Source organism: Hemitrygon akajei, chromosome 14, assembly GCF_048418815.1.
Source record: "Hemitrygon akajei chromosome 14, sHemAka1.3, whole genome shotgun sequence".
Lineage (NCBI taxonomy): Eukaryota > Metazoa > Chordata > Chondrichthyes > Myliobatiformes > Dasyatidae > Hemitrygon > Hemitrygon akajei.
The window spans coordinates 32,527,081-32,668,170 of record NC_133137.1 but is presented as its reverse complement, the minus strand read 5'-3'; the positions used below and the strand labels follow the sequence as shown (position 1 = coordinate 32,668,170).

The window sequence follows — 141,090 nt, the reverse complement described above, 5'->3', positions numbered from 1 at the left end:
CATATCACAAGTCCTGGTTATGTGACCATTGATGCCAGGCAGACAATCTCTGAAGAGTATAGATAAAGACACTGCCCAGTAAAAAAGCCATTGGCAAGCCATTTCTGTAGAAAAAGTTGCCAAGAACAATCATGGAAAAGAGTTCTGAATAATACAGGGTTTGATGTTGAGGTGTTACTCTTTAATGATTTTAGTGATAACCTAGGAAAGGAAGTTGAAGTTTCAAGTCTGGAAATGCTGCCAGAGGAATTGGATTAGTTGACATTCCTACTGCCCATTATGCTACTGGCATTTAGGGCAGCAATGAAGGCTCTCCATCTCTGGCAGTGTTCAAAGCTTCTTTCATTGTGTCAGTAGCTTCTTCTTGGTGTTCACTACTGTGAGTCATACAAATCCTGGGTGGAGACTCAGGAATACCATCACACTCAGATGTGGAAGGATTTCTTCACTGTTGCTTCCGTAACAATTATGTTTGACCAGTCAGAGTTGTTAGCCCTGAGCTGAACCCCCCCACCCAACCTGGAGGACCAGTTGAACACTCTTAGTTTAGCCTCTACCCTTTGACCTGTTTGGCATAGGTGACCCTACCAAAAGCCAAAGCATAAAGCCCTGACTCCAGCCAACATAGCTCTCCAGGTCATTGAGGCACACAAGCCTCCAAACCCAACAACAAGGTTGTAGTCCTCCTGGATGAGTGTTTGGCATAGTGGAAGGTAAAAGTGGATAAGAAAATTCGAAGATGAAGTTTAAACTTAGGACATTATATCATAGGATAAGGAATTGAGTGAGAAATATATTACTGGAAATATACCAACCACCGTAATCAAGAAATCGAAGGGTGAATAAGATCTCTTGGGAAATTAACCCAATATTTGTTAGCTATCTATGAGCTACATTGAAATTAGGTTGAATAAAAAGAATTTTAAAATGAATATTGGTATTGGTTAGGTTGTGTCAATATGCAGAGATACTGAAATACTTAGGGTGGCGGGGTGAAGATACATTTCCACCAAAGAAGCTATAAGTCACTCCTGCGGGTCACTCTTGGGCAAGGTGTAGCATCTGCTTAGCACCCCACCCCAGTCAGGGTCACATGAAGCCATGGGAGCAAGTGGTGGATGGTACAACTGGTGCACATCACAAGTCCTGGTTATGCGACCAGGCAAGCAATCTCTGAAGAGTATTCATAATGGCTGGGGTCACCTGTCTCGTAAGGACACTGCCCAGAGAAGGCAATGACAAACCACTTCTGTAGAAAAATTTTCCAAGAATAATCATGGTCAAGGACCAGAATTGCCTATGCCTATGCCATACAACACAGCACTGCATGATGATAAAGTGTCTTATGCACAAAGTAAGCTTTAAAAATGTAAAGAAAATATAAGCACAGTTTTTAGATCATAGCCAAGGGAATTAAGTATGTGATAAGAACAAACCACACATTCAAAAAATTAACAACACTTCACAAGAAACATTGGTTAAACAATATTAAACCATCCTTGAGAGGTGAAGTCCAATTGTAGACATGGTCAATTCTACGTTAGCTCTTAGCCTGATGATATCTAAATTGGAGTGAAAAGGAACTGCACACACCTAGAACAAAGTTACCTTGGATTGTGTAGTTTTATCCTTCTATCTAAAAGATTGCTTGTTCATTGTGTGTCATGTTGTATGACGTGGGCGATGGTGGTCTTTGGCCGTCATCATTCTTGGCAAACTTTTCTACTGAAGTGATTTGCCATTGCCTTCTTCTGGACAGTATAGTTACAAGATGGGTGACCCCATTATCCATACTCTTCAGTGACTTTAGTGATCACATAACCAGGACTTGTGACATGCACCAGCTGCTCATATGACCATCCACCACCTGCTCCCATGGCTTCACATGACCCTGATCAGGAGGGGGTACTATGCAGGTGCTCCATCTTGCCCAAGGGTGACCTGCAGGCTAGCACAAGGAAGGAATCCCTTACGCTTCCTTTGGTAGAGATGCATCTTCACCCTGCCACCCAAATCTAGAAGATCAGATGGTTTATTTTCAGTGGCCCTGTACTACACTGCAGTTGATAATAACCACTTGTTTTTCTCCACATTTACAATGTTACATCAATGAAAACAACAGTACAATAAGATTAAACCATTATGAAGGCAGCATCAGACATTCCCATTGATTAGATTTCATGTTACCTCTATATTTGAAAATAATTCCCTCTCCAGGATTGTATTTCTAACTGAATCAGTACATTTTTGCAGCTCTCAGTAAATTTTGCATCACATTCAGAGTTCTGAGAAGAAGTTGTTAAGATGAAATGTTATTTCCATTTTTCCTTTCATAGTTGTTGCCTAACTTATTACATGACTTTAGTATTATTATAAGACCATAAAACATAGGAGCAGAATTGAGCCATTCGGCCCATCGAGTTCACTCTGCCATTTGACCATGGCCAGTTCTTTCCCCTCTCAAGCCCATTCTTCCTTCTCTCCATAACTTTTGACACCCTTACTATTCAAGAACCTATTAACCTCTGCTTTAAATACTCCCCTGTATTATCTCTGCAGTTTGGTGGGTCTTGATGTGGCAATGTGGTTAACATTTTGTAAACACAAGAGATTCACAGATGCTGGAAATCCAGAGGAATCTACAGCACAAACTGCCGGAGGAAGTCAACGGGTCAGGCAGCATCTGTGGGGAGGAATAAGCAGTTGATATTTCAGGCTGAGAACTTACATCTGTTTCTTCATAGATGCTGAGGGATGTCTTAGTAAGCTTCTACTCTGCACTAAATTATTACAGAAAAATAGAAAAAAAGCCAAGCAACATCAACATGGGTACCTGGTACAGTCTTACAAAGTTCTGCTCTAGAGCAACTAGAGATTTGTTCCAAGTCACATTTGAAGATAGAGCGCTTACAGAGTGACATTCTAAAACAGTTGATGGAGTTAGTGCCGTGACCACCACATAAAAAACAGTTCAGTTGATGAGATTTTTCCCTCTATTTTTTTAATCACCAATAAACCTAGAATTCTTCCTCCCACAACAGATTTATCAGAAATACATGGGGAAATGGCCAGAATATCAGCAGTGGAGCAGAAATGATGGTCACAGAATGGAATGCTTAACTGTTCAGGAAGATAAAAGGACTAAGTAAAGGGCTATTCCCATCCACCGAACAGTTTCTTGATTGTAAACTTCATCTCTCTGGCCATACCACTGCTTTTTGACTGAAACTTAATCTGGCTGATCAGATAATTAGATATGAGAAAAATGCAAGTCCCTGCTGTCAGTCTTCAGTACGGACTGTGTTCCCTATCCATCGATTTGCTCCCTTACTCCAGTCAGAGCCTGAGGCTGAACAGCATTTCTCAAAACCACAATGCACGGATGACCTCGGTCACTTATTCAAAGCTTCACCTGTCTCAGCTCCTCTGCTTTGAAGGCTTTACCACCCCTGCCTTTGTTTATATCCTAGGGCCTTTCTAATACCCTGTCATCCAAACCTTGCAGCAAACCTCATCCATCTAAACCCCTAGAGGGTCTGAGTAACTGTCAAGAGTTGTGAATGGGCACATGGAGCATGTAGAGCTTGATGTCAAAGCGTTAATCTTTAATGATATTAGCAATAATCTAGAAAAGGAAGCAGGAGTTTCAAGTCCAGGGATGCTACCAGGGGAATTAGGTTGAAGAAAAAGTTTTAAAGGAATATTGTTATTGGTTAGGTTGTGTCAATATGCAGAGATACTGAGATACTTAGGGTGGTGGGGTGAAGATGCGTCTCTACCAGGAGGCGTAAGGTGGTCCTTCCCTCTGCTAGCCTGCAGGTCACCCTTGGGCAAAGTGTAGTACCTGTTTAGCCCTCTGATCAGAGTCCCGTGAAGCCATGGGAGCAGCTGGTGGATGGTCGTATGAGCAGCTGGAGCATATCACGTCCTGGTTATGCGAACACTGACCCCAGGCAGACAATCTCTGAAGAGTATTGATAATGGCTAGGGTCACCCATCTTGTAAAGACACTGCCCAGAAGAAGGCAATGGCAAACCACTTGTGAAGAAAAATTTGCCAAGGCAATCTTGATCATCCATGTCATACCTTCTACAGAAGCACAATTGAAACCATCCTGACCAACAGCACCACAGTGTGGTATGCCAGCTGCACAGCCGCTGAGCGACAAGACCTGCATCGTATGGTGAAGACGGCCCAGCGAATTGTCAGGATGGAGCTCCCAGGACTGGACACCATCTACTCCAGCAGACTCAGGAGGAAAGCAATCAGCATAACCAGAGACACCACACACCCCGGCCACTCCCTGTTTGACCCGCTTCTGTCCAGCAAAAGGTTCAGGACACTAAAAGCCAGAACAAATAGACTGAGGAACAGCTTCTACCCCAGAGCTGTGGCCTCCATCACACCACTCCCACAGAACAATGACTCAAACTGTGAGCACACACAAGGACTCAAATACTTGCACTAACGGCACTTTGTGCATTACTGTGACATTCTGGTGCTGCTGCAACTTATTTTATGCAACTTATCTGTTTAATACCATTTTTCTATTACTGTCTTGTTTTTATCTACCACTTTATTTAATTGCCTGAGAGGAAGCCAAACAGAGTTTCATTGTACCGATGTATAATGACAATAAAGATCATTCAATTCAATTCAATATGACATGGCAGATAATGAACGAATGAACTGAGAAGACCTACTAATGTGGTTATGTGAGAGACAATACGACTCAGGATGCAATATTTGAAGAAGCGGGGGAAAAATGAGCGACCTTGCTGTTGTTTTCAAAGTAATTTCACAGCACCGTATAAAAGATCCTGTGGAGATGTACAAGAGAGGAAAATGAGAGAAAGAGTACAGGGAAAGTTTACATGAAAGCATGCAGAGAAAATTTACAAGGGTGTTGTCAGGTCTGGAGGACCTGAGATGTAAGGGAAGATTGAACAGGTTAGGACTTGATTCCTTAGAACATAGAATATTGAGAGGAGATTTGATAGAGGTATACAAAATTATGAGAGGTATAGATAGGCTTTTTCCACTGAGGTTGGGAGGGACTGCAACCAGAGGTCATGGGTTAAGGGTGAAAGGTGAAAAGTTTAAGAGGAACATGAGGGGAAGCTTCTTCATATGAGGGTGGTGAGAGTGTGGAATGAGCTGACATATGAGCTCGATTTCAACATTTGACAGAAGTTTGGATAGGCACGTGGTTAGCAGATCAATGGGAGTAGGCAGTTTAAATGGTTTTGGCATGGACTAGATGGGCCAAAGGGCCTGTTTCTGTGCTCTATGACTGTGAATTGATATGTAGTCAGAGTAGAAAGGTTTATCTCAGGGGTTCCCAACCCAGGGTCCACAGACCCTTCAGTTAATGGTTGGGGGTCCATGGCATGAAAACAATTGGGAACTCCTGGTTGATCTGAACGTGAATGGGTGATCTCTGAGCTTCTGTAACTATTTATAAAGTTTTGCGGACAAGAAGCTTGAATATATACGAAGATGGGAAAAAACAGTCGTATTGTCTGTTGCATAGTATGGAAATATAATCCGCCTGTATTAGCCGCTGCGAAAAAGCATCATTGAAATACCCAGTAAAACAAATAAATACCATCAGCATTTCTGATGGCCAAAGGAAAAACTCATGGTCGATTACAGCTGGCTTGGGTTCAAAGCAGAGTTGTGTTCATCTGGTAGCTCATAGGTTAAACAAAAATAAAGATCTCTCTGTAAACACCTCCATAGCAGTGCAAGGCAATGTTAAAGTTGGGAAAAAAAACCCTTTCTCTCATCTTTCTCTGGCTTTCTTTGCAGAGTTTCTATTGTTCTGTCCGATAGTGCCTCCAAGAGGGCCACAGATTTGTCGTGGGGTCCGGGGGCTTGCGTTGCTGAATGATCTGGAGAGCTAGATGATCTCTGGACAGACAGAGATGGGGGACCTTCATTTTTACCCTTAACACCAGCGGCATAACAGGCTTTAGGTAATTAAATGTCAGCTGGTGACTTTGATGTAAACTGGTGTAATGACCTATGAACCTGTCAACATGCCATGATCATTGTGCTCGTTGATGCTGCTAGCCTTTCCTGTGCCTTTTGATAGCAATCTGTGATTACCAAAGTCAAGTTCACTGTGAAACGTTTTCAGATATCAAATTTTCTTCACAGTGTTTACAGAGTTCTGAATCACAGGAGTTCAAAGTTATTACAACTGGTGGGAAAATGTGGTCCGCAGGAAGGAAGTCAGGAGCGGGTGAAACCTGTTGAAAGATCTCATGATGGCATACTTCCCTCCATGAAAGACCTGAGGCTAAGTTGCAATTAAGCTGATAATAATGTCGTGTCAGTCAGTGTGCAAACAATGAGCAAATCCTCTAACGAATACTTGTCTATTGCTTCATCGGTGTATGTTTAATAAATACAATGAATAAATAAGTACATTTATTGTTTTCATTGCTGCCATCAGGAAGGAGGTACAGAAGCTTGAAGGCACACACTCAACGATTCAGGAACAGCTTCTTCCCCTCTGCCATCCGATTCCTAAATTGACATTGAACCCATGAACATTACCTCACAACTTCTTTTTTATTTATTTCTGTTTTTGCACTATTTATTTTAACTTAAATGTTTAATATACATATATATACTTACTGTGATTTACTTTCTTCTATATTTATCATGTATTGTATTGTTCACGACACATGCCGGTGATATTAAACCTGAGTCTGAGCCAATAATGCACACATGCAGCTTACCATATTACCATTACATTCTTTCTTTTTCAATCTGTTCTACTGATTTAAAAGAGTAAGGATAAATACAAATCAGAGGAGAGGTTACCTCAAATACATATTTCAATAATAGTACAAACAAAGAAAAGAATATACACTGTCAAAATCATATATAGTGTTAAGCTAATATAAAGAAAAAAAACCCAACATCTCCTCTTAACAGCTCAGAGAAAAAAAGACTCAAAATTTCTGTTATTGAGAAAAAAACCACTAAACTAACCTAAAACAGAAAAAGGGGACTGGGCAGTCCATTTTGAGGATACAGTTTAAAAAAGGGGAAAAAACCCCCTCTGGTCAAATCTAAAACTTCACGGAGAAGAAAAAAAATAACTGAAAAAGTAAGAAGAATTAGATCATATGAAAATATTGAATGAAAGGTTGCTAGGTTTGCTCAAATTTAAAAGATGTGTCAAACGTCTGACTCCTAACTTTCTCCAAGCTTAAACACGACATAATGGAGGAGAACCAGAAAAAAGCAGTCGGTGGATTGGGATCCTCCCAGTACAATAGACTAGCTCTCCTCATCAATGAAGCTGAGAAAGCAATCATGCATTGAGCGGAAGCAGGAACATTTCCTGCTTCTGTTGGAATAATCCCAATGATTGCCGTACATGAACTAGGTTGTAGGTCCAAACCTATGACTTTTGATAATGTTCTAAAAACATCTCTCCACAAATTATTTAACTTTATGCAAGACCAAAACATACGAGTTAAGGTAGCCACCTCAGTGTTGCATCTATCACAGGTGGGATTTATATTAGAAAAAATATGCGCTAGTTTATCTTTTGACATCTTTTGACACCACCTTGAACTGAATCAAGGAGGGACAGGTGCAGCTAGATGAATTGTTAACTAAATGACAAATGTTATTCCATTGATTATCTGAAAGTGACTCTTGAAGTTCCAATTCCCAAGCATGTTTAACCTTATCATTAGACATCATTCGTAAATTCAATAGCCATTTATATATAATGGCTATCAGTCCTTTTTGAAATGGATTAAGCTGAAAGATAACATCTATCATATTTGGCAAATGAGCAAATGGATAATTCAGTAACGAATCACGTAAAAAATTCCTGACTTGTAAATATCTAAGAAATTGTGCATTAGATATATCATATTTGTCCACTAGCTGTGAAAAATACATTAAACAATCTTCTAAAAACAAATCTAGAAAAGTTTTTATTCCCTTAGTTTTCCATGTTAAAAAGGCCTTATCTAAAATAGTTAAGATGGATATTACTAGAAAGAACAAAGTTATTTAAGTCAAAAAATCTGTGAAACTGAAACCAAATATTTAATGTATGTCTAACAATGGGACTAAGACCTTGTCTACCAATCCTAGAAAACAAAAAGGGAAGAGGAGCTCCCAGTAAAGAAGCCAAAGAGAACCCCCTTATCGAGTTCTCCTCCAAGTCCAACCATGAAGGACAATCTTTACCGTAAATCCAAAAAGTAATATAACGAATATTAATTGCCCTGTAATAGAATCTAAAGTTTGGTAAAGCCAAGCCTCCATCATTTTTAATTTTTGCCTAAAGTTTTACTCACTCTAGAACTCTTATTATTCCAAATATATGACAAGATCATAGAATCTATTTTACCAAAAAATGTTTTTGGGACAAAGGATGGAACAGCTTGAAACGTGTATAAAATTTTCGGTAAAATTGTCATTTTTATAGCATTTATTTGACCAATTAACAACATTGTCCTAGGCTACCATTTGGAAAGCGTTTGTTGTGTATATTCAATTAAAGGAAGAAAATTATATTTATATAAATCTTTAAATTTTTTAGTAATTTTAATACCAAGATAGGTAAAATATTTTTTAGCAATATTAAAAGGTATTTGATCATATTGATCAGAATAATTATTAATAGGAAATAATTCACTTTTATGTAAATTTAACTTATATCCAGAGAAAATACTAAATTCAGTAAATATGGATAACATAGAGGGAATAGATTTCCTATGATCTGAAATGTATACTAATAAATCATCTGTGTATAACCAAACCTTATGTACTTTATCCCCTCTCTTAATACCCTGAACAGATTTGGAATCCCTAAGGGCGATAGCAAGAGGTTCTAAAACCAAATTAAATAATAAACGACTAAGAGGACAACCCTGACGGGTTTCTCTATATAGTCTAAAATAAGGAGATATTTGATTGTTAGTTATAACAGCTGCCATCAGGGCTTGATAGATCAGTTTGATCCAGGAAATAAATCCCAGACCAAAATTAAATCTCTCCAAAATCTGAAATAAATAAGGCCTTTCCACCCTATCAAAAGCTTTCTCTTCATTGAGAGAAACAATACATTTAGATTCTTTAACTGAGGGAGAATAAATGATATTTAACAATCTTCAAATATTAAAATGTGAATACCTATTTTTAATAAATCCAGTTTGATCATTTGAAATAACAGTAGGCAAAAAATTCTCAAGCCTATTAGCCAGAACCTTAGAGAGAATTTTAAAGTCCACATTCAATAAGAAAATTGGTCTATAGGAGGCACATTCAGATAGATCTTTTCCTTTTTTAGGAATGAAGGAAATTGATGCCTCATAAAAAGTTTTTGTAAGATTCCCAGAGGATATAGAATCAGTGAAAGTTTGATAAAGATGTGATGTAAGCATTTCAATAAAAGTCTTCTAAAATTCCATTGTATATCCATATGGTCCCGGAGCTTTCCCTAGTTGCATAGAGGATATAGCCCTAGCTATTTCCTTTTGTTTAATAGGTGCATCTAGTGTATTAATATCTTGAATAGAAATTTTAAGTATATTTAATTTTTGCAAAAATCTATTCAGAACGTTAGTATTATCAGAAAATTCAGATTTATAAAGGTTATAATAGAAATCCATAAATATCTTATTAATTTCATGAGGATCTAATGTTTCAGTTCTATCTGGTCTACGTATTTTCAAAATCTGTCTTCTGACCATATTTGCCTTCAACTGACCAGCTAGCAATTTACCTGATTTATCACCATCTATATAAAGTTGACTTTTGGATTTCAAAAGTTGCTGTTCAATGGGGAAGCTCAAAAGCAGAACATGCTGTGTTTGGAGTTCAACCTTTTCCTATATAGATCTTCACTAGGTCTTAATGAATACACTTTATCTAACTCTCTAAATTTATTAGTAATCACTAATAAATTCTGCTTTGGTTTTCCTTCTTAAACCTGCTGAATATGAAATTTCTGTCCCCTAAGAAAGGATTTCATCATGTCCCATATAACCAAATTTGACATACCTTCAGTTGTATTTTCAAAAAATAGAGAAATTTGCTCCTTGATAAAACTTGATAAAAGTTGGATCTTGTAACAATACGGGATTCAATCTCCACTGTGACATTTTCAAAATATTATCAGAGCCTCAAAGTTAATTTCATAGATGCGTGATCCAACAACGCAATGACGTCATATGCACAATCTGCAATGGAATACAACAATCATGTATCTAGAGAAAAATAATCAATTCTTGGATATTTATGATGTACGTGTGAAAAAATAGAAAAATCTTTGTCATTAGAGTGCTTAAATCTCCAGATCTTGACCAAGCCATATTCTAATAGAAAAGAATTAATAAAAGTTGCCGCTTTATTAGGAAGCAATGGATTGGTTGATGACCTGTCAATCAACGGGTTAAGACTACAGGTAAAGTCATTGCCCATAATCAACTTATATTCATTTAGATACAGGACCGTGGAAAATAGCTTCTTAAAAAATTCAGGACTGTCTAAATTAGGTGCATAAACACACACCAAAGCTACCTTTTGACCACATAACAGACCAGTGACAATTAAATATCTTCCAATCAAATCAGTAACAGTATTAAAATGTACAAAAGGGATTTTAGAGTTAACAAAAATAGATATCCTTCTAACTTTATTACATTCATATAATTTATTCTGCTGTCAAAATATTGTATACAGGAGATTTGGGGGGTAACTTTTTTGCATACTGTTGGATGTTGGAATGCACTGCCAGGCAGGGTACTGGAGGCAAGTACGAAAGAGACTCATAGATGGCACATGAACATGCAGAGTATGGAGGGATATGGACATTGCATGGACAGAAGAGATTAGTTCATTTGGGCATCTAATTAATAGTTCATTTAGTTTACCATAACATTGTGGGATTAAGAGCCTGTTCCTGTGCTCTGTTATGATATGATAACAATGAATATAGAATTGAGACAGGTTTTTTATAAACAAATAGACATTTATTAAACTCTGCTCAATAAAAAATGAAAAGTAAACAAACGACTAACTTAACCGGAAGTGAACTGCTATATGGCAACTCGAACAGTTCTTAAAGCGATAAATGTGAACACAGTTCTTAAAGTGGTAAATGCAAAAGTCCAAATGATTTATACAATTTGGAGAGACTTTCCTGAAGTAACAAATTCCTCGACGATGCAACGTTACTGCTGATCCCAGCTGAAATATGTCTTGCCCGAAAGACTCACGATGAAGGAAATAAAGATGGCTTGAAGGAACTGACCTTTTCCTTGGCGAATAACACTGCGGCCAACCCTTTCTGCTCTCACAAGGCAGGGACTATCTCAGATGCAGGTTACTATTTCCTGAACGAAGATCCAATAAGGTCGATCCTGTATTAAACCGCCGATGACACCAACTTTACTCGATCCTTTGGGTTTCCGTACTTCGATAAATCTTCACTCTTCAATACTTAGACTTTAAGGTTAAATCAAAGATACATCAAACATAACTGGCAGTGATTTTCAAAACTGCCTGCACAACGACAATGTACCTTACAGTAAGAATTAAAACTCCACTTTAAAACAAAACTGCGTCATGAAACCAAATATGCAGCGTAACGGAGTAACGGACGACTTAAACGACGTCCCAACAAAAACTCCTCGTCACAGCAGGCTTTCCCCGTTTTATACTTGTTGGAACAGGCCATCACATGACCTCACACTGGCGGGAAAATACATCATGTGACCTCACACTGGCGAGAAAATACATCAGGTGACCTCACACTGGCGGGAAAATACATCACCCCACCATCACAAGACCATTACATCATGCTCACCAGATACTCAATCACATCATGGTCATAAGACAGTCACAAGATATCCACAGGGGATGTCACAGCGCAGTCATGGTTGTTGACTGCAAAACGTGCATAAAATCATTTCTCTGGTAAGTTGTGGATCTGTTGATTCAACAAACTCACATACACAGAATGCTGTACGTCACAGACAAGAGAAAATCTGCAGATGCTGGAAATCCAAAGCAACACACACAAAATGCTGGCGGAACTCAGCAGGCCAGGCAGCATCCATTTCAGGCTGAGACCCATCTTCAGGACTGAAGAAGGCAACGTTGCTAGAAGTCACCCCTTGAAGAATTGGCTGACAGAGCTCGAACTTGAGTAATTTGCAGTTTTCTTCCAAGAGGACCACTACCTTGTTGCAGGGTTTGGAAGCTTGTGTGCCTCAATGACCTGGACAGCTATGTCGACTGGAGTGAGGGCTTTATGCTTTGGCTCTTGGTAGGGCCACCCAGGCCAAACAGGTCAAAAGGTAAAGGACAGACTAGGAGTGGTCTACCGATCTTCCAGGTTTGGTGGGTTCAGCTTGGGGCTGACAACCTTGACTGGTCAAACAAAATTGTTATGGAAACAGCAATGAAGAATCCTTCTACATCCGAGTGTGACGGTATTCCTGAGTCTCCACCTGGGACATGCATGACTGACAGTGTGAAAACCGAGAGGAAGCTACTGACATGATGAAGGAAGCCCTGAAGCCCACCAGACATGAAGGACCTTCATTGCTGCCCCGAACACCCACAGTGTAACGAGCGGTAAGTAATTAAGCTGTTCTATAACTGACAGTGCAGTCACGGATGATAAACAAGTAGATAACCACCTGTCTCTGTTAAATTGTCGATCTGTTGATTCAACAAACTCACATTCACAAGATGCCCTGAAGAAATGGCTGACTGAGTTCGACCTTGAGTGATTGGTAGCTCACCTGATAAAGCAGTAGGAAATGTAAGAGAAGGAATTTGTGATTGGAGTCAAAGTTGTGGTCGATAAATTGCGAGCCTTTGTTTGTTCAGATGGGTCATCATTTAGAAGACAGACAGTACAGCACAGGGACAGACACTTCACCCCACGATATCTATGCCAAACACAATGACCATTTTAACTAGATCTCTTCTGCCTGCACATGATCCATATCCCTTCCATTCCCTGCCAACTCTAAAAGCCTCTTCATTATCGTATTTGCCTTTACCACTAGCCCTGGCAGCCCGTTCCTGGCACCCCACCACTCTCAGTGTGTGTGAAACAAACATCTCCACATATCTCCTTTGTACTCTCCTCTCTCACCCTAAGTACCTGTCTTAAAGCTTCTCAAGTGTCCACTGAACGAAAAATCTCAGTTAGCAGAACCACCCCCCCTCAACCAATAACAAATCACTATTTCCCTCTCTTCTTTTCTCCACTCCCCGGAGTTTGCAGGTCTGAGCCTGGAAACAAGGGCACATCCTTCCAAACGTGAGGCAACACTAAAGCATTCAGAAGCTGACTGGCAGGGTTTTACACTGATTATACCTGCACCTATAGGCAACAAAGGCAGGGGTGAAGTTTCAGCAACATGTGAGCTGTCTGCGGTTATCATGGGCAATGGATTTGGGAAACAACAGCACGCTGGAGGAACCATGAAGGGACAATACAGACTCAGCAGACCTTAAGTAGAAGTTAGTTTGAGGGGTTAAAATTGGGACTTAAAGACCGAATGTGTACAATATCAAAGTACAAATTACAATTATTATCAAAGTATTATACGACCTTGAGAATCCTCTCCTTTCAGGCAGCATCAAGACAAAAGAGCCCATGAAAAGAAAGACCGCCAAGCACCCAATGTGCAGAGAGGAAAATGTGGGAGAGAATGTGAGAAAGATGGTAATTCAGTGCTAAAGCCGGGGCAGCATTATACATGTGACCTTGAGAAATGGTTCCTGGTCTGAGACGTAAGGACCACTTAGGGGTTCAGAAGGCTGCAGTATTAATCAGGTAAGTTCAGATTCAGAATCAGAATCAGGTTTAGTGTCACCAAGTATCGTGAAGTTTGTTGTCTTTGCAGCAGCAGTACATTGCAATACTTAATAATAGAGGAAAAAACCTGTTAATTACTGTAAGTATTATAAATATTAAACCAGAGCAAAAATAGAAATAAAACAGTAGTGAGGTAGTGTTCACGGGTTCAATGTCCATTCAGAAATCTGCTGGCAGAGGGAAAAAAGCTGTTCCTGAATCATTGAGTGTGTGCCTTCAGGCTCCTGTACCTCCTTCCCAATGGTGGCAATGGGAACAGGGCATGTCCTGGGTGATGGGGGTACTTAATGATGGATGCTGCCTTTTTGAGGCATTGCTCCTTGAAGCTGCCCTGGGTATTACAGAGGCTGGTGTCCATGATGGAACTGATTGAGTTGACAACTCTCTGCAGTTTACTTTGATCCTGTGCAGTCACCCCACCCCCTTACCAGACAGTGACGCAGCCAGTTAGAATGCTTAGAAAGCTGCCAAAAACAACTAGAAGAGCCCAACCCTTTAAGGGAATTGAGACACTACCTGACAATTATACTGGAGGTAAGTGGGGGCTAAATGTGTTATTTATTTATTTGTTTATTTATTGAGATACATCATGGAATGGGATCTTCCAGCCCTTTGAGCTATACCACCCAGCAATCCCCCAATTTGACTCGAGCCTAATCACGGGACAAGTTGCAGTGACCAATTAACCTCCTAACTGGTGCATCTTTGGACTGTGGGAGGAAACCAGAGCACCCGGAGGAAACCCACGCGATCACGGAGAGAGCGGACAAACTCCTTACAGGCAGCAGTGGGAATTGAACCTGGGTCGCCTGTAGTATAAAGAGTTGTGCTAACCTCTACACTACGGTGCTGCCGTTTGTGTCTGAATGTATCTGGCTTTCACTCAAAGAGGTTGGTAGGCACTGGGCTCGGGGAAGATCAGGGGAGGGGGGCATCACAAAGTCAACTGATTTTATAGTTTCAGACCCTTGTATTTATTGCTGGAGGTGATTGCAGAGAATGAGCCAAAATACATGCAATTGAGAAAAGATTTAAATTTGCATTGCAGAGGGTCCCTGGAATAGTAAACAGCTTTTTTTGATGAGAGAAGAATCTAAAAGAACATTAGGTCTGGTGATAAGTGACTAGTCCAGTTCCCTGCTCAGGGGTGATCTGTAGGGTATTGATAGGGAGGGGGGATGTGTTGATTGATGACTCTCCTCCTCTCTGCATTAGGGGAAGAAGGTACATTTACCTCAGGAAGTGCAGTGGATCATGAAGGTGCCTCACCACCATTTATTCAAAGGCAATTAGGGATGGACAGTAAATCCTGACACAAACTAAACCCAGGTCCCAGAAATGAGTGATTTCCAATCTGCTTATCACACCTGAGTGCTTGCTTCTAGTAATTTGGGTGCAGGAGACTTCGGTCACTTTGAACATCAGCAATTGCTCTTTTTTTTAAAAAAGTGTTTTTTCTACTGAAGCCGATACGATCGTACCTCCAAGATGACCATGATCTTGTTGTGGTTTGGACACTTGCATGCCTGAATCACCCAGAAAATTATTTTGGCTGGAGTCAGGGCTTTATTCTTTGGCTCTCGGTAGGGTCACCCATGCCAAACAGGTCAAAGGGTAAAGGACAGATTAAGAGTGGTCCATTGGTCTACCAGGTTTGGGGGTTCAGCTCGGGGTTAACAACCCAGACTGGTCAAAGAAAATGTTAGATAGATACTTTATTCATCCCCATGGGGAAATTCAACTTTTTTCCAATGTCCCATACACTTGTTGTAGCAAAACTAATTACATACAATACTTAACTCAGTAAAAAATATGATTTGCATCTAAATCACTATCTCAAAAAGCATTAATAATAGCTTTTAAAAAGTTCTTGTCCTGGCGGTTGAATTGTAAAGCCTAATGGCATTGGGGAGTATTGACCTCTTCATCCTGTCTGAGGAGCATTGCATCGATAGTAACCTGTCGCTGAAACTGCTTCTCTGTCTCTGGATGGTGCTATGTAGAGGATGTTCAGAGTTTTCCATAATTGACCTACTCAGCGCCCTTCGCTCAGCTACCGATGTTAAACACTCCAGTACTTTGCCCACGACAGAGCCCGCCTTCCTTACCAGCTTATTAAGACGTGAGGCGTCCCTCTTCTTAATGCTTCCTCCCCAACACGCCACCACAAAGAAGAGGGCGCTCTCCACAACTGACCTATAGAACATCTTCAGCATCTCACTACAGACATTGAATATGGAAACAACAATGAAGAATCTTTCTGCATCTGTGTGCGACGGTATTCCTGAGTCCCCATCTGGGAATTGTGTGACTGACAGTAGTGAAAACTGAGAGGAAGCTACTGACACAATGAAAGAAGCCCTGAACACCACCAGAACTGGAGGACCTTCATTGCTGCACTAAATGCCAGTGGCGGAATGGGCAGAAAATTTAAAAAAACATATGGTCATAGTTTTTAACATTTTCTCATCTCCCAGTTGTTAGCCACTCACTCGGCATGTCTACATACTCTTGAAGCCTTTAGATCCCCTTGGCGGTTGCCCAAGACCTAACCAAGTGCACCCTTGGACTGTATGGGAGGTCAAGGAAGAAATCACAGAGGCTCTTAGAGAGAAGTTTGTTTTGCTGTTCGACACTGGCGAAGTTCTGGAAGACTGGAGGCTGGCTAATGTCTTTCATTGTTCAAGGGGGTCACATGGACAGGCCAGTGGGCCTCACTTCAGCTGCGAGGAAGTTACTTAAGCAAATTCTGAGGGAAGAAGAATCTGTGTCATTGGTTGATTTTTGCGGATGAGTGACATGCAAATTGAACCAGTGGAATATGGGTAAAGCAATTGCTGGTGTTATTTACCCAGGAAACTTTTTAAGTGCACTAATCATGGCTTGTTCTAATATAAATTTCTGCTTTCGAATACACTCAGTGACCTTTAGGTACATTTGTACACTTGCTCATTAATGCAAATATCTAATCAGCCAATCATGTGGCAGCAACTTAATACATAAAACCATGCAGACACGGTCAATGGGTTCTGTTGTTGTTCAGACCAAACATCAAAATGGGGAAAAATGAGATCTAAGTGACTTTGACAGTGGAATGATCGTTGATGTCAGATGGAGTGGTTTGCATATCTCTGAAAATGTTGATCTCCTGGGATTTTCACTCACATCAGTCTCTCAAGTTGACAGAGACTGGTGTGAAAAACACAAAAAAAAACATCCAGTGAGAGGTAGTTCTGTGGACAGGAATGACTTGTTAATGAGAGAGGTCAGAGGAGAATGGCCAGACTGGTTCAAGCTGACAGTAACTCAAGCAACCACCCGTTACAACAGTGTGTGCAGAGGAGCATCTCTGAACACACAACACGTCAATGGGCTACAGCAGCAGAAATCCACCGACATATTCCCAGTGACCACTTCTTCAGGTTCAGGAGGAACCTAATAAAGGTTCTTTATTTGTACTTAATTGTAAGTGTGCAACTGTGTCCAGCATCCTGCTGTGTCATACTGTGTCTCCTGGCAGTTCGGCGGTGTCCACTGAGCTGATGGGCTTGGGTCAGGTTTATGGTGCCTTTCCCGCTGTACTTCTACTTCTAAGAAGAGTATTCTACTTCTTTAGTAATGGGGATATGTAAATGTGTAAATGTTGTTTGTGTACTCTACTTAAGGTAGATACTTGTGTTTATTTTGTAATATGATTGTAACTGCATTGTGGGGTGCATCATATTCTAACTTATGTGTTGTCTTAAGTTAACTTTTGTTAGTAATTAAAAAAGGTGTGTCCTGGTGCCTATAAAAGAAGTTCATTGCTGTCAGTATAGATAGACAGATAGAAGGATAGATACTTCATTGATCCCAAAAGAAATTACAGTGTCACAGTAGCATTACAAGTGCACAGATATAAATATTAGAAAAGAAGTAGAAAGAATAAAAAATAAGTTACCACAAACGGTCTAACAGGAGGGGGTCATCACTTCCCCGGCTATAGGTTTGTTCATTATAGAGCTTAATGACCGAGGGTAAGAATGACCTCATATAGCGCTCTTTGGAGCAGTGCAGTTGTCCTAGTCTGTCACTAGAAGTGTTCCTCTATTCAGCCAAGGTGGTGTGCAAGGTTGGAGAAACATTGTCCAGAACTGACAGGATTTTCCGTAGGGTCCTTTGTTCTACCACAGTCTCCAGTGTGTCCAGCTTGTCTCCTATAACAGAGCCAGCCTTTCTAATCAGTTTATTGAGCCTATTGGCATCACCTGTGTTGACACCATTGACCCAGCACAGCACTGTGTAGAAGATTGTCCTGGCAACAACAGAGTGGTAGAACATGCAAAGGAGAGGCCTGCATACTCTAAAGGACCTCAGTCTCTTCAGGAAGTAGAGGCAGCTCTGGCCGTTCTTGTACACAGCCTCTGTGTTGGTGCTTCACTCAAGTCTGTCATCCAGGTGCATCCCCAGGTCCTCACCATCGATAGTAACAGGGAGCAATGCAGGCTTAGTCTTTCTAAAGTCCATCACCATCTCCTTTGTTTTACTGATGTTGAGCTACAGATGATTCAGCTTGCACCATTTGACGAAGTTCTCCACCAGGGCCTTGTATTCATCCTCCCATCCTCCCTTTACATATCCAACTATTACTGAGTAATCAGAGAATTTCTGCAGGTGACATGACTCAGTGTTGTACCTAAAGTCCGAGGTATACAGAGTAAACAGGAAGGGAGCCAATACAGTCCCCTGTGGGGCCCCAGTACTGTTTGTAGCCATGTCTGACACACAGCTCTGAAGTCATACAAATGGCGGTCTGCCAGTCAGGTAGTCCATTATCCAGGACACAATGGAAGTGCTAACCTGCCTTGAACAGAACTTTGCCCCCAGCAATGAGGGCTTATGGTATTGAAGAAATCAAAAAACATGATCCTCACAGTGCTGCCCAGCTTATTCAAATGGCAGTAGTCTCTGTTCAGCAGGTAGATGACAGCATCGTCAACTCCAATGTGCTCCTGGTAGGCAAACTGCAGGTGATCAAGGGCTGATCTGACCAGGGGTTGGAGGTGAGCCAAATGAACAGAGATGAACCAGGACTAGCATCTCTAGGGTCTTCATGATCTGTGAGGCCAGGGCCACTGGATGGTAGTCATTCAAAACTTTGGGTTGCCTTTCTTGGGTACTGGGACCACACGTGATGTTCTCCATACAGTCAGGATCCTTTCCAAGCTGAGAGAGAGTGGGGCTGTCGGAGTTCACACTAGACTGGAATAAGTATGAAGCTGTTGTAAGTTTGATTTTTGACACACCTAATAAACACTCTGGGGCTAAGTGACTCTAGCCATTTTCCCTTTGGTAAAAATAAAGGTCATAACCCAAGGTTTTTAGCATATGATACAGGAGGAACCTAATAAAGTGGCCACTGGATGTTCTCAGTTTTCTGGCCTTAGTTTTCCACGGTAGATTTTCCCAGCCAAACTATTTTAAAACAATTATAAAGTCTTTCGCTTCTGTTGAGTTAGGCTTTATCCCACTGCAAATATAATTAAATTAAAGCTTCAATAACTCTAATCAAAGAGCAAACAACTGAACCTGCAAAAGCAATGTGTTCCATACACAAAGGCAGAAGTTATTGAAATAAATAAAATAGCTATGGGATTGTAGGCTCAATTATACTTGACTTCTATTATTTCTCTTCCCTGCCAATTATTCACTTACAGTTAGGCCGTCCTATGCAAATGAATGGCCAAGATCAGAAAACAACTCAAACCAACCATTTTCCTCAAAGTGCTATTTGAATGTTCTTCAATAGTCTTCTTGTTACAATACTTTTGTTGCTTTCTGCTTAGCATGTTCAATGATAGAGTAGTGATTAGCACAATGCTAGCATCACACACAAAAATGCAACGCCTCAGCATGAAACCTCTTTTCCATAGATCCTGCCTGGCCTGCTGTGTTCCTCCAGCATTTTGTATTGTGCTACTCTGGATTTCCAGCATCTGCAGAATCTCTCTTGTTTGTAGCACAATGCCGTTACAGCTTGGGACGTTCCAGAATTTGGAGCTTAATTCTAGTGCCATCTATAAGAAGTTCGTACGTTCTCCCCATGAACCCCATGGCTTTCCTGTGGGTGTTCCGGTTTCCTCCCACTGTCCGAAAACGTGCTGGGGTTCGTATGTTAGATGGTCACTGTAAATTGGCCTCTGATAGGGCCAGTGTTAAGTCAGTGGGCTGCTGGGCTGGAAGGGCCTGTTCATTGCTGTATCTCCAAAATAATAAGGCATGTTCAATTATGAGGGTTTTATGAGAAAAGTAGATGAACCAATAAAAATCTAATACAGCATTCGTTTTCGACATGCTCTGTCAGTAAAACATCATTCATCTTGTTAACCTTACTGACTGGATAACAGCTTCTTCCCCCAGGCAGCTCGACTTCTTGATGCTCTGCTGTCATCCAGCAAACACACACACATACACCCTCTCCCTCCATTCCCAAACTCACAGACTCGCTCTCATCCTGCACTGGCTGCTTTTCAGCTTTTATTGCTGCTGTTTCACATATTTATACAACAATTAAGTTCAAATTCAATTATCACTCAACCACACATTAATACAGCCAAACAAAACAGCATTCCTCCAGGGTCAAGATGCAAAACACATTACCAACAGCACACAGCACACTGCAGATAGTACAAATAGTTATAATTTTAGAAAAAACATAGCCAGAAATAAAAAATAATTATAATATAATCCAAGTTGCTATGTGGCTTGGCATGGTAAGTTGTCCTGGTCCAGCTTGTTCTTCTACCAAGCGAACACCAGAGGGCAGCACCACCTCAGTGCTCCCCAGGGCAGCTGCACAGGTGTCTCTGAGGCCTTGGCCTAGGCCCAGTCCTTGCCTCAACTGAGGTATACTGTCTTTCATAAACATGTACCTCACATTTCATGGTAACCTGTCAATCTTCCGGCCACAACACTCAGGGACTTGTGTTAATACTATTTTGTCACTATATGTGCCGAGTGTGGCTTTATCTACAGTGTTTTGCACCTTGTCCCCAGAGGAACGATGTTTCATTTTGTTGTATACATGTTTATGGTCAAAATAAACTTAAATTTTAACTTGAACTTGAGAGACAAGCAACTACCTTGCCACCTTTAGCCAATGATCACCTCCAACAGGAGAGACCAGGTTTAATGTCAGAGCACCTGACTTGCAAGTAATGTCCCTTTTAATATCCTTGGAATGATTCTGTGCTTTGGAATCGGCACAGCAGTGGGAACAATTCATACTTACTGACTGAAAACAAAATTTATGCAAAGGACTGTTGTTGCAAAATTACATGCTGCTGTTCTTTTGCAATTTGTGCGTTGGTCTGCTTGGGGCAGTAGAAAATGGACAGGCTCAAGTCAAGTCAAGTCAAGTCACTTTTATTGTCATTTCGACCATAACTGCCGGTTCAGTACATAGTAAAAATTAGACAACGTTTTTCAGGACCATGGTGTTACATGACAATACAAAAACTAGACTGAACTACGTAAAAAACAACACAGAGAAAGCTACACTAGACTACAGGCTACAGACCACTAGGCTGTGAAGTGGTTGCCTTAACAACTGAATTCCTTATCCTGATTAACAATAAAGGGCAGAGATTTCACCCACTTACCTCCTGCACCAACTGAGTATGTTGAATTCATGTCTTTAGACCATACAGCAGAATATAGAAAACCACAGGCCCTTCAGCCCGCAGTATTGTGCTGACCCTTTCACCTATCCGATATCAGTCTTTTCACACAGAGAGCTTTATTATTCTTTCATCCATTTGTCCAAGAGCCACTTAAGTGTCCGTTATGTATCTGTCTCTACCTCGACAGTCCATTTAATTCACCCACCACTCTCATCCCTCGTGTACCTGTGATGAACCCCTGGGTTTATCCTGCGGTGGACTGTCATTTTAAGAGAGAGTGCCTGAGTGACGTCAGCCATCGGCTTTCTCGGCTCCTGTTTAATTCTGACTGAGAGAGAGAGGGGCGGAACTATTTGACTCTGCAGCTTGTTTTGATCTAAGCAAGGACACTCACTCACACACAGTCAGTCGCAGTTGGAGTCGGACAATGGGAGGAAGCCAGTGAGTAAGGGGTCACTGGTTGGATCTTTCAAGTGCCCACAAGGGTGGGTTGAGCATCGACCCAGCACATCGATAACTGGCTATCACATTGTGTGATTGGGGCAACCTTGTGGAATCTACCTATGTGTTAACCCTCGCCTGGGTGGTAGTTCCCTTTGAAGACAGCACTCCTGTGATAAGCTAGTATTGGTGATAATTTGTAAGTGGGTTTGGAACAACAACAGATACAACATACGGTGATTGTTATCCTGTGTTACCACCGTGGAACCTGTGGAATACGACATAAATACCTTCTCTCGACATTCACCTTGGATTACAAATATCTCTCTCACATCATTTAATCTGTGGATGAACTAAGTTTTCATACCTTACCATCTCAAGATTTTAAGCCTGTTGCCCCCCCCCCCCCCCACCGAGCTCAATAGTTTGGAAATTATATTTACACATAGGTATACCCATACCACTGTTAACTCTTGATTATTCTTGTTTAAGTTGCTATATTAAATAGATGCTAATAAAGATGGTGGTTTTAACATAAAAACTAGACTCCAGGCGTGGTCTATTGGAGCTGGCTCATTTAAACCATTACAGGTACGTAACTTACCTCACACCTACACCTTAAAGTTATACCCTCTTGTATTGGCCATACGGGACATTTTGAAATCTGTGGAATTCACTGCATTTAAAAACTGCATTGTGATAATTTGCTTGTTTTGTACAACATTCAACCAAAACGATATTTTGAAGACACCACTGAATAAGAGAGATGGTTGGAAACCATTTTTTTAAGTGTTGGCATATTGTTTTATTCAATTGCAGGACATTTGTGTCACTGACATTATTGCCATCTGCATTTGCCCTTGAAAAGCCGATGGTGATCTAGTCTCTTGAAAAGCTGGACTTGGTGTGTTAAAGGAACAAAGGTCGCACTGTGGGTGTTAAAAGTAAACCGATCACACTGTGGATCAGGTGTTCATGGAGTTACAACCAAGAAAGATGGAGGAATGTCAATGCATTCCCATGTCAGGACCGTGGACTCCCAACCACCAAGGATATCTTCAAAAGGAATGCCTCAGAAGTGGATTCCATCTTTAGGTACCATAACACCAGGACATGACCTTTGCTTTTTACTATCATTAGAGATTAGCTGCAGGAGCCTGAAGACACACACTTAATATTTTAGGAACAGCTTCTTCCCCTCCACCATCAAATTTCTGAATGGACAATGGACTCGTGAACTCTGCCCCTCTATTTTGCTCACTTTTGCCCTGCTTATTTAATTTCAATTTTAGATATATTTCTTACTGCAATTGTTATGTATAGCACTGTACTGCTCCTGCAAAACAACAAGTTTCACAACATACAGAATGTTAGTGATAGTAGATGATTCTGATTTTGAGGGAATTTTTCATGTGCAAGAGGCCCTCGTTCTGCTTGGCGTGGGAGGTCCTGCCAGAGGTGCATGAGTGAGTATTTTATAAATGGGACAGCCTTCGCTATGGTCTGCCAGTGGTCGAGAGGGTGAATATTTATGATGGTGGATGTAAAGCCATCCAATCAGGTTCTATGGTGCTGCTTTGTGTCATGGCTGCCTGCAAGAAGACGTATCTCAAGGTGGAATACTGTACACATACTGTGGTAATAAATGTACTTTGAACTTTGTTGGAGCTGCACTCCTTCAGGCAAAGAGTCAGAGTCAGAGAAGTACAGCACAGAAACAGGTCCTTCGGCCCATCTAATCCATGCTGAAACCATTTAAACTGCCTACTCCCATCGACCTGCACCAGGACCGTAGCCCTCCATATCCCTACTATCCATGTACCTATCCAAGCTTCTCTTAAACATTGAAATCAAGCTCGCATGCACCACTTGCACAACCCTCTGAGTGAAGAAATTTCCCCTCTTGTTCCCCCTAAACTTCTCACCTTTCACCTTTAACCCATGATCTTTGGTTGTCATCCCATCCAACCTCAGTGGAAAAAGCCTGCTTGCATTTACCCTATCTATACTCATCACAATTTTGTATACCTCTACCAAATCTCTCAATCTTCTACATTCCTACAGTCCAAACCTATTCAGTCTTTCCTTATAACTGGGGTCCATCAGACCCGGCAACATCCTTTACATTTTCCCTGCACTCTTTCAACCTTATTTACCTCTTTCCTGTAGATAGATGGCCAAAACTGCACTCAATACTCTAAATTAGGCCTCACCAACTTCTTGTACAACTTCAACATAACATCCCATCTTCTGTACCCAATACACTGATTTATGAAGGTCAATGTGCCAAAAGCTTTCGTTACAACCCTATCTACCTGTGATGATGCTTTCAATTAATTATTGACCTGTATTCTCATACCCCTTTGTTCTACCACACTGTTCAATGTCCTACTGGTCACTGGGTAAGACCTACCCTGGTTGGTCCTACTGAAGTGCAAAACCTCGCAATTATCTGCATTAAACTCCATCTGCCATTTTTCAGCCCATTTTCCCAGCTGGTCCAAATCCCTTTGCAAGCCTTCACTGTCCATGACATCCCCAATCTCGGAGCCATCTGCAAATTTGCTGATCCAGTTTGCCACATTATCGTCCAGATCATTGATATAGATGACAAACAACAATGGACCCAGCTCCGATCCCTACAGCACACCACTAGTCACAGGCCTCCACTCAGAGAGGCAACCCTCTACTGCCACTCTCTGGCTTCTCCCACAAAGCCAATGCCTAATCCAATTTACTACCTCATCCTGAATGCCGAGCGACTGAACCTTCTTGACCAGCCATGTGGAACCTTGTCCAGTGCCTTGCTAAAGTCCATGTGGGCAACATCCACTGACCCTTTCTTCAACCACTTTCCTGGTAACTTCCTCAAAAACTCTATTAGTTAGATATGGCCTACAATGCTGAAAGCCATGCTGAATTTCCTTAATCAGTCCATATCTATCCAAATACTTCTATATCCAGTCCCGTTGAATATCTTCCAATAACTTTCCCACAATTGATGTCAGACTCACTGGCCTATAATTTCCTGGTTTCTGTTTAGAGCCTGTTTTAAACAGCGGAACAATATTGGCTATCCTCCAATCCTCTGGTACCTCTCCTGTCACTAAAGCTGTTTTAAATATCTCTGCTAGGGCACTGGCAATTTCTGCACTTGCCTCCCGTACGATCCGAGCAACCCCTCGTCAGGCCCTGGGGATTTATCCACCCTGATTTGTCTCGGGGTAGCAAACACCTCCTCCTCTGTAATCTGTACAGGCTCCATGAATTTGTTGCTGCTCTGCCTCACTTCTACAGACTCTGTATCTGCCTCTTAAGTAAATACAAATGCAAAGAATTCATTTATGATCTCCCCTATCTGATTTGGCATGTTTATATGCATGTGTAACTCTCGGTTCGGCTAGTGGCTTAATCTAAGGGATGATAGCCCCCGGCCCGGCCAAACTTAAGAAATTTCATTTGGGTAGATGCTGCGCTATGTGTCCCCTGTTACAAATCAGTACCCTGAAATAACAAACAGTACACAATATGCGATTAAATGATTGAGCTTTATAATTCTTTATATGGTTAGTAAAGAAAACAAAAAAAAAGAAAAAGGTCCCATTCTCACGAAACAGTCTAATGTGCAAATGTTGGAGCTCACTGATAAGGCCGTTTGTCCACCATCGGCCTCCTCCACTCGTCGCTGACCTTCGGACCCTTGCTCAAAGTTCACTCCGTCCAGCGATCTACCAACTCCCTCCATTAGCGTCTTCATCTCTCCCCGGCAAAAGACCGCAAATTCCCAGCTCCTAGACCCACAAGAAAAAACAACATCCCACTCATTGGCTAACATGCCCCGTTATCTCTAGTCATAACCCAAACACTGCTGCTACAGAGAAGCCATTACCTTAGCAGTGGAACATTAATGAGAAGCCATACATTAGCCTTAGCAGTGAAACCTTACAGCGTGTTACACATAGATTACTATTCTGATTTTCTAGAGAACCAATTTTGTTCCTTACTTCCATAGAAAAACATAGAAACGTAGAAAACCTACAGCACAATACAGGCCCTTCAGCCCACAAAGCTGTGCCGAACATGTAGTTACTTTAGAAATTACCTATAGTTACCCATAGCCCTCTATTTTTCTAAGCTCCATGTACCTATCCAGAAGCCTCTTTATAATCTTATTTGTAAGCTTTAATTTTGCCAAAACAAAGAACAGAAGCTTGCTTGTATTGAATTAAACTGTGTTGTGGTAAAAGTAGTGGTAGTTAATAATGTTAGTCACTCCCACATGGGAGGAGTCCACTTTCTGTACAAGCAGGGTTCTCAATAAAGTCCAGTTGAATACCCTGCAGGCTGGCCGCCTGGTGTGTGCTCTGCACCATCCCTCAATATCAACCACAACTGAGAGTCTCCTGGACAGGTACATGGAGCTCAGAAAAATAGAGGGCTATGGGTAAAATTCTTAATAGTGAATAAACTTGACTCTATTGCATATGTCAAACATGAGGAAACCTGCAGATGCTGGAAATTCAAGCAACACACACAAAATGCCAGTAGAACGCAGCAGGCCAGGAAGCATCTATACAGAGAAGCGCTGTCAACATTTCGGGCCGAGACCCTTCGTCAGGACTAACTGAAAGGAAAGATAGTAAGAGATTTGAAAGTAGGAGGGGGAGACTCCTCGTCACAGGCAGTGGGAAGATGCTGTGAGGATTACCTATATCAGATGAGATCAAGTGCTAGATTTTTTTAAATGTTGGAATATTAAAGAAAATTATTGGGATGCAGCACAGAATAGGTCTTGAATTTTTAGTTTTAAAATAGCATACCTATTTTGTCCATTACTTAACTTTAAAGCAGATATGACATGGACCAATCACAGAATGTGTACCAAATTTGCACCACTACTATTTGGGCAGTTAACATCTGATGTGCTATCAGGGGTGGCTCAGTAGCATAGTGGTTAGCACAATGCCCAACAGTACCAGTGACCCTGGTTCAATTCCCACCGCTGCCTGTAAGGAGCTTGCACGTTCTCCCCGTGACCACGTAGGTTTCCTCCCACAGAGCAAAGATGTACCGATTGGTAGGTTAATTGGTCACTAAATTAGACTCAGGTTAGATCGGGTGTTGTTGAGTGGTGCAGTTTGGAGGATCAGAAGGACCTATTCTGTGCTGCATCTCAATAATTTTCTTTAATATTCCAATATTTAAAAAAATCTAGCGCTTGCTCTCATCCAATATAGGTAACCCTCACAGCATCTTCCCGCTGCCTGTGACAAGGTGTGTTGCTTTATATATTTATTCTCAAAAGGAATGTTGAGTGCTGTTGAAGTTTAATTGTCATTCAACCCATGAATACAGCCAAAGAAAATTGCATTCTTCCAGGGTCATGGTGCAAACCACAGCACTAGGAACATATAATTATGATGGCAGAAAAGACAAAATATATATATATAGCCCAAGTCCCTGAGTGTCATGGCATAAAGAGTCATAGAATCCTAGCCAAAGAAAAGTACAGACAAAAACAGGCCTGTCAGCCCATCTAGTCTGTGCTGACCCATTTAAACTGACTATTCCCATTGGCCTGCACCTGGACCATATCCTTCCAAATGCCTACCATCCATGTACCTTTGCAAACTTGTCTTAAACATTGAAATCATGCTAGCATGCACTGGCAGCAACTTTCAAACCCTCACGACCTTCTGAGTGAAGAAATTTCCCTCATGTTCCTCTTAAGCTTTTCACCTTTCACCCTTAACATGTGACCCCCTATATGTAGTCCCACCCAACCTCAGTGAAAAAGCCTACTTGCATTTACCCTATCTATAACCCTCATAATTTTGTATACCTCTATCAAATTTCCACTCAATATTCTACATTCCAAGGAATAAAGTCCTAACCTATTCAATCTTTCCTTATAACTCAGGTCCTCCTTTCCCAGCAATATCCTTGTAAATTTTCTCTGTACGTACTCTTTCAACCTCATTCGCATCTTTTCCTGTAGGTAGGTGACCAGAACTGCACACAATAGTCCAGATTAGGCCTCACCAATTTATACAACTTCAACATACTGTATTTAGAGCTTTGATTTATGTAGGGCAATATGCTAAAAGCTTTATTTATAACCCTATTTACCCGTGACAAAGCTTTCAATGAGCCCTTACCCTAACCCAAAGAACACCTTGTTAATGAGAGAGGTCAGAGGAGACTGGCTCAAGGTGACAGAAAGGCAACAGTAACTCAAAAGACCATAATTTACAACTGTGGTGTGCTGAAGAGCATCCCTGAGCACACACCATGTTGAATCTTGAAGTGGCTGGGCTACAGCATCAGAATACCACACGGGGTTCCATTCCTAAACCTAATAAAGTGGCCACTGAGTGTATTTCAGTGATTCAGAGATATAGTGTAAAGAATTATGCTGAACAGATAATGCCCCCGCAATATTTTAGCTTGTAAAGATATGATCTAAATGCAGGTTTCTAATGTGCAGGTTTAGCATGTTATCTCAGATTAATATGACACTCCTGTAAAATAAAGGCCATTATTGGCTCCAAATTGTTACAGATATTTAATGCAAACAGCAGAGGGCACCCTACAACACAAATGCCCCACTGTTAATTAATGTTAACATTAATTAACATTTAATATTAATCACGAATTCACATTAAACATGAAAGTTGATGAAAAATAAATTTTTGAAAGAAAATGCTAAGTAGGACACAAAAATAGTTAATACCTATTTCTTTCACAAATTTCATGTTTTATCACTGAGCTAAAAGAAAAAAACTGGCTACTAATCAAAAGAAATGTGAGGGGAATTCCAGGCTGTGAATTCAGACATTATGATGCAACATGATTATGCCATTCAGAGTGCATCATGTGACAAAGTCACCAGAGGGAAGTGCTGATAGATATGAGGAAATCTCTTTATTTGACTAACTGAGATACAGCAGGCAACATATGCTGCCTCAGGGCCTGGACAGCTTGCAAACGTTGAGGGAACAATGAATTCAAAATTCTATCATAACATTTAACAGGAGAACATCAGGGTAGCAGTCCATCACCTGAAGTTTAATGGAAGTTGCAATAATTTTCTTCCAGAAAGTGATCTAGAAGACAAGAGTAAATCAACAACAGAATGGTTTAAAAAGAAGAAAATTCATGTTTTGGAATAGTCGAGTCAAAGTCCTGACATTAACCCTAAAGAAGGCTCTCGGCCCGAAACTTTGACTGCTCATTTCAACAGATGCTACCCGACCCGCTGAGTTCATCCAGCTTGAACCCTAAAGAAATGTTGTGGAAGGACCTGAAGCAAGCAGTTCTTGCAAGGAAGCCCACCAGCATCCCAGAGTTGAAGCAGTTTTGTAAGGAGAAATGGCCTACAATTCCTCCAAGCCGATGTGCAGGACTGATCAACGGTTTCCGGAAACTGGGGTTGAAGTTATTGCTGTACACCAGCTACTGAAAGCAGAGGTTCACATACTTTTTCCAACAAATACATGTAATATTGGATCATTTTTCTCCATAAATAAATGAACAAGTGTAATGTTTTTTGTGTTACTTATTTAATTGGGTTCTCTTTATCCAGTTTTAGGACTTGCATGAAGATCTGATCACATTTTTGGTCATATTTATGCAGAAATAGAGAAAATTCGATAAGCACCACTGTCTGGTGCTTGTATAATCAGCGTTGTCTGGTCTTCCCCTTAACTTCGATTCACAGCCTTCAGGAACCCATTGTTCAGAGCTGCATTTTACATTTAATCTAAAGACCATATTCAGATTCGAAGATTAGCGGCTGAAGTTAGTTGCTGAAGTGATTTGCTATATGTCCTAAACCCAAAAATGCTCTAGAAATTGAGACCCCGATTTTGTATTCTCCCGGATCTATCCCGTTTAACACTTGACAGAACCAAACCACAGTGGTTAACCTCACCGTGAGGATCACACACAGACAGATATGTATGAGGATGTGGCAAAATAGGAAATATTTCAAAATAGAAAGTATCTCTCTGTGTTGGTCTTCTCGCCACCCATCAGAGGCCCGTGTTGTGGAATGACACAACCTCAAAACAAAAACATCTGCAACAGAGTCAAGTTTATTTACTGTTAAGAAATTTACCCATAGCCCTCTATTTTTCTGAGCTCCATGCACCTGTCCAGGAGTCTCTCAGTTGTGGTTGATATTGAGGGATGGTGCAGAGCACACACCAGGCGGCCAGCCTGCAGTGTATTCAACTGGACTTTGTGGAGAACCCTGCTTGTGCAGAAAGTGAACTCCTCCCATGTGGGAGTGACTAACTGAGAGGCACTGGAATAACATCATTAACTACCACTACATTTACCACAACACAGTTTAATCCAGAACATGAAAACTTTTTGTTCTTGGTTTTGGCAAAATTAAAGCTTAGAAATAAGATTATAAAGAAGGCATTAGGCCCATTATACTGAAGCTATGTCTATAGACTAGTTGCCCATATGGCATCATTAACTAGATATCCCTATTTACTCAATAATCTCTTAAGACTGTAAATGATGTGTTTCTTGTTCATGGTCACCTTTTTGTTGGCATTTTGGTGATTTTGAATCAGGGCAGCATGCAGATAACAAACATTGAACCAAATTGACTACATCTGGACTGCTTCAGTTTTGTGACCTATATTCTATGTGTGTTTTTCGCTTTTTTTGTTATCATTTGTATTATTTGTTTTCTTTGTGCGTGGGGAGAGTTTTGGCATTTTTCTGTGAACGGGTCCCATGGTTTTCTTTGTTTCATGGCTGACAGTGTGGGAAGACGAATCTCAGGGTTGTATACTTCATACATACTTTGATAATAAATGTACTTTGAATTTGAAATATTCCCCTCCAATACACGTGCAAGGCAGCAGTGTCCAAAAGGTCCATTTTTCTCATCACCAGCCTCCTCCAATACAGCTTCACCCTATCAGAATTCCACATCTTTGCCAAGTCTCCCAGAATCCCCTCTGCCTCAGGGAGAGAGTGCAAATTTTATTGTCTCCTCTACAGATTCTTGTGTGCACAAATTCTCGTCGGTGTCGCGAACTAAGTGTAGCAGGAGGCAAAACTTCGAAGACAGCGAGAGTGGCTGTCAAAGGGTGCTACATTGGGGATTGATCACTCTCTTTCTCTTTCTCTCTCTCTTTCTCCCTCCCTCTCTCTCTCTCTCCCCATTTCTCTCTTTCCCTCCTTCTTTCTCTCACACAATGCTGCGGGAAAGTTTGCCACCGGTCCTCAAGCTGGGGAACTTGAAATAAAAAGCAATGCTTCAAATTAACTGTAACATCAAAACGGCAGCTGTTTGTCTCCCCTGTCACTGTGGAAGGAGCGATATCTGTCTCTCCCTTGTTAGTGAGAGAGAGAGAGAGATAGAGACTGTGGGATGTTGAAATGCTGGAGTGATTTTGATGGACTGTCTTTGGGGAGCTTTGCTGTTGCTTACATGGTGGGTGGTGGGAATGTTGATGCTTTATGCTAGAATAAGTAGGAGGGAAGGAGAGGGGGAAGGTTGATGGTTTTGTTACTGTTGTGGTGGGAGGGGGCTGAGGACTTTGTGGTTCTTACGTTCATTCTTTGGGGCTTCCCTTTGTTTCGAGGATGTCTGCAGTGAGTGAGGATTTCAGATTGTGTGTTGTCTACATTCTCTGATATTAAATGGAACTTTTCAACTATTATTGACCTATTATAGAAATATGAATAATCCATTTGACACCAAAGATCAGTGTATTGGGTAATCCAGGCGTAAGTTTAATTCACTCAGATGCTGTTTGGGATTACATTGCACACAGAAACATCCGCAGTGATCTGTTGTGTTTGCTCAGCATTTTGACATCAGCTTCTGTGCTCATCTTGATTCCTTGGACAATGTTTCGTTACTGCAGAATGCACCAAGAGGGTTTCTCCTTCAGTGAGAAGTTAACATCATAGGAAATCCCATAATCAGACAGCGTCCGTGCGTCCTGCAGTATCTGGCCATGCCATTCCAGGTCATAATTGGACATTGATACTCCAGTCAGGCCCTCAACCGTTTGCTTAATGTGTCCAACAGAGTGGAAGGGGTTGGCAGGCAATGAACTGATCACAGACATCACAGAAATTGAAATACTCTTCACAGGCTGAAAAAAAAACAAACAAGGACTGTCACTCTTTACAAAGTGCTTCACTAAGCTTCTCATAATCATGTTGCATTGATAGAAGCAGTCTGAGTAAGTCTATTTCCCTTTTCGCTAAAGGCCGACAACTCCCAATCAAGTTATCGCAGAAGAGACGTCCACCTCATTCATGTGGCTGCACCTCCCCCTGACACAGGCACAAGCTGCATTAGGATGTCACCCAGGCTTATCCAACAGCGTCACTAACACCCTATATGACTTGGAGGTTAAACTATGTTGGAATAAAGATTTTGGCCCATCAAGGAGATCACAGCTTTGTTGTGGTTCGGAGGCTTGCGTGCCCCAATGACCCGGAGAGCTATGCTGGCTGGAGTCAGGGCTTTATGCTTTGGCTCTTGGGAGGGTCACCCAGGCCAAACAGGTCAAAGGGTAGAGGCCAGAATAAGTGTGATCCACTGGTGCTCTGGGTACGGGGCTAACAACCCTGACCTGGTCAATGATAAATTGTTATGAGAACAGCAATGAAGAACCCTTCGGTATGCGAGTGCGACAGTATTCCTGAGTCTCCACACGGAGCGTGCACAACCAAGCTACTGACACGATGAAGGAAGCCCTGAACACCATCTGAGATGGGGCACCTTCACTGATGCCCTAAATGTCAGTGGCAAAAGGGCAATAGAGAGAAGATGAGTGGGTTTGGCAGTGATTTGAGGAACCAAAAGTCTTGTATGTCAATGCCACAGCAATTGAAAATAGAGATATATAAAATGCCAGAATTGTTGGAGCAGGCAGATTTTGGTGGACTGGGCCAAGTGGGAGCTCACTAGTGATGTGTTTCCATGCAAGATGGACGGGGCACCAGTTTTCAGACAAAACTGGAGTGAGGAATAGGGATACTGGTAAAATTGAACCTGGAAGAAACAAAGTCATAGAAAAGGGTTTCAGTGGCAGATGGGCAGGGCAGGAGGCAGGTAGTTTGGGGACAGACAAAGCTGATCTCGATGCTGGCCAGCAATGGAGTTGGAAGCTTATCTCAGTGTCAAAGAGTGTGACATGGTCTGGATCAGCCTCAGAGTTAGGCTTGGACTGCGGCCAGGAAATGGAACCGAGCTGGTACTAGACACCAGAATTAATGGCTTCAGCCTGCAGCAATCAGAAATTAAAATGAAAATGACAGAGAACAGCCCAGAATTGGAGTTCAGGTGATCCGATCCTCTCCAGTGTAGGGACGGTTCAATGAAATCTCATTGAAGACTCACTCAGCATAATTGTATGCTGTGCATATTCTTACTGCTTCTTAAAAAGTTCTTGAATTTTAGTATTACAAGGCACAGCAACATCCCCACTTCCTAAGGAGATTCCGACGCACAAAAACAAGAACAGTCAGGATAGGAAACTGTTTCTTTTCCTCGGGCAATTAGGCTTCTGAACTCCCTGCCGCATCACGGTGAAAGTGTCACCAGTAAATTTGTTCTGTACCTTACAATATTTAGTTTATGCACTTTAGTTTGTTTATTTAAGCTTATTTATGATTTCATCCTTACTTTCATAAGTTATTATGTGTTATGTGTACTACAGGTTCGGAGAACACCTGGTTCGGAGAAACGTCTCATTTGACGGAATACATAAAATAGTTAAATAACAATAATCTTGACTTGACTTGAATTATTTCCTGTGATATGTTACCTGAACATCCCAGGAGCTGATGCCTTGCACACAGTTTTGCCTTAAACCTTCTTGAGCACCTCGTGCAACGAGATCCCATCTAGCGTTTCCCGCAACGTTGCCTGTTGGGTCAGCGGGATCGAGAATCATTGGCCTGAGTGATCAAAGAATGTAAGATTCAGAAGTCAAAAACTCTTTTTTTTAAGTTTGGTTGTTCTATTGACCACAAAAGAACAAAGAAGCTTTGGGACTTATCCCTGAAGTAAGCTTTTAAAGCTGCTTGGTAACCTGCTAATGATTCAGACAAGAGACAATTGCTTAGCAACTGGATGACATCCAGCTCAGGTGTGTTAAACCATTTTGGTGCTAATGTCACACTAAGTCCCTTGTAAAGAAAAAGGAAACCAGAGTTTTTAAGAAACTGCAGTAGGAAACAGCAATACTCTTGCATGCAGACAGAAACAAGAGCTGATCCAGTCTTCAGTGTATCAATACAGCTACCAGTCGACACACTGCCCATGGGAATGAATGAGAGAGGGGCTGCAGAGAGGACAATAAGGGCAACAACAGGAAGACTCCTGCTGGGAGGAGTCCCCTCGTGCCCTGGTGGAGGAGCGTGGCAAGGTCTGCCAGGTTTTCCTCACTAAAACAGTAATCTAACTGTCTCGATGGGCCAAGTGGCCTGTTTCTTTCCTGTACTTTATAACTCTACGAGAAAGGCAAACAGAAATTTAATTTCCTCACAAGATATGTTCAAAGGTTCAAAGGTTCAATTACTATCAAAGTATACAACTCTGAAACCCTTCTTCCCCAGGTAGCCATGAAACCAAGAAAGAAAAGAAGGGTGCACAGTCCCCCCCCACCCTGCCCAAAAACCAAACAAAAACAGAGCAGACACATCAACCTCCAATCTTCCTCCCCTCCCCTCCCCTCACAAAAACCAAACAAAAACAGAGCAGACACATCAACCTCCAATCCTCCTCCCCTCCCCTCCCCTCACAAAAACCAAACAAAAACAGAATGGACACATCAACCTCCAATCCTCCTCCCCTTCTTGCACAAAAACCAAAGAAAAACAGAACAGGTACATCAACCCCAAATCCCCCCCACTCTGCACAAAAGCCAAACAAAAATGGAACCAGCACATCAACACCCAATTCCCTCCTCCCGCACAAGAAAATGGACAAAATGGAAAAGGCACATCGGCCTCCAAATCCACCCTCCCCCCCCCACACACCACACAAAAAAACCCGGGAAAGATCGGGTGAAAAACACAGAATACAAAAAACCTGCGAAACCAAAAAAAGTGTATGGTTCAGGTCCACATCCAAAACACAGAAAACCTGGGCCACATCTCTGGGCACACGCCAAGTGAATTTGCGCTGCAGTATCGACCACCTACAACATATATCACTGAGTCAGATGAGGAGAACGAGTGTGTTGCTACCAGATTCACTGATAATTCAAACATTAATGTAAAAACAAGCTCCGTGGAGGATTAAGGAATTTATTAAGGAATAATTATTAAGGAATACAGGTTAAGTGAATGGGCAAACTGGTACAAGGAACAAATTTCTATTCCTATTTTCTAAATGGGGAGAAAATTCAAAAATCAGAGGTGCAAAGGAGCCCTTGTGCAGGATTCCTTAAAAGATTAACATGCAGGTTGGGTTGGTTATGAGGAAAGTAAATGTGGTGATAGCATTCATGTTGAGAAAATATAAAAACAAGGATGTAATGTTGAGACTTTGTAAAGCGCTGGTAAGGCCTCACTTGGAGTATTGTGAGCCCTTTTTGGCCCCTTATCTAAGAAAGGATATGGTGACATTGCAGAAGGGGCAAAGGAGGCTCACAAAAATGTTTCCAGGAATGAGAGGCTTATCGTATGAGAAGCCATTTATGGCTCTGGGCCTTTACTCACTGGAATTTGGGAGATTGAGGGTGGGGGGGGGGGTGGGTGGGGAGGAGAGATTGCATTGAAACTCATCAAATATTGAAAGGCCTGGATGGAGTGGATGTGGAGAAGATGTTTCCTATGGTGGGAGAGTTTAGAACCGAGGAGGCACAACTTCTGTAAAGGGACATCTACTTAGAATGGAGATGAGGAGGAATTTCTTTAGCCAGAGGATGGCAAATCTGTGGAATTCGTTACCACAGGCAACCGTGGAGGCCGAGTCATTGGGTGTATTTAATACTGAGACTGGTAGATTCTTGATAAGTCAGGGAATGGAAAGCTATGGGGAGAAGGCAGGAGAATGGGGTTGAGAGGGAAATGAAACTTGATGGGCCAAAATAGCCTAATTCTGATCCTGTGCACTCATGCAGAAAGGAATAGTATAATGACAGATAGGCTCTCGCAGCTGATTATTGGCATGACAGTGCGAACTGAGAGCCAGAATTTCCCACCAGCGGGAAAACAAAGGAACGTAACATTTTGTCCTTCGTGGAGACCTGGCTGACGGAGGAAATACCGGATCATGCTATCGAGCCCTTTGGGTTCTCCCTGTTCCGGGCAGATAGGTCAAGAGACCTCTCTGGGAAGAGTAAAGGAGGTGGGGTATGCCTCATGGTCAATAATGCTTGGTGTGACCCCTGGAATATGCATGCACTCAAATCCTTCTGTTCCCCAGACCTGGAATACCTTGTACTGCCGTGCAGACCCTACTGGCTGCCTAGGGAGTTTATGGTTGTTATCACCGCAGTGTACATTCCGCTGCAGGCTGATACTAACCTGGCTCTCAAGGAAGTGTACAAGACCATCAGCACCCTAGAGACAGCACAACCAGAGGCTGTCTTCTTCATCACCGGAGACTTTAACAGAGCGTCGCTGACTAAAGTCTCTCCTAAGTTTTGTCAACACATCCAGGTGAGCACACAGGGATCTAGCATACGCAACCACTGCTACTCTCCCTTCCACAACGCTTACAAAGCACTCCTCCGTCCGCCAGTTGGAAAGTCTGACCACTCCTCCATCTTGCTGCTACTGAGATACAGGCAGATTCTGAAACGAGGCGGCCATAGTTAAAACCGTCCACTATTGGTCCGACCAATTGGCCTCCATGCTGCAGGACTGCTTTGATGATGTCAACTGGAATGTCTTCCATGATGAGGATATCTCCAAGTTCACGGATGGGGTCACAAGCTTCATCCGGAAGTGCACCAAAGATGTTGTCCTCCAAAAATCGGTCAGGGTCTATCCAAACCAAAATCCCTAGATCAACAGTTCCGTGCGAGCAGCATTTACCACACAGAATAGAGCTTACATTGTCTGTAATCAGCAGGAGCTCAAGAAAGGCAGCTACGATCTACACAAAGTCATCATAGAAACAGAAAACCTACAGCACAATACAGGCCCTTCAGCCCACAAATCTGCGCTGAACATGTCCTTACCTTCATCAAGGCAGTGAAACGACAATACAGGGACAAGATCCAGACACAGCTCTCCAACAACAACACACACAACTTATGGCAGGGTCTGCACACCATCACAGACTTCAAAGCTAAGCGCAGGGGTGCTGCCAACATTGCTGCCGCTCTCCCAGATGAGCTCATTTCAACGTCGCCAACACTGAGCCCCCGAGGAGAGCTGCTGAAACGACCTGCAGCTTGCAGCAGGTGTTCCCAATGAGTGGCTAGTCGCAAGGCAGCAGGACCAGACAGCATCCCAGGGCGAGTACTCAGGAGGTGCCAGGCACAACTGACAGGTGTGTTTACAGACATTTTTAATCTCTCCCTCTCCCAGAGTGGAGTGTCCTCCTACTTCAAAACATTCACCATTGTTCCTGTACCTAAAAAGACCTGTCTGAACGACTGGCATCCTGTCTCACTCACCTCAATTATAAGCAAATGTTTTGAGAGGCTGGTCAAGCACTACACCTGCAGCATGCTACCACCCACACTGGACTCCCTACAATTCACCTACTGACACAAGCAATTGATAAATGACAAAATAGCCACAGCTCTACACACCATTCTTACACATCTGAGAATGCTGTTCTTAAACTACAGTTCAGCAGTTAACACCATAATTCTCTCCAAGCTTGACAAGAAGTTCAGAGACCTCGGCCTTCACCCTGCCTTGTGCAGCAGCAGGCTGGACTTCCTGTCAGATTGCCGCAGGTGGTAAGAGTGGGTTCCCTCACCTCTGCCCCTCAACACAGGTGCCCCTCAGGGCTGTGCCCTAAACCCCCTCCTTTACTCTCTGTAACCCATGACTGTGTCACCACTCACAGCTTCAATCTGCTAATTAAATTTGCCTAATCTCAATTAATAACGAGGAGGCCTACAGAGAAGAAGTCATCACCCTGACACAGTGGTGTCAAGAAAATAACTTCTCCCTCAATGTTGCAAAAATAAAGGAGATGGTGGACTACAGGAGGAATGGAGACAGTAAACCCTTAATGAATCAATGGATCTGGGGATGAGAGGGTGAACAGCTTTAAGTTCCTCAGCATAAACATAACCGAGGATCTCACGTGGCTTGTACATACTGGCTGTGTGATGAAAAAAGCATCAACAGCACATCTTTCACCTCAGATGGTTGAAGAAGTTCGGCTTGAGTACCAAAATCCTAAGGGCTTTCTACAGGGGCACAGTTGAGAGCATCCTGACTGTCTGCATCACTGCCTGGTATGGGAACTGTACTTCCCTCAATCGCAGGACTCTGCAGAGAGTGATGTGGACAGCACAGAGCATCTGGAGATGTGAACTTCCCACTATTCAGGACATTTACACAGGTGTGTGAAAAGGGCCCGAAGGATCATTGTGGGCCCGAGTCACTCCAACCGCAAACTGTTCCAGCTGCTACCATCTGGGAAGTGGTACTGAAGCATAAAATGCAGGACCAAAAGGCTCCGGGACAGCTTTTTCCACCAGGCCATCAGACTGATTAATTCATGCTGACTCTTCTGGGCTGAAAGAGCAGAGGTGAGAGAGCCAGTATGAAAAGGGGAAGAAAATGTTGGTGCAGCGTAGGAGGAATGATGGTGCCTAACAGCGACTCCTTTGCTGGCATCTTCGGAAACAGCCCTATTTCCATCCTTAATATCTTTATTTTTCCCTTTCAGGGTTTTTTTGAAGACCCTGACCTGGAGTAACACGCAGGCATCTATTCTTTGCAGGAATGGGACTCATTCTCAGGGTTCCACGACTGACTGTTATTAAACATGCCAAGGGTTTGGCCTGAGAATCTTGATCGTGTTCGGAAGCCTAAGATCTCGGGGCTCTGGAGACGGGTGGGTCGAGGGTCGGTGTTACAGCCAGAGATTCGTGTGTTGTCGGGGAGGCTGGAAAATCTTTTGCTAGGGCCCAAAGACCCGAGGTCTTTGCGATCTTTGGATACAGAGCTTGGAAAAAGCGTCAAAATGGACTTTTAAGATCATAGAACCATAGAACCTTACAGCACAGTACAGGCTCTTCAGCCCTCCATGTTGTGCCGACCCATATAATCCTTAAAAAAAAGTACTAATCCCACACTACCCCATAACCCTCCATTTTTCTTTCATCCATGCGCCTGACCAAGAGGCTCTTAAATACCCCTAATGTTTTAGCCTCCACCACCATCCCTGGCAAGTCATTCCAGGCACTCACAACCCTCTATGTAAAAAACTTACCCCTGATGTCTCCCCTAAACTTCCCTCCCTTAATTTTGTACATATGCCCTCTGGTGTTTGCTATTGGTGCCCTGGGAAACAGGTACTGACTATCCAACCTATCTATGCCTCTCATAATCTTGTAGACCTCTATCGTCCCCTCTCATTCTTCTATGCTCCAAAGAGAAAGGTTCCAGTTCTGCTAACCTTGCTTCATATGACTTTGTTCTCCAAACCAGGCAACATCCTGATAAATCTCCTCTGCACCCTCTCCATAGCTTCCACATCCTTCCTATAAAGAGGTGACCAGAATTGAACACAATACTCTAAGTGTGGTCTCACCAGAGATTTGTAGAGTTGCAACATGACCTCTCTACTCTTGAACTCAATCCCCCTGTTAATGAAGCCTAGCATCCCATAGGCCTTCTTAACTATCCTATCAACCTGTGCAGCGACCTTGAGGGAAGTATAGATTTGAACCCCAAGGTCCCTTTGTTCATCCACACTCTTAAGTAACTGACCATTAATCCTGTACTCAGTCTTCTGGTTTGTCCTTCCAAAATGCATCACCTCACACTTGTCCGGATTGAACACCATCGCCATTTTTCTGCCCAACTCTGCAGCCTGTCTATATCCTCTAGTAACCTTCGACAACCTACAGCCCTATCCACAACTCCTCCAAACTTAGTGTCATCCGCAAACTTACTCACCCATCCTTCCGCCTCTACATCCAGGTCACTTATAAAAATCACAAATAGCAGGGGTCCCAGGACAGATCCCTGCGGCACTCCACTAGTTACCGACCTCCAGGCAGAATACTTTCCTTCCACAACTACCCTCTGCTTTCTTCCTTTAAGCTAATTTTTTATCCAAACAGCCAAGGTTCCACTTATCCCATGCCTCATGACTTTCTGGATGAGTCTCTCATGAGGGACCTTGTCAAATGCTTTGCTAAAGCCCATGTAGACCACATCCACTGCCCTACCCTCATCAATTTCTTTTGTTACCTCTTCAAAAAACTCAATCAGCCTTGTGAGGCACGATCTTCCCTTCACAAAGCCATGTTGACTATCTATGAGTAGACTGTACTTCTCCAAATGCTCGTAGATCCTATCCTTAAGAATCCTTTCCAGTAGTTTGCATACCACTGACGTAAGACTCACTGGTCTATAGTTCCCAGGTTTCTCCCTATTACCATTTTTAAACAAGGGAACTACATGTGCCATTCTCCAGTCCTCCGGCACTTCCCCTATAGCCAAAGAGGATTCAAAGATAATAGCTAATGTTCATGCAATCTCTTCTCTCAATTCCCACAACAACCTGGGTGTATCATATCCAGCCCTGGGGATTTATCAATCTTAATGTTTTTAAGAAGATCCAGCACTTCTTCTTTCTTAATCTCCACACTGTCCAGCACACAGGCCCGCTCTACTTCGACCTCATCCTGATCAAGATCCTCTTCACTTGTGAATACTGAAGCAAAGTACTCAATTAGGACCTCCCCAACCTCCTCTGCTTCCAGGCACATGTTGCCCTCTTTATCCTTTAGCTTCGTTCTCGTCATCCTCCTATTCTTCACATACACATAGAACGCTTATGGTTCTCCTTAATCCTACATGCCAAGGCCTTCTCATGCCTCCTTCGAGCTCTCCTAAGTCCTTTCTTTAGCTCCTTCCTGGCTACCCTATATTTCTCATAAGCCCCTCCTACTTCCTGCTTCTTACATCTAACATATGTTTCCTTCTTCCTCTTGACAAGTTGCCTCACGTGTTTCAACAGCCACGGTTCCCTTTTTCTACTATTTTTTCCTTGCCTCAGTGGGACAAACCTATCCTGAACCCAGCTCAAGTGGTCCCTAAACTTCTCCCACATTACTTCTGTGCTTTCCCCTTTGAACATCTTTTTCCTATTTTTCTCTCACTAGTTCCTGCCTCATCCCTTCAAAGTTAGCCCTTCCCCAGTTAAGCACTTTACCATTTCGTCTGATTTTATCCCTTTCCATAGCTATGCTGAAGCTAAGGGAGTTGTGGTCACTCTCACCAAATTGCTCCCCCACCAAGAGGTCTGTCACCTGACCAGGTTCATCACCCAGAATTAGATCCAGTATAGCCTCTCCTCTCGTCGGCCGGTCCACATATTATGTCAGGAATCCTTCTTGAACACACCTGACCCCCATCTATCCCCCTTGCACTCAGGAGGTGCCAGTCAATATGAGGGAAGTTGAAATCACCCATAACTACTACCCTGTATTTCCTGCACCATTCTAAAATCTGCCTGCTTATCTGCTCCTCGATGTCCTGAGGGCTATTTGGGGGCCTATAGACTACTCCCAGCACAGTGATTGATCCCTTCCTATTTCTGACTTCCACCCAGACTGACTCAGTGGACACGCTCTCTGCAGCGTCCTCCCTTTCTATAGCCGTGATACTATCCCTGACCAGCAATGCCACTCCCCCACCTTTTCTACCTCCCATCCTATAACTTTTAAAACACCTGAACCCCGGGACCTGCATCATCCAATCCTGCCCTTCCTCCAACCAAGTTTCAGTAACGGCCACAACATCATAGTTCCATGTACTAATCCATGCTCTAAGTTCATCCTCCTTGTTCCTAATACTCCTAGCATTGAAATAGACACATTTCAACCCCTTTAACTGGCTACAAGTATGTTTTGTCCCCTGCCTGTCCTTCCTCATCAACTCAGAACTCTTAGCAACATGCCCTAGTCCTTCTACCTTAATCCCTGCACTCACATTCTGATTCCCACCCCCTGCCCAACTAGTTTAAACCCTCCCCAACAGCTCTATCAAACCTGCCCACCAGGATATTGGTCCCCCTGGGATTCAAGTGCAACCCGTCCTTTTTGTACAGGTCACACCTGCCCCAAAAGAGGCCCCAATGATCCAGAAATCTGAATCCCTGCCCCCTGCTCCAATCCTCAGCCAATCATTTATCCTCCACCTCATTCTATTCCTATTCTCACTGCCCCGTGGCACAGGCAGTAATCCCGAGATTACTACCTTTGAGGTCCTGCTTTTCAACTTCCTTCCTAACTCCCTGTAGTCTTCTTTCAGGACCTCTTCCCTTTCCCTACCTATGTCATTGGTACCAATATGTACCACGACCTCTGGCTGTTCTCGCTCCCACCGCAGGATATCTTGGGCGCAATCAGAAACATCCCAGACCCTGGCACCTGGGAGGCAAACTACCATCAGAGTTTCTTTCCTGCATCCACAGAATCGCCTGTCTGACCCTCTAACTATAGAGTCCCCTATCACTACTGCCTTCCTCTTCCTTTCCCTACACTTCTGAGCCACAGGGCCAGACTCTGTGCCAGAGGTACGGCCACTGTCGCTTCCCCCAGGTAGGCTGTCCCCCCCAACAGTACTCAAACAGGAGTACTTATTGTCAAGGGGTACAGCCACAGGGGTACTCTCTAGTACCTGACTCTTCCCCTTCCCCCTCCTGACTGTGACCCATTTCTCTGTTCCCCGTGGCCCCGGAGTGTCCACCTGTCTGTAACTCCTCTCTATCACCTCCTCACTCTCCCTGACCAGACGAAGGTCATCGTAAACCAGCTGGTTGTTGTTATGTCTCCCACTCACTGTGAAAATGGGGGACACCTTGCAGGGAGAGAGAGAACCTGTGGGTTGTCGAATTTGGATGAAATGCAGAACTTCTGGGGTAACTGCAAGGTCTGTGTCTTTGCTCTAGCTTAGCACACGCTTGGGCTCGGTGATTGTATCAATGTGCGTTTGTTTTTGCTGGTGGGGGGAGGGGGGATCACTGCTCGCTGCCGCTGACGCGCAGGAGGGGGTGAGCTGGCGGGACTTTGAGCTTCTCCTGTTTAACTGTTCTTCATTCTTCAGGGCACTTCTGTTTTTGTGGATGTTTTGCAAAGAAAAATTCAGGATGTATATTGTATACATTTCCCTGATATTAAATTTGACCTTTGAACCTTTGAACTTTTGAAAAGGGATAGATCAAGAGTTAGCAAGTGAGAGGAGGATCTAGGTGAGGACCTAATGGTTCCAAAATCATCACTGGTACCTTAAAACCCCATGCACCCCTCTCAAATTTACTAATGTCACGGTGTGTACAAGGAACTTTCTAAAATCACTCAGACTGAATCTACCACCATGGAAGCCGCTAGATTTCACCTTCCTTGTTTCGTCATTACCCACTCATTTTCCTGCAACACACAGTTTGCCAAAAGAAGCAAAGGCTAGTTGTAGAACTATTTTCTTTTTCTTTTACCAAAAGCAGGTTGTTATGTTCAGATTCAATAACAATGTAGTCCATGCACTTTATCTGTCTACCTGCACACTGCACTTCGTAACTACAACACTGCGTTCTCTTTTTCATTTTGCCACCTTGATGTATGGCATGATCTGTCTTGATGGCACAGAAACAGAAGTTTTTTATCGGTGCTTATGATGAAAGTAATACGATACCAATGCCATTTTGCAGGGGTCCAGGGAAAGACTGAGAACAACTTTCAAAAGCATGGCAGTCCAAATAATCTCTCATGGTGTAGAGACATTCTACAATTCCACAAAGGATAAACCGGTCATAGTTCAAATACAGCTTACCTTTCTTCTTGAAGTTTATTTTGCAGGAAATTGCTAAGAATTTTAGAGTCAAAGTCATAGTTTTCTCTCCAAAACACCCACAAGTACTCGTATTGGACAATCAGTTTCAGAACTGTGCAAAATCCTTCTGCAGTGTTGAAATTATCGCCCTTCCTGGCACTTTCCCATGCATAGATGACCAGCAGCTCCAGAGCATACTTTGGTGGGAGATACTCTCCACTTTGTTTATATGGGCGACGGACATACTGTTGGACAAAAATAGATCAGCTTTTGGGTCTGCAATCCTTGAACTTATATGTTTGAAGAAGTTAAAATTAATCCAGCTAACATGGCCAGTGCAGGATTTTGAATGATTATGCAAAAAAAAGATTTAAAAAAAATTATTGTTTCTATTGCCAGACAACTCAGCTTTAAACTAAAGTAACAAATATTGGCAAGAGAAGAGAATTTTTTTTTTTTTTTGCAATGAACTATTAAGATCTCGTATGTTGTTGTAGGACCAGAATTAGGTATAGGGTATAGGAGCAGAATCAGGCCACTTTGCCCATCACCTCTCCTCCACCATTTCACCATGGCTGATCCATTTTCCCAAATCAAGAATCTATCAACCTCTGCCTTAAATATACCCAAAGACTTGGCCTTCACAGCTGCCCGTGGTAAAGAATTCCACAGATTCATCACTTTCTGGCTAAACAAATTCCTTCTCATCTCCATTCTAAAATGACACCTCTCTATTCTGAGGCTGTGTCCTCTGGTCTTAGACTCCCCCAGTGGTGGTGGAAATAGATCCAATAATAACTGCTGGAAGATAAATGGATACATATATGAGAAAGATTCACAGGTCTAGCTGTTGTAATTAGTAAGATGAAGATCAGGCAAAACATACCCTGAATGAAAAGTGAAACTGCCTCTGTCTAATTTTAAAGTTCAACCAGTCACATGGGGCTTGTGGGTTGAGGCCAGTGCCTGGACCATGAATGAGCTTGTTGCATCCCTGAGTACTATCATCACGTGCAAGTGCAAATTAGAGTAGTGATGGAAAGTCACATTCTCTGAGGAGCCTCAATTATTGATCAGAAACCAAGCTTCCAGGGGAGACTTGAAGAAATGCTTGAACTCCCATTAATTTTTCTAACAGCTTTGAGATCTGCTTTGGACAGTTACCCAAGATGTGTTTGAATTACCTGGAGCTCAAAGCCCCACACGTACCTGGTGTCAGATGCCCCCTCGCCACTGAATCTGTTCCATTTAAATTTAGGCAAGATGAATGCCTTAAAAAAGGTTAATAAAAATTAGGTCAGTGAATATGATCATAAGCTGCAAAGATAGGAACTGGTTAAAAGGCCTCCACTCCTCCTCGAAGGCTGGCGATGTGGACGGGTGTCAAAGGACATCTGCCAATGTTGGGTTGTCCCAGACTAGTGGATCCCGGGATTCGATGTCCACTTGGCTGGAGGCACGATGGGCTGGAGGTGAATGGGCAGGTGTAGAAGTTCTAGTGGCAGGGATAACTACCAAGAGGGAAGAGGCTAATGGATAATGGAATCACGGAGAGAGTGATCCTTACAGAAAGTGCAGAGTTGTGCCGGGGTGGGCAGGGGGTAGGTAAAGATGTATTTGGTGATAGGATCCCGCTGAAGATGGTAGAAGTTGTGGAGAATGACGTGCTGGATGCGGAGGCTCACGGGTGGATAAGGTCTCCAATAATCTCCCATTGAGTACTTATCCCTGCAAGAGGAATGCTAACCCTTCCCATTCACCTCCTCCCTCACCTTCCAGGTGAGGCTAAACTTCACCTGCAAATCTGTTGGGGTCATCCCAATACGACCTCCTCCACATTGGTGACCCACAACAAAGATTGCAGGACCGCTTTGTCGAGCATCTTAGTTCCAGCTGAGACAAGCAGGATTACCTGGTTGCCCACCATTGTAATTCCAGTCCCCATTCCCATGTGGTCCATGGCCTTCTCTACTGTCACAATGAGGCCACCCTCAGGATGGAGGAACAACACCTCATATTCTGTCTGGGTTGCCGGATGGCATGAACGTCAATTTCTTTAACTTATAGTAATTTTCCCCTTCCCCCTTGCCTCTTCTTCCACTCCCCACTCGGGCTCCCCTCCTACCTCTTCTCTTCTCCTCACCTGCCTATCACTTCGCCCAGTACCTTTCCTCCCTTTCCTTTCCCCAATGGTTCTACATATCACCTCCCAGCTCCTCACTTCCTCCCTCCCCCACCCCACCCACCTTGCATCACCTATCACCTTCTAACTTGTACTCCTTCCCCTTCCCCAGCCTTCTCATTTCCCAGTCCTGATGAAGAGTCTCGGCCCGAAACTTCAACTGTTCATTCAGCCATGGCACGGTAGTGTAGTGGTTAACACAATGCTTTACAGTACCAGCAGCACGGGTTCAATTCCCGCCCCTGCCTATAAGGAGTTTGTATGTTTTCCCCATTAGCATGTGGGTTTCCTCCAGGTGCTCTGGTTCCCTCCCACAGTCCAAAGATGTACTGGTTAGTGGGTTAATTACTCCGTCATTTGGCTAGGGTTAAATCGGGGATTGTTGAGTGATGCAGCTCAAAGGGTCGAAAGAACCTAATCTGCGCGGTATCTCAATAAATAAGTAAAATTAAATTTCCAAAGATGCTGACCCACTGAGTTCCTCTGAAATTTCACACATGTTACTCTGGGTTTCCAGCATCTGCAGGATCTCCTGTGTTTATGATACAAGATCATGAACCATCATAAAGGAACGGAAACGGCTCCCTTTACTGGTTGGTTCAACAAGCAGGGATGTGGAAGTAAATCTTAAACCAAACCTACAAGGTGGATGTGAGGAAAAGCCATTACACTCTGGAGCTCAATACTTGTAGTGGCGATGGAAAGAGTCTAGACCAGTTTCTTCAAAAGGCAATGGGATGAGCACTTGAGAGGGAAAAATTCACATAGCTACATGGAGTCAGCAGAGGTTTTGAATGAATAGGGTTATTCTGCCAGGAACTGTCTCTAATGTTGTGCATTAATTATACCTAACCTCTCAACAGCAATTCAAATTAAAATCAAAAGCATACACGTCTTCACAGGACAATTTAACAACGGCCTCCCAATCTACCTCAATATACCAGTGCTTCACAAGTCGGATCAGGCTTTTAAGTTTCGTAGGACGAGATTTTACAAAGTTCCTTTGAAGTTCAGTGAAACAAGTTGAGAATTCTCCACCAGGCTCTCCAGTTTTAATCAGGTCTTCATACACCTGAGGGTTTGGGCGTCTATATACATGCTGACCTTTAAGACAAAGAGGTGAAATCGATCACTTGGACAATTGATGTGACATTAAATTTTATATGACAAAATTATTGATCATTGATATGTGGCCCTTTGTTGGTTGGGGTCAAAGTTCAAAGTGAATTTATTATTGAAGTACTGTACCATATACAATCCGGAGACTTACCTAAAGCATCAAATGCAGGGAGAACATCAACCTCAACATAATCAGAGTGTTCCATGGCTTTCAACCGGAAGTTCAGAGAACGAGGAGAAGAATGAGAGGGAATTATTTTGGGCTCTGACATGATGATATCATGTCCAATGAAATTCCTACATGCCTCCAGCTCCTCACGAATTATTTTCAAATTTTCAGCCCGGTTTCTCTTCTGGTCTCCAAAACATCTGAAGTGGTTGAGAAAGATAACCAGATCTGCATCTGAGCCATTTTTCAAAGCTGTTCCTTTTCCAAGGGAGCCACCCTAAAGGAAGCATGTGAAACATCAACACAAGCTTTTAAATAAATTATCTGGAAAATGCACTCAACACCAATTAGAAACAAAATCATCTCTCTGGGTGCAAAATCCTGTGCAACTAATAAATGCTGAAGGAGCTCAGTAGATCAGGCAGCATCCGTGGAGGGAAATTGAGTCAATATTTTGGGTTAAAACCCTTCATCTGAACTGATGAAGTCTCAATCTGAATTACTGACACCATACTTCCTTACACAGATTCTGCCTCACCCACAAAGTTCCTCTATCACTTTGTCTGTGGCAGACACAAGATTTGCAGATGCTAGAAATCCAAAACAACACTTATGAAATGTTGGAGGGACTCAGAAGGCCAGGCAGCATCTGTGGAAAAGAGTAAACAGTCAATGTTTCAGGCCGAGACCCTTCAACAGGATTGGCCCCAAACATCAATTGTTTATTCTTTTCCATAGTTGCTGCCTGGCCTGCTGAGTTCTTCCAACATTTCATGCATGTTACTTTGTCTATGGCTTCAGATTCTTGCGTCTGCCATCTCTTGTGTCTCCAAAATCTTGCAGCCTAAGTTTTATCCATTTGGACCGCATGTGATTCCAAATGGAAGCAGATGAAATGGGCAAGATTATGGCTTCAGCACATCTATCTGGTCAAGGTGTTTCAAAGGAAATAACTGAGTCAATAGGAGAGATCCCAAAAGTCTCTGGTGGAGACAATGCACGACTAGGCATGCCATTTATAACTAAATTTAAGATACTTTCTTCACCAGAAGTTGTTGAAATCTAGACTTGACTTTTTCACCAGCCTATGTATGCTGGGTCATTTGGATGAATGACAAATAATTGATTAATGATATCAAGTGTTATTGGAATAAAGGAGTTGAGATTCAAATCATCCATAATTTGACAGAACAGCATTTCATATCTTGGTGACCTGTTTCTAACTGTAGCAGAAAATCTAGATTTAGAAACTCATCTTGGTAGTTACCAAAGTTTCTGGAAACTCACATAAGGGTCGTTACCATGCACGAACCCAGGCAGTGGGTATTTCTGGGTCAGTTGACAATGAAGGAATATTGTGACCAAAATTGATCCAGGTGACAATAACTCTTTAGCAGGTCCCATTAGAGGGAGATTATGAGAAGCAAATTATCACAATACTCTCTTTCTTCCCTTCTGTCCACCACACATAGGGAGAGATTCTTTTTACAGTGCCGCTCTTTAGTTGAAATTGCATAACTCAGAGACACCTCACAGAATCTAGATCACTTTGTTTACAACTTGGCACCATTGTTCATGCTTGTTTAGTATGATTCTGCCAGTCTCACCTTCACAGTTTTACTGATCTTAATGGAGTAGCACCGTTGCTTTAAGAAAGAACAGATCTTGTCCACAGCCTCACCAGCTTGCGTCAGAAATTCCTCATCAGGTTGAAGAAACATGTAAATAAATGTATCCAGTTTACGAGGAGATGTTTCATACAAATCCATGTTTCGAGCTAGCATTTTGAAATAAAAGAAAATTTGATCTTCAGTTAAACCCGCCAGGACTTTTGCACAGTATTACTAAATCCTTAAAAAGTGAAAAGAGACCATTCATTCTCTGGATTGAATGCAAATCCAACTGAAAAATCTTGTCAAACTCAATCCTGGTCTTCCCTTCCCACACTGGGCTACACATTACTCTCTGCCAAGTGCCTACCCAATTCCCTTTTGAATACACTGACTGATTCTGTTCTCACTACTCGAGGTCACAACTACTTTTTGTGTGAAACTTTTCCATCAAGTTGTACTTTGTTTCTATCTAAGTCTCTAGGTTCCTGAACCACCACTAATGGGAATGTTTTCTCTCCACATAAACCAGCCTTCTCAACCTTTACTTCAAGAACACCACTTATCTATTCTAAATTTGTTCAAGACCCTGTCAACCTGTGTCACCACTTTCAGGAAAGTATGTACTTGTACCCTTTAGTTTTTCTACTCTATAACACACACCAAGCCCTGCAATTTACTGGGTAAGCCCTGACCTGGATTAGCTTACTAAAATGCAATGTCTTGCATTTGTCTCAGGGGAGCCTGGCACCGTAGTGGTTAACTCAAATGTTTTATAGTACAGATGATCCGAGTTCAATTCCCACTGCTGTCTGTAAGGGGTTTCTACATTCTCCCCATGACAACGTGGGTTTCCTCCAGGTGCTCTGGTTTCCTCCCACAATCCAAATATGTACCAGTTGGTAGGTTAATTGGTTATTGTAAATTGTTCTGTCATTAGACTAGGATTAAAATGGGGGATTGCTGGGCAGCTTGGATGAAAGGGCTCGATAGGTCTATTCTGTGCTGTAACTCAAAAAATAAAAAATAAAAATTAACAAAAATAATTTCCATCTGCCACTCCTTGGTCTAATTTCCCAGGTAATCTATTGTAACCCTAATAACCTTCATCACTCTCCACCACATCACAAAATCTGTGCCATCCACAAACTAACCATGCTAACTGCATTTATTGGAGTATAAAAGTATAAATTTTAAACTTGCTATTTGCTATGCATGTACCCAATTTAGTAGGAGAATGAAATCCTAAGAATGTAGAAGACAATGGTGTGTTAATGAGAGGTAGCTAAGAGATGTAGATTAGAACATGATTAAGTCAATGGGTAGAAACAATAGTGGCAGGATGTACGTGTGATACGCAACTATAGACTATAGACTATAGATATGCTAATGCAACTGGACCAGGAGATTGCTATAAAAAATGCTGTGTCCAAAGGATCGGTGGGCAATCAGCGACTAGCTCAATGACTGTCTCAGCTTTGATTTGCAAATTAAAGTTTAATACTTCTTGAAGAATCTTCTGCGACTCCTGGTCATTTGTGGGGCATGAGAAACCACGACAAAATTGGCGACCGCGGCAGGACCAGAAAGAGACCCGCGGAAAGGAAATGGCAGATTGGGGACACTTCCCAGTCCTCTAGCGACCCCCACAAGGCTAACAGAATTAAGGGTGCACCCAAACAAAAGGTAAGCACTTTTTGCGACAATTTGGACTAAGAATTCTGTTGGCTTTGGGGAGGTCTTGGAGTCTCAGAAGTGTGGAACCACTGCCGAAGTGTCTCTCCGGTCCAAAGAATCTGGCAGAATTGGGGGTTAACAGGAGGCTCAGAGGATTGATCAAGAACACTGCAGTGAGGGTAAGTACAATTAAGTTAATAAGAAGTTAAGTTAAGAAAAATTCCACGTGGTATTGGTAAGTCCCTGTGGATACTGCTTCGTATGAAATGAAGGTCTGAACGGGCAGGGAAAGGGAAAATAGAGTAAATCCCTGTGGATACCACTTCGTATGAAATGAAGGGCTGAACGGGCAGGGAAAGGAAAATAGAGAAAATCCTCGTGGATACCGCCTTAAGAGATAAGGGTCTGAACAGACGAGGTGCAAAGAGCCAAGTTCTGTGGGTACCGCTCTGAATAGAGGTCTGTACGGGCAGAACAGAATAGGAAACAAGGACAGTCCAATATATAGTTTAAAGCGCTGGTAGATAGACGATAGACTAGGCATAGAATTAGAGTAAATAATATTATCCAGTAAACGAACTGTGAATGTCTGAAATACCTTAAAAAGAGAGAATAACATGACAGGTAAAGGAACGGCAGTAGAGATTCTGAGCAAAAAATTCCCATTAAATAAATATGAGATCACAAAAACTTCAGAAAAATGGGAAAAAAGAACCAAAAACCTGGTCACAAAGTGGCCAAGAGAAGGAACGTTTGATGTAAGTTTGTGCGAAGAAATGGAGGGACTAATTAAAAATTACAAACCAAAAGATAAATCTAAGAAAAGAGGGCAAAAAAGAGAACGAGAAATGGAAGTGCTAAAACTCTTCAGAACGGAGGGAGAAAGGCTGAGGAGGACAGGTAGAATATTGATTACGTGAGGAAGACACTAAGGTGCTGGAGAAACTGCCTGTTAGAGAGAGAGGAAGGTACAGTGAGAAGCTGGCTTCAGATCTGTACCCGGATGTGAAAGAAGCAGAAAGACCCCCTCCCTATAATGAGGAAGGAACCCCTAAGCAGTGCCCCCTGCTGATTGGAACAGTAAACATGCAGGGAGAAGTACAAGTTTGGAATAATGAGGAGGAAAAAAAACAATACGAGAAGGAAAAAGCGGCGATATGGAAGGAGATACAGGCAGAAAGGATAAAGATGGAACAGGTACAGAGAGAAATGGAAGAAGGGATTGAACGGATGAAATACTTGAGAGAGGAAAAGGAGTATGAGTATTGGTTATACTATAGAAATAAACAGACTAGAAAAGAAAGTGGCTCATCAGGGCAGGAAGCGATGAGGCATTCAAGAAGAGGTGGAAAAAAGATAGGAGATGAGAGTCTTGGAGAAACACAAGAGAGAAGGGAATCAAGCACAAGTAAGGATCATGAGTCCCTGCCACAGGTGTACAGACACGGACAGGAAGAAAGAGAAGGTGACCCATTGGAGGAGCAAGAGTTAAGTGGAGAGAGAGAGGATGTGAGAATTTGTGGGGAAGAGGTAGGAGGCAGAAGCTTAGAAGAGCAGAAGGAGGCGGTAGGGGAGCGACTTGCGGAAGTAGAGAGAGAGCCAGATAAGTTACTGAGAGGGGATTGCCAGAGGAGATGCAAAAAATACTCCAGGGGCCAACCAAGTATTGAATCAAGACAGAAAGGAAGGACTCCACAGGGAGACCGAGGGAAGAAGAGGACCCCGGAGACATTTGTGTGGGAGGAAGTAAAGACATACCCTAAGACAGATGGGGAGTCAGGCGAGGAGGAGAGCCAGGGCAGGTGGGAAGAAGGAGGAAGAATGATGCCGTTGTTAGTTAAAGGATCAGGACAAGTGCAGTATATCCCTTGGGGATCCCAGGACCTAGAAGGGCTGAAAAACACTCCGCCCAATTTACATGAAGGAGCAGTGAAATGGATTAGAGCCTTTGAAGAAGAAACGGCAGGACGATTATTGGCTATGGGAGATTTGAAGGCACTATTGATAAGGTTGATGGGAACCTCCAAATTTAATGAACTAATGGAAATGGCTGGCATAGTAAACTCGAACGACCCAAGAACTGATGGAGACGGGTTTGACAGAGTGAGGCAGAGGGTATGGCAGGCCTTCAGAAAGCTTTATCCACCCAAAGTGGACCCCAAAGCCTTAAAAGGGGATCCACTGGGAGACACTGAAAACCCAGCAGCCTATGTAGAAAACCAGTTGAAAAGGTGGAGACTGGAGACTGAGCAAGAGGTGGAGAACAGCTTATTTATGACCTCACTGTTCCGACATAGCATTTTGGATGCAATGCCTCCACAAGTAAAATCCAAACTGGAGGAAGTAGTTGGGCTGACGTCAATGACCCCACAAGAATTTAGAGACCACGTAGTCCATGCGGTTGAGAAATACCGGAAAGACAAACGAAGGTTGGCTGAGCAGCAGGAAGAGGTGCAAAGAAAGTTAATACAAATGCAGCTCGAAGAACTCAAAAAGAAGGAAAAAGAGAAAAACAAAAAGATGCTGCCAGCAACCACCGGTTCGAGTACAGCCATCGAACTGGACAAAGCACTGCTATACGGAGGGACCGATCATACTGTAAGACAAGGGCTGGAAAACCCCATGCCAATAATTGTCTTTGGGGGAGCATTCCCACAAATGCCCTATCAGGAACAGACTAAATTCAAACAGCCCAGACAGGACTGGAAGTCCCAAGGAGGGGGACAGAGGAGCTATGGGCTGAGGGGACCAGTGAGGAAACAGGGGGAAAGAGAGGTAGAGAGATTGTTCTGGGAATGTAATCAGCCAGGTCACATGAGAAGAGATTACACCATGGCCTGTCACACACAAGCAAGAACCGATAAGAAGGGAACCAAAGTTTAGCCAAGGACCAGCCCCCACAGGCCCAAGCGGACCTGTGAACCCCTATGCGAGGTATTAGGGGTGCCCCGAGAACTTGAGTGGGAAGGGACATTACCCAATGATAACAAGGGAGGCAGATGAGGAACCCATTGTTCAGGTTATGTTAGAAGGGCAACTGACACCAATGATGATAGATACTGGAGCCACGTACACTTGTGTACAGCCACAGTATGCCCTTCACCTTCCCATGTCAGGAAAGTTTATTAAGACAGTAGGGTTCTCGGGGAAAACACAGTTGACACAGTGCACGGCTCCAGTGCGGTTGAGAATGGGAAATAAAGGAATTGTTTTGCCAGTGCTAGTATTTAAAGGAACTCCGATTAACTTGTTAGGCAGAGATGCCTTATTGAAACTGGAATTAAAATTAGAATGCACCAGAAATGGGCTGAGTGTGGAAAGAGCAGGGGCTCAATTGATAGTGCAAGAAGACAAGAAGGCTAATGTCTTTTGGATAGGAGACATCGCAGATCAGATTCAGGAAACCTGGGAAAAATGGAAAAAGGGCGTGCAGGCTATATTACCCAGGGCTGTAATGCCCAAATCTGAGCTACATTGTACAGTGATTTTTGACGAGACTCAGAACAGGGAGTTAGAGGAGAGATGGCACCTGGAGGCATGTACCCAACAGCACCTGGAAGGGGAGGCTGTGATAATTGGAAAGCAAGGGGCAGCTTTACAAGTTAAGTGGAACACCTTTTTAGAAAAATGGTACAGGATACCGGAGGCTGCGCCCCACGTAACGTTGTTGGTAAACAAGGGATATCAGTCTAAAGACTTGGGACCCTTAGTTAAGAGTGCTGAAACTGTAACAGTGTGGAGGAAAATCACGCCAGAGGTGTGGATATCAGAAGACAACAATTGCATTAAAATAATGGTAAGTGTAGATATGGTAGGGACAGTGAGAGAGGTCGAAATAACTCCCCAACCACACCTGCCCTTGCTGGGAAAGGAAAGAGGCCAGCAGAAAGATAAAAGGTTAGATGAGTTGCCGTCTATTCTGTGGTCACAGCATGACACGGACGTAGGGAAAATAAAAACAGCTCGTCCAGTGGAAATAAGGCTGAAAAGGGGAGCAATTCCACCCAGAAGACCACAATACCCTCTAAGACCAGAAGCAGAAGAGGGAATAGCATCGACAGTGCAGGGGTTGCTTGAAATAGGAGTGCTTAAAAGAACAAACAGTCCATTCAATACCCCGTTGCTACCGGTCTTAAAAGCAGATAAATCTAAGAGGAGATTGGTGCATGATTTGCGAGTGGTAAATGATGTGGTAGAGGACTGGCCAGCGGTAGTCCCCAACCCACACATGCTTTTGACTAATGTTCCACCAGAAGCAAGTTACTTTTCAGTGATCGATTTGTGTTCGGCTTTCTTCAGCATTCCTCTAGCCGATCAGTGTCAGTATTTGTTTGCATTTACTTACAGAGGTGCTCAGTATACCTATACCAGAATGCCGCAAGGATTTAAACATCCACCACACGTTTTTAATCAGGTATTGAAGCCAGACCTAGAGGGCATGCCATTGGAAAGTACATTGTTACAGTATGTGGATGACCTGTTGATTTGCACCCACAGCGAGGAACAGTGTGAGCAGGACACTATAACTCTGTTAGAGAAGCTGGCACACGGAGGACATAAAGTATCCAAAAAGAAACTGCAATTTTGCACGCAGCAAGTGGAATACTTAGGCAGGGTAATATCCAAGGGAGTGAAGGCAATAGCACCAGATCAGATTGAGGCAATAACTAAGGCCCCAAAACCCCAGACTGTAGGGCAGATGATGACGTTTTTGGGAATGGCAGGGTACAGCTCAGATTGGATAGGAGAATATGCTGAGATTGTGGCACCTTTGAGAAAGATAATGAAAGAAGCAGGACATACAAATTTGAAGAACGGCTTACAGTGGAATGGAGAGGCAGAGATAGCTTTCAATACTATTAAGCAGGAATTGCAGTCAGCACCAGCATTAGCTTTGCCTGACTACGAGAAGGTTTTTCATTTGTGTGTATCCAACCAACAGGAGGGTTATGTCACTGCGGTTCTAACACAAGGGACAGGCACAGGAAAAGCAAAGCAGCCGATAGCATACTACAGTACGAGACTAGATGAGGTGGCTCAGGGGTATCCACCCTGTTATCAGGGATTGGCGGCGCTGTACTATGCATATGAAAAGGCATCATCTGTAACCCTGGGCTATCCTGTGACTCTGTACACGCACCACAAAGTAGCAGAATTGCTAGGAAGGGGGAAATTTGTGCTGTTGCCAGCCAGGATAGCAGCGTATCAGATGCTATTGACATTTCCAGACATAACTATACAGAGATGCACTACCAGTAATATAGCCGATTTTGTCCCTTTGGACTATGAAGGAGAACCCCATGATTGTGTAGGGAAGATGATGGCATTTGCCAAATTGAGAGCAGATTTACGGTCAGAACCACTAGAGGATGCAGATAAAAAGGTTCTGTTCGTAGATGGCTCTTGTTATAGGGATTATGATGGAAATCATGCAGGGTTCTCAGTAGTGCAGCAGGATCAGTCGAGCTATAAGATTATTAGGATGGAGCCATGTCCCCAACCGTGTTCCGCCCAACTAGCGGAAATCAAAGCCCTGACAGCTGCGTGTGAAATGATGGAAGGTGAGAAAGTAGACATCTATACTGATTCGGCATATGCTCATGGAGTATGCCATTTGTTCGGGGCAGTGTGGAAGCAGAGAGGTTTCAAAAAAGGTAATGGAGATCCCATACAACATTGTCAGCAAATTCTAGACTTAATAAAAGCCATAATGAAACCTAAAGCATTGGCTATAGTAAAATGCCAGGCACATAAAAAGGGAAATGATGTAATAACTGTTATGCCCGCAGCCCCCTCCTTTGTGAGAATCGCAAGGGCACTAGTGGGTTGGGTCAGTGGACCCAGAAAATGGGAGAGAGACGTGCCGAATGCCTCGTTCCCCGGCGATGCAAAATGACGCGACATTAGCCATTGTCTCTTGGAGACACATTTGTGGATTGGGGACTATGCTACGTGCAAGCCCTTGGGCAAAGTGGGCTGGGTGAAGGGGAGAGATTGCATCACCCCCAACCTGACTGACATCTACTACCCTGCGAGTCAAGATAAAAGAGGGGCTGTAGAGACGGCCCCTCAGATGCACCAGAAGAAACGCTAGCGATCCTGTAATAGCGGGAAGCCATCTGAAGGAAGCCACGTGCATTCAGTTCCCTTGCCTGGGAGCCGGTGGCTGGTACCACGGACAACGATTTTTGAACTAATAACGGGGAACCAACTCCCCCGACTCAACAGATCGGCCTCATAAAAGACATGGGCAAGTTTAAGACTGTCTCTCTCTACAACCCAAAAGAGCTGCATCTTTAAGGACAATTGACTTTTATTTCTTCATCGGACAATACAGTAACCCCCAGACAAACGATAGAGTTATTTCTTATTGATGATTATGATTATACCCGTGCTTTTAGATTGAGTATTGACGACATATATTATCTGAATGTTGGTATTAATCTTATTTTTGTGCCCCTTTATAAATAAAGACTTTTTAAAATAGTACCATCAGACTTCAACGGACCTCTCTATCTTTGCTGGTAAGTGACCCAATTACGGGGTACGTAACAACTTGGGGATCTCGTCTCGGGATTTGATACCAAATTGGAGGGCCAGTGAATCGGGATTGTAAGTCCAAACTTGGATCTGGTACACGGGTAGCCAGACAGGAAACCAGCAAAGATGGACGTGGATGAAGTTATAGGAAACCTGACTCTGGAGGCGCTAGAGGCGGCCACCAAATCAGATTTGGTAAATTTGGCAAAGGGGTTAAACCTCGCAGAGGTGAGGTCGTCAATGAAAAAGCGGGAGGTGCGAAGGGCCATAACTCAGTATTACATTGAGAAGAATGTGTTTGCAGCTGAGGTATTGGAAAATATCCCTGAAAAGGTACCAGCTAGTGGGACGGCTCAGTTAGAGTTGGAGAAATTAAGGTGGGAACATGAAATTAAGTTAAAGCAGCTGGAACCAGCCGAGAGAGAGAAAGAGAGAGGAGAGAAAGGGCAGAGAAAGAAAGGGAGCATGCGCTCCAGCTAAAGGAGTTAGAGGTGAAACGGGATCATGAGATCCAGCTAAAGGCGTTAGAGGTGAAAAGGGAGCAGGAAAGAGCTGAGAAGCAAAGAGAGCATGAACTTCAGTTAAAAGAGCTGGAAGCAGCTGAGAAGGAGAAGGAAAGGGCCGAGAAGGAGAGGGAGGCAGAGAGACAGAGGAAACATGACTTGGAGATGGAGAAGTTAAAGCAAGAGCAACGAAGTCAGGGGTCGGACCAAGAGGAGCGGTTTGATGTTAGTCGGGCATTGAGGTTAGTACCCCCGTTCGAGGAGACGGATGTTGATAGTTATTTCTTGCTTTTTGAAAAGGTGGCAGTGAATCAGAAGTGGCCCAGAGCACAGTAGGTGGCGTTGTTACAAAGTGTGTTAAAAGGGAAGGCACAACGGGCATATGCGGCATTGTCCATGGAGGAGGAAGAGGAGGAGAATTATGACAAAGTAAAGGTGGCCATTCTCCGGAGTTACGAGCTAGTACCTGAAGCGTATAGGCAAAAGTTCAGAAATTTACGGAAAGGGTGGAATCAGACGTATACCGAGTTTGCCCATGAGAAGGGGGTGCTCTTGGACCGTTGGTGCACCGCAGAAATAGTGGACGAGGATTATGGGCGTCTCCGGGAGTTAATTTTGATTGAGGAATTTAAAGGTTGTGTTCCGGAGGAGATCCGGATGTATTTGAATGAGAAGCCAAATAAGTCCATCTCAGAATTTGCTAGATTCGCAGATGAATATGCCCTAACCCACAAGGCAAAGTTTTCCTCAAATAAAAGTTCCCCGAGAGACCATGGGAACGATCGGGAAAGTCCGCCGGCTGAGGCAGAGGTCCCGCCGGGAGCTAGTGGTAAGGTTGAGGGGGAAAGGCCAGACGGCCAGAGATTTCCAGGCTTGACCTGTTTTAATTGTGGGAAGAGCGGGCATGTTGCATCTCGATGCTTTGCTCCGAGGAGGGAGATGGGAAAGGGGAAAGCAGCAGTTCCTATCGGATGTGCCGTGGTAATCAGTAAATCGACAAGAGAGCCCCGGGTAGACAGAGTACGAGAAGGGTCTGAGACTTGTCTGTCACACGGAACCGTGTCTTTGAGGAAGGGAGACCCACCAATTCCCGTACGAATCTGGAGAGACACGGGGGCTGAGCTGTCATTGATCAGCAGTAAGGTACTAGAATTTGGTTGAAAAACGGGTATGGTAGCGGTGAAGGGAATAAATAAAAGGATAGAAATGGTGTCCTTACATAAGGTCATTATGGATTGTGAGCTGGTGTCTGGACCAGTTGAAATAGGGGTGCCCTCAGAATTCCCGAGAACTGACGTGGACGTCCTTCTTGGTAACGATTTAGCCGGTGGTAAGGTTTGGGCAGCCATGACGCTGATAAAACAGCCTGTGAGTGTTGAGGCTCCGCCCCTAGATTCCAAGATCTATCCCGCATGCGCGGTCACTTGCAGCCTGTCGAGAGAGGCAGCTGTGACAGAGAGCAGTTTAAATCTGGCCAGTTTCGATTTGGCCGAGACATTTTTACCGACCCTGTGCCACAAGGGTTTAGAGGGTGGTAAAACGAAGAGTAGTACAGTGAAAGAGTGTAAGGGAGAGGAGGTAGATCTTCCCTTAGCGAGGAACAAGGGTCTAGAGGCAGAAAATAAAGATGAGGAACCGTTAGAGCGGTTAAGAGGTCCAGAGTTGGACATGGATGATCTGTCTGGTTTGGCAGACCTGTTTGACGAAGTTGAAAATTCTAAAGGTGTTCCCGATAATGAAATGAGGGCAGTCCTAGATGAAAAGGATGCCCTTGCCTTGAAGAAGTCTGCTGGGTTGGCAGATGAGGTTGTTTCAGCCCGTGGGGTTGAGTTTACTCTGGAAGGGAGTGGCCCAGAGAGTAACTGGGAGGATCAGGGGAATTTAGAATTTGAAAAGGGTACGGGTATTGAAAGCCTGGAAGAGGTCAATGTCCCGTTTGAGTGTGTCCAAGATGGGGATGCACGTGGTACTGAACCTAGTAACGGAGCTCAGAAAAAGTCTGAGGTATTTGATTCAGCTGAACGTGACGGCCGTCCTTTTGGGTCAGATAGACTTGGTTCAGTGAAGAAAGGGTTAACCTTGGTAATAGTGGGAAGTGAGAGTTCCCCGGTGTTTGTGCTCGAAGGTGTGGTGAAACTCAATGCGGAGCTCAAAAATGGGGAGATAAATATTATTATGGAAGGAAACGGGAAATCTGCAGTTCCCAAATCGAATGAAGAAATTTTAAACCCTGTAGATCGCTTACAGGTTAAGCTGGGAGATGCCGGGGGCCCCCCACCCTATTGTTATTCCAGAATGTGGTGTGAAGAGGCAGAATTTGAAATGCTGCTTGAACAAAGAGTTCGAATTAAAAACCAATGGCCTGAAGGGTCCTGACGAGAGGGCTAGCCACCTGTGTAAAATTAAAGAATTGGGTGGAAATGGTCTAAGTTTGGGACACGGTGTTGATAAAATAACCCCTATGAAAGAGGCGGGCGGGAGTTTACCTCGCCAAACTACCTGAGTTCCTCACGTAGGAACTCACCGGAAAAGAGGCGACAGTTAATGAAGGGTGCCATTTTTAAATATCCCAGCCGGTTGTACGGGATTTCGACAAAGCATGTGAATAATAAAGACAAACCCCTTGGAAGCCTGCCTGTTAAGTTGAAAGCCATAAGCCATAAAGCCATAAATACGATTGGTATTTGCATGACCTTTGGTAGTATACACGTAAGCTTAAGATCACAACTCGTTAGTTTTGTTTGCTGAGCTGTGCGTTTGTGCTGTGCTGTTTTCTTCCTTGTCTCAAATCTCTTGTAGTGCGTGCTGCAACCAAACAATTTCCAATGCTCGTGGCAATTACTGAAGCAAGCTTAGTGGAGAAAGAAACACCGAAAATGTATCGTTACAGCCTACAACACCTGCAGGATGAACAAGAGCAAAACAACAGTGTGGGAGTAGATTGTAAGGGCTTCTGAGTCTTTTTCCCTGTCTCAGATACAGAGGGACAGGTTTTTGGCTCAGCGGCCCAGGGTAACAGGGAGAGAATACTTTGAGGTCTTGGCGCAGAAAATTATAGTTTAACCCGAGATTTGGGAATAAGTGCTTGAGTTTATTGGGGCTTTTGTGCGCAGACTCTTAGTCTTTTCTCTGTGTGAGACCCTCTGGGTCTCAAAGGGGGGATATATTGCAGTTTAAAAGTATACATTTCAAACTTGCTATTTGCTATGCATGTACCCAATTTAGTAGGAGAATGAAATCCTAAGAATGTAGAAGACAATGGTGTGTTAATGAGAGGTAGCTAAGAGATGTAGATTAGAACATGATTAAGTCAATGTGTAGAAACAATAGTGGCAGGATGTACGTGTGATACGCAACTATAGACTATAGACTATAGATATGCTAATGCAACTGGACCAGGAGATTGCTATAAAAAATGTTATGTCCAAAGGATTGGTGGGCAATCAGCGACTAGCTCAATGACTGTCTCAGCTTTGATTTGCAAATTAAAGTTCAATACTTCTTGAAGAATCTTCTGCGTCTCCTGGTCATTTGTGGGGCACGAGAAACCACGACAAAATCTTAACCAAATCACTAGTATTGACAGACACCAGAGGACCCATCACAGATTCCTTCTTAGACAAAGCACAACGTTAGCCACACTCTAATTTTCCAGTAGGTCACCATGGCTAATGATGATATAACTATTTTCTTCCAGGAAATCCCTTGCTTCCATGTCGATCTAGCTTCTAAAAGTCACCAGAAGAAGTACCAGTAGCCCAAAGATTTGAACTCCTCCCTCTTTCACCCAGTCCTCAGACACACATTCATCTGCCATATTTTCCTATTCCTACCCTCACTAGCATGTTGCCCTGGAAAGGCCAACCACTCCCAATGGTTTTTATTCAGGTGCCTTGCAATTTAATGAGCCATCTCACAAAAATTCCACTTAGAATCATCATGCTTCAGAATAAGAAACAAAATTAAACCAGACATCAGTGAAGAACAGTGCAGCTTTGTCGAAGGCAAGGGAACATCAAACACCACATATATTCTCAGGAATATTATCGAAAGGTCAATAGAAGTACAACAAGGCCTATACTTCTGTTTCATTGACTACCCAAAAGCCTTTGACACAATGAAACACCAGGTCATCATGAAAATGCTTAAAGATATTAATATTGACGGAAAAGATCTAAGAATAATCAGGAATCTCTACTGGCAACAAAGTGCAGCCATACGGATAGACAACGAGATTGGTGAATATCAGCCAATAAAGTGAGGAGTCAGACAGGGTTGTGTTCTATCACCAGACCTGTTCTCCCTGTACAGCGAAAACATCATGAGCCATACAAGACCTACCTGGAATAGGTATAGGAGGATACAGTATGCAAATTATACAGTACTGATAGCAAACAGTGAAGTAAATTTACAGAAACTAGTATCTACCATCAACACAGAGAGTGAAAGACTTGGCCTAACCTTAAACAAAATGAAAACTGAAGTAATGGTAATATCAAAGAAACTTGATATCCCAAACTGTAGGATCGTATTGGGAAATGAAATCCTGAAACAAATCCACAACTTCAAATACCTTGGATCATGGGTAACATCTGATGGCAAATACATAACAGACATAATAGCAAGAATAGCAATGGCAGGAACAGCATTTACAGAAATGAGAAACATCCTAATGAATAAGAAAATAGCAATTGACAACTGCCTTAGAACTTTCAGCTGCTACAATAGTCCTATATTGAAGTATGGCTGAGTCATGGACCATCACAAACGCAATGGAAAAAAGAATCAATTCAGCAGAGATGTGGTTCCTCAGAAGAATGCTATGCATATCATATACGGACAGGATAACCAGTGAAGAAGTTCTACAGAGAACGAAAACAAAACGTACATTACTTAAAAAAATCAAAAAACAGCAATCAAAATTCTTTGGACACATCTTGCGAAGAGAGACATTAGAACATTTAGTTACAACTGGAAAGCTGGAATAAAAAGAAGCAGAGGCAGGCAGAGAGTGAGAATGATCGGTGGGTTAACATCATGGTTAGAAACAGGGGAGGCAACAACTACAATTCGGAGAGTCAGGGACCGTGATGGATGGAGAGACATGATCGCCCACGCCGAACGACTCCCAACGATACTTGTTAATGAGGGGAATGACCGCAAACTGTAAACAACTCTCCCTCATGTTGCCGTCTTCAGTTCCTAACAAAAATGAGACCAATGTGGGAGTTCTGCTCTGTGGAACATCGAACTGTGCCAGTTTATATTGATTGCATCCTTACCTGGCCTGAATTTCCCGAGTCCGGCACCGTGCGACCGAGTCCTGCTTCAGTTCCTGACGAAGATAAACCGAATCTGGGAGTTGGTTAATCGTAGTTGCTTTTTATTTCCTCATTTCCTTTATCAACAAGAAGTTTCGATTACTGAGCCAGCTCAGAAACGGCTGAGTCATTAATGCAAACGTGTCAGGGAGATACAGGCTTTACCGCCTGGAAAACGGGTCTCAGCGGGTTGTAAAGCCAAAGCGGCCGTCGAAGTCTGGGTCCGATACCCTGAGTCAGGACTGTCTCGGGCAGAGAGCAGGTGTGAAGCAGTGCAGGGAGAGCAGAGGCTGCCAGGTGAAAGGTGGTCCCAGGCAAGAAGGTAGTGAAAGGAAGATCGAGCCAACTGGGGAAGGGGAGGGTGGAGATAGCGGCTGGGACTGGGAGTTTAGAAGTGTCTGAGATTATGTAATCCGGTTTTTAAAAAGAAAGCTGATAAGTGGATGTAGAGGAAGCCACATCCCATTCCCACGCTGACCTGCCTGTTCTGGACCCTTTCCACTCCCAGGCAGAGGCCAAACACAAACCCGCGGAACAGCATCGCATATGCCGCCTGTGTAGGGAACAATCCCACAGCACCGACACTGAATCTCCAACCTTAGGACATCTCTGTCCTCTCTCACACATCCTTCCTCCCAAACCTATCCTTCTCAGCCACCCATGAAACCCAGTTTCTTCCCCCTCCCCCACATGGTTCCACCTGCCCATCACCCACACACTCAACCCACTGGGTCCTGGAGTGGGTCCAAGGCGTATGTACTGCGGAATCAGTCACGTTAATATTAAATACATACAGATATACTGTGCAAACAAAACCCTTGTACTGGAATGCATTCAAAGAATGCAATATATCTTGTTACAGTAGTTACTCGCTTTGTTATGTCGGTCACTCCTGCTTCACCTGCTACAGGACAGATTGAGTTCAGTGATGTATGACACCACTCTGATTATTGCAACGGACCTACAGGACAAATAGTCACCGAATGGGTTCCCGTGAGAAATTGAAACTTCTGGGTATGTTGCTTTCGAAATACGCGACCCTGCAGATTGTAACATGGAAACAGCCAGCTGTTGGTGCCCTGCTCGTCTGCTGCGGAGCGAAGCCTCTCTCCCCCTCACCAGTGAGAAACAGAGCCTGTCCGACATGTCCAAGTGTTGCGGTGGACAGTAGTTTTTTGATGGACTCTAGATCGCGGTGTGTGGGGGTTTGCTATTGCTCGCATGGTGAGTGGTGGGGGGGGGGTGGGGGGGGTGATGCTTTTGCTGGAGCAGGTGGTGGGGGGGGCAGAGATTACCTGTTCCTGACGCTGCTTGTACGTGGAAGGTGGGGAGAGGGGTCAGACTGGGGAATAGATGCAGAGGGGAAGGTGAGGGACTTTTTTACCAGGTGAAGAAATTGATAGTCATGCCATCAGGTTGGAGGCTACCCAGATGGAATATCATCAGAAACTGGTTTAATATCCCCAGTATACATTGTGAAATTTGTTGCTTTTTCAGAAGCAGCACAATTCAATATGTAATAATAATTTACAAAATTGTGATACATAGTATATGTAATAGGTAAATTAAATAAATAGTGCAAAAAAGTAGAGGGGTTGTGTTCATGGGTTAAATGTTCATTCAGAAATCTGATGGTAGAAGCTGTTCCTGAAATGCTGAGTGTGTAAATTAAGGCAGGTACTGAATGATGCCACAACAATGTTCAAGGTTGTCATTGGAAATATCAGACGTATCAAGGGTAAAATAGTGTTAAATGAAATTGCCACCCAAGTTTTGCAAAGCTCGTCCAGTTCCTTATACCTTCCATGATAAAATAGGCACTGAGCTATATCGCATGGAGGCTGAAAGAATTCTTTTCAACTTTGAGTATATCCCACGGGTCACACCAGGCCCCAGTAGCCAAGAGAAATGGCTCTGTTAGGCTCTGTGATGATATTAAGCTCACCATCATCCCAGTACTGAAAGTAGATCAATACACTCTGCCCAGGACAGAGGATATCTTTGCAAACCTTTCTGGAGGAGAACTCTTCAGCAAAGTGGACTCAGCTGAGGCCTACGTACAGTTGGAGATGGAGGAAGAGCCCCAAGTGTTCCTCACCATAAACACTCACAAAGGGCTTTATCGCTATAATCGGCTTATTTTTGGAGTAGCATCTGCACCTGCACTCTAGCAGAAAGTTATAGACCAAGTGTTGCAAAGCTGCCCAGACACTCAGTGATTCCTGGGTGATATTATTGTTACCGGTGAGGATGACAAGCAACATTTTGGAAATCTCAAGATGGTGTTGAAGAGATTAGAAGATTATTGGTTTAGAGCATGATGCAACAAGTGTGAATTCTTTAAGTCAAGTGTCTCTTACTGTGGTCACACCATTAATGCACAAATATCACACAAGTGTGCCGAGAAAATCCAAGCAGTGGTGGATACCCCAGGGCCAAAGGACATGTCACGGTTGTGGTCCTTTGTAGGATTTGTCAATCACTAAAACAGGTTCCTGTCAAATCTGGCGACTGTGCTGCACCCCTTGAACTCATTTCTACAGATCAGGAAGAGACGGCAACGGACAAAGCAGTGTGAGGCGGCTTTGCAAAAGTCGAGGGAAATGGTGATGTCAGACACTGAATTCACACATGATGTACCACATCATCAAGTGAAGCTTGCTTGTGACACCGTGCCTCGGGTACAGGTGCATGTTCTGAGTGGTTGAAGTGAATGTGAGGGAATGTGAAGTCTTTGCATCACACTCCCTCACAGCTGCAGATGAAAAGCCTTGAGTCTGGTGTGGGGTGTAAAACATTTCAACCAGTAGTTGCATGGGAGTGTTTACCCTCATTACCGATCATCAACCATTTGTGTCCATTTTCAATCCGGACGGTGTTCCATTAATGCCAGCAGCACAAATGCAGGGTATTGATAATGGCTGAGGTCACCCATCTTGTGAAGACACTGCCCAGAAGAAGGCAATGGCAAAACACTTCTGGAGAGAAGTTTGCCAAGTACAGTCATGGTCACAAGACCATGATCGCTTACATCATACTACACGAGACAAAATGATGATGGTAATGACAGGCAGGTGTGCAGACAAATTGGCATTGTGGTCAGGACGGGCATTGTGGGTCGGAACCTGTTCCTGCGCTGTGCTCTCTGTGTACCATGTTAACTTATTCTGCACAAATTTAAGAGGTTTAGCAAAAATTAAAGCAGATCATTGAAAAGGTGTTGTTTAGAACCATTTCAGTTCAGATAACACCAGATCATACTTGTTACCAGTTATAGCTAATTTGGATTCAACCTAGTTAATTGTATCTTAAAATAAATTCTGTTTTAATGTCTCTTTTAAAATCTCTTTTAAACTTGAAAGCTTGTCCATTTGTGAAACTTCAGCAGTTACTTTCCACAGCAGTGACTCGACAGATATTGCCATTTGCCTGATTAGCTGACTCTGTGTGTCAAAGAAGATCTTGGAATCCAGCAAGCTTTCACCCTCATTCACAATGGGAGGTGAAAGGTTCTTGACCAACGATCTAACAGCAACCTCCAGCAACGCTTGCCATTAACAACCGGAGTATTAAAACAGTTGTTTCAAAGCCCCCTGTGGTTCGGCGCAGTATTCCGAAGCAGCGTGGGGAGTTGGGTGCTGAGAGGTCGGCAGCGTCCCCTTGCCGTTCTATGGAATTTCTTACCAAGCCTCCTCATGACCGCAAGAGGCTGGACTCCATGACCAGAGAGGGATCGGGCGGGGTGAGGAGTCACCGGGCGCTGAGAACATCCTGCTGAGCTCAAAGCTGTGACTCTGAGTCAGAATTACCTCAAAGGTAATACCTCTGCTGATAGTCACCAATAAACAAAAATACCTTCCTTGCCACTCAGTGGAATAATGTCAAACCTACATCTAGAAATAATTGCCACGATTCATTCCAGAGCAAATGGGGACCAAACAGATTGTAATGAAGTAAATAACCATTTGTGCAATTTTCATCTTTCCCAATAATGCAGTAAATGGCATTACTTGTGTGAAAGTTTGAATTTATCTAAAAAAAGCATCAGATTGATGACAAATACTTCAACAAGCTGTAAACAATTCCCCTTCACTTTTCCACCTTTGGTTTCTGATGAAATTAAGCCCAATCTCGGAGTTGCTTTTATAGAATACAGGACAGGCCAGTTTACAACTTCATATTGCTTTGTTAGCTGGATGGGGTTTGATTGCGGTCTGGCACTGCAAACAGCCCTGTAGAACTCGGGACCAGGCAGGAGATGCAGGAAACTGGAGGACCAGGATCTGCTGGAGGAACTCAGCTGATGGAGCAGAACCTATGGGGTGGGGTGGGGGGGGGGGAAGGAAATGTCGACCTACTCTGTCTGCCCCCCTGTGTCAGGACTGAGTGGGTAGAAGGGAGATGGCCAGTATAAAATGCAGAAAGGAGTGGGGTGACTGGTCGACTAAGGAGGGTAACTTGTCAGACAGGTTGCTCCTGTGAGGAGGTCAGGGGAGGGGTTGAGAGGCGATGACAGATGAATAATGGGTGGAGACTGAGATTAAAAAACAACGGGTCAGTGGAATGAGGTGGAGGTAGGGTGTATGAGGGTTGGAGACAACTGCCACCAGTACTTCAATGTGATGAGTAAAGGAAGTGATAATGGGAACCAAGGTTGAAGGTTCAAGGTACATTTATTATCAAACTCTGGATGCAGTATTCAACTCTGAGATTCACAAAACAGAGAAAACTAGGCAAACAGTTCAAAGAGAAACATCAACCCTGCCCCACATGCAAAGGCAACATGAACATCAAACCCCCACGCACGCACAGAAGAAATCACACAAACGGTAACAAGAAAGAACAAGCAATAACACAGAGTATAAAAACATAAAATCAAAGGAGTCCAATTGAATTACGGGCCAATCCACAAACTGCAGAGCTAGAACTTCGGTAACGTCCTCCAACAGTATCGAGGGAGAGAGAGAGACCATTCAACACAGGGGCCTTCACTTAGGAGCAGTGAGAAAGGGAAGAGAGACATCGTCACACACAGACACCTTTCTCTGGCAGCAGCGAGAGGTGATGGCAGATGGAACAAGATGGGGGTGTGGGGGGAGAGATAGAGTCACATGGAATGAAGCCTGTAGGTGAAAAGTGTTAGCAATGGGTAGTTGGAAGCAGGAGGGGTCGGGGGACTAATCTGGGTGATTAGTGGCCAATAAAGTGGTCATTCAGTGTATGTCACCACAGTGGATTCTCTCTTTGCTTTGTCAGTCTCTCCTGTTTCATTTTCTGCAGGTTGAATTGACTTCAGTGATGTATGTCTCCAGAATGTTGGCGCCTGGCCAAGTGGTTAAGGCTTTGGGTTGATGATCTGAAGGTCGTTAATTCAAGCCTCAGCCGAGGAAGCGTGTGTGTCCTTGAGCACGGCACGTAACCACACACTGCTCCTGCACGTTTATAGCCCAGTGGTGGCGGTTGGTGCAGTATGGACAGGACAAGACAGTGCATTTCTGTGATTACTGTCATGAATTTAATCAACAGTAAGTAACATAATAAATAATTCAAGCAAACAAGTACCTTGTCTCTGATAACCAGCCTGATAATCATTCAGACATTAAAACAGCTTACTAACTCTACTGAATCTGAGGAGAAAGTAGAAAGTATACACTTAATTTTGAACAAAACCCTTTCCCTGCCATTCATCCAAAGAGCATTCTCAGTATATCCAGGGAAATCATTTTTCCAATCAAGTGATTTTATGTAATATCCTCACATACAAGTGCACTGGGACAAGTCCCCATACATAACACTGGACAACAAAGAGTTTGCTTGCTGAACACTTTTGGTCATTTCTTCAGCAGTTTGAACGGGGCATGACTGCGCAAGCGCGTGAAAGGCAGCGGGAGAGTTTAAAAAGCGAGCAGATTGATGGAGCGGGCGACAGAGTAGTGGGAGACAGAATAGGAAGGCTTTGGCTCGAGATGCTTTGGTGAGCAGAGGCTGAGGATGAGCTTGCTCCCAATGAGGTAAGGACGGGTAAACTTTAATTAATCTAATTAGCCTAGAAGTAGGTAATGGAGGCAGCAGTTAGGGCAGTCAAATGCTCCGTTTGCAGTATGTGGAAAGTCAGGGTGAGCACAGCTGTCCCTGATGACTACACCTGCAAAAGGTGCATCCAGCCGCAGCTCCTGACAAACCGAGTTAGGGAACTGGAACTGGAACTCGATGAACTTTGGATCATTCAGGAGACAGAGGCAGAAATAGACAGGAGTTACAGGGAGATAGTCACCCCTAAGAGTCAGGAGACAGGTAGCTGGGTGACTGTCAGGAGAGGGAAGGGGAATAGAATGAGCAGAGCACCCCTGTGGCCGTTCCTATCAATAATAAGTATACTGTTTTGGATACTGTTGGTGGGGACGACCGACCAGGGACAAGTTGCAGTGGTTGAGTCTCTGGCAACGAGACTGGGCCCTCAGCTCAGAAGGGAAGGAGGGAAAAGAGGAGAGCAGTAGTGATAGGGGATTCAATAGTTAGGGGGACAGATAGGAGGTTCTATGGAAGAGATCGAGAATCCTGGATGGTCTGTTGCCTCCCTGGTGCCAGGGTCCGTGATATCTCGGATCGAGTTCTTAGTATTCTCAAGAGGGAGGGTGAGCAGCCAGATGTCATGGACCAATGACATGGATAGGAAGAAAGAGGAAGTCCTGCAAAGAGAGTTTAGGGAATTAGGTGCAAAATTGAGGGTCAGGACATCCAGGGTTGCAATCTCAGGATTGCTACCCATGCCACGTGCTAGTGAGGCTAGAAATAGGAAGATAATGCGGCTAAATACGTGGCTAACGAGTTGGTGCAGGAGGGAGGGCTTCATGTTTCTGGACAATTGGTCCTTGTTCCAGGGAAGATGGGACCTGTTCCGACGGGATGGGTGGCACCTGAACTGGAGGGGGACTAACATCCTTGCGGGAAGGTTTGTTAGTGCTGCTCCGGGGGTGGGGTGGGGGCTTAAACTAGATTTGCAGGGGAAGGGGAACCAGAGTGTTAGAGCAGATGGTGAGGTGGAGGAGGATAAAGGTCATGCGAGAGCTGCAAGAGTAGTGCATGGAGTAAAGCCAGATCTAACATATAAAGAGGCGTTGAGGAAAGAGAAGCAGAATAAAGGGCGTAAGGGTAGTAAGGCAGAAGGGCTAAAGTGTGTTTTTCAATGCAAGAAGCATCAGGAGCAAAAGTGATGAACTGAGAGCTTGGATACATACATGGAATTATGATGTAGTGGCCATTACAGAGACTTGGCTGGCACCAGGGCAGGAATGGACTCTCAATATTCCTGGATTTCAGTGCTTTAAAAGGGATAGAGAGGGGGGAAAAGGGGAGGAGGGGTGGCATTACTGGTAAGGGATACTATTACAGCTACAGAAAAGGTGAGTAATGTAGCAGGATCCTCTTTTGAGTCAGTATGGGTAGAAGTCAGGAACAGGAAAGGAGCAGTTACTCTACTGGGGGTATTCTATAGGCCCCCTGGTAGCAACAGAGATACCGAGGAGCAGATTTTGGAAAGGTGCAAAAATAACAGGGTTGTTATCATGGGTGACTTTAACTTCCCTAATATTGATTAGTTCCAATGGTTTAGATGGGGCAGAGTTTGTTAAGTGTGTCCAGGATGGATTCCTGTCACAGTATGTTGACAGGCCGACTGGGGGAATGCCATACTAGATCTAGTATTAGGTAATGAACCGGGTCAGGTCACAGATCTGTCAGTGGGTGAGCATCTGGGGGACAGTGATCACTGCTCCCTGGCCTTTAGCATTATCATGGAAAAGGATAGAATCAGAGAGGACAGGAAATGTTTTAATTGGGGAAGGGCAAATTATGAGGCTATAAGGCTAGAACTTGCGGGTGTGAATTGAGATGATATTTTTGCAGGGAAATGTACTATGGACATGTGGTCGATGTTTAAGGATCTCTTGCAGGAATTTGTCCTGGTGAGGAAGATAAAGAATGGTAGGGTGAAGGAACCATGGGTGACAAGTGAGGTGGAGAATCTAGTCAGGTGGAAGAAGGCAGCATATATGAGGTTTAGGAAGCAAGGATCAGATGGGACTATTGAGGAATATAGGGTAGCAAGAAAGGAGCTTAAGAAGGGGCTGAGGAGAGCAAGAAGTGGGCATGAGAAGGCCTTGGCGAGTAGGGTAAAGGAAAACCCCAAGGCATTCTTCAATTTTGTGAAGAACAAAAGGTTGACAGGAGTGAAGATAGGACTGATTAGAAATAAAGGTGGGAAGATATGCCTGGAAGCTGTGGAAATGAGTGAGGTCCTCAATGAATACTTCTCTTTGGTATTCACCAAGGAGAGGGAACTTGATGATGGTGAGGACAATATGAGTGAGGTTGATGTTCTGGAGCATGTTGGTATTAAGGCAGAAGAGGTGTTGGAGTTGTTAAAATACATTAGGATGGATAAGTCCCCGGGGCCTGTCAGAGTATTCCCCAGGCTGCTCCATGAGGCGAGGGAAGAGATTGTTGAGCCTCTGGCTGGGATCTTTATGTCCTTGTTGTCCACGGGAATGGTACCGGAGGATTGGAGGGAGGCGAATGTTGTCCCCTCGTTCAAAAAAGGTAGTAGGGATAGTCCAGGTAATTATAGACCAGTGAGTCTTGTGTCTGTGGTGGGAAAGCTGTTGAAAAAGATTGGGCTGATCAGGGACAGTCAGCATGGCTTTGTGAAGGGCAGATCGTGTCTAACAAGCCCAATAGAGTTCTTTGAGCAGGTGACCAGACATATAGATGAGGGTAGTGCAGTGGATGTGATCTACATGGATTTTAGAAAGGCATTTGACAAGGTATCACATGATAGGCTTATTCAGAAAGTCAGAAGGCATGGGATCCAGGGAAGTTTGGCCAGGTGGATTCAGAATTGGCTTGCCTGCAGAAAGCAGAGGGTCGTGATGGAGGGAGTACATTCGGATTGGAGGATTGTGACTAGTGGTGTCCCATAAGGATCGGTTCTGGGACCTCTACTTTTCGTGATTTTTATTAATGAAGTGAGAAGCCTTTGAGAACCGTTATGTAATGAATCACATTATGTTCAATTAAAGTTAATGTCTTATTTCTCCAAATTCCTACATGATACAGGTAGTCTGAAATTACCTCCTCCCATAGATGCTGTCTGGCCTGCTGAGTTCTGCCAGCATTTTGTGTTTTTATTTATTTCCAGCATCTGCAGATTCACTCGTGTTGCCTTTGAATTCACTACTGCGAAGCCTCTTCCAGTGATGCCTACACTGAAGAAGTTCAGATCTTCTCTCTGACACTACCTCCTCCCATAGATGCTGTCTGGCCTGCTGAGTTCTGCCAGCATTTTGTGTTTTTATTTTTAGTCTGAAATTATATTTGTATTCAGCTTCAAGTCTGTCATAATCAAAAAAAAAATTCTGAGGCAGCAACACTTCCTTTGAAAACCCTGTGCAATCAAACAGTGTGTGTGTATAACAGGGGACAGTTGCTGAAAACTCGAAGGAAGGCTGGAGTTTAACAGGCCAGCTGGAAAAGGTAACTCCTGTGCGTGTGTTTATTGAGATATTGAGCAGTGTGAGGAATTCCAACTGCGAAAGTAATTGAGGCATTAATCATCATACAAATTGGGAATCACCCATTACATTAGCTGATATTGGTCACATCAGCTGAGCTAGATGTTCAGGTGATGGGATCATGTTCAAATGAAATGAAAGTACCATCCAACCAACACGAGTTGTAGAAGATCAAAGCAAACAAGCACAGGGGGAGATGGCGGGGGGGGGGGTTAATCCTGTATGACATGCCTTTCATTAGAATCCAATAATGAGGTTCAAAGTCAAAGAAATATAATGATCCTTTATTGAGGAAATTTTAAAACAGTCTTGGAGCAAGACAGACAAATGACACTAAAACTACCGATATAACAAAATAAACAGTCTTAATGTAATAAAAGTACTGAAGCTTTCTTCAACTTAATTAAGCAATGTTTAAGCGATATTAAGCATGATTAAGTGATCAACAAAATAGATATCATACATGACTGTCTCTAACTCTAACTGACTAAAAACAAAGCATGAATATGTAACTAAACTCTTTGCTTTTACCACAACCCCAACCACATGTCTAACTACCCTAATAAATGCACAACACAGAATACAACATCGACAGAAAACAGCTGCATGGCTCCTACACAAGCTAGCAAACGTAGACGTGGCTTTATAGTCAGCACGCTCATCGTGGGCAGGGGAACCTGTTCCTGTGCTATACTCTTCTGCACATCATGTTATCTGATTCTGTTGAAAGTTAAGGGATTTTGCAAAGATTAAACAGCAAGTTATTATTTACTGGTATTTAGGGACACATAAGACCAGTTCTTACCAGTCACATATTATAGCTACTTTTCATCCTAGTTAAGTGTATCAGAAAGACTTTATCAACACTAATGCTTTTCAGACTAATAAATACAATTCAATTTATTTATTTATCTGTTTGTTTGTTTATTAAGATACTGCAGTGAATAGGCCCTTCTGGCCTTCAAGCCATGCCACCCAGCAATCCCCCAATTTAATCCTGGCCTAATCATGGAACAATTTACAAGGACCAATTAACCTACCAACCGGTACGCCTTTGGACTGCGGGAGGAAACCCACGCGGTCACGGGGAGAATGTACAAGTTTCTTACAGGCAGCAGATCATGATCCTCTGCACTAAAAAGTTAATTATCACGTCCACCATGCAGCCGCAGGTTAACAGTGATGGTTGAATTATGCTGAATGCCATAAGATTGCAGTGTACGTCCATCCTCAAGTGCCTGTGACTGAAAGGTTAAGTAGTATTGTGTTGTTCTGAGTGATGTCTGAGATTCAATTTGATTCTTTAAATCTGAAACCTTGTCTATTTGTGAAACTTTAACTGCCCTGTTCCCCTCAGGTAAGTGGACAATTATTTCCATCAGCCTGATCAGCTGAATCTCTGTTTCAACGAAGATGTTGGAATGCAGCAAGGTTTTGTCATCATTCATAATGGTGCTATGGTGAACCAGGCGTTGCAGGGGAGTTGGAATCTTCCACTCTTCCTCGAGGCTGCGTTTGATCTCGGAGATTCTAGCATGAACGATGAGATGTCGTTGTAGTGATTTGCCATCCAGGGCAGTCACTGTGATGGTGACCTTCTGCACTGTCTGAAGTACACACACAAGACAATAATGGAAGAGATAAAATGTTTTCCTTTTCCACTTCAGAGAAATAACAGAACAAGATAATGAGATGGCAATAACTTTTTTTATGGGGCATGGGGAAGAGGGTATGATGAGTACCCCAGTGCCTAAACCTGCCTTTACAGAAAATGCACAGGAACATGGCGGATGAGGTGAGTGTGTGGACTAGAGTAGTGGAAATAATGGCAGGGACATTGCAGAACAGGCTGCCATGGAGGTAATTAACAGACACCACCAATTTGACCAAAATGCTGCCAATCTCCACTCCTCTCTTAATTCTACAGCAAAGGGAGGGAGTTTGCTTTTATGAAGCCACGTTTCCAGTTGGATCGCAAACACAAGGAAATCTGCAGTTGCTGGAAATTCAAGCAACACACACAAAATGCTGGTGGAACACAGCAGGCCAGGCAGCATCTATAGGGAGAATCGTCGACTGTTCTTCTTCTATAGATGCTGTCTGGTCTGTGCCCTCTGCCTTTGGTCTTGTTGACTTTGAGTGAGAGGTTGTTGCCATGGTATCACTCAGATAGATTTTCTATATCCCTCCTATATGGGAATTAGATAATGATTTGGAGAAAAAATAAAATTTCATAGCTCTGTGGAAAGAGCAGGTGCATGGTTTTATTTCAATACGTCTGCCTATGAGATGGCATGTGCATTATGTCCGATGGCTTCCAGATTGCATCACTTTGTGATTCTGTGTCAGTATCTCCAGAAACAAAGAAGGAAGCTACCTGTAAAGAGAAATCTGTAACTCATAGCAATACGCATTTATAGAATGTTTTTCATGTCATAAAATATTTAAGGAGAGTATTTGGTTTTGATTAAAAGGAAGGAGGAGAGGTGAGAGACAGTATGGTTTTGAGAAAGAAGTGTATGGTTTACTGCTGAGTGGTGGAGCGTTTGATACCACAGTGATTGAGGGAGAGAGTTCTATAGCTAACGTAGCTGCAGTTTTGCCTGTTTCATTTCTAAGACTCTATGTCACAACCTGAAATTGTCATTGGCAACTCTGTTGCCATTACCTCTGATGCTGCCTGATCTATTGAGTGTTTCTGGAATTTTCCGTTTTTTTCCCTTGGGTCAGGATCTCTCATGCCAAGTTGAAGACCACATGCCACAGGGTAGTGGACCTGTCGCGACCATGGTAACAAGAGAGAAGCGACAGCTCCATCTACAAGTGATAATCCCCTTGCAATGGTGCAAAGGAAAAATAAATGTTGGCAGACAATAAGACATAGGAGCAGAAGTAGGCCATTTGTCCCATTGAAATGGGTTCACAATTCCATCGTGGCCGGCTTATTATCACTCTTATCCCAATTCTCCTAAAGACGCACCATAACCTTTGACACCCTTACTAATCAAGAACTGATAAAACTCCATTTTAAATAAAACCAATGACTTGACCTCCATAGCCATCTATGGCGATGGATTCCACACATTCGCCACCCTCTGGCTAAAGAAATTCCTCTTCATCTTTGTTCTGAAGAGCCAGCCCTCTGTTCTGAGGCTGTATCCTCTGGTCCTAGACTCTCCCACTACAGGAAACATCCTCTCCAGATCCACTTTATCTGGGTCTTCCATTATTTGATTGGAACCACCCCCCCCCATTCTTCTAAACTCCAGTGAGTACAGGCCCAGAGCCATCAAACACTCCTCACTCATTAACCCTTTCATTCCTGGAATCATTCTTGTGAACCTCCTCTGGACCCTCTCCGATGTCAGCTCATCTTTTCTTAGGTAAGTCCTTCCTTATATCCACTAAGATATGTTTGAGGATCTAATCAGAATCAGAATCAAAATTGGGTTTAATATCATCAGCATATGTCATGAAGTTTGTTAACTTTGTGGCAGCAGTACATTGCAATACATGATAAATATAGAAAAACCTGAATTACCGTAATTATACATATGTATATTAAATAGTTAATTTATAATAAGTACAGCAAAACCCAGAAATAATTAAATAAGTGTAGTGAGACGGTGTTCATGGGTTCAGTGTCCATTTAAGAATCGCATGGCAGAGGGGAAGAAGCTGTTTCTGAACCATTGAGTGTGTGTCTTCAGGCTCCTGTTACTCCTTACTGATGGTAACAATGAGAAGAGAACAATGGTGGGGGGTCCTTAATGATGAACGCCACCTTCCTGAGGCACAGCTCCTCGAAGATGGATAGTATGGAGGCTAGTGCCCATGATGGAGCTGACTAACTTTACAACTTTCTGGAGCTTACTCCGATCCTGTGCATCAGCACCCCTCCCCCATACTAGACAGTGATACGGCCAATCAGCATGCTCTCCACTGTACATCTGTAGAGGTTTTCAAATATTTTAGGTGACAAACTAAATCTCCCCAAACTCCTAAAGAAATATAACCACTGTCTTGCCGTCTTTATAGCTGCATCAATATATTATAACCAGGTTAGGTCCTCAGAGATAGCGACACCCAGGAGCTTGAAATTGTTCCTTCTCTCTATGAGGACTGGTGTGTTTTCCCCCTTCTTACCCTTTCTGAAGTCTACAATCAGTTCTTTGATCTCGCTAACATTAAGTTACTATGACACCACTCAACTAGCTGATATATCTCACTCCTGTGTGCTCTCTCGTCACCATCTGGGATTCTGCCAATAATGTTGTATCATTAGTAAATTTAGAAATGGCATTTGACAATATATATGGCAATCTAGAGTACATTAATAAGAAAATAATAATTGAACAAGTTGAAAATCAAATTAAACCACATTGGATCTGCTTGATTGCATGACTGGAAATTGTGTTTAGTAAGTTCCATAAATTAATCCAGTATGAAGTGACCCAATTTGATTAAGGCAAGTGAGTAATGAGTTGTTCTGAATTTCTTGAATAAAGTTACTGCACATCTGGGCCAATGCGTTCACAGGACAGGAAGACTGGCCAACTACTGGAAAAGAGATGGGTAGAAGAAATGAATCATTTTCAATATTGCAAGCTGCCATGATGTCACATGAATGAATGTTGTAGTTTCAATCATTGTAATTCATAGCACATGAGGAAACGAGTGAACTGTAGGTAGACTTGCTGGTAACACATACAATGACAGAAAAGCACATTGCAGGAGAACGTAAAGAATCTGTAAAAGGATATATCATGGAGTTTAAGTGCATAGGCATTATTTGACAGATGGAACAAAATAGGGGAAATTAGATTATCCTCCTTAATAAAAAGTATAGAAAATCAGAAAAGCAGATGGTCTTAGTGAACGTTGTCCTGCAGAGGGGAGTCAGAATGCTGGAACAATATGTAATTATGACGGCAAATGGAGTGTTGGCCTCTGCTGGAGTATAAAAGAAAACAAAAGTCTTCACTCAAGTCAACGGGGCATTGGTGAAGCAATGTGTTACTGCTTTGACCTCATTATCTATGGAACATTGAGGGGAATTCACAAGTGGATTCCAGGAATTAAGGATCGGCTTAGACAATAACAGCGTGGACATACGGACAGAGTTAGACAATTTATCCCATCAAGTTTGCTTCTCCATTTGATCAGGGCTGATTTATTACTTTCCTCATCCCCATTCTCCTGTCTTCTCTCTGAATCCTTTGACATACTTACTAATCAAGAAACGATCAAACTCCACTTTAAATGTACTCAATGACATGGCATCCACAGCCATCCATGGCAATGAATTCCAGAGTTTCACCACCCTCTGGCTAAAGACATTTCTCCTCATTAATGTCTTAAAGGGACGTCCATATATTCTAAGGCTGCACCCTTTGGTCCTAGACTCCCTCACCATAGGAAACATCCTTTCCACATCCACTCCATCTAGGCCTTTCAATATCCAATAGATTTCAGTGAGGCCCCCATCATTCTTCTAAACTCCAGCGAGTGCAATTCTAGAACTATCAATTGTCCTCATACATTAACTGTTTCTTTCCCAGGATCATCCTTGTGTACCTGCTCTGGATCCTTTCCAAGGCCAGTACATCCTTTCTTAGATAAGGGGCCCAAAACTGCTCACAATACTCCAAGCACAGTCTGATCAATTCCTTATAGAGTCTCAGGATTACATCCTTGCTTTTATATTCTAGCCCCCACTACAGACTCAACATGCAAGTTAATCTTTAGGGAATCCTTTACTAGGACTCCTAAATCCCTTTGCACCTCTAATTTTTGAATTTGCTCCCCATTTAGAACATAGTCTACACTTTAATTCCTTCCTCCAAAGTGCATGACCATACACTTTCCTACATTGTATTCTATCTGCCACTTCCATGTCCAAATCCTGCTGCAGACTCACTGAAAAGGGTCAAATGGCCTATTTCTGCTCCTGTCTTAAATCTTATGGCTTCCTCAACACTACCTGCCCCTCCACCTATCTTTGTATCATCACAAACTTTGCCTTAAAGTCATCAATTCTGTCATCCAGATCATTGACATATAACGTGATCCCTGCAGAACACCGCTAGTCACCGGAGTCCACCAAAATGGGCCCCTTTATTCTCACTCTTTGCCTCTTGCCAGTCAGCCAACCTTCTATCTATGTTTGCATTATTCCTGTAATACCATGGGCTCTCATCTTGTTAAGCAGCCTCATGTGTAGCACCTCGTCAAAGGCATTCTGAAAATCCAAGTAAACAACATCCACAGACTCTTCTTTGTCTACCCTGCCTGTTATCTCCTCAAAGAATTCCAACAGATTTGTCAGGCAGGATTTCCCCTTGAGAAAACCACGCTGACTTTGGCCTATTTTATCATGTGCCTCCAAGCACACTAAAATCTCATCCTTAATAACAGACTCCAACATCTTCCCAACCTCTGGAATCAGGCTAACTGGGTTATAATTTTTTTGCCTCCCTCCTTTCTTAAAAAATGGAGTGATATTTGTGATTTTCTAGTATTTTGTAACTATTCCAAAATCTAGTCATTCTCGAAAGATCACTACAAATGCATCCTCAATCTCTTTAGCTACCTCAAAGTTCAAAGTATTATCAAAGTACATATATGTCACTTGATACAACCCTAAGATTTGTTTTCTTGAGGGCTTACGCAGTAAATCCAGGAAACAGAAGACAATCAATGAAAGACTGGACCCAACAGGATGGACAAACGATCAATGTGCAAATTCAACAACCTGTGCAAGTATAAAGCAAAGCAACAAAAATTGAGAACATGAGATGAAGAGTCCTTGAAAGTGAGTCCCTAGGTTGGAACATTTCAAGGATGGAGCAAGTGAAATTGAACTTTTCTCTCCTCTTATTCAAGAGGCTGATGGTTAAGTGGTGAGGGGTAATAACTGTTCCTGATTCTGATAACATGGGTCTGAAGGCCAGATTTTCAGTCTCCCTCCTAAATGCTGATTTGTCACCATCTTTGATTCAGCCTATGACAGTGGCATCATCAGCAAACTTGAATATGGCATTGGAGCTGTAACGAGAGTGCTATGGATGCTGGTGAGACCATGTGCAGATTAGGGTCTAGAACAGACTCAACAAGACAACAAAATCCGAAGGTGAACTATCAAGCCATAGTACTAGAAATGGAACTCCTACAATTGAGCACAGAGTGCTCAGCACAAGGCCTTTGTATATAGACTTTCCATGAAGGCATATGGCAGGCAATAATTGGCAGGAATTAACCATACTCTGGGGAACTGGAGCGCTGAAAATTGGATGCCTGCCACTGTTCAGTCAGGACCATGACATGGAGCTGTGCTGAGCCACAGAATCGAAAGTATGAAGCGAGTAGAGCAGAGGGCTAAGCCCAGAGCACCATGGCACATCCTTGCTGATGGAGATTGCAGAAGAGATATTGATGCCAGGCTGAACAGACTGGGGTCTGCAAGCGAGGAAATCGAGGATCCAATTGCACAAGGAGGTATTGAAGCCAAGGTCTTGAAGCTTATTGATTAGTTTTGATGGGATGATAGTATTAAATGCTGAGTTATAGTCGATCCTGATGCATTCATCTTTGCAGTCCAGATTTCTGAATCCCTGCATATGTCGAACCTTGAAGCGGATGGGTTACAACAGCAGAAGAGCATGAACGTACACTCTGTAGTGAGTATAGGTGCAGGAGGTATCTGAGACCAAGTTGAACAAACTACTGTTCTATTGGAAAGTCAAATGTTCTGTGGAATAGGCAGGAATGGTATTCACTTTATTATTGCCACTTGCACTGAGATACAGTGGAAAGCTTTTGACTGCATGCAATCCAGATGGATTTTCCCACACACAAGCACATCAAAATTGTGAAAAAGGAAAACAATAACAGGATGCAGAATACATTATTGCAGTTGCAGAGGGAATGCTGCACAGGTAGGCAAATAAGGTGGAAGGACCGCGATGATGTAGATTGGGAGATCAAGAGATCACCTTTATCTTATAAGATGTCTTTTCAAGAAACTTCTAACAGCGGGATTGAAGCTGTCCTGTTGGTATGTGTTCTCAAGCATTTGCATCTTCTCCCAACACAAGGTGGAGAAGAGAGAATGACTGGGATGGGAGGGAAGGATACTCAATTATGTTGGCTGTCTTCCCAAACCGGTGGAAAATATTATCATTATTATGTGCCTTTTCGAATGACATGGGCAATCATGGTCTCATGACCATGATTGTTCTTGGCAAATTCTTCTACAGAAGTGGTTTTTCTTTGCTTTCTTCTGGGCAGTGTGTCTTTATAAGATGTGGTGACCCCAGCCATAATCGATACTCTTCAGAGATTGTCTGCCTGGCATCTGTTGCTGCATAACCAGGACTTGTGATATGTACCAGTTGCTCCCATGGCTTCACGTGACCTTGATTTGGGGAGGGGGCTGCTAAGCAGGTGCTACACCTTGCCCAAGGGTGACCTACAGGCCAGCAGAGGAAAGCAGTGCCATACATCTCCTCTGGTAGAAACGAATCTCCAACCCCGCCACCCAAGTTGGAAGTATAGACAGAGTTAATTGAGGGAGGCTGGTTTCCATTATAGACCGGGCTATGTTTACAACTCTGCAATGTCTTGTGGATTTGGACAGAGCTGTTGCTATACTGGGTTGTGATGATTCTGTGATACATCTGTGAGGGTCACTGGAGACATGTCACATTTTCCTGGCCTTTTGAGGGCATGTGGTTTCTTTGCCATAGCATCTATGTGGCAAGACCAGGACAAGTAGCAGTTGATACCTGTCCCAAAGAATTTGAAGCTATCAGACATGTTCACCACAGCACATTGATAGAGACATGGGTAAGAGCTTGGCTCTGTTTCCAGAAGATGGTCACCAGCTCATCTGATGTTGAGAGAGAGACTGTTGACAGCATCCCTTCCTGCACTTGTTCATAATTTTTCAGATCTGTCCCTCTCAGCTGTATAAATGGAGTTGGAACAGAATCCGGCCACACAGTACTGAATGTTTATGGAGGAAAGCAGGGGGCTCAGGAGCTGCACGATGCCACATGGATCAGTGACCATAAGACATCGAAGCAGAAACAGGCCATTCAGCACATTGAGTCTGTTCGTCCATTCAATAAGATCATAGGACATGGGAGCAGAATTAGACCATGTGGCCCATCAAATCTGCTCTGGCATTCCATTATGAAATGAATGCCAGAGTGCAGTGTTGGAATTTCAACTATTTGCAACGTTCGTTCATGATGTATGAGGAAATTGAGTGCATCGCAAGCAAATCGGCTGTTGATACATACAACATATTGGAGGAGAAGGCAAAGAATCTGCAAGAGGATAGGAAGAATGCACAGCAGTGCCTCGACTTCCTCAGGAGTTTGCAGAGATTTCATGTCATCAAAAACTCTGACAAACTTCGATAGATGCAAAGTGGAGAGAGTATTGATTGGCTGCATCGTGGCCTGGTATAAAAATACCAATGACTTTGAACAGAAAATCCTACAAAAGGCTGTGGATTCGGCCTAGTACATCACATGTAAAGCCCTCCTAGCCATTGAGCACATCTATATGAAACGCTGTCGGAGGAAAGCAGCACCCAACATCAGAGATCACCACCACTCAGGCCACGCCCTTTCCTCGCTGCTGCCATCAGGGAGAAGGTGCAGGAGCCTCAGGACTCACACCACCAGGTTCAGGATCAGTTACTACCCCTCAACCATCAGGCTCTTGAACCAAAGAAGATAACTGCATTCGTCAATTGAGATGTTCCCAAAACCAATGATCTCACTTTTAGGACTCTTTATCCAGTTATTCCATGTTCTCGTTATTTATATTTGCATTTGCACAGTCTGTTATAGTTACTGTTCTATAGACTTGCTGAGTATGGCCGCAGGAAAATGGATCTCTGGGTTGTATGTGGTGACAGATATGTACTCTGGTAATAAAATTTACTTCGAACGTTATAGTCTAAGTGCCCAGGCAAAATCCGACAGTGTTGGACAGCAGGTGTCGAAATGAAGGGAGTGTTGTAAAACTAACTCCAGGGTCTGCCCATACTAGGGCTCATTTCTCATCCATTTTACGCACCAAACACCCAGCCATTGGACAAATTGCGTGCCTATCTTTACAGATCATCCAATTAGAAATTGAACGTATACGGTCAAACACAAGAGATTCTGCAGATGCTGGAAATCCAAAGCAACACATGCAAAATGTTGGAGCAACTCAGCAGGTCAGGAAACATCTATGGAATAGAGTAAACAGTTGCCGTTTCCGGCTGAGACCCTTCATAAGGACTGGAAAGGAAGGGGGAAGAGGACAGATCAAAATGGTGGGGGCAGCATTACAAGGATTGTTACAAGGTGACAGGCGAAGCCAGGTGGGTAGGAAAAGTAAAGGGCTGGAGACAAAGGAATCTGATGGGAGAGGAGAGTGGACCATAGGAGACAGGAGAGGAGGAGGGGACCGAAGGGAGCCGTCATTGGCAGTCACCTGAGCAAAGCTCCACGCTCGTGGAACAGTATGGAAATGAACTAAAAATAAGGATCAAAGACACTTATTGGAAACCCCCGAAAGCCCAGGGCTCTGCTGTAACCCACCCTATTCTGGAATTACTTCTGGAGTGCAGTGGCCTCTCCGTACAAATTCAGATCTCAGCAATAAGTGGAAACAATCATACTATACTTCATTGCAAAGCGTACAGCCCAGGGTAAATCGTTCAATGATCTCTCAGACTGGAACGAGTGGAGACACAATGCCTTTGTTTCAACATTGATAAACAATCTACTGGTCAATTCACAGGCTGAGAAAGGCTAATGATCTACAAGCATCTTAGCGCGCAGATTTCTGTTTTCCCGTTCTCGGGCTAAGTTTCAATTCCAAGGTCTGACATTGCAACTAACAGGGTAAATGTCCAAGGTTACAAGCAGGAAACTGCGGTAAAACAATCATCGACTTGGGCAGCAATTTGTTCGAAATCGTACAGAACATTTATCTCACAAATGTCTACAGGTATACCCTGGAGAGCAATCTGACTGTCTGTATCACCCTCTGGTATGGCGGATGGGGTGGGGAGGGGAACTACTGCACAGGATTGAAGTAAGCTGCAGAGAGTTGTAAACTTTATCAACTCCATCATGGCCTAAGCTTCCATAGTACCATGGACATCCTCAAAGAGCGATGCCTCAGAAAGGTGATGTCTATCATTAACGACCCCATCACCCAGATGCCCTTTTCTGATTACTACCATTAGGGAGAAGGTACAGGAGCTTGAAAGCACACACACAACGATTCAGGAACAGCTTCTTCCCCGTTACCATCAGATTTCTGAATGGACATTGAACCCAGGAACACACACTACTTTTTAAATTTCCATTTTGTCATTATTTATTCAATTTAACTATTTTGTGTGTGTGTGTGTGTGTGTGTGTGTGTGTGTGTGTGTGTGTGTGTGTGTGTGTGTGTGTGTGTGTGTGTGTGTGTGTGTATGTGTGTGTGTGTGTGTGTGTATGTGTGTGTGTGTGTGTCTGTTTGTGTGTGTGTGTGTGTGTGTTCACTGTAATTCACAGTTTCTTTCTCTCTATTATTATCTATTGCATTGTACTGCTGCCGCAAAGTTAACAAATTTCACGACTTATGCCGGTGATATTAATTCTGATTCTGATTCTGATCTTTAAGTACTAGAAAGTGGACAAATGGAATATTTCTGACACTGAGGCCAAGGTTACAGTAGCTGACAAGCAAGATGCAGGAAGGATGCATGGAAAGCCATGTTTTTTAATGATAACCCAAGTTCAGTCAACGTATTCTCATAGGGCATGCTCTCCAATCCAGGCAAAATCCTTGTAAATATCCTCTGCACTCTCTCTGCAGTTTCAAACATCCTTCCTGTAGTAAGGTGACCAGAAATGAGCAAAGTACTCCAAGTGGGATCTAAATAAGGTCTTATATAGCTGTAACATTACCTCACGGCTCTTGAAATCAATCCCACGGTTGATAAATACCAACACACCATACACCTTCTTAACAACACTGTCAACCTGCACAGCAGCTTTGAGTGACACAGAACCCAAGATCTCGCTGATCCTCCACACTGCCAAGAGTCCTACCATTTATATTATATACTGTCTTCAAACTCGACCTACCAAGATAAACTACTTCACATTAATCTGGGTTGAACTCCATCTGTCACTTCTCAGCCCAGTTCTGCATTCTACCAATGTCGCGCTGTCACCACTGACAACCCTCCAGACTGTCCACTCCACCACCAACATCTGGGTCCAACCAGTGTTCAGAACTGCAGCGTTGCAGGGCAAGGTTGTTGACCTTCAGCACCATGGACTGCAAATGAACCTACAGGACAACACAAAGGCCTGTGACAGACTGCACCATCTCCCATGGCTGGGGCAATCTGGGATATCTGTCAAAAGCCAGGCATTGGTGGGGTGGAAGAAGTGGGCAAGTAAATGTCTTTCTACACGTACAAACAAGCTGGATGAACTCAGCTGGTCGGGCAGCATCCGTTGAAATGAGCAATCAACATCTTGGCCCGAAACGTTGGGTGCTCGTTTCAACGGATGTTGTCTGACCTGCTGAGATCATCCAGCTTGTTTGTATGTGTCATCTGCAGTGTACTTTGTGTTTACTAAATGTCTTTCTACGTTCATCATTTACTTAAACCAGTTACCTGGACATGCCAAGGACTGACGCCAGAGACACAAGGCATTCTTAGGCACTTCCTGGCTTCATTTTCCATCACGTCCCAGCCATCTGATGAAGCCACATTTCCAGTTGGATCAGCAGGGTCGAGAATTACTGGTCTGAAAAATAAACCATTCCAACAAAGACCTCGTAAGTTCAACAGCTCAACATCCATCTCTTTGAAAATTTCATGGAGTTGCTGTATATGCAATTTGTTTTCAAAGTAAGCATACACCAAGAAGTACTGATGGAATTTTTTTAAATAAAATTTTTTACTGAGTTTTCAAATAGTTATAGAAGGAAAAAAAATTGTCACCTCTTCCCCCTCCCCTTAACCCCTCCCCCTAACAGATCCCTATAGAAAGAGAAAAAAATGAGAAAAGTGAAAGAAAGAATGCCTGGATATCAGAAGATCCCCACATGCTCCATGGAGTTCATAATAGCTTTAGTATATATATTTATTTCTCTCCCCAGATAACCAGTAATTTTATCTTCGGAGCACCTATATATTTAATCCTATCTTTTGTAAATAAGGGCACCAAATTTTCAGAAAAATTTCATATTTATCTCTTAAATTATAAGTAATTTTTTCAAGTGGAATACAGCTGAAAATTTCATTCTTCCAACGATCTATACTTAAGTATGAATCCGATTTCCAAGTAACTGCAATAGCCTTTTTGGCTACTGCCAATGCAATTTTTATGAATTCTTTCTGATATTTATTCAATTTGTGTTTCGGTTTTATCCCTTCAATATCGCCTAGTAAAAATAATATTGGGTTATGTGGAAGTTGTGTTCCAATAATTTGTTCCAGTAAAACTCTTAAATTTGTCCAAAAAGGTTGAATTTTAAAACAAGACCAAGTAGAATGTAAAAAAGTACCAATTTCATGATTACATCAGAAACATTGATCAGATAAATTTGGGTTTAATTTATTTATTTTTTGTGGTGTAATATATAATTGATGTAAAAAATTATATTGCACTAATCTTAACCGGACACTTGTTGTATTTGTCATATTGTCAAAACATAGTCTTGACCAACTCATTTCTTCGATTTTAATATTCAAATCAGTTTCCCATTTTTGTCTTGACTTATGAATTCCTTGTTTAATTGCCTGTTTTTGAATCAAACTATACATACAAGAAATAAATTTTTTAATTTTTCCTTTTTGAATTAAAGTTTCTATTTCATTAGGTTTCGGCAATAACATTGTTTGACCCAGTTTATCTCTTAAATAAGCCCTTAATTGGAAATAACAAAAAAGAGTGTTGTTTTGATGGAAGATATAATACTTTTTGACCAAGCTCCTGAAGTTCAGTTCATGACTAAAGTACCTGCCCAGCCCTGGACACCACAGAAGAAGATGCTGTTGACGGACGGGCAAGACCAGAGTTTGTTGCCCATCATGGTGTTAAGGGGATTAGTCAAAACTAATATGTTTGACCTAATATTCTTCTCCGCCTGTCAGGAAACCAGCAGACAGCTCAGTTGTCCTATTGTCTTTCAAGTTTAACCTGGACCCCTACGGAGCCAACCACACTGAAGTACAGCAAATGGCTTCCTCAATTCCAAGCTCTTTTCCCTCATGTCACTGGCCGTGCTGGAAGTGAGTTTTATCTAAAACCCTGCAACGTGAGGACACCGAGGACCAGGGTTGTTTGATGGTGTGATTTACGATGGGTTTCACTACCTCAGGAACCAATTCCTGTGTTGGAATTCTGGGCAACGATCTGTAACTCTGCAAATATTAACCAGTATTTTCCTATGTGCCTTGTGAAGAGGAAATGCAATTTGAGCAGGAATAAAATCTGAGGGATAAGTGACAAACTTGTTCTTACCAAGAAGTAACACGAGAGTGAATAACATACGGAGAATTCCATAAAGTGGAGGTAAGGTTGCTTTTGTAAGTTTATTGTTCAGGGAGAGAGGCATTTGGTGGCTCATGTTCTTGGTGCGTTTTGTGTGGGGAGAGGGGCATTTGGAGGCTGACGTTCTTGGTGTGTTTTGTGTGGGGAGACGAGGATTTGGGGACTGATGTTCTTGGTGTGTTTTGTGTGGGGAGAGGAGGATTTGGGGACTGACGTTCTTGGTGTGTTTTGTGTGGGGAGAGGAGGATTTGGGGACTGATGTTCTTGGTGGGTTTTGTGTGGGGAGAGGGGGATTTGGGGACTGACGTTCTTGGTGTGTTTTGTGTGGGGAGAGGGGCATTTGGGGACTGATGTTCTTGGTGTGTTTTGTGTGGGGAGAGGGGGATTTGGGGACTGATGTTCTTGGTGTGTTTTGTGTGGGGAGAGGGGCATTTGGGGACTGATGTTCTTGGTGTGTTTTGTGTGGGGAGAGGGTCATTTGGGGACTGATGTTCTTGGTGTGTTTTGTGTGGGGAGAGGGGGATTTGGGGACTGACATTCTTGGTGTGTTTTGTGTGGGGAGAGGAGGATTTGGGGACTGATGTTCTTGGTGTGTTGTGTGGGGAGAGAGGGATTTGGGGACTGACGTTCTTGGTGTGTTTTGTGTGGGGAGAGGGGCATTTGGGGACTGATGTTCTTGGTGTGTTTTGTGTGGGGAGAGGGGCATTTGGAGGCTGATGTTCTTGGTGCGTTTTGTGTGGGGAGGGGGATTTGGGGACTGATGTTCTTGGTGTGTTTTGTATGGGGAGAGGGGGATTTGGGGACTGATGTTCTTGGTGCGTTTTGTGTGGAGGGAGGGGGATTTGGGGACTGATATTCTTGGTGTGTTTTTTGTGGGGAGAGGGGGATTTGGGGACTGATGTTCTTGGTGTGTTTTGTGTGGGGAGAGGGGGATTTGGGGACTGATGTTCTTGGTGTGTTTTGTGTGGGGAGAGGGGGATTTGGGGACTGATGTTCTTGGTGTGTTTTGTGTGGGGAGAGGGGGTTTTGGGGACTGATGTTCTTAGCGTGTTTTGTGTGGAGGGAGGGGTCTTTGGTGATTTAGGATCGTGTTGCCTTTCTATTTTGTGCAGGGGATCGGGGTTGCTGTTTCTCTCTGAACTGACTTCCATGGATTTTCTTTGTTTCACGGTTATCTGTAGAAGAAAATTCTCAGAGTTGTATACTGCACACATCCATTTAAAAAATGACCCTTTCAACCTTGCAACAAACACAAAATGCTGGAGGAACTTAGCAGACCAGGCAGCATCTACGGAAAAGAGTACTGTCGACCTGTTGGGCCAAGACCCTTCAGCAGGACTGGAGAAAAAAAGATGAGAAGTTGAGTTAAAATCTGGGGGGAGCGGAGGGAGAAACACAAGGTGATCGGTGAAACCAGGAGCGGGGAGGGTGAAGTATCGCAGCTGGGAAGTTGATTGGTGGAAGAGATACCGGGCTGCAGAAGGGGGAATCTAATAGCAGAGGACAGCAGGCTGTGGAAGAAAGAAAAGAGGAGAGGAGCACCAGAGGGAGGTGATGGGTAGACAAGGAGAAAGGCCGAGAGAGGGAAAAGGGGATGGGGAATGGCAAAATGTGGGGGGCCATTACCGTAAGTTGATGTTCATTCCATCAGGTTGGAGGCTACCCAGACAGAATATAAGGTGTTGTTCCTCCAACCTGAGTATGGCCTCATTGCAACAGTAGAGGAGGTCACGGATAGGCACATCAGAATGGGAATGGGAAGTGGAATTAAAATGGATGGCCACTGGGAGATCCTGCTTTTTCTGGCTGAAGGAGCTTAGCCGTTCGGCAAAGCGATCTTGAAGCTTTTTAGGTGACTGAAAGGATTACCACTGGTGGAAAAGGAACGGAGGGGTCTGGCTCCCTGGCTAGGAGAGGTTGTAGATGCAGGGTGTGGTGAGGTAATGGAGGGTAGGTTGTGGTTGGTGAGAACTGAAAATGAGGGAGATGGTTTGGAATTTCATCACTTCAGGTGAGACAATGCAGGTTATTTTAGAATTGGGAACATTTAGAAGTGCGTTGAAGCATCTTTATATTATGATAAAATTATTTTTCCCTGTGTTAGACCTGCCTGTACAGGAATTTGAAAGGGAACATTAACTAAAATAAAAAAGTAGTTTTAATTGTCAGTGTGAATTGTGGTTGTGCATCTTACCTCCTCTCACAGAGTTTATTTTTTAAAAATTCTGCCAAGGATCCATTAGTGACATCGTAGTAGTCAGTCCAGTAGATGCACAGTTCCCGATGTCTGCAGATCAGTTCCAGGACTGTGCGGAACCCTTCAGCCGTGTCAAAACTCTCCTTGTGATTACCTTGTTCCCAGGCATGGATCGTCAGTAACTCCAGGGCATACTTTGGTGGCAGTCGTGTTCCGGCTCTCAACTCTGACTGCCATGGCTTCACGTACTGAGAAAGTTATTGACAAAGATAAATAAATAAGTGATGTAAAACATACTCCTTCTTATCCTGTATTTTTCTCTCTACATTTTTATCTTTTGTTATTTGTCTCATAACAATATAACAATTACAGCACGGAAACAGGCCATCTCGGCCCTTCTAGTCCGTGCTGACGCTTACACTCAACTAGTCCCACTGGGCCGCACTCAGCCCATAACCCTCCATTCCTTTCCTATCCATATACCTATCCAATTTTACTTTAAATGACAATACTGAACCTGCCTCTACCACTTCTACTGGAAGCTCATTCAACACAGCTACCACTCTCTGAGTAAAGAAATTGCCCCTTGTGTTACCCTTAAAATTTTGCCCCCTAACTCTCAAATTATGTCTTCTTGTTTGAATCACCCCTACTCTCAAAGGAAAATGCCTATCCACGTCAAATCGATCTATCCCCCTCATTACTTTAAATACCTCTATCAGGTCCCCCCTCAACCTTCTATGCTCCAAAGAATAAAGACCTAACTTGTTCAGCCTTTCCCTGTAACTTAGGTGCTGAAACCCAGGTAAGATCCTAGTAAATCTTCTCTGTACTCTCTCTATTTTGTTGATATCTTTCCTATAATTCGGTGACCAGAACTGTACACAATACTCCAAATTCAGCCTTACCAATGCCTTGTACAATTTTAACATTACATCCCAACTCCTATACTCAATGCTCTGATTTATAAAGGCCAGCATACCGAAAGCTTTCTTCACCACCCTATCCACATGAGATTCCACCTTCAGGGAACCATGCACCATTATTCCTAGATCACTCTGTTCTACTGCATTCCTCAATGCCCTACCATTTACCATGTATGTCCTATTTTGATCATTCCTACCAAAATGTAGCACCTCACACTTATCAGCATTAAACTCCATCTGAGGAAGATACATGCTTTGGGCACACCCAGATCAATGATGACATGAAAATATCCTTTGACCAATCTTTGTGTAGCCAGTATTTCCATCACTCAAACTGTTACATATAAAGTTAATTTCCCTTCATTAAAGTAAGTTTGAGGGCACATAGCCTGAGGCTCAGGTTGCCATCGACAGATCTTTGAGGACCAAACCGAGTCTCAACATATTGATGTAGCTATAAAGAAGGCAAGACAAGATGGTGGCTAAATTTAATTAGGAGTTTGTCACCTAATACATTCAAAAACATCTACAGATGCACTGTGGAGAGCATTCTGACTGGATCATCACCATCTGATATGGGTGTGGCGCTACTACACAGGATCAAGGTAAGATGCACACGTGATGCACCATCAATAACTCTCGGAGATGTGAGGCGAGATATAGGCTTTTATTGGCTGGAAGAAAGAACAAGCAGCAGGTGACCACCACACAACATCCTGGAGACTGAGGCTGGGGCTGTGTCTCCAATCGCCTTTATACCGGGGTCTGTGGGAGGAGCCACGGTCCGTGGGAGGAGCCACAGGAGCAGTCAGCGTGGGGGGGGGGGGGGCGTGTCCAGAGAGGTATATGTAGTTCACCACAACACAGTTATAAAATCAGTTAGATCCATCATGGTTACTTGCCTCCATAGTATCCAAGACTTCTTCATAGAGTGGTGCCCTGTATGGATGAGGCCAGACCCCGTACCCTCCAGTTCCCTCTCGCAGCTAGAGTACCGAGCCCCACCGGCACGGGAGCACCCTGTATGGATGAGGCCAGACCCCGTACCCTCCAGTTCCCTCTCGCAGCTAGAGTACCGTGCCCCACCGGCACGGGAGCACCCTGTATGGATGAGGCCAGACCCCGTACCCTCCAGTTCCCTCTCGCAGCTAGAGTACCGTGCCCCACCGGCACGGGAGCACCCTGTATGGATGAGGCCAGACCCCGTACCCTCCAGTTCCCTCTCGCAGCTAGAGTACCGAGCTGAACATGTACCACACAGAACATGTCCTCTTCTCATGTTACCGTCAGGAAGGAGGTACAGAATCCTGAAGGCACACTCTCAGTGATTGAGGAACAGGTTCTTCCCCTCTACTGTCCAATTTCTAAATGGACATTGAACCCAGGAACACTACCTCACTAACAAGAGAAAATCTGCTGATGCTGGAAATCCGAGCCAATGCTGAAGGAACTCAGCAGGCCAGGCAGTGTCCATGGAAAAGAGTATGGTTGACGTTTCGGGCCGAGACCCTTCATCAGGACTGGAGAAAAAAAGATGAGGAGTCAGAGTTAGAAGGTAGGGGAGGGGAGGAAGAAACACAAGGTGATAGGACGGGTGGAGTGGTGAAGTAAAGAGCTGAGAAATTGATTGGTGGAACAGATACAGGGCTGGAGAAGGGGAATCTAATAGGAGATGACAGAAGACCACAGAAGAACGAAAAGGGGGAGGAGCACCAGAGGGAGGTGATGGGAAGGCAAGGAGATAAAATGAGAGAGGGAATGGGGAATGGTGAAGGAGGAGGGAGTCATTACCACTCTACTTCCTGTTTTTTGAATTGGCCTCCACAGGAGTGCCACTGAAGAAAGTGGAAACTGGATATTAAACAAGCTCTCTGTTTGTATTGGAATGACAATGATCATGAATCATTCTGTTCTCCAGTAACTTACCAGTTTGTACCAATATTTCAGCAGGCGGATCAAATCTTTGACTTTTGAAGTATACTTCTTTACAAACGCTCTCTGAAGTTCAGTAAAGCAGGCAGAAAATTCTCCATCTGTAGTCCTGTTTCTGCTTCTAAATCTGATCAATTCACAATGTGCTTCATTCGCATTGCACTGTCCCTCTGTAAGGAGTAAAATGGTTAACGATCAACAATCACAGTGCAGTTAATATATCTGAAACCCAGCAGGCCATGCATAGTGCTGCATTGTATTGCTGCCCTCCAGTTTAGTTAATCTCATGATTCATAACCCAAAGGTTCTCAAATTGTATCAGCTAGCTTGCGTAGCATTCCTCAAGGGACGAGGAGGAAACTCAGCCCAAGCTGCTAACTATTGTCGTTTAACATATGGCACACGGTTCTGGGCCCCCCACGATAGGAAGCATGTTGAGACTTCAGAGAGAATGCAGAAGTTTTACTTTTCCGACAGCTCATTCAGGGGCAGGGCATGGCGACGAGGTTTCTCGTAGGTGTGTTTAAAAGTACAGATTATGAGAGGCATAGATAGGGTAGTCAGGGGGTATCTGTTTCCCAGGATTGAAATGTCTAATACTAGAGGGCATGCATCGGAGGTGAGAGGGGTTTATTCAGGAATTTCTGACAGCTCAATCAGTGGCAGGGGCAGGGCACGGCGACGAGGTTTCTCGCAGGTCGGCAATGTGTGTTTAAAAGTACAGAAGGGGCAAGCGGAGGCAACCACTGTCAGGGTGGCAATTTACGGGACTGCTGTTGTTGGGAGCAGGTTAGTGGTGAAAATAGGAGTGTTAGGCTTTGGCTAAAGGAGGCTTCGGATTGAAAGAGGCATTAGCTCTGGGTAAGCTTCTGTTAAGGTTCCAGTTTTTTTCTCTTACTGTGCCTAGCGTAGTAAATGGCTGCTGGGTGTTGATTGGATGTTGGAATCCTGGGAGACCCAGACTCTCCCAGGGATCTGCGTTTGCATGCAGTGCATCCAGCTACAGCTCCTGAACACCGTGTAGGGAACTGGAGCAGCAGCTTGGTGCCTTTGGCTTGTACGGGAGAGTGAGGAGATCATCGATCAGAGTTACAGGGCAGTAGTCACCCTGAAATTGCAGGAGGCAAGAAGTTGAGGAGCAGATCTGTGGGTGAAAATGCCTTGTTAATGAGAGAGATCAGAGGAGAATGGCCAGACTGGTTCAAGCTGACAGGAAGGTGACAGTAACTCAAATAACCAGACATTACAATAGTGGGTGCAGAACAGCATCCCTGACCTCACAACTCAACGAACGTTAGCAGCAGAAGACCGTGGACTTCACTGTGGGCAATATTTCCCTGTTAATGTATGAGAGAATTCAGCGGAGAATGGCTTGACTGTCTCAAGCTGACAGGAAGGCAACAGTCACTCAACTAGCCACGCATTAGAACTGTGGTGGGCAGAAGAGCATCTCGAATGCACAACACATCCAACGTTGAAGTGGATGAGCTACAGCAGGAGGAACAGTATCTAACGAAGGGGCCACCGAGTGTGTTCATCCCGTTTAAAGATAGCAATAACTAAATATAGAACTCAATTGTCCCAGGATCTGAACCATGAACTAGAAAAGGGACACTGAAGGGAGAAAATCAAACAAGCTCCACTCTTCACATCATTCTAGAACAGTATTTCCCAACCTTTTTTAATGCCACAGACTCTTAGCAATAACCAAGGGGTCCATGGACCCCAGGTTGATAACATCTGTTCTAGAGCTTACACAAGAAATAAAATTACATTTCAGGTTTAATAATATTTCTAAACATAGGTGACATAACATTGCTGCAGATTCTTACTTAATGCATCATAGGTCGGCAGAACATCAAATGACACACTCTCTGAAGATTTCTTTGATTTCAACTCAAAGCTCAGAGATTTTGGTGGGATGCTGCTTTGTTTTATTGGAGTGATAGTAATATCACGGATCTCATACGCAAGGCTCCTGGAGCATATTTCCAGCATTTGCTGAATTTCCCCCAGAATTTCCAGCCTGGTGTCTCTCTGGTCCTGGAAACTTTTGAAGCAACTGAGGAAGACGACAAGATCTGCATCTGAGCTCTTTTTTACGGCTGTACCTTTGCCTGATGACCCACCCTGTCAAAAAACAAGAATGTTTAATTATTTTTGATCAGTACAATGAGTGGCAGACAGTTCCATTCCAGATCTATGATGTAAACAAACGACCCACATTGATTAGCTTCACTATCGATCGTCATGGGATTACAGTCTGTTTAAGTTGTTACTTTGTTTTCACAGTTACACACGGTAGCTATTTTCACAGCTGCTTTAAGAACCTAGAACATAGAACACTACAGCACAGTAACAGGCCCTTCGGCCCTCCATGTTGGGCCGACTCATATATCCCTAAAAAAAGTACTATACCCATACTACCCTGTAACCCTCTATTTCTCTTTCATCCATGTGCCTATCCTTTCCATCCAAGTATTCCCCTTTTCCACAAACCCTCAATGAGAAGGGAACTCCACAATTTTCCCCCGACATAGATATTCTATGCATTTGATCATAAATGATCACTGACAGCAGGTTATTGCACTTTATTGGCAAAACATCCAGCCTCGTGCTCACTGAAGAGACAGTTTTTATAGAAAAGTAAACAGGAGCAAGAAGACCTGTGCTGATAACTCAATCCTGAATCTGTGGAACGCACTGCCACAGCCTGTGGTGGAGGCCATATCCATGGCGATAGTTAAAGCAGAAATTGATAGTTTCCTGATTGGGCTGGGCATCAAAGGATATGACCGAAAGGCAGGTGTATGGGGTATTGAGTGGGATATAGTATCAGCCATGATGGAATGGGGGATCAGACTCGATGGGCTGAATGGCCTAATTCTGCTCCTATATCTTATGGTCCCTGCAACCAGCACTATGTGATTCAGCTGGAAGAATCTCACCACATCATTGGTTTATGGATGACTCAATTCATACTGGCCGTATGAAACTTGAGTTGAAATTTGGGCAACTTAATTCTGGATGTGAGCTGCCCACATTTCAGAGGGAATTGAGCATCTGAAGAGCAATTCTATAAGCTCCATTGTTTTGTGTTTTCTAAATGTCCAGTGATTAATCAGGATAAATATACCTATTCGTAGAGAGTGCTGTCTGTATCACTTGCCAGACCCTCGAACATGATTCTACATTGCAGGCATGGCTGCTATACAACGGAGTAAGGGGATTAGGACCTCATGATTTATAAGGCAGACTTTGAACTGGGGTTCCAGTGAGCTAGAAGATAATGTGGGAAATTCGGACCCAGTGGGTTTGAAGGCAGGGGGTAAACTGGTTACTGGTCAGTTAAAAAGCAATGTTGACAGGGTTTGCTCTGTTCCCTTCCCTTTCTACAAGGGTAAATGCATTAGTATTAATGGATTGAAACCTGACTGTGGTTGCTGCAGGTGAGGTGAGCTGTGTTATAAGGGAGACGTACTTTTGGGAAATGTGGAAGTTCTGGATGCTTGTCGACTGCAAACCTGAAACAGATTCCATTGGCATGACAACCTGATTGACTGGTGAGAGCCCATTCACCAGCTCCCTGCAACCAGCATCACGTGATTCTGCTGCTAATGTAGTGCTGCCCATGATGTCAAGAGAAGAGGGAGGGCAGATCTGATCTCTGTCCTTGGGGAGCTCGTAGGAGGACAAAGGAGGGGAAAAGCAGACAAAAATACAATCTGCAACTCTAAATAATAATTCAACTGATCAATCATATCACAGTGGTGAGTTGTGTCCTCACCCTTTTCCCTGCCTCTATTTATACCAAAATTGTTTAGGTTTCAGATTTTCAAAGTTTTAACATCTCAGCCAATCCCAAACCATAATTTTTTTTGGATGGGACCAGAAGGATGAAACCAAAATTCAAATTGTCACCATTGGCCACCTCAGAATCCGGAAAGCTGAAGTAGAAGCAGACCATTCCTGATCTCTATCAGCTGTCCAGGAAGACGATGACAGCTAGGATACCTTGGGAGGTGTCCCAACGAGCCAAAACAGATTATAATTTAATGTATTTTTTGGCAGAAACTCAATAATGCTGTTCCACAACGGTTTGCTGCCAAACTTGTGAAGATAATGGGAAACCTGTTTGATGTTCTGGTGTCCTAGAAGAAAGTCCATTTACTAGCCAATTTATCTGAAATTCAGCAGCGCAAAAGGCTGTGAATTCGGAGATTCAGCCAACACCATTACAGGCACCAACATCCCTACCAATGAGAACATTGTCAGGAGGCAGTGCCTCAAGGAGGTAGTGTCTATCATTAAGGTCCCTCACCATCAGGGACATGGCCTTTTCTCATTACTACCATCAGGGAGGTGGTACACATTCAACGTTTTAGGAACAGCCTCTTCTCCCTTTGCCATCAAATTTCTGGATGGTTGATGAACCCAGGAACACCATCTCACTATTCCTCTTCTGCACTATTTATTTATTTCTTTACTATTGTAACTTCTCGTAATATTCTCAGTCTTGAACTGCACTGTTGTCACAAAATAACAGATTTCACAATGTATGTCAGTGATAATAAACCTGATTCTAACATCATCACATTCATCTGAAAACAACTCCACTCATAAGGAAAGGAATTAAAAGATAAATTAAAATAAGGAATTATTCAGATCACTTGCAGGTACAGTAAATATTTGTATTAAAAGCCAAGCAACTCACCTTAACAGCTCTGATCACTTTAATGCTGGGTTGATACATGAAACATCGATTCTTTAAAAATTCACAGATTCTGTGCACAGCCTGCTTCACCTCAGCATTAAATCCAACTGGCTCCAAGTTTCTTTTGATGAACTCGTCCAGTCTCCTGGGCTCTGTGCAGTACAGCTCCATCGTTGCTGAGAGTATGTTCTTCCTCAGGAGTGTGGTTTTACCTCTGCCCCACAGCTTCTCTCACAGGTGCAGTGGATGTGGAGCAGAACCGACAGTAACCTCTTTATAAACTGCTTGTTTGCTCCACCTTCAAATAATAAAACGGCAGTGCAACGTGAAGATATGTAATCTTTTCCTAGTGCAGTGAAATTTGTACACATCACAGTTCAGTGACTGATCCACCCCTGCACTGCTTACTGGATGTTTTGGAACACCTTCCCACCCTACCTCTTGTGAAAATGCCATCCCAGTCTCACACTTCCTCCATCTCCGCCACATCTGCTCTCAGGATGAAGCTTTTCATTGCAGAGCAAAAGAGGTGTCGTCCTTCATCAAAGAAGGGGGCTTCCCTTCCTCCACCATCAACGCTGCCCTCAACAGCATCTCTTCTATATCGCACAAGTCTGACCTCACCCCATCCTTCCGCCATCCTACTAGTCCATACAACCATATTACAATTACAGCACGGTAACAGGCCATCTCGGCCCTTCTAGTCTGTGCCGAACGCTTACTCTCACCTAGTCCCACTTACCTGCACTCAGCCCATAACCCTCCATTCCTTTCCTGTCCATATACCTATCCGATTTTACTTTAAATGACAATATCGAACCTGCCTCTACCACTTCTACTGGAAGCTCATTCCACATCTACCACATCAGGATAGTAGTCCTCATCTACCACCTCACCAGCCTACACATCCAGCACATAACCCTCCGTAACGTCCGTCATCTCCAACGGGATCCCAAGCACATCTTTTCCCACCCACACTTTCTGCTTTCCGCAGGGACGAGTAATTGAGAACGCAAGTGGAATGTTGCTCTTTGTTGCCAGTGTGGTGGAGTGTGAAAGAAGGATTGTTCTATGGGGAAATTCATCACGGGTAATGCTGTCCCAATCACTCAGCACGTCTACATGGAATGCTAACATAGGAAAGCAGCATCCATCGTCGGAGATCCCCATCTCCCAGGACATGCATTCTTTTCACTTCTGCCATCAGGAAGAAGGCACAAGAGCCTCAGGACTCCCTCCACCAGGTTCAGGAACAGTTACTACCCCTTAACCATTAGACTCTTGAATAAAATTAAGGGTCTCGTTCTTGCCCCATCATCATCATTTAAAAGATCACTCCCTACTTGTACATAGTTCTTTCCCTTTGCTTGTTTTTTTCTTTCCATTCGTTTCTATAAGTGTATACCTCAGATAAATACTTTGTGGAGATTTGTGATATATATGATTATATGATATATATGTACAATGTCTGAAATACATCTTGTGGAAATGTTTGTTTGATGATGAACTTCAATAAAAAAATAAATTACAAAAAAAAAGAAAACTTCCCACGACCAATGATCTCACTTTTAGGGACTCTTTATCTCATTATCTCATGTTCTTGCTATTTATTACCAGTTATTTATATTTGCATTTGCAGAGTTTGTTGTCTTCCGCACTCTGGCTGGTCTTTCAATGATCCTTTTATACTAACTGTTCTATAGATTTGTTGAGTATGCCCGCAAGAAAATGAATCTGAGGGAAAATGATGAAAATGATGGCATATAAGTACGTACTTTGATAATAAAATTTACTTTGAATTTGAAGTTAAGTGTTCTGTGGAATTAGGCCAGAAAGGGCAGCAGGTGTCAAAATGGAGTAGAACGAAACACATCCGTTATAAAACTGTTTACATCCCGTTTTTTATATATCAGGCATGTGAAAAGAGAATTAAAGTCACTTATTACAAAAAGCCGAAAGCCCAGGACACAGCCGCGACACGTTCGGTGCCACAATTACATCAGGAGTGCAGTGGCCTCTCTGTGTAAATTCGGACCTCAGCGATAAACGGAGGCAATCATGTTAAGTTTCACTGCGAAGCGTACAGCCCAGGGTTAATCGAACGATGAAAGGCGTTGTTTCGACACAAGTAAACAATATTTGTGTCGATTCACAGGCTGAAGTTCGGCAAACATTTTATTGCTTAAGTTTTTATTTATTTCCCCGTTTCGGGTAAGTTTCGATTTCAAGATCTGACGTTGCAAATAACACAGGAAACGTCCACAGTCAGAAGCAGGAAATTGCAGAAAAAAATAATCTGCAGTGGTTAGAAATCGGAGAGAGCAAGTTATCGTTAAGCGCAGAGAGCGGACACAGGGAATACTGTATCTCTGGTAGAGTGAGGCCACGGTTAAAGTGACTGACAGGCGAGATGTAGTGAGGATGTTTCCCCTTACTGGGTAGCCTGGAACCAAGAGACATCGTTGACAGGAGGAATTTAACTCCGAGATGGAGAATGGAGAGCTCTCTACCCGGAGTGAAGTGGAAACCCAGTAAATTTCATCCATTTTAGGTTTGACATCACCAGGTTCAGGGACAGTATTAACCCCCACACTTCACTCACCTCAACACTGAACTGATTCCACAACCTGTGGACTCACTTTCAATGACTCTACACCTGATCTTCTGAATATTCTTCATTTAACTATTTTATAGTATTAATTTATATTTGCACAGTTAGTCTTTTTTTGCAAATTGGTTGTTTGTCAGTGTGTAGTTTTTCATTAATTCTGTGTATTTCTGTGTTTTAAATGCCTGCAAGAAGATGAATCTCAGGGTTGTATATGCTGACAGATGCACACTTTGATAACAAATCAACTTTGAACTTGAGGTTCACGTCTACTATTATCGTAGGCATACATTGGCAGGCTGTAAATGCCATAACAATGAGTCTTTCTGGATAATTACAAGATGAGGACAACCATAAGCTAAAATAAACTTAAATAAATTATCAATAACTTGCATATGTGCAAATTAAACAGTGACAAATTAGACAGTGAAAAAAATATTCTGAGGTATTGCCAAGGTTCTTCAGATTGGTTCATGAACTTAACAGCAGTAGGAATGAAGATTTGAGACGTGGGTCTTCAGACTCCTGCACCTCCTGCCTGATGCCAGCATCCAGGTAGTGGGGATCCCTGATGAGGGATGCCCCTTTCCGGGAACATTCCCCCTTGTAGGTGGGAGAGTCCTACCCCTGATGGAACTGTCTCAGTCCACCCTCTCCGACATTCCCACACAAATCTTCACAAAGTCTCTGCAACACTCCCACAGTCTCAGTTTTTCCTCATCTGGCTGAAGTGCTACAGTCACAGAGCCCTTTCCCCTTATCCCGTAATACTACTGGCTTTCAACAATCAATCTCAGAATTTTAATCTCAGAATTAAAACTAACAATGAACCTGGCATCAATTACTATATGCAAATGAGAATAAACTTATCCAAGTTTATACCATTGCCTGTTTTGAAATGTTTCCTAAAGTCAGTCCTGAAATGAGAATCTCTAACTTTCAGACCATTTACAAAGGAGTGGACTCTCAAAAAGAGATGTGTTTATTTCTATCTGACCATTCAGTTCCACTTAACACAGAGTAATATAGCACAGTCCAGACCATTTGGCCCAAGATGTGTGTCGACCTTTTAACCTCGGCCAAGATCAGACTGATGCATCCCTCTCACAGAGCCCACTGTTTCTCTTTCATCCATGTGCCTGTCTAAGAGACTGTTAAACCTCCATAATGTGTTGCCTTTACCCTCACTTCTGGCAATGCGTTCCACACACTTACCACTCTCCTACACATTCCTCCGATCACCTGAAAATTATACCCTCTTGTATTGGACATTTCCACTTGGGTAAAGAAAGGCACTGGCTGTCTACTCTATCAGTGCTTCTTATTATCATATACAGCTCTGTCAATTATACACCTTTACCTTGGAAACGTAAACCAAGTCACCCCTACCCTGTTAAATTCCAAGGATTTCAAATGAGACAGTTATTTCACCTCATAATTTAACTCTGGAGTCCTGCAATCATTCTGCATTGTGCTAATATTATTTTGTGACTGTCCATGCTTGGTCATCACTATATGCTGTATGTGTTTTGCACCTTGCCCCCAGAGGAACGATGGTTCATATTTGTTGTATACGTATGTATAGTTGAATGAGAATAGACTTGAAGTTGAAGCTGAACATAAATGTTTGTTGCTCTCTCTCTGGGCTATAATATCCCATCTATGATGGTGCTGTTCAGAAATGGTCGTGCTGTGACTGAACCAAAGTTCGTGCAACCACAATGAATCCTATGTCTTCTAATGTTGAACACCTCAGTATAAAGGACAACCATCTACCCGCACTTTGACTGTACCCCGAACCTGTAAAGATTACTTTAATGATTCCGTCTTTTAAATACTCATGCTGCACTTCCAATATTTAGGACAACGTAGATAAACTTAAATTCTCCTGCATGGATATCTATGTCCCAAAGTATTGCTTGTTCGCTCAAACAATTAACATTACCTGCCGGTGTAAATCTTGCACCTGTTGCCACGGGAACAAAGTCACCAGAGAGAAGTAGCTGGTGGATATGAAGCAGAAATGGGACATGGCAAGCATCACATTGAGACCTTTTCGGAGGAAGAGGCCTGCTCAGCACAAGACTACCTGACATTTTATATGCTGAAGATAAAACGACAATTCTGTATTTACAATGTATTTCTTTGAACCACACATAACTGTCACATTCCGTTCGGAGCAGGCAGCGAAGTGAGAGGGCTTTGGCTCAACCGGCTTAGGCGGTAATGGAACGAGGCGAGGTAGGTTTACCTGTGTTAATTATGGAAAGTAAAGATGTGTGAGAGGCTGGTTTTCTGTACTCGGTGTCAGACGTGGGACGTCCTGTAGTCTCCCAGCCTCCCGGATGGCCATATCTGCACCTGTTGTGTTGAGCTTCAGCTCCTAATGTTAGGGAACGTTAGGGAACTGGAGTTGTCGCACAATGACCTTTGTCTGGTCAGAGAACTGAACTGAAGAGACTGTATGTAGATATGTAGATCAGCCTACAAGAGGAGAGACCGTACTTGATTTGGTATTGAGAAATGAACCTGGTCATGTGTCAGATCTCTCAGTGGGAGAGCATTTTGCAGATACTGATCATAATTCTATCTCCTTTACAATAGCATTGGAGAGAGATAGGAAGAGACAAGTTAGAAAAGCATTTAATTAGAGTAAGGGGTATTATGAGGCCATCAGACAGGAACATGGAAGCTTAAATTGGGAACAGATTTTCTCAGGGAAAGGTACGGAAGAAATGTGGCAAATGTTCAGGGGATATTTGTGTGGAGTTCTGCACAGGTACGTTCCAATGAAGCAGGGGAGTTATGGCAGGTTACAGGAAACGTGATGTACAAATGCTGTAGTTAATCTAGTCAAGAAGAAAAGCTTACAAAAGGTTCATACAGCTAAGTAATGTTAGAGATCTAGAAGATTATAAGGCTAACAGGTAGCAGCTTAAGAAGGAAATGAGAAGAGCCAGAAGGGGTCATGAGAAGGCCTTGGCGGGCAGGATTAAGGAAAACCACAAGGCATTCTACAAGTATATGAAGGGCAAGAGGATAATTTGTGAAAGAATAGGACCTAACAAGAGTGACTGGGAAAGTGTGTATGCAACTGGAGGAATTAGCAGAGGTTCTTAATGAATGCTTTACTTCAGTATTCACTTGGGAAAAGGATCTTGGTGATTGTAGTGATGACTTGCAGCGGACTGAAAAACTTGAGCATGTCGATATTAAGAAACAGGATGTGCTGGAGCTTTTGGAAAGCACCAAGTTGGATAAGTCGCAGGGACCGGATGAGATGTACCCCAGGCTATTGAGGGAGGCGAGGGAGGAGTTTGCTGAGCCTCTGGTAATGATCTTTGCATCATCAATGGGGACGGGAGAGGCTGCGGATGTTGTGCCCTTATTCAAGAAAGGGAGTAGAGATAACCCAGGAAATTATAGATCAGTGAGTCTTACTTCAGTGGTTGGTAAGTTGATGGAGAAGATCCTGAGAGGCAGGATTTATGAACATTTGGAGAGGTATAATATGATTAGGAATAATCAGCATGGCTTTGTCAAGGGCAGGTCGTGCCTTACGAGCCTGATTGAATTTTTTTAGGATATGACTAAACACATTGATGAAGGAAGAGCTGTAGATGTAGTGTATATGGATTTCAGCAAGGCATTTGATAAGGTACTACATGAAAGGCTAATTGAGAAAGTAAGGAGGCATGGGATCCAAGGGGACGTTGCTTTGTGGATCCAGAACTGGCTTGCCCACAGAAGGCAAAGAGTGGTTGTAGACCGGTCATATTCTGCATGGAGGTCAGTGACCAGTGGAGTGCCTCAGGGATCTGTTCTGGGACCCTTACTCTTCGTGATTTTCATAAATGACCTGGATGAGGAAGTGGAGGGATGGGTTAGTAAGTTTGCTGATGACACAAAGGTTGGGGGTGTTGTGGATAGTGTTGAGGTCTCTCAGAGGTTACTGCAGGACATCAATAGGATGCAAACTGTGCTGAGAAGTGGCAGATGGAGTGCAACCCAGATAAGTTTGAAGTGGTTGACTTTGGTAGGCAGAATATAGTATTAATGGTAAGACTCTTGGCAATATGGAGGATCAGAGAGATCTTGGTGCCTGAGTCCATAGGATGCTCAAAGCAGATGTGCAGGTTGACTCTGTGGTTAAGAAGGCATACGTGTATTGGCCTTCATCAATCGTGGAACTGAATTTAGGAGCCGAGAGGTAATGTTGCAGCTATATAGGACCCTGGTCAGGCCCCACTTGGAGTATTGTGCTCAGTTCTGGTTGCCTCACTACAGGAAGGATGTGGAAGCCATAGAAAGGATGCAGAGGAGATCTACAAGGTTGTTGCCTGGATTGGGGAGCATGTTTTATAAAAACAGGTTGAGTGAACTCGACCTTTTATCCTTGGAGTGACGGAGGATGAGAGGTGACCTGATAGAGGTGCATAAGGTGATGAGAGGCATTGATCGTGTGGATAGTCAGAGGCTTTTTCCCAGGGCTGAAATGGCCCTGGGCACAAGAGGGTACAGGTTTAAGGTGCTTGGGATTAGGTACAGAGGAGATGTCAGGGGTATGTTTTTTACGCAGCGAGTGGTGAGTGCGTGGAATGGACTGCCGGCACATATATGATAGGTTCTTTTAAGAGACTTTTGGACAGGTACATGGAGATTAGAAAAATAGAGCACTATGGGTAACCCTCGTAATTTCTAAGGTAGGGACAGTTTCGGCACAACTTTGTGGGCCGAAGTGCCTGTATTATGCTGTAGGTTTTCCGTGTTTCTGTTCCAACCCCCAACTGTGCCCACACACTAGCCAATGTTATTTTCCGGTCCTTCAATCAATTGCTGTTTTCACACCTCTACAATCCCATGGTCCAGAACATTTTAAACTTAATCTACAGTCCATATTCAGATCTGAAGATTGGTGGCTGAAGTTATTTGATAGATGTCCTAACTCCAAAATTGCCTTAACAGCACCCATATTAATTAAACAAAACTTCCCTTGTGTCAATCTGGCAATCATGAATAAACTTTACTTTCTTTCACATCATCTGAATCATTTATAAATATGCTGATTATTTAAGTTGACTGACAATGCATAGATCTGGACATTGATCCAAATGTATGAGGCCTATTGTCACTGAACAGTCTGGGCAGTCGGTATCTCTTTGTAAACTCTGGTGGTGGGGGTGGTTGCCAGCACAGCTCTAGTTTGTTTAAACCCCCAACCAGTTCAGTGACTTTCTAACCCATTCTGCCTCACCAGATTCACAGCAATGTGTTGACTTTTAACTGTTCACTGAATTGGCCAGTAAGCCCGTCAGGAGTAGTGATGGATAGTCATTGAATACCGATCTTGTTGGAGATACACACATCCTGTGAATAAAAACAAGCCCAACACACGAAACTGATCCTTACAAAACGGACATTTAGAACACAATGGGCAAATAATTCAGTGGTCATCGATCAGACTACACTTGGAATTCTGTGAGCAGTTTTGGGCCCATTATCGGTGAAAAGGATGTGCCGGTATTTAAGAGGATACAGAGGAGGTTCACAAGAATGATCCGGGAACGAAAGGGTTAACATAATCAGAGCGTATGACGGCTCTCCGCTTGTACTCACTGTTTAGAAGAATGAGGGGGGAAATCTCATTGAAAATTATTGAGAATTGAAAGGTCTCAATAGACTGGATGTGCAGAGCAAGTTTCCTATAATGGGGCATTCGAGGACCAGAGCGCACAGCCTCAGAACACAAGGACGTCCCTTCAGAACAAAGATGAGCAGGTATTTCTTCAGCGAGACGGTGGTAAATCTGTGGAATTCATTGCTACAGATGGCTGTCGAGGCCAAGTCATTGGGTTTATTTAATGCAGAAGGTGATAGGTTCTTATTTAGTAAAAGCATCACAGGTTACAGGGAGAAGGCAACAGAATGCGGTTGAGAGGGCAAATAAATCGGCCACGATGGAATGGTGGACCAGGCCTGATGGTCCAAATGGCCAAATTCTGTTCCTATCTTTTATAGTCAGTTAAAATCGTCCATAACAGCTCATTTGAGCAAATGAATATATGATCTCCGATTGAGCAAAACCAGCCCGATAATCCTTCAAACATTAAAACAGCTTTATTTATTGACTGCTGAATTTCGCACAGTACAAAACAGAATTGACATCATCTTAAGTTATTATTATTCAGATAATTCCAGCAGTTTCTTCCCTGACATATAGCCAATGGCTGCCATTTCTCATGTTGTACCGATGTGGTTTCACAAAAAAATTCTTTTACTCGATTCAAGTCATTATGTTTATGACGCATAAGAGGAGAGCCTTGAGAAAAAAGCATAATAATTAAATAGATTCAAAGATCAATAGGCACGGCTATTCACTTTGTCCGTGTGTGGTGCAAGAGAGTTGTGGACAAGCTTAGGGTTTGCCAGAGTTTAAAGGGCACTGTGGGAGAAGTGTCCACGTGGGTCTGATAAGGTCCGAGGGGGTGGGGATTGTGCACTGACAAGGTACCCACAATGCATAAATCATCCGAGCTTCCCAAACACCCTGTTCCATTATCAGATATTGGTCACGTTAGCTAACTTGGGATGTGTTTCATCAGAAAGAACACAATATGCAATATGTGTTTCAAGAGTTCCTGCCTCACATCAGTTACAGTTAATGCTGATTCGACCAAAGTAATTAACCAAAGGTAACCAAAGATTCAACAGTGGCTGGATGGGAGATGCCAGAGAGTAGTGGTGGATAACTGTTTGTCAGGTTGGAGGCCGGTGACTAGTGGTGTGCCTCAGTGATCTGTACTGGTTCCAATGTTGTTTGTCTTATACATAATGATCTGGATGATGGGGTGGTAAATTGGATTAGTAAGTATGCAGAAGATACTAAGATAGGTGGCGTTGTGGATAATGAAGTAGGTTTTCAAAGCTTGCAGAGAGATTTAGGCCAGTTAGAAGAGTGGGCTGAAAGATGGCAGATGGAGTTTCATGCTGATAAGTCTGAGGTGTTACATTTTGGTAGGAATAATCAAAATAGGACATACATGGTAAATGGTAGGGCATTGAGGAATGCAGTAGAACAGAGTGATCTAGGAATAATGGTGCATAGTTCCCTGAAGGTGGAATCTCATGTGGATAGGGTGGTGAAGAAAGCTTTTGGTATGCTGGCCTTTATAAATCAGAGCATTGAGTATAGGAGTTGGGATGTAATGTTAAAATTCTACAAGGCATTGGTGAGGCCAAATTTGGATTATTGTGTACAGTTCTGGTCACTGAATTATAGGAAAGATGTCAACTAATTAGAGAGAGTACAGAGGAGATTTACAATACAAATACAAATACTTTATTGTACCAAACAATTGATACTAGAGCGTACAATCATCACAGTGATATTTGATTCTGTGCTTCGCGCTCCCTGAAGTACAAATCGAAGTAAATACAATAAAAATTTAAATTATAAATCATAATTAGAAAATAGAAAAGGGAAAGGATTTACTGGAATGTTACCTGGGTTTCAGCACCTAAGTTACAGAGAAAGGTTGAATAAGTTAGGTATTTATTCTTTGGAGCATAGAAGATTGAGGGGGTACTTGATAGAGGTATTTAAAATTATGAGGGGGATAGATAGAGTTGACGTGGATAAGGTTTTTCCATTGAGAGTAGGGGAGATTCAAACAAGATGATATGAGTTGAGAGTTAAGGGGCAAAAGTTTAGGGGTAATACGAGGGGGAACTTCTTTACTCAGAGAGCGGTAGCTGTGTGGAACGAGCTTCCAGAAGAAGTGGTAGAGGCAGGTTCGATTTTGTCATTTAAAAAAAAATCAGATAGGACAGGAAAGGAATGGAGGGTTATGGGCTGAGTGCAGGTCGGTGGGACTAGGTGAGAGTAAGCGTTCGGCACGGACGAGAAGGGCCGAGATGGCCTGTTTCCGTGCTGTAATTGTAATATGGTACCTTAAATGAGAAAAACTAATTCAGGTCTTTATCACTGCCATTGATTTTCAAACTGTTCAGTTAGGATCCTCTGCATTAGAAAGTTGAACCTCACTGCCACCATGCAATCTCAGGTTGACAAGGATGGTAGAATGTTGCTTAATGCCATAAGATTGCAGTGGACGTGCATTTTCAAGCGATGTTGATTGAAAGGTTAAGTAGTACTGGCTTCGCTGGATTTGCTCCAGGGATTCAATTTTATCTTTTAAACTTGAAACCTTGTCATTTGGCAAAACCTGGATTGTCCGGTTATGCCCGTTTATGTTGACAAATATCTCCATTACACCCGGGGTGACTCCAAATGTCTTCACTGGCTGAGGTACACAAAACAAAAATGGACAGAAGTAAAATATGTTCCTTTTATACGTCAGAGGCAATAGAAAACTGAACAGAAAATCCTACAAAAGGCTGTGGATTCGGCCTAGTACATCACATGTAAAGCCCTCCTAGCCATTGAGCACATCTATATGAAACGCTGTCGGAGGAAAGCAGCACCCAACATCAGAGATCACCACCACTCAGGCCACGCCCTTTCCTCGCTGCTGCCATCAGGGAGAAGGTGCAGGAGCCTCAGGACTCACACCACCAGGTTCAGGAACAGTTACTACCCCTCAGCCATCAGGCTCTTGAACCAAAGAAGATAACTGCATTCGTCAATTGAGATGTTCCCAAAACCAATGATCTCTCTTTTAGGACTCTTTATCCAGTTATTCCATGTTCTCGTTATTTATTACTATTTATATTTGCATTTGCACAGTCTGTTATAGTTACTGTTCTATAGACTTGCTGAGTATGGCCGCAGGAAAATGGATCTCTGGGTTGTATGTGGTGACAGATATGTACTCTGGTAATAAAATTTACTTCGAACGTTATAGTCTAAGTGCCCAGGCAAAATCCGACAGTGTTGGACAGCAGGTGTCGAAATGAAGGGAGTGTTGTAAAACTAACTCCAGGGTCTGCCCATACTAGGGCTCATTTCTCATCCATTTTACGCACCAAACACCCAGCCATTGGACAACTTGCGTGCCTATCTTTACAGATCATCCAATTAGAAATTGAACGTATACGGTCAAACACAAGAGATTCTGCAGATGCTGGAAATCCAAAGCAACACATGCAAAATGTTGGAGCAACTCAGCAGGTCAGGAAACATCTATGGAATAGAGTAAACAGTTGCCGTTTCCGGCTGAGACCCTTCATAAGGACTGGAAAGGAAGGGGGAAGAGGACAGATCAAAATGGTGGGGGCAGCATTACAAGGATTGTTACAAGGTGACAGGCGAAGCCAGGTGGGTAGGAAAAGTAAAGGGCTGGAGACAAAGGAATCTGATGGGAGAGGAGAGTGGACCATAGGAGACAGGAGAGGAGGAGGGGACCGAAGGGAGCCGTCATTGGCAGTCACCTGAGCAAAGCTCCACACTCGTGGAACAGTATGGAAATGAACTAAAAATAAGGATTAAAGACACTTATTGGAAACCCCCGAAAGCCCAGGGCTCTGCTGTGACCCATCCTATTCTGGAATTACTTCTGGAGTGCAGTGGCCTCTCCGTACAAATTCAGATCTCAGCAATAAGTGGAAACAATCATACTATACTTCATTGCAAAGCGTACAGCCCAGGGTAAATCGTTCAATGATCTCTCAGATTGGAACAAGTGGAGACACAATGCCTTTGTTTCAACATTGATAAACAATCTACTGGTCAATTCACAGGCTGAGAAAGGCTGACGATCTACAAGCATCTTAGCTCGCAGATTTCTGTTTTCCCGTTCTCGGGCTAAGTTTCAATTCCAAGGTCTGACATTGCAACTAACATGTTAAATGTTCAAGGTTACAAGCAGGAAACTGCAGTAAAACAATCATCGACTTGGGCAGCAATTTGTTCGAAATCGTACAGAACATTTATCTCACAAATGTCTACAGGTATACCCTGGAGAGCAATCTGACTGTCTGTATCACCCTCTGGTATGGCGGATGGGGTGGGGAGGGGAACTACTGCACAGGATTGAAGTAAGCTGCAGAGAGTTGTAAACTTTATCAACTCCATCATGGCCCAAGCTTCCATAGTACCATGGACATCCTCAAAGAGCGATGCCTCAGAAAGGTGATGTCTATCATTAACGACCCCATCACCCAGATGCCCTTTTCTGATTACTACCATTAGGGAGAAGGTACAGGAGCTTGAAAGCACACACACAACGATTCAGGAACAGCTTCTTCCCCATTACCATCAGATTCCTGAATGGACATTGAACCCAGGAACACACACTACTTTTTAAATTTCCATTTTGTCATTATTTATTCAATTTAACTATTTGTGTGTGTGTGTGTGTGTGTGTGTGTGTGTGTGTGTGTGTGTGTGTGTGTGTGTGTGTGTGTGTGTGTGTGTGTGTGTGTGTGTGTGTGTGTGTCTGTCTGTGTGTCTGTGTGTCTGTGTTCACTGTAATTCACAGTTTCTTTCTCTCTATCATTATCTATTGCATTGTACTTCTGCCGCAAAGTTAACAAATTTCACGACTTATGCCGGTGATATTAAACCTGATTCTGATTCTGATCTTTAAGTACCAGAAAGTGGACAAATGGAATATTTCTGACACTGTGAGGCCAAGGTTACAGTGGCTGACAAGAAAGATGCAGGAAGGATGTAGGAAAAGCCATGTTTTTTGTTTTAGCTTTTAGCCCATCCAGAAACCAACAGTTGTCCTATCGTCTTTTGCTTAGCTCATTTAGAACATAGAACATAGAAATCTACAGCACAGTATAGGCCCTTCAGCCCACAATATTGTGCCAACAATGTAACCTACTCTAGAAACGACCTAGAATTTCCTTACCGCATAGCCCTCTATTTCTCTAAGCTCCATGTACTTATCTAGGAGTCTTTTAAAAGACCCTATTGTATCCACCTCTACCACCTTCACCGGCAATCACCCTTGTACCTACTTCCAAGCACCTTAAACCTATTCTCCCTCATGTTAGACATTCCAGCCCTGGGAAAAAAACCTCTGGCTATCACCATGATCAATGCCTCTCATCATCTTATATACCTCTATCACGTTACCTCTCATCTTCCGTCACTCCAAGGAGAAATGCCCAAGTTCAGTCAACCTATTCTCAGAGGGCATGCTCTCCAATACAGGCAATGTCCCTGTAAATCTCCTCTGCACTCTCTCTATAGTTTCAACATCCTTCCTGTAGTGAGGTGACCAGAATTGAGCACAGTACTCCAAGTCTGACCAAGGTGCTATATAGCTGCAACATTACCTCACAACTCTTGAACTCAGCCCCACAGTTGATGAATACCAACACACCATACGCCCTCTTAACAACACTGTCAACCTGCACAGCAGCTTTGAGTGTCCTACGGACACAGACCTCAAGATCTCGCTGATCCTCCACACTGCCAAGAGTCCTACCATTTATATTATATACTGTCTTCAAACTCGACCTACCAAGATAAACTGCTTCACATTATTCTGGGTTGAACTCCATCTGTCACTTCTCAGCCCAGTTCTACATTCTACCAATGTCGCGCTGTCACCACTGACAACCCTCCAGACTGTCCACTCCACCACCAACATCTGGGTCCAACCAGTGTTCAGAATTGCAGCGTTGCAGGGCAAGGTTGTTGACCTTCAGCACCATGGACTGCAAATGAACCTACAGGACAACACAAAGGCCTGTGACAGACTGCACCATCTCCCATGGCCGGGGCAATCTGGGATATCTGTCAAAAGCCAGGCATTGGTGGGGTGGAGGAAGTGGGCAAGTAAATATCTTTCTATGTTCATCATTTACTTAAACCAGTTACCTGGACATGCCAAGGACTGACGCCAGAGACACAAGGCTTTTCTAGGCACTTCCTGGCTTCATTTTCCATCACATTCCAGCCATCTGATGAAGCCACGTTTCCAGTTGGATCAGCAGGGTCAAGAATTACTGGTCTGAAAAATAAACCATTCCAACAAAGACCTCGTAAGTTCAACGGCTCAACATCCATCTCCTTGAAAATTTCATGGAGTTGCTGTATATGCAATTTGTTTTCAAAGTAAGCATACACCAAAAAGTACTGATGGAAAATTTAATAGTTTTTGACCAAGCCCCTGAAGTTCAGTTCATGACTAAAGTACCTGCCCAGCCCGGAATACACAGAAGACAGGTCGCATTTATTGGCTGTTTTTCAGTCAAATTCATTCCACTGTCGACGCAAGAATTCTTTGAATGATTTGATTAAACTCACATCTCGTGGCTGGAGCACGGAGATCAAACCACCGGGGATGACTGCAATGTTCGTATTTTCAGCTTTCAATGCTGCTTTTGTCTCACCTGAACACAAAGTGCGCTTTGAACATGTCCCAGACAAGTAGCGACTTTTCCTTGCCGAAACCTTCGGGACGTCGACGCCACACCTCTTTAACCCACTTCAAGCCACCGGTTTCGTCCATCCAGCAGTGTTCTTGAACGTGAACAACACCCCACGGGAATTTTCTGAGCAATCTTCGTTTTTTGTCTCATCACATGATCACGTCTATTCATAAATCGGGTGCAGCAATTTCATGTAAATTTGAAAATTTCGCCGACCTCATGGTGTTTTTCGGCCCATTTCAATGCTTGAACTGGAATCATTTCTCTGGTAACAATGTATCCAGATGATCGCTGCTGATTCACCCACTCTGAAACGTTTTCTTCTAGTTCTGGCCACTGGTATGCTTTCCTGCAGTTTGCACATTTCATCTTTGGCATTTACCTCAGCGTGTCCTCTGCCTTTCTCCACTCTCTCACTTGTTCCTCGCTTACACTAAACTTCTTAGCAGCTGCAGAATTATTCGTTCCTTTAGCAAAATCAACAACCTTCAGCTTGAAGCCAGCAACATATCGCATTCGTTTTAATCTTTTGTACATGGCAGTCGCAAACTCAATACTGAGTACACTTACTGATCCCGCCATCGCGTGTTATGTTTTAACGAGATTACGATGGGCGCTAAATGATTTCGTGGGGGTACAATTCTGAGGATTCTTTACCATTGGAGAAATAATCCAAAAGTTCCCCCCCCCCCATTTATTTATTCAAATTTCGCTTATAAAGCTCTACAATGTGTAGGCTTATTTTCTTAGCAGGTACTGGTTCACAAAATTTCCCAGTTCCAGATCTGGCAAAGCTGAGTACCGGCATGTGAGATCTTGTGATCATTTCTGGTTACATCAAAAAACCTCTACAAAACAGGTCAGCTTGTACAAATGTAATATGAAAAAGGCACTTTTTTAACCTTGAAAATGGGGGAAGGGGGTCAGTTTATACAACGGAATATCCAGTGTTTTTTTGCGCAGGGTGAGGGGCATTTGGGGACTGATGTTCTTGGTGTGTTTTGTGTGGGGAGAGGGGGATTTGGGGACTGATGTTCTTGGTGTGTTTTGTGTGGGGAGAGGGGGATTTGGGGACTGATGTTCGGTGTGTTTTGTGTGGGGAGGGGGGGATTTGGGGACTGATGTTCTTGGTGTGTTTTGTGTGGGGAGAGGGGGATTTGGGGACTGATGTTCTTGGTGTGTTTTGTGTGGGGAGAGGGGGATTTGGGGACTGATGTTCTTGGTGTGTTTTGTGTGGGGAGAGGGGGATTTGGGGACTGATGTTCTTGGTGTGTTTTGTGTGGAAGGAGGGGGATTTGGGGACTGATGTTCTTGGTGTGTTTTGTGTGGAGAGAGGGGAATTTGGGGACTGATGTTCTTGGTGTGTTTTGTGTGGGGAGAGGGGGATTTGGGGACTGCTGTTCTTGGTATGTTTTGTGTGGGGAGAGGGGGATTTGGGGACTGATGTTCTTGGTGTGTTTTGTGTGGGGAGTGGGGGATTTGGGGACTGATGTTCTTGGTGTGTTTTGTGTGGAGAGAGGGGGATTTGGGGACTGATGTTCTTGGTGTGTTTTGTGTGGAGAGAGGGGGATTTGGGGACTGATGTTCTTGGTGTGTTTTGTGTGGAAGGAGGGGTTGCTGCTTCTCTCTGAACTGACTTCCATGGATTTTCTTTGTTTCATGGTTATCTGGAGAAGAAAAATCTCAGAGTTGTATACTGCATACGTCCATTAAAAAAATGACCCTTTCAACTTTGCAACACACACAAAATGCTAGAGGAACTTAGCAGACCAGGCAGCATCTACGGAAAAGAGTACTGTTGACCTGTTGGGCCGAGACCCTTCAGCAGGACTGGAGAAAAAAAGATGAGAAGTTGAGTTAAAATGTGGGGGGAGCGGAGGGAGAAACACAAGGTGATCAGTGAAACCAGGAGCGGGGAGGGTGAAGGATCGCAGCTGGGAAGTTGATTGGTGAAAGAGATACCGGGCTGCAGAAGGGGGAATCTAATAGCAGAGGACAGCAGGCCGTGGAAGAGAGAAAAGAGGAGAGGAGCACCAGAGGGAGGTGATGGGTAGACAAGGAGAAAGGCCGAGAGAGGGAAAAGGGGATGGGGAATGGCAAAATGTGGGGGGCCATTACCGTAAGTTGATGTTCATTCCATCAGGCTGAAGGCTACCCAGACAGAATATGAGGTGGTGTTCCTCCAACCTGAGTATGGCCTCATTGCAACAGTAGAGGAGGTCACGGATAGGCATATCAGAATGGGAATGGGAAGTGGAATTAAAATGGATGGCCACTGGGAGATCCTGCTTTTTCTGGCTGAAGGAGCTTAGCCGTTCGGCAAAGCGATCTTGAAGCTTTTTAGGTGACTGAAAGGATTACCACTGGTGGAAAAGGAACGGAGGGGTCTGGCTCCCTGGCTAGGAGAGGTTGTAGATGCAGGGTGTGGTGAGGTAATGGAGGGTAGGTTGTGGTTGGTGAGAACTGAAAATGAGGGAGAAGGTTTGGAATTTCATCACTTCAGGTGAGACAATGCAGGTTACTTTAGAATTGGGAACATTTAGAAGTGCATTGAAGCATCTTTATATTATGATAAGATTATTTTTCCCTGTGTTAGGCCTATCTGTACAGGAATTTGAAATGGAACATTAACTAAAATAAAAAAAGTAGTTTTAATTGTCAGTGTGAATTGTGGTTGTGCATCTTACCTCCTCTCACAGAGTTTATTTTTTAAAAATTCTGCCAAGGATCCATTAGTGACATCGTAGTAGTCAGTCTAGTAGATGCACAGTTCCCGATGTCTGCAGATCAGTTCCAGGACTGTGCGGAACCCTTCAGCCATGTCAAAACTCTCCTTGTGATTACCTTGTTCCCAGGCATGGATCGTCAGTAACTCCAGGGCATACTTTGGTGGCAGTCGTGTTCCGGCTCTCAACTCTGACTGCCGTGGCTTCACGTACTGAGGAAGTTATTGACAAAGATAAATAAATAAGTGATGTAAAACATACTCCTTACTATCCTGTATTTTTCTCTCTACATTTTTATCTTTTGTTATTTGTCTCATAACCATATAACAATTGCAGCACGGAAACAGGCCATCTCGGCCCTTCTAGTCCGTGCTGACGCTTACACTCAACTAGTCCCACTGGGCCGCACTCAGCCCATAACCCTCCATTCCTTTCCTATCCATATACCTATCCAATTTTACTTTAAATGACAATACTGAACCTGCCTCTACCACTTCTACTGGAAGCTCATTCCACACAGCTACCACTCTCTGAGTAAAGAAATTGCCCCTCGTGTTACCCTTAAAATTTTGCCCCCTAACTCTCAAATCATGTCTTCTTGTTTGAATCACCCCTACTCTCAAAGGAAAATGCCTATCCACGTCAAATCGATCTATCCCCCTCATTACTTTAAATACCTCTATCAGGTCCCCCCTCAACCTTCTATGCTCCAAAGAATAAAGACCTAACTTGTTCAGCCTTTCCCTGTAACTTAGGTGCTGAAACCCAGGTAAGATCCTAGTAAATCTTCTCTGTACTCTCTCTATTTTGTTGATATCTTTCCTATAATTCGGTGACCAGAACTGTACACAATACTCCAAATTCAGCCTTACCAATGCCTTGTACAATTTTAACATTACATCCCAAGTCCTATGCTCAATGCTCTGATTTATAAAGGCCAGCATACCGAAAGCTTTCTTCACCACCCTATCCACATGAGATTCCACCTTCAGGGAACTATGCACCATTATTCCTAGATCACTCTGTTCTACTGCATTCTTCAATGCCCTACCATTTACCATGTATGTCCTATTTGGATTATTCCTACCAAAATGTAGCACCTCACACTTATCAGCATTAAACTCCATCTGAGGAAGATACATGCTTTGGGCACACCCAGATCAATGATGACATGAAAATATCCTTTGACCAATCTTTGTGTAGCCAGTATTTCCATCACTCAAACTGTTACATATAAAGTTAATTTCCCTTCATAAAAATAAGTTTGAGGGCACATAGCCTGAGGCTCAGGCTGCCATCGACAGATCTTTGAGGACCAAACCTAGTCTCAACATATTGATGTAGCTATAAAGAAGGCAAGACAAGACGGTGGCTAAATTTAATTAGGACTTTGTCACCTAATACACTCAAAAACATCTACAGATGCACTGTGGAGAGCATTCTGACTGGATCATCACCATCTGATATGGGTGTGGCACTACTACACAGGATCAAGGTAAGATGCACACATGATGCACCATCAATAACTCTCGGAGATGTGAGGCGAGATATAGGCTTTTATTGGCTGGAAGAAAGAACAAGCAGCAGGTGACCACCACACAACATCCTGGAGACTGAGGCTGGGGCTGTGTCTCCAATCGCCTTTATACCGGGGTCTGTGGGAGGAGCCACAGGAGCAGTCAGCGTTGGGGGGGGGGGGGGGTGCGTGTCCAGAGGGGTATATGTAGTTCACCACAACACAGTTATAAAATCAGTTAGATCCATCATGGTTACTTGCCTCCATAGTATCCAAGACTTCTTCATAGAGTGGTGCCCTGTATGGATGAGGCCAGACCCCGTACCCTCCAGTTCCCTCTCGCAGCTAGAGTACCGAGCCCCACCGGCACGGGAGCACCCTGTATGGATGAGGCCAGACCCCGTACCCTCCAGTTCCCTCTCGCAGCTAGAGTACCGAGCTGAACATGTACCACACAGAACATATCCTCTTCTCATGTTACCGTCAGGAAGGAGGTACAGAATCCTGAAGGCACACTCTCAGTGATTGAGGAACAGGTTCTTCCCCTCTACTGTCCAATTTCTAAATGGACATTGAACCCAGGAACACTACCTCACTAACAAGAGAAAATCTGCTGATGCTGGAAATCCGAGCCAATGCTGAAGGAACTCAGCAGGCCAGGCAGTGTCCATGGAAAAGAGTATGGTTGACGTTTCGGGCCGAGACCCTTCATCAGGACTGGAGAAAAAAAGATGAGGAGTCAGAGTTAGAAGGTAGGGGAGGGGAGGAAGAAACACAAGGTGATAGGACGGGTGGAGTGGTGAAGTAAAGAGCTGAGAAATTGATCGGTGGAAGAGATACAGGGCTGGCGAAGGGGGAATCTAATAGGAGACGACAGAAGGCCACAGAAGAAAGAAAAGGGGGGAGGAGCACCAGAGGGAGGTGATGGGAAGGCAAGGAGATAAAATGAGAGAGGGAATGGGGAATGGTGAAGGAGGAGGGAGTCATTACCACTCTACTTCCTGTTTTTTGAATTGGCCTCCACAGCAGTGCCTCTGAAGAAAGTGGAAACTGGATATTAAACAAGCTCTCTGTTTGTATTGGAATGACAATGATCATGAATCATTCTGTTCTCCAGTAACTTACCAGTTTGTACCAATATTTCAGCAGGCGGATCAAATCTTTGACTTTTGAAGTATACTTCTTTACAAACGCTCTCTGAAGTTCAGTAAAGCAGGCAGAAAATTCTCCATCTGTAGTCCTGTTTCTGCTTCTAAATCTGATCAATTCACAATGTGCTTCATTCGCATTGCACTGTCCCTCTGTGAGGAGTAAAATGGTTAACAATCAACAATCACAGTGCAGTTAATATATCTGAAACCCAGCAGGCCATGCATAGTGCTGCATTGTATTGCTGCCCTCCAGTTTAGTTAATCTCATGATTCATAACCCAAAGGTTCTCAAATTGTATCAGCTAGCTTGCGTAGCATTCCTCAAGGGACGAGGAGGAAACTCAGCCCAAGCTGCTAACTATTGTCGTTTAACATATGGCACACGGTTCTGGGCCCCCCACGATAGGAAGCATGTTGAGACTTCAGAGAGAATGCAGAAGTTTTACTTTTCCGACAGCTCATTCAGGGGCAGGGCATGGCGACGAGGTTTCTCGTAGGTGTGTTTAAAAGTACAGATTATGAGAGGCATAGATAGGGTAGTCAGGGGGTATCTGTTTCCCAGGATTGAAATGTCTAATACTAGAGGGCATGCATCGGAGGTGAGAGGGGTTTATTCAGGAATTTCTGACAGCTCAATCAGTGGCAGGGGCAGGGCACGGCGACGAGGTTTCTCGCAGGTCGGCAATGTGTGTTTAAAAGTACAGAAGGGGCAAGCGGAGGCAACCACTGTCAGGGTGGCAATTTACGGGACTGCTGTTGTTGGGAGCAGGTTAGTGGTGAAAATAGGAGTGTTAGGCTTTGGCTAAAGGAGGCTTCGGATTGAAAGAGGCATTAGCTCTGGGTAAGCTTCTGTTAAGGTTCCAGTTTTTTTCTCTTACTGTGCCTAGCGTAGTAAATGGCTGCTGGGTGTTGATTGGATGTTGGAATCCTGGGAGACCCAGACTCTCCCAGGGATCTGCGTTTGCATGCAGTGCATCCAGCTACAGCTCCTGAACACCGTGTAGGGAACTGGAGCAGCAGCTTGGTGCCTTTGGCTTGTACGGGAGAGTGAGGAGATCATTGATCAGAGTTACAGGGCAGTAGTCACCCTGAAATTGCAGGAGGCAAGAAGTTGAGGAGCAGATCTGTGGGTGAAAATGCCTTGTTAATGAGAGAGATCAGAGGAGAATGGCCAGACTGGTTCAAGCTGACAGGAAGGTGACAGTAACTCAAATAACCAGACATTACAATAGTGGGTGCAGAACAGCATCCCTGACCTCACAACTCAACTAACGTTAGCAGCAGAAGACCGTGGACTTCACTGTGGGCAATATTTCCCTGTTAATGTATGAGAGAATTCAGCGGAGAATGGCTTGACTGTCTCAAGCTGACAGGAAGGCAACAGTCACTCAACTAGCCAAGCATTAGAACTGTGGTGGGCAGAAGAGCATCTCGAATGCACAACACATCCAACGTTGAAGTGGATGAGCTACAGCAGGAGGAACAGTATCTAACGAAGGGGCCACCGAGTGTGTTCATCCCGTTTAAAGATAGCAATAACTAAATATAGAACTCAATTGTCCCAGGATCTGAACCATGAACTAGAAAAGGGACACTGAAGGGAGAAAATCAAACAAGCTCCACTCTTCACATCATTCTAGAACAGTATTTCCCAACCTTTTTTAATGCCACAGACTCTTAGCAATAACCAAGGGGTCCATGGACCCCAGGTTGATAACATCTGTTCTAGAGCTTACACAAGAATTAAAATACGTTTCAGGTTTAATAATATTTCTAAACATAGGTGACATAACATTGCTGCAGATTCTTACTTAATGCATCATAGGTCGGCAGAACATCAAATGACACACTCTCTGAAGATTTCTTTGATTTCAACTCAAAGCTCAGAGATTTTGGTGGGATGCTGCTTTGTTTTATTGAGGTGATAGTAATATCACGGATCTCATACGCAAGGCTCCTGGAGCATACTTCCAGCATTTGCTGAATTTCTCTCAGAATTTCCAGCCTGGTGTCTCTCTGGTCCTGGAAACTTTTGAAGCAACTGAGGAAGACGACAAGATCTGCATCTGAGCTCTTTTTTACGGCTGTACCTTTGCCTGATGACCCACCCTGTCAAAAAACAAGAATGTTTAATTATTTCCGATTATTACAATGAGTGGCAGACAGTTCCATTCCAGATCTATGATGTAAACAAACGACCCACATTGATTAGCTTCACTATCGATCGTCATGGGATTACAGTCTGTTTAAGTTGTTACTTTGTTTTCACAGTTACACACGGTAGCTATTTTCCAGCTGCTTTAAGAACCTAGAACATAGAACACTACAGCACAGTAACAGGCCCTTCGGCCCTCCATGTTGGGCCGACTCATATATCCCTAAAAAAAGTACTATACCCATACTACCCTGTAACCCTCTATTTCTCTTTCATCCATGTGCCTATCCTTTCCATCCAAGTATTCCCCTTTTCCACAAATCCTCAATGAGAAGGGAACTCCACAATTTTCCCCCGACATAGATATTCTATGCATTTGATCATAAATGATCACTGACAGCAGGTTATTGCACTTTATTGGCAAAACATCCAGCCTCGTGCTCACTGAAGAGACAGTTTTTATAGAAAAGTAAACAGGAGCAAGAAGACCTGTGCTGATAACTCAATCCTGAATCTGTAGAACGCACTGCCACAGACTGTGGTGGAGGCCATATCCATGGGGATAGTTAAAGCAGAAATTGATAGTTTCCTGATCGGGCTGGGCATCAAAGGATATGACCGAAAGGCAGGTGTATGGGGTATTGAGTGGGATATAGTATCAGCCATGATGGAATGGGGGATCAGACTCGATGGGCTGAATGGCCTAATTCTGCTCCTATATCTTATGGTCCCTGCAACCAGCACTATGTGATTCAGCTGGAAGAATCTCACCACATCATTGGTTTATGGATGACTCAATTCATACTGGCCGTATGAAACTTGAGTTGAAATTTGGGCAACTTAATTCTGGATGTGAGCTGCCCACATTTCAGAGGGAATTGAGCATCTGAAGAGCAATTCTAAAAGCTCCATTGTTTTTTGTGTTTTCTAAATGTCCAGTGATTAATCAGGATAAATATACCTATTCGTAGAGAGTGCTGTCTGTATCACTTGCCAGACCCACGAACATGATTCTACATTGCAGGCATGGCTGCTATACAAGGGAGTAAGGGGATTAGGACCTCATGATTTATAAGGCAGACTTTGAACTGGGGTTCCAGTGAGCTAGAAGATAATGTGGGAAATTCGGACCCAGTGGGTTTGAAGGCAGGGGGTAAACTGGTTACTGGTCAGTTAAAAAGCAATGTTGACAGGGTTTGCTCTGTTCCCTTCCCTTTCTACAAGTGTAAATGCATTAGTATTAATGGATTGAAACCTGACTGTGGTTGCTGCAGGTGAGGTGAGCTGTGTTATAAGGGAGACGTACTTTTGGGAAATGTGGAAGTTCTGGATGCTTGTCGACTGCAAACCTGAAACAGATTCCATTGGCATGACAACCTGATTGACTGGTGAGAGCCCATTCACCAGCTCCCTGCAACCAGCATCACGTGATTCTGCTGCTAATGTAGTGCTGCCCATGATGTCAAGAGAAGAGGGAGGGCAGATCTGATCTCTGTCCTTGGGGAGCTCGTAGGAGGACAAAGGAGGGGAAAAGCAGACAAAAATACAATCTCCAACTCTAAATAATAATTCAACTGATCTATCATATCACAGTGGTGAGTTGTGTCCTCACCCTTTTCCCTGCCTCTATTTATACCAAAATTGTTTAGGTTTCAGATTTTCAAAGTTTTAACATCTCAGCCAATCCCAAACCATAATTTTTTTTGGATGGGACCAGAAGGATGAAACCAAAATTCAAATTGTCACCATTGGCCACCTCAGAATCCGGAAAGCTGAAGTAGAAGCAGACCATTCCTGATCTCTATCAGCTGTCCAGGAAGACGATGACAGCTAGGATACCTTGGGAGGTGTCCCAACGAGCCAAAACAGATTATAATTTAATGTATTTTTTGGCAGAAACTCAATAATGCTGTTCCACAACAGTTTGCTGCCAAACTTGTGAAGATAATGGGAAACCTGTTTGATGTTCTGGTGTCCTAGAAGAAAGTCCATTTACTAGCCAATTTATCTGAAATTCAGCAGCGCAAAAGGCTGTAAATTCGGAGATTCAGCCAACACCATTATAGGCACCAACATCCCTACCAATGAGAACATTGTCAGGAGGCAGTGCCTCAAGGAGGTAGTGTCTATCATTAAGGTCCCTCACCATCAGGGACATGGCCTTTTCTCATTACTACCATCAGGGAGGTGGTACACATTCAACGTTTTAGGAAAAGCCTCTTCTCCCTTTGCCATCAAATTTCTGGATGGTTGATGAACCCAGGAACACCATCTCACTATTCCTCTTCTGCACTATTTATTTATTTCTTTACTAGTTGTAACTTCTCATAATATTCTCAGTCTTGAACTGCACTGTTGCCACAAAATAACAGATTTCACAATGTATGTCAGTGATAATAAACCTGATTCTAACATCATCACATTCATCTGAAAACAACTCCACTCATAAGGAAAGGAATTAAAAGATAAATTAAAATAAGGAATTATTCAGATCACTTGCAGGTACAGTAAATATTTGTATTAAAAGCCAAGCAACTCACCTTAACAGCTCTGATCACTTTAATGCTGGATTGATACATGAAACATTGATTCTTTAAAAATTCACAGATTCTGTGCACAGCCTGCTTCACCTCAGCATTAAATCCAACTGGCTCCAAGTTTCTTTTGATGAACTCGTCCAGTCTCCTGGGCTCTGTGCAGTACAGCTCCATCGTTGCTGAGAGTATGTTCTTCCTCAGGAGTGTGGTTTTACCTCTGCCCCACAGCTTCTCCCACAGGTGCAGTGGATGTGGAGCAGAACCGACAGTAACCTCTTTATAAACAGCTTGTTAGCTCCACCTTCAAATAATAAAAAGGCAGTGCAACGTGAAGATATGTAATCTTTTCCTAGTGCAGTGAAATTTGTACACATCACAGTTCAGTGACTGATCCACCCCTGCACTGCTTACTGGATGTTTTGGAACACTATGGAAAATAACTCTGCTAAGTTTCATTTCCTTACTTTGCTATTCCTGTGACTTTCTATTCCTGGTTCCATTCAGATGTTCCTCACCGTCCTCTGGTGAATAGCATTTTTCCTTCATTCATCCACATTTCAAGGGTTCATTTTGGTAACTGCAGTAACACAGGGCAAATGCCAAGAAGTCCTGTCCCTGAGGCATATATTGGAACCCAAAGGAATCAAATCACAAACAATAGAAAATCTGCAGGTGCTGGAAATCCGAGCAACACACACAAAATGCTGGAGGATCTCAGCTGGCCAGGCTGCATCAATGGAAAAAAGTACAGTCAATGTTTCGGGCCAAGACCTTTCAGCAGGACTGGACAAAAAAAGATGAAGAGTAGACTTAAAAGGTGGGGGAGGAGAGAGAGAAGCACAAGGTGAAACCAGGAGTGGGAAAGAGTGAAGTAAGGAGCTGGGAAGTCAACTGGGGTAAGAGATACAGGGCTGGAAAAGGGGGAGTCTGATAGGAGGGAACAGAAGGCCATGGAAGAAAGAAAAGTGGGGAGGAGCACCAGAGGGAGGCGATGTGCAGGCAAGGAGATGAGGTGAGAGAGAAAAGGGAATGGGCAATGGTGAAGTGGTAGGGCGCATTACCAGAACTTTTAGATATCGATGTTCATGCCATCAGGTTGGAGGCTACCTAGACAGAATATAAGCTGTTGTTCCTCCAACCTAAATGTGACCTCATCACAACGGGATCCCAAACACATCTTTTCCTCACCCCCACTTTCTGCTTTCCGCAGGGACAACTAATTGAGAACACAAATGAAATTATGCTCTTTGTTGCCAATGTGGTGGCATGTGAAAGAAGGAAATGTCTGCATACAACTAAACGGGGCATTACTGAGGCAACGTGTGGAGTGCTATCGAAATTTTTTTTAGAACCATAGAACATTACAGCACAGAACCAGGCCTTTTGGGCCTTCTTGGCTGTGCCAAACCATTTTTCTGACCTGCCCCTGGCCCATATCCCTCCAAACCCCTCTCATCCATGTACCTGCCCAAGTTTTTCTTAAATGTTAAAAGTGAGCCCGCATTTACAACTTCATCTGGCAGCACATTCCACACTCCCACCATTCTCTGTATGAAGGAACCCCCCCCTTAATGTTCCCTTTAAACTTTTCCCCCTTCACCCTTAACCTATGTCCTCTGCTTTTTCTCTCCCCTAGCCTCAGTGGAAATGGCCTGCTTGCATTCACTCTATCTATACCCATCATAATTTTGTACACCTCTATCAAATCACCCCTCATTCTCATACGCTCCAGGGAATAAAGTCCTAACCTATTCAACCTTTCTCTGTAACTCAGTTTCTCAGGTCCCGGCAACATCCTTGTAAACCTTCTCTGCACTCTTTCAACCTTATTAATATCCTTCCTGTAATTCGGTGACCAAAACTGCACACAATACTCCAAATTCGGTCTCACCAATGTCTTATACAATAGACAATAGGTGCAGAAGTAGACCATTCGGCCCTTCGAGCCTGCACCGCCATTTTGAGATCATGGCTGATCAACTACTATCAATACCCGGTTCCTGCCTTGTCCCCATACCCCTTGATTCCCCTATCCATAAGATATCTATCTAGCTCCTTCTTCAAAGCATCCAGAGAATTGGCCTCCACTACCTTCCGAAGCAGTGCATTCCAGACCCCCACAACTCTCTGGGAGAAGAGGTTTTTCCTTAACTCTGTCCTAAATGACCTACCCCTTATTCTCAAACCATGCCCTCTGGTCCTGGACTCTCCCAGCATCTGGAACATATTTCCTGCCTCTATCTTGTCCAATCCCTTAATAATCTTATATGTTTCAATCAGATCCCCTCTCAATCTCCTTAATTCCAGCGTGTACAAGCCCAGTCTCTCTAACCTCTCTGCGTAAGACAGTTCAGACATCCCAGGAATTAACCTCGTGAATCTATGCTGCAGTTCCTGTACAGCCAGGATGTCCTTCCTTAACCCTGGAGACCAAAACTGTACACAATGCTCCAGGTGTGGTCTCACCAGGGCTCTGTACAAATGCAAGAGGATTTCCTTGCTCTTGTACTCAATTCCCTTTGTAATAAAGGCCAACATTCCATTAGCCTTCTTCACTGCCTGCTGCACTTGCTCATTCACCTTCAGTGACTGATGAACAAGGACTCCTAGATCTCTTTGTATTTCTCCCTTACCTAACTCTACACCGTTCAGATAATAATCTGCCTTCCTGTTCTTACTCCCAAAGTGGATAACCTCACACTTATTCACATTAAACGTCATCTGCCAAGTATCTGCCCACTCACCCAGCCTATCCAAGTCACCCTGAATTCTCCTAACATCCTCATCACATGTCACACTGCCACCCAGCTTAGTATCATCAGCAAATTTGCTGATGTTATTTTCTATGCCTTCATCCAAATCGTTGGAGTAAATTGTAAACAGCTGTGGTCCCAATACCGAGCCCTGTGGCACCCCACTAGTCACCACCTGCCATTCCGAGAAACGCCCATTCACCGCTACCCTTTGCTTTCTATCTGCCAACTAGTTTTCTATCCATGTCAATGACTTCCCCCCAATGCCCTGAGCTTTGATTTTACCCACCAATCTCCTATGTGGGACCTTATCAAATGCCTTCTGAAAATCGAGGTACACTACATCCACTGGACCTCCCTTGTCTAACTTCCTGGTTACATCCTCGAAAAACTCCAACAGATTAGTCAAGCATGATTTACCCATGGTAAATCCATGCTGGCCCGGCCCAATCCTATCACTGCTATCTAGATATGCCACTATTTCATCCTTAATAATGGACTCTAGCATCTTCCCCACCTCCGATGTCAGGCTGACAGGTCGATAGTTCTGTTTTCTCCTTCCCTCCTTTCTTAAAAAGTGGGATAACATTAGCCATTCTCCAATCCTCAGGAACTGATCCTGAATCTAAGGAACATTGGAAAATGATTACCAATGCATCCGCAATTTCCAGGGCCACCTCCTTTAGTACCCTAGGATGCAGACCATCTGGACCTGGGGATTTGTCAGCCTTCAGTCCCATCAGTCTTCTCATCACCGTTTCCTTCCTAATGTCAATCTGTTTCATTTCCTCTGTTACCCTATGTCCTTGGCCCATCCATACATCTGGGAGATTGCTTGTGTCTTCCTTAGTGAAAACAGATCTAAAGTACTCATTAAATTCTTCTGCCATTTCTCTGTTTCCCATAACAATTTCACCCAATTCATTCTTCAAGGGCCCAACATTGTTCTTAACTATCTTCTTTCTCTTCACATACCTAAAAAAGCTTTTGCTATCTTCCTTTATATTCCTGGCTAGCTTGCATTCGTACCTCATTTTTTCTCCCCGTATTGTCTTTTTAGTTAAGTTCTGTTGTTCCTTAAAAACTTCCCAATCATCTGTCCTCCCACTCACCTTAGCTCTGTCATACTTCCTTTTTTTTAATGCTATGCAATCTCTGACTTCCTTTGTCAACCACTGTGGCCCCTTTCCCCCCTTTGAATCCTTCCTTCTCTGGGGGATGAACTGATTTTGCACCTTGTGCATTATTCCCAAGAATACCTGCCATTGCTGTTCCACTGTCTTTTCTGCTAGGCTATCCGTCCAATCAACTTTGGCCAGCTCCTCCCTCATGGCTCCATAGTCTCCCCTGTTCAACTGCAACACTGACACCTCCGAGCTGCCCTTACCTTCTCAAATTGCAGATAAAAACCTATCATATTGTGATCACTACCTCCTAATGGCTCCCTTACTGCAAGATCACTTATCAAATCCTGTTCATTACATAACACTAAATCCAGAATAGTCTTGTCCCTGGTCGGCTCTCGTACAAGCTGTTCCAAGAATGCATCCCGTAGGCACTCTACAAACTCCCTATCCTGTGGTCCAGCACCAAACTGATTCTCCCAGTTCACCTGCATGTTGAAATCCCCCATAACTACTGTGACATTACCTTTGCCACATGCCAATGTTAACTCCCTATTCAACTTGCACCCAGTATCCATGCTACTGTTTGGTGGCCTGTAGACAACACCCATTTGGGTCCTTTTGCCCTTACTGTTCCTAACTTCTATCCACACAGACTCTACTTCTCCTGACCCTATGTCCCCCCTTGCAAAGGACTGAATCTCATTCCTCACCAACAGGGCCACCCCACCCCCTCTGCCCACATTTCTGTCCCTACGATAGCATGTATACCCTTGTACATTCATTTCCCAGGTCTGATCTCCCTGCAGCCATGTCTCCGTTATCCCAACAACATCATAGTTACCCATTCGCACCAGGGCTTCAAGCTCATCCGCCTTATTTCTGACACTTCGTGCATTCAGATATAGAATTTTTAGCCCATTTCTCCTCTGTCTGTTTGAATCGCTGCCTATTGTGCTTAACCCTGCTCCCCAAACTCCCATCAGGCTATACGCCCCCAGAATTTTCTTGTCCTTCCTAAATTTACTTATTCTTTCAACACATTTAACTCCATGTTCCGTCAGACCATCCCTCTGTACATGTGTCCTCCTTATCACTTGTTCCACCTCACCTTTCTCTACTACACACTTAATATTCCGGAACCGTGTAGTCCCCACCTGTCCTTTATTCTTCCTCTCGCTATCCTCTCTCACATTCTGGATCCCCGCCCCCTGCAAATTTAGTTTAAACCCCCCCAAGAAGCACTAGCAAACTTCCCTGCAAAGATGTTAGTACCGCTCCAGTTCAGGTGTAAACCGTCCCTTCGGAACAGATCCCACCTTCCCTGGAACAAAGCCCAATTATCTACAAACCTGAAGCCCTCCCTCCTGCACCATCCTCTCAGCCATGTATTAATCTTTATAATCTTTCTGTTCCTTGCCTCACTCACACGTGGCACAGGTAGCAATCCTGAGATTGTTACCCTGGAGGTCCTGCTCTTCAGCTTCGCACTTAACTCCCTGAACTCCCTACGCAGGACCCCCTCACTCATCCTACCCATGTCATTGGTCCCTACATGGACCACAACATCTGGATTCTTGCTCTCCCTCTCGAGAATAACCTGCACCCGATCTGAGATGTCTCCGACCCCAGCACCAGGGAAGCAACATACCATCCGAGACTCCCGATCTTCCCCACAAAATCTCCTATCCACCCCCCTGACTATAGAATCCCCTATCAATACCGCTCTCTTCTCTTCCCTCCTCCCCTTCCAACCTCACCATTACATTCCAACTCTTATACTCAATACTTTGATTTATAAAGGCCAATGTACCAAAAGCTCTCATTACTACCCTATCTACCTGTGACGCCACTTTTAGGAAATTTTCTATCTGTATTCCTAGATCCCTCTGTTCTACTGCACTCCTCAGTGCCCTACCATTTACCTTGTATGTTCTACCTTGGTTTTTCCTTCCAAAGTGCAATACCTCACATTTGTCTGTATTAAACTCCATCTGCCATTTTTGAGCCCATTTTTCCAGCTGGTCCAGATCCCTCTGCAAGCTTTGAAAACCTTCCTCACTGTCCACTACACCTCCAACCTCTGTATCATCAGCAAATTTGCTGATCCAATTTACCACATTATCATCCAGATCATTGATATAGATGACAAATAACAATGGACCCAGCACTGATCCCTGTGGGACACCACTAGTCACAGGCCTCCACTCAGAGAAGCAATCCTCCACTACCACTCTCTGACTCCTCCCATTGAGCCAATGTCTAATCCAATTTACTACCTCACCAGGTATACCCAGCGAATGAATCTTCCTAACTAACCTCCCATGCGGGACCTTGTCAAAGGCCTTACTGAAGTCCATGTAGACAACATCCACTGCCTTCCCTTCATTCACTTTCCTTCTAACCTCCTCGAAAAACTCTAATAGATTTGTTAAACATGACCTACCATGCACAAAGCCGTGTTGACTCTCCCTAATAAGTCCCTGCCTATCTAAATACTTGTAGATCATATCTCTTAGTACTCCTTCCAATAATTTACCTACTATCGATGTCAAATTTACCAGCCTATAATTTCCCGGATTACTTTTAGAGACTTTTTTAAACAATGGAACAACAGGAGTTATCCTCCAATCCTCCAGCAGCTCACCCTTAGATACCGACATTTTAAATATATCTGCCAGGGCCCCTACAATTTCAAAACTAGTCTCCTTCAAGGTCCGAGGGAATACCCTGTCAGGTCCTGGGGATTTATCTACTCTGATTTGCCTCAAGATAGCAAGCACCTCCTCCTCTTCAATCTGTATAGGTTCCATGACCTCACTACTTGTTTGAATTATTTCCATTGACTCCATGCCAATTTCCTTAGTAAATACAGACAGAAAAAACCCATTTAAGATCTCCCCCATTTCTTTTGCTTCCATACATAGCCGACCACTCTGATCTTCAAAAGGACCAATTTTATCCCTTACTATCCTTTTGCTCTTAATATAACTGTAGAAGTTCTTTGGATTATCCTTCACCTGGACTGCCAAAGCTACCTCATGTCTTCTTTTAGCCCTTCTGATTTCTTTCTTAAGTATTTTTTGCACTTTTTGTACTCCTCAAGTACCTTATTTGCTCCCTGTTTCCTACCCTAGAGAACCAAGGTTCCTTATCCTTATTCACTTTGGCTTTAATCCTGACAGGAACATACAAACTCTGCACTCTCAAAATTTCTTCTGTGAAGGCCTCCCACTTACTAACGACATCCTTGCCAGAGAACAACCTGTCCCAATCCACGCTTTTTTAGATCCTTTCTCATTTCTTCAAATTTGGCCTTTTTCCAGTTTAGTACCTCAACCCGAGGACCAGATCTATCTTTATCCATGATGGAGTTGAAACTAATGGTGTTGTGATCACTGGAACCAAACCCTACACACACTTCCTTCACCTGTCGTAACTCATTTCCTAATAAGAGATCTAATATTACATCCTCTCTTGTCAGTACCCTCTGTATGTTGATTTAGAAAACTTTCCTGGTCACATTTTACAAACTCTAACCCATCTAGACCTTTATCAGTATGGAAGTCCCAATCAATATGTGGAAAATTAAAATCCCCTACTATCACAACTTTATGTTTCCTGCAGTTGTCTGCTATCTCTCTGCAGATTTGCTCCTCCAATTCTTGCTGACTATTGGGTGGTCTATAATACAACCTCATTAATGTGGTCATACCTTTCCTGTTTCTCAGCTCCACCCACATGGCCTCGGTAGACAAGCCCTCTTATCTGTCCTGCCTGAGCACTGCTGTAACATTTTTCCCAACTAGCAATCCTAGCCCCCCCCCCCACCCTTCCCACCCTTCATCCTTCTGCCTCTATCACGTCTGAAACATCGGAACCCTTGTGGTGAATTACATATACCTGTCTGGACACGCACCCCCCCCCCCCCCCTGCTGACTGCTCCTGTGGCTCCTCCCACAGACCCCGGTATAAAGGCGATTGGAGCCTGGGCCCTGCCCTCAGTCTCCAGGATGTAGTATGGTGGTCAATAGCTGCTTGTTCTTTCTTCCAGCCAATAAAAGCCTATATCTCGCCTCACGTCTTGGAGAGTTATTGATGGTGCATCAACCCTAGAACATTAAAAGCCAGTCCTGCCCCTCCTGTAGCCAAGTTTCACTAATGGCTACAATGTCATAACTTCCACATGTCAATCCACGCCCTCAGCTCGTCTGCCTTTCCCACAATACAGGTAGTCCCCGAGTTACGAACATCCAACTTACGGACAACCCGTACTTACGAACCGGAGAAGGAGAATGCCGTCCGCCATTTTAAGTCGGATCACGACGCATTCCACCATTTTATGTCGTTGCCATTGACACTGTGTTGAGTTTTTAACTTTGTATTTGGCTTAAATTTTTCTTAGTAAGATTCACCCTGACCCCATCCCCTCCGTTCCGGTCGACTGGTGGCGCAGTGAGATCAGCGCCAGGCTGGAGAACAGAGTTCGATTTAGTGACAGACCGCTCCCGTGCCAGGTTGATGTCGTTCCATTGACTCCCGTACCATCCGTGCCGGGTTGATGTCAAGCTCGCAACTCGACCTCGTAAAAAAAAACACTACCACCTCCAGTTTAAATTCACATGTGGAATATTGTGGAGGATCAAATACCCAAACCCAGCACAGCCCCCACTTGTCCCATTTAACCTGTCTCAATGCGGTGCAGTTTAGGACTCGGGGAATTCAGTGCGGTGGTCCTTAGGACCCAGCAGACCTCAGGAGCCGGCGGAGCTCGGGACCCGCCGCCCGCAGTGTTTCTGTTCCGTTGATGGGAAGCGATCGTGATTGAAAATAAAGTGGAAATAATGAAGCGTTTGGAAAGAGGTGAAACGCCATCGATCATTGGAAAAGCATTAGGCTACAGTCGGTCAATGATCAGAACAATTTTAAAGGATAACGGATAAAGTGAGAATAATGGAGCATGTGAAAGGCCCTGCCCCGATGAAAGCTACAATTATTACTAAGCAACGCAATGGTTTAATTATTGAAATACATACGTTTCTTAAGTGTTTTATATGCATAGAAAGGTAAAATATATACTATATACTAAGACAAACATTTGACTAACTGACGCTAAATAATACTGGATGTACTTGTTCTGACTTACGTACAAATCTGACTTAAAGACAGACTCAGGAACGGAACTCGTACGTAACCCGGGGACTGCCTGTACTCCTCGCATTGAAATAGACACACCTCAGAAGATTATTACCACCACACACAAACCTTCTATTTGTGACTTCACATGAAACTGTAACATCATTCATTTTCACCCTGCTCCACTATTTACTCCCGCACTCTGGTTCCCAACCCTCTGCGTATCTCAATTGAACCCCACCCCAATAGCACTAACAAACCTCCCTGCAAGGATATTGGTAAACGTATCCGGCAAGTATACGGCAAACGTAGAGGAGGCATATAGTGCATCCCCACTGCCTTCATTGGGGAAAGCTGATCACAACCTGGTTTTGTTACAGCCCCGATATAAATCAATTGTGATGAGGCATCCCACTACCACACGCTCTTTTAGGAAGTGGACTCCTGAAGCTGAACAGGCCCTGAGAGACTGCTTCGGTACTACTAACTGGGATGTACTGCAAGGGGGGCTCTGTGGGGGCGTTGAGGAGGTCACTGAATGCACAACGGACTATATTAACTTTTGTGTGGATGCAGTTGTCCCTGTTAGAACTGTTCGCTGCTATCCCAATAATAAGCCCTGGATCACTAGTCACATCAAAGGCCTCCTAAACCAGAAGAAGAGGGCCTTTAAAGATGGTGATTGGTTGGAGCTTAAAAGAGTTCAGAAGGAACTCAGAGTACAGATAAGGGGGGCAAAGGAGCAGTATAGGAGGAAGCTAGAACAAAAGCTGCAGAAAAAAAGCACGAAGGAGGTGTGGGATGGGATGAAGATCATCACCGGATGCGGTGCAAAGCGGGGGGCGAACATAAGTGGAGATGTGGAGAAAGCGAACCAGCTGAACAACTTCTTCAACAGGTTCGACAGCTCAATCTCATCCTCACCGCAGAAATCCACACCAGGCTTACTTCCCTCACAGGAAAATAGCCACTCACAGGAGACCTTGCCCACGCCCAGGATTACGGCTGCACAGGTGGAAGGTCAACTGAGGAAGATCTGTACCAGCAAGGCGGCTGGACCGGATGGAGTTTCCCCACGATTACTGAGGGCCTGTGCGACTGAGCTGGGAGAACCACTACAGTGCATCTTCAACATGAGCCTGGAGCAGAGAAGAGTACCCAGACAGTGGAAAACATCCTGTATTGTCCCAGTACCGAAGAAACCACAACCAAAGGAGTTGAATGACTTCAGACCTGTTGCCTTGACGTCGCACGTGATGAAGACCATGGAGCGGCTGATATTACAGAATCTGAGGCCACAAACCAGGCACGCCCAGGATCCTCTTCAGTTTGCGTATAAGGAGAAGGTGGGAGTGGAGGATGCTATCACGTATTTGCTGCACAAATCACTCTCTCACTTAGAGGGGGTCAGTTGTGCTGTGAGGATTACATTCCTTGACTTCTCTAGTGCCTTTAACACCATCCAGCCCAAGATCTTAAGGCACAAACTAACGGAGATGGGAGTAGACTCTCACATGGTGGATTGGATAGTGGACTACTTGACAGATAGACCTCAGTATGTGCGGTTGGGAAACTGTAGGTCTGACACGGTGGTCAGCAGCACAGGGGCGCCGCAGGGAACCATACTCTCTCCGGTCCTGTTCACCCTGTACACATCAGACTTCCAATATAACTCGGAGTCCTGCCACGTGCAGAAGTTCGCTGATGACACGGCCATAGTGGGGTGTGTCAGGAATGGACAGGAGGAGGAGTATAGGAAACTGATACAGGACTTTGTGAGATGGTGCAATTCAAACTACCTGCGTCTCAATATCACCAAGACCAAGGAGATGGTGGTGGACTTTAGGAGATCTAGGCCTCATATGGAGCCAGTGATCATTAATGGAGAATGTGTGGAGCAGGTTAAGACCTACAAGTATCTGGGAGTACAGTTAGACGAGAAGCTAGACTGGACTGCCAACACAGATGCCTTGTGCAGGAAGGCACAGAGTCGACTGTACTTCCTAAGAAGGTTGGCGTCATTCAATGTCTGTAGTGAGATGCTGAAGATGTTCTATAGGTCAGTTGTGGAGAGCGCCCTCTTCTTTGTGTTGGCGTGTTGGGGAGGAAGCATTAAGAAGAGGGACGCCTCACGTCTTAATAAGCTGGTAAGGAAGGCAGGCTCTGTCGTGGGCAAAGTACTGGAGAGTTTAACATCGGTAGCTGAGCGAAGGGCGCTGAGTAGGCTACGGTCAATTATGGATAACTCTGAACATCCTCTACATAGCACCATCCAGAGACAGAGAAGCAGTTTCAGCGACAGGTTACTATCGATGCAATGCTCCTCAGACAGGATGAAGTGGTCAATACTCCCCAATGCCATTAGGCTTTACAATTCTACCGCCAGGACTTAAGAACTTTTTAAAAGCTATTATTAAAGCTTTTTGAGATAGTGATTTAGATGCATATCATATTTTTTACTGAGTTAAGTATTGTATGTAATTAGTTTTGCTACAACAAGTGTATGGGACATTGGAAAAAAGTTGAATTTCCCCATGGGGATGAATAAAGTATCTATCTATCTATCTGGTCCTCCTGTAGTTCAAGTGTAACCCGTCTCGCTTGTACAAGTCCCACTGCCCCAGAAGGTCTTTTTATTCATGGGAAGATAGGAAATAGTTTGTAAGCTTGATTCCTGGGATTAAAAGCTGCTTTATGAGAGAAGGTTGAGGAGGTCGGTCATTTCCTCATTGGAAATTATACCCACTGGAGTTACAGAAACATGAGAGGTTTTCTTACTGGGAGTCTGAGAGGACTCGACAGGACAGATGGTCAACAAATACACGTCTTGTGGGAGAGGGCATATTTTCAAAACTGAGGAGAGAGGTGAAGAATGGATGATTATGTATCGCAGACCGAGATGGACACACGATTGTTCTATGGGGAAATTCATCACGGGTAATACTGTCCCAACCACTGAGCACGTCTACATGAAATGCTGACATAGGAAAGCAGCATCCATCGTCGGAGATCCCCATCTCCCAGGACATGCATTCTTTTCACTTCTGCCATCAGGAAGAAGACACAAGAGCCTCAGGGCTCCCTCCACCAGGTTCAGGAACAGTTACTACCCCTTAACCATTAGACTCTTGAATAAAATGAAGGGCCTCGTTCTTGCCCCATCATTGAAAACTTCCCACAACCAATGATCTCACTTTTAGGGATTCTTTATCTCATTATCTCATGTTCTTGCTATTTATTACCAGTTATTTATATTTGCATTTGCAGAGTTTGTTGTCTTCCACACTCTGGCTGGTCTTACATTAATCCTGTTATAATTACTATTCTGTAGACAAGCAAATGAATATCAGGATTGTATATAATGACATACTGTATATCTACTTTGATAATTAAATTTTGTTTAAATTTCAAATTAAATGTTCTGTGGAATTAGGCCGGAAAGGGCAGCTGGTGTGAAAATGAAGTGGAATAAAACAGATCCATTGTAAAACTGATTACATCCCTTTTCTTCTTTTTGTAATTTATTTTTTATTGAAGTTTATCCCTTTTCTATATATCAGGCATGTCCCGCTTTGTCATTCTGTGAAGCTGGACTGCACCTGCACTTGGCTTATTCCTCATGCGTAATGTTGTCCCAAACATCCAGCCCACTTTCTCTTCTATTGGCCAAATTGCATGCCTATCTTTACAGTTCATCCAATCAGAAAGTGAATAGATCGGCTCTGTGGGAGTAAATGATACGCGATGTGCTGTGAAACTATAAGCCTTGGTGGTATGTTCGATAATAACTATGAAAAAAGAATTAAAGTCACTTATTGCAAAGTTCCCAAAACCCAGGACGCGTTCGGTGCCACAGTGACTTAAGGAGTGCAGTGGCCCCTCTGTGTAAATTCGGACCTCAGCGATAAACGGGGACAATCACTGCGAAACGTTCAGCCCAGGGTTAATCGAACGATGAAAGGCGTTGTTTCGACACAAGTAAACAATATTTGTGTCGATTCACAGGCTGAAGTTCAGCAAACATTTTATTGCACAGGTCTCCATTTCCCTGTTCTCGGGTAAGTTTCGATTTCGAGATCTGACGTTGCAAATAACAGAGGAAACGTCCACAGTCAGAAGCAGGAAACTGCGAAAACTGTCAGCAAGCCAGCAATTGTTAGAAATCGGAGAAAACCAGTTATCTTTAAGCGCAGAGATCGGACACAGGGAATACTGTATCTCTGGTAGAGTGAGGCCACGGTTAAAGTGACTGACAGGCGAGATGTAGTGAGGATGTTTCCCCTTACTGGGTAGCCTGGGACCAAGAGACATCGTTGACAGGAGGAATTTAACTCCGAGATGGAGAATGGAGAACTCTCTACCCGGAGTGAAGTGGAAACCCAGTAAATTTCATCCATTTTAGGTGCGACATCACCAGGTTCAGGGACAGTATTAACCCCCACACTCCACTCACCTCAACACTGAACTGATTCCACAACCTGTGGACTCACTTTCAATGACTCTACACCTGATCTTCTGAATATTCTTCATTTAACTATTTTATAGTATTAATTTATATTTGCACAGTTAGTCTTTTTTTGCAAATTGATTGTAAGTGTGTAGTTTTTCATTAATTCTGTGTAAGTCTGTGTTTTAAATGCCTGCAAGAAAATGAATCTCAGGGTTGTATATGCTGACAGATGCACACTTTGATAACAAATCAACTTTGAACTTGAGGTTCACGTCTACTATTATCGTAGGCATACATTGGCGGGCTGTAAATGCCATAACAATGAGTCTTTCTGGATAATTACAAGATGAGGACAACTATAAGTTAAAATAAACTTAAATAAATTATCAATAACTTGCATATGTGCAAATTAAACAGTGACAAATTAGGCAGTGAAAAAAATATTCTGAGGTATTGCCAAGGTTCTTCAGATTGGTTCATGAACTTAACAGCAGTAGGAATGAAGATTTGAGATGTGGGTCTTCAGACTCCTGCACCTCCTGCCTGATGCCAGCATCCAGGTAGTGGGGATCCCTGATGAGGGATGCCCCTTTCCAGGAACATTGCCTCTTGTAGGTGGGAGAGTCCTACCCCTGATGGAACTGTCTCAGTCCACCCTCTCCGACATTCCCACACAACTCTTCACAAAATCTCTGCAACACTCCCACAGTCTCAGTTTTTCCTCATCTGGCTGAAGTGCTACAGTCACAGAGCCCTTTCCCCTTATCCCGTAATACTACTGGCTTTCAACAATCAATCTCAGAATTTTAATCCCAGAATTAAAACTAACAATGAACCTGGCATCAATTACTATATTCAAATGAGAATAAACTTATCCAAGTTTATACCATTGCCTGTTTTGAAATGTTTCCTAAAGTCAGTCCTGAAATGAGAATCTCTAACTTTCAGACCATTTACAAAGGAGTGGACTCTCAAAAAGAGATGTGTTTATTTCTATCTGACCATTCAGTTCCACTTAACACAGAGTAGTATAGCACAGTCCAGACCATTTGGCCCAAGATGTGTGTCGACCTTTTAACCTCGGCCAAGATCAGACTGATGCATCCCTCTCACAGAGCCCACTGTTTCTCTTTCATCCATGTGCCTGTCTAAGAGACTGTTAAACCTCCATAATGTGTTGCCTTTACCCTCACTTCTGGCAATGCGTTCCACACACTTACCACTCTCCTACACATTCCTCCGATCACCTGAAAATTATACCCTCTTGTATTGGCCATTTCCACTTGGGTAAAGAAAGGCACTGGCTGTCTACTCTATCAGTGCTTCTTATTATCGTATACAGCTCTGTCAATTATACACCTTTACCTTGGAAACGTAAACCAAGTCACCCCTACCCTGTTAAATTCCAAGGATTTCAAATGAGACAGTTATTTCACCTCATAATTTAACTCTGGAGTCCTGCAATCATTCTGCATTGTGCTAATATTATTTTGTGACTGTCCATGCTTGGTCATCACTATATGCTGTATGTGTTTTGCACCTTGCCCCCAGAGGAACGATGGTTCATATTAGTTGTATACGTATGTATAGTTGAATGAGAATAGACTTGAAGTTGAAGCTGAACATAAATGTTTGTTGCTCTCTCTCTGGGCTATTATATCCCATCTATGATGGTGCTGTTCAGAAATGGTCGTGCTGTGACTGAACCAAAGTTCGTGCAGCCGTAATGAATCCTATGTCTTCTAATGTTGAACACCTCAGTATAAAGGACAACCATCTACCCGCACTTTGACTGTACCCCGAACCTGTAAAGATTACTTTAATGATTCCGTCTTTTAAATACCCATGCTGCACTTCCAATATTTAGGCCAACGTAGATAAACTTAAATTCTCCTGCATGGATATCTATGTCCCAAAGTATTGCTTGTTCGCTCAAACAATTAACATTACCTGCCGGTGTAAATCTTGCACCTGTTGCCACGGGAACAAAGTCACCAGAGAGAAGTAGCTGGTGGATATGAAGCAGAAATGGGACATGGCAGGCATCACATTGAGACCTTTTCGGAGGAAGAGGCCTGCTCAGCACAAGACTACCTGACATTTTATATGCTGAAGATAAAACGACAATTCTGTATTTACAATGTATTTCTTTGAACCACACATAACTGTCACATTCCGTTCGGAGCAGGCAGCGAAGTGAGAGGGCTTTGGCTCAACCAGCTTAGGCAGTAATGGAACGAGGCGAGGTAGGTTTACCTGTGTTAATTATGGAAAGTAAAGATGTGTGAGAGGCTGGTTTTCTGTACTCGGTGTCAGACGTGGGACGTCCTGTAGTCTCCCAGCCTCCCGGATGGCCATATCTGCACCTGTTGTGTTGAGCTGCAGCTCCTAATGGACCACGTTAGGGAACTGGAGTTGTCGCACAATGACCTTTGTCTGGTCAGAGAACTGAACTGAAGAGACTGTATGTAGATATGTAGATCAGCCTACAAGAGGAGAGACCATACTTGATTTGGTATTAGGAAATTAACCTGGTCATGTGTCAGATCACTCAGTGGGAGAGCATTTTGCAGATACTGATCATAATTCTATCTCCTTTACAATAGCATTGGAGAGAGATAGGAAGAGACAAGTTAGAAAAGCGTTTAATTAGAGTAAGGGGTATTATGAGGCCATCAGACAGGAACACGGAAGCTTAAATTGGGAACAGATTTTCTCAGGGAAAGGTACGGAAGAAATGTGGCAAATGTTCATGGGATATTTGTGTGGAGTTCTGCACAGGTACGTTCCAATGAAGCAGGGGAGTTATGGCAGGTTACAGGAAACGTGATGTACAAATGCTGTAGTTAATCTAGTCAAGAAGAAAAGCTTACAAAAGGTTCATACAGCTAAGTAATGTTAGAGATCTAGAAGATTATAAGGCTAACAGGTAGCAGCTTAAGAAGGAAATGAGAAGAGCCAGAAGGGGTCATGAGAAGGCCTTGGCGGGCAGGATTAAGGAAAACCACAAGGCATTCTACAAGTATATGAAGGGCAAGAGGATAATTTGTGAAAGAATAGGACCTAACAAGAGTGACTGGGAAAGTGTGTATGCAACTGGAGGAATTAGCAGAGGTTCTTAATGAATGCTTTACTTCAGTATTCACTTGGGAAAAGGATCTTGGTGATTGTAGTGATGACTTGCAGCGGACTGAAAAACTTGAGCATGTCGATATTAAGAAACAGGATGTGCTGGAGCTTTTGGAAAGCACCAAGTTGGATAAGTCGCAGGGACCGGATGAGATGTACCCCAGGCTATTGTGGGAGGCGAGGGAGGAGTTTGCTGAGCCTCTGGTAATGATCTTTGCATCATCAATGGGGACTGGAGAGGCTGCGGATGTTGTTCCCTTATTCAAGAAAGGGAGTAGAGATAACCCAGGAAGTTATAGACCAATGAGTCTTACTTCAGTGGTTGGTAAGTTGATGGAGAAGATCCTGAGAGGCAGGATTTATGAACATTTGGAGAGGTATAATATGATTAGGAATAATCAGCATGGCTTTGTCAAGGGCAGGTCGTGCCTTACGAGCCTGATTGAATTTTTTTAGGATGTGACTAAACACATTGATGAAGGAAGAGCTGTAGATGTAGTGTATATGGATTTCAGCAAGGCATTTGATAAGGTACTACATGAAAGGCTAATTGAGAAAGTAAGGAGGCATGGGATCCAAGGGGACATTGCTTTGTGGATCCAGAACTGGCTTGCCCACAGAAGGCAAAGAGTGGTTGTAGACCGGTCATATTCTGCATGGAGGTCGGTGACCAGTGGAGTGCCTCAGGGATCTGTTCTGGGACCCTTACTCTTCGTGATTTTCATAAATGACCTGTATGAGGAAGTGGAGGGATGGGTTAGTAAGTTTGCTGATGACACAAAGGTTGGGGGTGTTGTGGATAGTGTTGAGGTCTCTCAGAGGTTACTGCAGGACATCAATAGGATGCAAACTGTGCTGAGAAGTGGCAGATGGAGTGCAACCCAGATAAGTTTGAAGTGGTTGACTTTGGTAGGCAGAATATAGTATTAATGGTAAGACTCTTGGCAATATGGAGGATCAGAGAGATCTTGGTGCCTGAGTCCATAGGATGCTCAAAGCAGATGTGCAGGTTGACTCTGTGGTTAAGAAGGCATACGTGTATTGGCCTTCATCAATCGTGGAACTGAATTTAGGAGCCGAGAGGTAATGTTGCAGCTATATAGGACCCTGGTCAGGCCCCACTTGGAGTATTGTGCTCAGTTCTGGTTGCCTCACTACAGGAAGGATGTGGAAGCCATAGAAAGGGTGCAGAGGAGATTTACAAGGATGTTGCCTGGATTGGGGAGCATGTTTTATAAAAACAGGTTGAGTGAACTCGACCTTTTATCCTTGGAGTGACGGAGGATGAGAGGTGACCTGATAGAGGTGCATAAGGTGATGAGAGGCATTGATCGTGTGGATAGTCAGAGGCTTTTTCCCAGGGCTGAAATGGCCCTGGGCACAAGAGGGTACAGGTTTAAGGTGCTTGGGATTAGGTACAGAGGAGATGTCAGGGGTATGTTTTTTACGCAGCGAGTGGTGAGTGCGTGGAATGGGCTGCCGGCACATATATGATAGGTTCTTTTAAGAGACTTTTGGACAGGTACATGGAGATTAGAAAAATAGAGCACTATGGGTAACCCTCGTAATTTCTAAGGTAGGGACAGTTTCGGCACAACTTTGTGGGCCGAAGTGCCTGTATTATGCTGTAGGTTTTCCGTGTTTCTGTTCCACCCCCCAACTGTGCCCACACACTAGCCAATGTTATTTTCCGGTCCTGCAATCAATTGCTGTTTTCACACCTCTACAATCCCATGGTCCAGAGCATTTTAAACTTAATCTACAGTCCATATTCAGATCTGAAGATTGGTGGCTGAAGTTATTTGATAGATGTCCTAACTCCAAAATTGCCTTAACAGCACCCATATTAATTAAACAAAACTTCCCTTGTGTCAGTCTGGCAATCATGAATAAACTTTACTTTCTTTCACATCATCTGAATCATTTATAAATATGCTGATTATTTAAGTTGACTGACAATGCATAGATCTGGACATTGATCCAAATGTATGAGGCCTATTGTCACTGAACAGTCTGGGCAGTCGGTATCTCTTTGTAAACTCTGGTGGTGGGGGTGGTTGCCAGGACAGCTCTAGCTTGTTTAAACCCCCAACTAGTTCAGTGACTTTCTAACCCATTCTGCCTCACCAGATTCACAGCAATGTGTTGACTTTTAACTGTTCACTGAATTGGCCAGTAAGCCAGACAGGAGTAGTGATGGATAGTCATTGAATACCGATCTTGTTGGAGATACACACATCCTGTGAATAAAAACAAGCCCAACACACGAAACTGATCCTTACAAAACGGACATTTAGAACACAATGGGCAAATAATTCAGTGGTCATCGATCAGACTACACTTGGAATTCTGTGAGCAGTTTTGGGCCCATTATCGGTGAAAAGGATGTGCCGGTATTTAAGAGAATACAGAGGAGGTTCACAAGAATGATCCGGGAACGAAAGGGTTAACATAATCAGAGCG

General features: G+C 43.6%; 1 protein-coding gene across 1 annotated transcript; it reads right to left on the bottom strand.

Annotated features, from left to right (window-relative positions):
* Nucleotides 1-31,717: 31,717 nt before the first annotated feature.
* Nucleotides 31,718-122,271, bottom strand: LOC140738948 (2'-5'-oligoadenylate synthase 3-like). Its single transcript, XM_073066959.1, is given in 18 exon segments — nt 31,718-32,114; nt 33,798-33,930; nt 43,960-44,204; nt 47,073-47,245; nt 47,412-47,706; nt 49,037-49,206; nt 73,794-74,256; nt 85,341-85,473; nt 89,420-89,670; nt 92,275-92,450; nt 94,113-94,410; nt 96,995-97,225; nt 107,612-107,905; nt 111,397-111,529; nt 114,638-114,888; nt 117,318-117,493; nt 119,155-119,452; nt 122,039-122,271. Coding segments are annotated over 18 exon segments (4,134 nt in total). The 5' UTR covers nt 122,210-122,271; the 3' UTR covers nt 31,718-31,871.
* Nucleotides 122,272-141,090: the final 18,819 nt, after the last annotated feature.